This window comes from Felis catus, chromosome B3 (assembly GCF_018350175.1).
Source record: "Felis catus isolate Fca126 chromosome B3, F.catus_Fca126_mat1.0, whole genome shotgun sequence".
Taxonomy (NCBI): Eukaryota; Metazoa; Chordata; class Mammalia; order Carnivora; family Felidae; genus Felis; species Felis catus.
The window spans coordinates 88,654,289-88,798,467 of NC_058373.1; the positions used below are offsets into that span (position 1 = coordinate 88,654,289).

General features: G+C 36.5%; 1 long non-coding RNA gene across 1 annotated transcript; it reads right to left on the reverse strand.

Moving 5' to 3' along the window:
- Nucleotides 1–44,910: 44,910 nt before the first annotated feature.
- LOC109500816 lies at nucleotides 44,911–102,913 on the reverse strand. The gene is made up of 2 exons (XR_002158589.2): nucleotides 102,565–102,913; nucleotides 44,911–45,509 (listed from the first exon to the last, which is right to left on the reverse strand). It is a non-coding gene; the product is annotated as an uncharacterized LOC109500816 (long non-coding RNA).
- Nucleotides 102,914–144,179: the final 41,266 nt, after the last annotated feature.

A 144,179-nucleotide genomic window follows, 5' to 3' on the forward strand; every position in this document is an offset into this window, starting at 1 on the left:
ATGCCCTTCTTCATCTCTTGTTACAGCCTTTAATTTAAAGTCTAGTTTGTCTGATATAAGTATGGCTACTCCAGCTTTCTTTTGGCTTCCAGTGGCATGATAAATAGTTCTCCATCCCCTCACTCTCAATCTAAAGGTGTCCTCAGATCTAAAATGAGTCTCTTGTAGACAGCAAATAGGTGGGTCTTGTTTTTTTATCCATTCTGATACCCTATGTCTTTTGGTTGGCACATTTAATCCATTTACATTCAGTGTTATTATAGAAAGATACAGGTTTAGAGTCATTGTGATGTCTGTGTTTTTTATGCTTGTAGTGATGTCTCTGGGACTTTGTCTCACAGGATCCCCCTTAGGATCTCTTGTAGGGCTGGTTTAGTGGTGACAAATTCCTTCAGTTTTTGTTTGGGAAGACCTTTATCTCTCCTTCTATTCTAAATGACAGACTTGCTGGATAAAGGATTCTCGGCTGCATATTTTTTCTGTTTAGCACACTGAAGATCTCGTGCCAATCCTTTCTGGCCTGCTAAGTTTCGAAAGAGAGATCAGTCACAAGTCTTATAGGTCTCCCTTTATATGTGAGGGCACGCTTATCCCTTGCTGCTTTCAGAATTTTCTCTTTATCCTTGTATTTTGCCAGTTTCACTATGATATGGCGTGCAGAAGATCGATTCAAGTTATGTCTGAAGGGAGTTTTCTGTGCCTCTTGGATTTCAGTGCCTTTTTCCTTCCCCAGTTCAGGGAAGTTCTCAGCTATTATTTCTTCAAGTACTCCTTCAGCACCTTTCCCTCTCTCTTCCTCCTCTGGGATACCAATTATGCGTATATTATTTCTTTTTAGTGTATCACTTAGTTCCCTAATTTTCGCCTCATACTCCTGGATTTTTTTTATCTCTCTTTCTCTCAGCTTCCTCTTTTTCTGTAACTTTATCCTCTAGTTCACCTATTCTCTCCTCTGCCTCTTCAATCTGAGCCATTGTCATTTCCATTTTGTTATGCATTTCGTTTAAAGCGATTTTCAGCTCCTCATGACTGTTCCTTAGTCCCTTGATCTCTGTAGCAAGAGATTCTATGCTGTCCTCTATACTGTTTTCAAGCCCAGTGATTAATTTTATGACTATTATTCTAAATTCACTTTCTGTTATATTATTTAAATCCTTTTTGATCAGCTCATTAGCTGTTGTTATTTCCTGGAGATTCTTCTGAGGGGAATTCTTCCGCTTGGTCATTTTGGATAGTCCCTGGCGTGGTGAGGACCTGCAGGGCACTTCCCCTGTGCTGTGGTGTATAACTGGAGTTGGTGGGCGGGGCCGCAGTCAGACCTGATGTCTGCCCCCAGCCCACCGCTGGGGCCACAGTCAGACTGGTGTGTGCCTTCTCTTCCCCTCTCCTAGGGGCGGGATTCACTGTGGGGTGGTGTGGCCCGTCTGGGCTACTTGCACACTGCCAGGCTTGTGATGCTGGGGATCTGGCGTATTAGCTGGGGTGGGTAGGCAAGGTGCACAGGGGCAGGAGGGGCAGGCTTAGCTGCTTCTCCTTAGGTGATCCACTTCAGGAGGGGCCCTGTGGCAGCGGGAGGGAGTCAGATCCACTGCCGGAGGTTTGGCTCCGCAGAAGCACAGAGTTGGGTGTTTGCGCAGAGCGAGCAAGTTCCCTGGCAGGAACTGGTTCCCTTTGGGATTTTGGCTGGGGGATGGGCGAGGGAGATGGCGCTGGCGAGCGCCTTTGTTCCCCACCAAACTGAGCTCTGTCCTCCGGGGGCTCAGCAACTCTCCCTCCCTTTGTCCTCCAGCCTTCCCGCTTTCTGAGCAGAGCTGTTCACTTATGACCTCCCAGAGGCTAAGTTGCGCTTGCTGTTGGAACACACTCCATCAGGCCCCTCCGCTTTTGCCAGCCAGACTTGGGGGCTCTGCTTGGCCGGCAGGCTGCCCCTCCGCCTCAGCTCCCTCCCGTCAGTCCGTGGAGTGCGCACCGCCTTGTCGCCCTTCCTACCCTCTTCTGTGGGCCTCTCCTCTGTGCTTGGCTCTGGAGACTCCGTTCTGCTAATCCTCTGGCGGTTTTCTGGGTTATTTAGGCAGGTGTAGGTGGAATCTAAGTGATCAGCAGGACGCGCGGTGAGCCCAGCGTCCTCCTACGCCGCCATCTTCCCTGGATCTCCCCTGTAATTTTTTTAAAGCGAAGTCTTAGCCACTTCCCAGTTTATAAGATAAGTCTGAAGTTCAAAATAGTTAGGATAGATGTAACTGTGAGTTTCCTGAAGATATAAATCTGCAGAGTTCAAGCTTATTTTCCCATACTTCCTCTTTTCTTCAGGGCCTGCTTTTTCATTTCTGCCCTGGACTGGTGATGTGTGACTAGACTGTGACTGTGTGTGTGGCTGGGAATATCTACGTGAATGTGCCCATGAATCAGTGGGAGGCAAGCTTGCTATTCATTCCCTGTTGGTCACTGCTGTACTTGTGTGAGACTGATTATTGATTCTCTGAGTGACCAGAGTCTATGTTCTGACTCTTAGCTGCAGTATAGTTATTGATCCTCTGGGGGCTCTTCTCTGCTTAGTTGTACACAACAAATTGTCCATAGTAAATTGTCTGGCTACCAAAGATTAGAAAGATGAGACTTCTTGCTTCTAGGGTCCTTCTGCACTGTTGAGCACCCATACTACTTCCTCTTGATTGAAGAGATTCTCCTAAATCTTAGCCACGTCTGCTCTCAGCTTTACTTGTTTTTACCTCTCCTGGCAGCTTTTGTGACTCAGCAAGTGACTTAGCCAATCAAGAAAAATGCCACTGCTTACTATAGAGCAGTAGGGAACTATACAAGTGCCTCTATTCCACCCCTAAGGGAATGAGTTGAATAACCCTTTTCCTTCCATAGCATGATGAATATTATAAACAGTTGATGATGCTCTACATTCTGCTACTCTAAAAGACCATGGCTCTTATGCTGTCTTGCCCCTTGTATAACAGGATGATGATGTGTAAAATGATCTTTAGAATTTTCTGGAATGTCTTTTTTTTTTTTTTTTTTTAATTTGAGGCAGTGGCGGGGGAAGGCGGATAGAGAACACACATGTGCAAGGGAGTGGGACAGAGGGAGAGAGAATCTTAAGCAGGCTCCATGCTTAGTGCAGAGCCCCATGCAGGGCTTGATCTCATAACCCTGGGATCATGACCTGAGCCAAAATCAAGAGTTGGATACTCAGCCAACTGAGCCACCCAGGCACCCCAAGGAATGCTTTAATAAGCCCCAAGGAAAGATGGTTAACACACAGTGGGCTTCTGATGTTTTGTTCTCAGATGAAACCATTCCTACAGCAATTGTAGGCATTCTGTTTAATTGTTGATATGAGAGGGCTGCATGAATAGTGCTATGTCCTAGCTGAACATTAAACCCACCTGGAAACATTTACAAATTACTCGGGATCCCCTCAAACTAATAAGTGAGAATCTGGGGGACTATTTTCCCAGCACAGTATGTAACCAGTGGGATAGAAGGGAAGCCACGGAGGATGAATGAATATCCTATAAAATATAATACTAGAAAGCATGAACTGAAGAAGATAGCATAGTTGAGTGAACGATCTTCATTCTTAGCTTCCAGGTAGCTCAGCAAAGAGAGAAATAGGTTGTACAACTCAGTCTTCAGGGTCTAACTAAAGGATAGTAATTCAGAGTTAAAACTTCTTCCGTATAGAAGGAATTGATAACATGAGTTTTCATCCAAGGAACATTCAAAATAATAATGGTTCATATCTTAGATAATACTTTCATAATATAAAAATGCTTAGATATATTGCTATGTTATTAATTTTCAATAAGAATTGAAAACTATTATATCATGGTGGAAAGGTCGATGATGACATGATGTCATTAGTCTACTCGGATTTTCCAGGGAACACATTGGTTTATACATGCTAATGGTGCTGTATGCTCAGTGTTTGGACAACCATGTAAATGACCATCTTGGGAAATGCTCATATAGCTCAGATTGGCTTGAACAGTCCTAAGATCTTTTTTTTTTTCTCTTTCCTGAATGGGTTACTTTGAAAAAGCATGATATGGGGGCGCCTGGGTGGCGCAGTCGGTTAAGCGTCCGACTTCAGCCAGGTCATGATCTCGCGGTCCCTGAGTTCGAGCCCCGCGTCGGGCTCTGGGCTGATGGCTCAGAGCCTGGAGCCTGTTTCCAATTCTGTGTCTCTCCCTCTCTCGGCCCCTCCCCCGTTCATGCTCTGTCTCTCTCTGTCCCAAAAATAAATAAAAAACGTTGAAAAAAAATTAAAAAAAAAAAAAGAAAAAGCATGATATGTAGATAAGTTGATGAGTTTTGTAATTGGAAAAATGAAGTTAATATCTGTTTCATAATTTTCTAGTTGTATAATCTTGGAAGAGTTGCTTGATTTATTTGAGACTTAGTTCCCCATTTTCAAATAGTAGTAACACTTTATTTTTTTCAAAAATTTTAAAAGTTTTTATTTATTTTTGAGATAGAGACAGAGCATGAGCAGGGGAGGGGCAGAGAGAGAGAGAGAGAGAGAGAGGGAGACACAGAATCCGAAGCAGGCTCCAGGCTCTGAGCTGTCAGCACAGAGTCCCACGCGGGACTCAAACTTATGGACTGTGAGATCATGACCTGAGCTGAAGTCAGCCAGTAACACTCTCTGTAAAGGCCTATTGTGATGATTACGTAAGAGGTACATACATAGAATAAGATCATAGAATAATGCTGAGGGCATAGTAAGTACTTTATAAATGTTGATGAGGATTATTGTTACCATTTAAACAGATCTATTGGGGGAAATTATCACTTCCTTTTGGGACTTGAGTATGTAAATGGAACTGAATATTGTATTTTCAGATTCTGACACTTGGCCTTACCCATGAAGTAAATACCAGAATATAGGATGATAACCTTAAAAATTAAATGCTTTGTAATAACTAGTTTTTAAAAATTTAAGTTTATTTATTTATTTTGAGGGGGGGCAACCAGGGGAGGAGCAGAGAAAGAGGGAGAGAAAATCCCAAGCAGGCTATCCTGTAATGCCCCCGATTTCGAATCCGAGAGACCACCAAGGAGCTGATATTGATGCAAACGCACGAGGGTTTATTTGCATGCTCGAGCTTGGGCCCAAGTATTCCCGACACAGCGGAGCAGGGACTTGGACCCCTAGGTTAAGAGGCGCAGCAGTTTTATAGGGGCCAGTGGCCAATGAGATGGTAACACACACAGAAAGTTGCATAGTCATGTCAGTCCACATGCAGGTGGCCAACTGAATTACAATTTACCCTATAGTAACTGTTTGAACTATCCTATCACTCTGGTCAGAATTGGCACGCAAGTTTGGCGGGCAAAAGGCAGGGTTTAAGAATTGGCGGTTAGTGGTTCGGCACTCCTATATGAGCCGGTTTCCAGTAAGGGTGGGCTCAGAGGCTTGACTAGGGTGGGGAGTGTCTTAAGCAATAAGTAGGTCATGTGGGGGTTATACATGAGATGGTGGGTGTAGCACAAAATGGAGTTAGTCTTGGTCTGCTTGCCCAGGGGTAGGGGATTTTTGTTAAATTCCTTGGGTCCCACAATCCCACAAACTGTGAGATCATGACCTGAGCTTAAATCAAGAGCCGGATGCTTAACAGACTGAGCCATCCAGGTGCCCCCAAAATTAAATGCTTTGTGAACCTTATTTATTTTTCTGTTGTTGTTTGCCTTTATTTTTAGATACATAAAGAGCTTCACTTTCAAAAAGAGTGAACCCTCAGCCTGTTTTTCTGTAAACACATGAAGTAAAGGCAGAATAAGAATATGTCAAAGATACTTGTTTAATTTACAATAGGGCTGTCATTGGACTACTAAGAATTTGATGTATTATACCATAGTGTCTTTCATTTTATGGGATTTCTTTGTAGAAAAGAAACATTACTATCTCTTCATGGGCTTTTACTACCTTTTCAATCTACCAGCCCTGCCACAAACATCAGATTACTGTAACAAAAAAATATTGTTCCCTTATAGCACAATTCATGCTTCTGCAGATTGTGCAGACTGCATCCTTTATGGATTATACTCCTGAGATAGCACATATGTGGTTAAATTTTCTACAGCTCTGGCACTCATACTGATTCTCTTGCTTTGGCTGGGTTTTGTGTTCAAGGGATTTAGAAGCATGTTCCCCCCCCCCCCCCCTTCACAAATAAGAACATGCATAGCAAATGTGGGTATTTGTTTTTATAAAAATATCTGGATAAACTCATGCCTATAGCTGTCCATCAGCAGTGTAGGAATCAGCCTTAATCTCTCTAAGAGCTCACATTTTTATTTGCATAAATTCCTATTAGTAAAAATAGGATAATCAGTACTTCTCTTTGGAGGAAAGAATTATACACCTAATGAAACTTTGTATTAAATATAAAAAAACATTAATGTACAGATGAAAAGTATCTTAAAATCTATACATTGAAATAACTTGTGGCCCAGTACCCGTATTATTAGACCATCTATATTTTGTAATTCACACCAACATGTGATACCTGACTGTGGGTATAAATCTCATTTCCTAGGAAAAAATAAACTTCCAAAGGAAATATCAATTTCACATCTTGCTTTCCAAAACTTTACTGTATATAAAGTCATTTATAATTGTCACTGGTGAAGTCATCATCATTTGTTTTCCTGGTGTCTGTGGACTGGCTAAACCCCTTTTGCTTTTCAACTTTATATTCACCTTTTCCTGTTTCTTCTGGAGAGTGAGCAAAAGGAACTTGTAAAAGACATAAAATGAGTCATCCTTCAACAAAAGATTTCTCCTGAGATGGTACTTGTGAGTGTAAATTGCCTTCTTTCTTGTCCGCCTAGAATAAGGACTAAGGGCTGTTTATTCTCTCTACTGCTTTCACTATTGTGCCTATAATCTCCCCCCTCCCCATCTCTGTTAGTTTAGTAGATGGCAATTATGTATTGTTTTTCTAGGTGCCAATTGTAACTGCCATTTTGCTATCTCAGTTGTGGGAGGCAATTGTGTATCCTCTGTCTTTTGAAAAGGGTATATATAATTTGTAATTCTATCTATTACAATGGCAAGTGGGTGGTGTCTACAGCAGGCTCTCATTTTTCAAAATAAAATGATATATGTGTTGGATGTCCAACTGTTAAGTGAACTAGAAACTTAAAAAAGTCAGAAAATCAAATGATACATTATTTCAAAGTTTCTTTTTTGTTGTTTACCATAAAGAGAATCACATGGAATTTATAGTGAGACTGTATAGAAAGTCAGATATACATTTAAAGTACCATGAAAAAAATTTGCAAAGGTATTTATCTTTAGATAAGCAAATCTGGTATATATTGATTAAAAATTATATTTAAAGTTGAAGATTGCTCTTCCTTTTTATACTTATAACTTGACAGCATGACATAATGAATTTTTTTGTTCTTTTTTGTTTTGCTTTTTTAAGAAGATGAGTTGACATAGTTTAGTACAGGTGTCTGTAATTTTGAGAGCAAAGAACTACCCCAAGGGTGCATCATAATGTCTTATACTTGTTTTATACTTGGTTGTTGGCGACTAGAAATAAGCACTCTGGGACAGGGAATTATAAACACTCCAGCTGGTGTTCTAGCAAGTCAACCTCTCTGAACTTCAATTTTCTAATTCTTAGAATGAGGAAAAATACTTTTCTCATAGGGTTATTGGGATGATTAAAGGATACTTAGAACACAAAACACTTAGCCCAGTTCCTAGGATAAGTTAAAACGTGATATAAATCCTCTATCTGTGGTTGTGAGATAGTAGTGATGAAATGTGAGAGAAGGATGGCAGAGGTCTTGATTTTACTCAAGATCAGAGATGCAAGGAAATATGACCAAGGTCACCCAGTTGGTGGCAGAGCATTGCTAACTCTCACTTAGATCAGTACTTTATGGTATTTTACTATCTTACTCTGCAGGATTTTCCACCAATAACTCAGAATCCCATATGCTGTCATCATAGTGCTGCTATTTCATGATAACTTTGTAAATGGCTATAATCCTGGCTGCAGCATTTTTGGTTATAAGCAGTGAAAAGAACAAGTGAGAATTTCAAAGAGCAACGGTCTCTACTGCTCAGTTTTCTTTCAGTGAATCCTTGGAATTTGATCTGTGTTGGGCTCAAAGCCCAATCAATAGCAACTAGGGACTGGGGAATGGGTTCAGATTCCTTAACCTGACTACTAATGTACATTACCTCTGATCTGAGCTAGTGAAGAATATTGTTCTACTTTTTATATATCACTTAGACATTTTATATAATCTCAAGAGAGAAATATTTGTTTTCATTTGTAAAAGGAAATCAGTTTTTGACTCTAGAAATCCTTGATTTGTTACAACTTATTACTGAAACATTTAAGTATAGTAATATCAGTACTTTAAAGGCAAGTTTATACCTCTGTCTGGTGGTGTTGGTTTGGATTGATTCACGACAGGTACTAAAATAATTTACTTACAGAGGTCTCATCAATCCGTAGTGCTCATTAATTCCCTATATTAAATGAATACTGAGTAGTTTGATATATAACCATTCTATCCAAATTATGTCCTACAAAAGTTCATGATAAAAAAAAAATTGTATTTAGGCTGTATTATTTGGTTAGAATACTTTCTGCTAATGGGATAATGGAAAAGTCCTAATCCCCAAAAGTTTAAACAGAAGAAACTTACTTTGCCTTGTAGAGTAGGGATGCTCCAAGGTCAGTTAATTAGGAGATGTAGTGAAGTCATCAAGGACTCAGTTTCTTTCTATCTTGTCTCTCTGCTATTTTCATTATGGTGGCTTCTTTCCCACATGGTTACAAGATGGTTGCTATAGTCCCAGGTATCACATGGAGATAAAATATCCAGCAGCAGAAATGGGGCCATGCTTTCCTTGTGTCTTTTTCTGACCATAGAAACTTCTTCCAGAAGCCTTTCTGTAGATTTGTTCTTCTGTCTCATTGGACAAAATCACATGTGTCAATGCCAATGGAGAATGGAACTACTATGATTGGCTAGATTATTCAGGCTCCACTTGTGGCCTAGGGCAAGGACCATTATTTGTTAGAAAGGAAAGGGGCAATGACTGTTGGATAGGTAACCGAGAATGTCTGATATATTAGAGCGAGCTTGACAGTAAGTGATGGTAAAACTAGGCAAGAAAAGGGGCGCCTGGGTGGCGCAGTCGGTTAAGCGTCCGACTTCAGCCAGGTCACGATCTCGCGGTCCATGAGTTCGAGCCCCGCATCAGGCTCTGGGCTGATGGCTCAGAGCCTGGAGCCTGTTTCCGATTCTGTGTCTCCCTCTCTCTCTGCCCCTCCCCCGTTCATGCTCTGTCTCTCTCTGTCCCAAAAATAAATAAATGTTGAAAAAAAAAATTAAAAAAAAAAAACTAGGCAAGAAAAGAAAATAATGGAGAAGTGTGAAAACCATAAATAAAGTTAACGCTTATCTTCTAATTTATCTGGAGGAAAAGGAAAAGAAATATAACTTAATTGTGCCATCTAAATGGTTTCTTGTTCTGGTAAATTGTCCTCCTGCTGTTGATGAAGACAATTATTCCATTCACACATTAGAGTCCTGCTAGCTTAATAGATCCCTAATGAAATTAGCAGAGAGTTTGTGCTTCATTATGCGACTTTATAGGCAAAAAAAAAAAAAAAAAAAAAAAAAAAAAGTTATTAGAGACACCTACAATTATTTTCACGCTATGCACTTACATGTTTTTATTTTGCTTTATTTTTTGTTATTAAAGACCATTTGTCTATGGTCTTTATAAGAATCCTTCATTTAAAGAGTTGCAAAATAAATTGTATCTTGTGGGATTTTTTAAGCACTTTCTAGCATTAATTTGACATCAGTGTCTGAAATGTGTGGGTGTGGGTGGGTGTGTGCGTGTGTGGTCATCACAGTAGTAGTGAGAATTTGAAGGCAGACTATTAGTGTTTTCAAAGCATAGTAGTTTGAAGTGTGCTTATTATCAAAAGTAAAATAAATGTCTGTTCTATGAAGCCTAAGACATTGAAGATGAAGCTAAGGCACAGGAAAGGGAGATATAAACACATAAGTGAATCCTGGAAGTAGAAAAGTACAGAGAGATGGGTGGTTAGAGGGTAAACTACTTGGTAAGAGTTAGGGGATATGGCTAATGCAGTGTGACCAGGATATGGGAAGATAGGTTGGAACAGAGACCAGTAGAAAGTCAAGAAAGTTGACAGCATTTAATCTTGATAAAATGTGGTCTCAGATATGCCCTGTGTTTTTAGAATAGAAAAAAGAAAAAGGATCTAGATACGTTTTTGGTACATGTTCAGTTTTCTTCTCTAGACTTTCTTTGTCCTCATTATCTACTCATGTTATAAGACTTTGCTTTCCCTGATCCCATTGTATCCTGTGGTTTCTTCATTGTAAGCTTACCATGCTCTATTATAAATATTTGCTGGCTTGTTTGTATACTTGCATGGACTTTGGGAATAGTGCTTCTGCCTCCTTATTCTGTTTCCAGTATGCTGCAAAGTATGACATAGGTATGTAGTCTGCAGTCAATAATGAATGAATTCCTACACTGATGCACAGGTTCTAATTGAAGAAAATAAACTCAAAATATGATATCCTCTTCATGTTTTGTCTTCAGTTTTTTCTTATAAAAGGATTTTTGACCTAGAAGTTACTTTTCATCTTCTGAGGTAGATTGACATCTCCAGTTATTAGCTTCCTTTTAATCTTGTCCTGCAAAATCTGCAAAGATTTTGCAAACTCTTACTTTTGAAAGGTTGATGTATTTAATTATCTTAAAGTTGGGCCACTTTAGCAATTTTCTATAGACAATAGAATAGGGAAGAGAGCCATTGTGTCAATTTGGATCCTAGGTCTTAAAAAATAAACTCTTCTGCTCTTTCTTTGAGCCCTGTACCTACTTGTGATCAAGACTGGGCTGGTCTGATGGAGGATGAAGCATCATGTGCAGCCCTCTTACCACTCCTTTTCAACATCATACTGGAAATTCTAGCTAATGCAATAAGACAAGAAAAGGAAATAAAAGGTATAGAGATTGAGAAGGAAGGTATGAAACTCTGTTCACAGATGGCATGATATCTATGTAAAAAAATATGAAATAATAACAAAAAACTCTTGAAAATAATAGGTAATTATACAGGTTTGTAAGATATAAAGTTAATATACAAAAGTCAACCACTTTACTATATTCAAAAATGAATAAGTGGAATTTGAAATTAAAAATGCAATACTATTTATATTAGTGAATCCCAAAATAAAATAAGTATAAATTTAACAAAATGTGTACAAGATATATATTGAGAAAACTTCAGCACTCTGATGAATGCAGTAAAAGAACTAAATAAATGGAGAATTATTCCATATTTATAGACAGAAGACTCAATATTGTCAAGATGTCAGTTTTTTTCTAAGTTGACCAAAGATTCAATGCAATCTCAATTGAAATTCCAGCAATTTATTTTGTAGATTTCGATAAATTGATCCTTAAATTTATATAGATAGACAAAAAGTCCCAGGATAGTTGACACAATATTGAAGAAGAACGAAGTCAGAGGAATGACAGTACCCAACACCAACACTTTCTATTAAACTACAGTAATCAAGACTGTATGGTATTGGCGAAAGAATAGAAAAATAGATCAATGAAACAAAATATCCCAGAAATGGAACTGTATAAATATAATCAATTGGTCTTTGATGAGGAGCAAAGGCAATGCAATGGAGCAGCAGAGATAGTGTTTTCAACAAATGGTGGTAGAATAACTGGACATTTACATGCAAAAAAAAAAAAAAAAAAGACCACAGACACAGACCTTGCACTTGTCACAAAATCTTACTCAAAATTTATCACAGACCTAAATGAAAAACAAAGTGATAAAATTCCTAGAAAATAACATTGGAGAAAATCTAGGCAGGAGGAAATCTAGATGGCATCAGGCATGGCAATGATATAATGCTAAAGGTGTTCTTTAATAGAAATCATTGATAAGCTAGACTTCATTAAAATTTTAAAAAATCTGCAAAGGACAATGTCAAGAAAATGAGAAGACAAGTTATAGACTGCAAGAAAATATTTGTAGAAGATGTATGTGATAAAGGATTTTTACCCAAAATATACAAAGAACTCTTAAAACTCAACAATTAAAAAAAATATCCCTATCAAAGAATGGGACAAACAACAGACACTTCACCAAAGAAGGTATAGAGATGGTAAATAAGCATAAGAAAAGATGCTCCACATCTTATGTAATCAGGAAAATTAAAAGAACAATGAAATGCCACTATATACCTATTAAAATGGCCAAAATTCAGAATAGTGACAACACCAAATGCTGGCAAGGATGTAGAATAAAAGGAACTCTTGTTCATTCATTGGTCATGGGAATGCAAAATGGTACAGCCACTTTGTAAGAAAGTTTGGCAGTTGGTTGCAAAACCAAACATGCTCTTATCATACAATCCAGCAGTCATGCTTTACCCTAAGGAGTTGAAAACGTATATCTACATAAAAACTTGCACATGGGTATTGGTAATAGTTTCATTCATTCCAAACATGGAAGCAAAGAAGATGTCCTTCAGTAGGTGAATAAATAAATAAGCCATGATACATTCAAACAATGAGTATTGTTAGTGGTAAAAAGAAATGAGCTATAAAGCCATAAAAATGCATAGAAGAACCTTAAATATGTATTACTAAGTGAAAGAAGCCAATCTGAAAAGACTACATGCTGTATGATTCCAACTATATGATATTATGAAAAGGCAAAGCTATGGAGATGATGAAAAGATCAGTGGTTTTCAAAGGGATGGGGGAGATGAAAAGGTAGATCACAGTGGATTTGGGGGCAATTAAAATACTCTGAATCAATCCATGTCATTATAAATTTGTCCAAACTTCTAGACTGTACAACACCAAAAGTGAAAAACAATATAAATTATGACATTTGGGTGATTATGCATTAATGTAGTTTCACTGATTATAACAAATGTGTCATGATGGTGGTAGAAGTTGATAATGGGGGAGGCTATGCATGTATAGAGACAAGAGGATATATGGGAAATCTGTCCCTTCCCTCAATTTTGCTGTGAACCTAAACCATGTCCAAAAAAATAGTCTTAATAATAATAATAATAATAATAATAATAATAATAATAATAAATCACATGAAGGAGGATCCAGTTGTTTTGTCTGAGGCAATTCTGGGTCAGTCTTTGTTGATCAAACCCAAAACACACAATGGTGTGATACATTTATTATGTTTGAGAAACGTAAGCTCTTATCTTGTCCCTGTAGATTATTACACCTAGAATTTCTTCTCTTTGACAAAATATGCTTGTATGACCAATTTTGGTGGTGTGTATACTTCTAATTATCTTTGTAATCCTGTCTCCTCCCTGTGGTGATTGATAGGATTTGATTGTCAGCCATCTAGTTTAGTTTATATATACATTTTTACTCAGAAAAATGTTGTTGTCTTCATGGTTTTAATTAGGTGCAATATGCGGGTAACTAATTATAGGTACATTTATAACCACCATTCTTTAACTATATATATAAAGTCTACTCAACTTCCAATCTTGTGTATTCCCTTAGTAGATCAAACTCAACATGGGCAACGGTTCCTAACCTATTTCTTTTTCAAGCAACCCTATTATTGAAGCTAATCACCCTATAGTTATTTTTGGCCCTATCCTCTCTTTCCACAGAGCCCTACCATTAATAATTTCAAGCTGTGTCCTTCCTTTTTAACAAAATTAAATATAAAGCTTTTATGTATTTTCATTGCCACCTTTCTATTATAAGGTAAGTTTTTTGTTTTCTTGTCCATAATTTTGTTTCTGAAACCTCTAATATATTCTATATACTATTGCAGTGATCCTACTGTATTATCAGGGAGCCAAAGGAAAAATAAAGGAGTTAACATTCACTGAGTCCCCCACTCTGGAGGAGATGCTGGGCTGCATGTTTTATTCACTCTTTTATTCAGAAATATATTTTTTAAATGTTTATTTTTGAGAGAGAGCGCGAGCGGGGGAGGGGCAAACATCGAGGGGGATAGAGGATCCAAAGCAGGCTCCATGCTGACAGCAGAGAACCCCATGTGGGGCTTGAACTCACAAACCATGAGATCATGACCTGAGCTGAAGCGGGACACTTAACTGACTGAGTCACCCAGGCAGCCCAGAAATGTATTTTTTAATAATAACTACCAGGAAAATTGTGGTTTTAGGTACTAATAATAAAAAGATGTATTGTGTGAAACATATATAATTTCTGACTTCACAGAGCTGTTAATTTGCTAGGTGAGAGACAGACAATGCCCAAGTAAACAAGCCAACAAAAAAGGTTTTTTAAAAAGAAGGCCAGTTATAAGATCTGGGTAGGAGTACATGCCAAACTCTTCTTATACCCAGAGAAATGATAGTAAAAATATTCTTAAAAAGTTAACTAATACATAACCACTTTTCAGAATGAGAAAGTAAATTCTCCTTGGACTGAATATTGTGAAAACCACCCATGTGGAGTAAAGCAGGTAGGAGTTTCCACAGTAATCTATGGATGGCACCTCGGATGTCTGCTTCATGAGGAACTGATACAGCCAAACTCTGTGGTGAGCCACCAAAGCGTAGGAAAATTCTATTGTGAAGAATGAGCTCACAGCCCCAGATCATCAAACAAGTAATGAAGATCAATGTTAAAAAATGCATTACACAGTAAGAGTAGAGGAACTTGGACCTAAGAAAACAGAAGAAATTTCTGTACCTGTTTTTGAAATTTAATAGAAAAATGGACAAGGATTAGAAACAGAAAGGAAATTCCACATATAGCTAAAAAATAAGGAAGAGATGCTCAAACATATGGTACTTGGAAAAATGAAAATTAAAAACAATGGAATATCATTTTATACCTATCAGCAGGAAAAAAAATAAAAGAATTGGATAAATACCAAGTATCATTTGGGACATGAGACTATAGGAACCCTTGTGGGAATGTGGATTGGAGCAGGCATCTGGAGGGCAATTCTGCAGCACTTGGTCACATTAAATAATGACATTTCCTGTGTTCTATAAACTCCTGGACTCTTCCCACCCAGGGCACCTGGGTGGCTCAGTCAATTAAGTGACTGGCTCTTGTACTGTCAGCACAGAGCCTGCTTGAGATTCTTTCCTCTCTCTGCCTCTTCTCCACATGCATGTGCGCTTGTGCTCTCTCTCTCTCTCTCCCAAATAAACATTAAAATGTGCACATATATTTGTTTCAGGCTTGTTAGTGGTAGTGGGGATCACAAGGCAACAAATAGATCAAATACAATAGAATAGTGTGTAGCACTTAGGACCAATGGCTAGATGGACAGAAAACAACATCATTAGAGTTCTAAAACATGTAGCTATAAAAAAGGCAAGAAATCGCATGAAGTCTGCAAACCAATAGCAGTTATGTAAATTACACATCCATACCCACGAAATAGCACTGCATATTTAAAAGGACACAGATAGTTATAGAGATACATATCTAAAGCATTAGAATGGCAGGGGCGCCTGCGTGGCTCAATCAGTTGAGCGTCCAACTTCGGCTCAGGTCATGATCTCACAGCTCATGGGTTCAAGCCCGACACTGCGCTCTGTGCTGACATCTTGGAGCCTGGAACCTGTTTTGGATTCTGTGTCTCCCTCTGTCTGCCCCTAACCCACTCTAATTCTGTCTTTCTCTGCCTCTCAAAAATAAACATTAAAAAAATAATTTAAAGCATTAGAATGTCAACAGAGAAGGGCATGGAGATGGAATTGGGGAAGAAAGGGAGTTTAAAAAGAGAAAACAGACTAAAAATAAAAAATAAATGGTCCGATTACTTTAAGCAATAAAAGAAGCAATCATTTCTAAGAAGAACAAAAGATTAGGAAATTGAACCAATTAGAAGTTCTGAATGTGAATATGCACTTGAAACACAAAGTACTGTGAAGGGGACAAGTCATATGCTCTCATAGAAAATAGTGGTGGGGGGGCGCCTGGGTGGCGCAGTCGGTTAAGCATCCGACTTCAGCCAGGTCACGATCTCGTGGTCCATGAGTTCGAGCCCCGCGTCGGGCTCTGGGCTGATGGCTCAGAGCCTGGAGCCTGTTTCCGATTCTGTGTCTCCCTCTCTCTCTGCCCCTCCCCCGTTCATGCTCTGTCTCTCTCTGTCCCAAAAATAAATAAACGTTGAAAAAAAAATTAAAAAAAAAAAAAAGAAAATAGTGGTGGCAATGTAGGAAATGGGCTCTACCTGGTCAGAAAAGGGCTCTCTGAACTGGCAAAGTTTAAGCCAAAACCAGTAGGGAAGAGAAGCAACCAGCCAAGTTAATACTCTTGAGAAGAGCCTCCTGGACACACAGGTTAGTCTGTTCTAGACATTGAAAGGAAAGTGTGGCTGGAGTGAGGTGAGCAGGAAAAGAGTGGTCTAAGAGAAGATATAATCACAGGTTAAGGCATGTAAAGCCTTTAGATTTCATTCCAGTTATAATGAGAAGCCCTGCACAGTATTAAGCAGATGTTAAGATTTGGTTTACATTTTTAATTTTTAAGAGTTTACTCTGATGAGTAGAATAGAGTAGAAGGAAATGACAGAGGGAATAGGAAACTGGTTGGGAAGCATTCCATGAGAAAGATGATGTCTCATAGGGGTGGCCATGGAGATGGAGACCAACAGAGACAAGATATAATTTGGAGATAGAATGAACAGGGATTACTGATGGTCTCATTGGGGAGATGAAAGAGAGGGGAGAATTAAGGCTTTCAGGTTCTTAGCTTACCATTCACTAGAGAGGAAGAGTAGGTGAACACGTATTTTGAGTTAAAATCAAGAATTTGATATTGGATAGACTACCTTTGGCTTCTGGTGAGATATCCAAGTAAAGGTGTCAAACAAGGTATTGGATAAAAGAGACAAGAACGAAAAGAATGTATTTAAACTAGAGATGTAAATAGGAGAGACAGTTTTCATGTAGACCATAGTTAAGCTATGGGAAAGAGGAGCCAGACCAAATGTTTACAGGGGAAAAAATAACAGTTATGCAGCATTCTCATCATTTGGATGTTTAGTATAGGCAGAGGAGCTCGCTAGTAAGGAAGACTGAACATGGGTAGCCAAAGTGGCAGGAGGAAAACCAGGGTATTTCACAAGGGAAGGAGCTGTTCTCTCTGTCAAATTCTCCTGAGAAATAAAAGGAGTACATAAAAATGGGTCTGTTAATTTGGCAACATTGAAGACTTTGGTGATCTTAAATAGGAGTAATTACATGTTGTTTGAGGGACAGAGTGGAATGGATTGAGGAGTGAATGTAAGACAGAATGGAGACCTCTGTAGACAACACTTTGGAAGTCTGAGTAACTGGGGAATAGGTACAGGTAGGGAATGTCGGCTTGAAAATAGTGGTCTGTTTAAGAACATTTACAAATTGATTCGAAACTCAATACTTTGTTTATTCTAGCCATATCTGTTCACTCATTCTCACAGGCCAGGCTGAATGGAAGCATTTAGTTTCCTCAAGTAAGATGATTACCAGGGCAGGGTAATAATTTAGCATCCCATAAAACTAATATTCTTGAAGTTATCTCTTCAACACTGTTGGGGGCGGGGTCTACAACAAAGATTTTGTTTGCTTGTTTCATTTTTATTCCAGCTAGGTATTTTCTTCTTCTGTGGGAGTAGGATCAAACTATATGTTGAGACTTGAAGAAGTTGAGACCTGAGTTCTTGGCATCATATTTATGATTTATCCTGTTGACAAATTAGGGACTCCTGTACATAGACATTGGGACAGTTTCCTAGCTGACCTATCACTTTAATATAGCTTTCTTATCCTAGTTCCTTTGCTTTTTGTTTTATGGAGATAATAGGACCATCTGCAAGTTCTCATCTTCTTTGCTCCCTCATGCCCTTTTGACTTATATAATTTCTTCCACATCTAGGTTTTCCGCTCTGACCCAGCTATGTTAATGCCCCCCTTTCTTTGGCCTTCTGCCCTTCTTTTTGTCTACAATATCTATTTAACCATTATGTTTGTACTTTACTTGCAAATGTTTTAATATTATTTTTATGTACCTAAATGAGTATTCATTTTCAATACCCAGTGATGTTTTTGATTGGCTCCTGAGGAATTTTTAGGATTGGCATTTATTTTGGCTTTCTCTGTGACACCTATCTATACCCATGTATTTCCTCAGAAAGTATACACAGTAGGTGACATCAGATATTAGACTGGAAAGGAAATTTTGTATAATGACTTCTTTCCCCTTGTCTTATTTACATTAAAGAAATTTAAAGACGATTTACTTATTTTCCTCTCACATCCAAAATGTGTCATGCTGACTTCTTAGTAAAAACAAGGAACAAAAATTTGATAAAGTTTTGAAAATCTGGAGTCATGCAGACCTGCTTTAGAACCCTACTTCTGTCTTTAACAAGCTTTGCAGTTTAAGGTCATGTTCATTAATCTTTCTGATCCCTGTTTCTGTCCAGTGGAAATAATAACCTATTCTTGTGTGATACATTAAGTTAACTTTGAAAAGCTCATAATAAGGGTGATCACCATGACTTATTAATTACCATGAAAATAGTAATAAAACAGTCAGAAATTTTGGTTGCCCAAATTGAAATTAGGCCCCCTGGTCTCTCCAGCTTTATGCCTTTGATATAATCTGGGTGATTCAGATCAAAGGGCTTATTTGACCTATTTTTCAGTTGGGTAGGAATTTTCTCACAAACACAGTGCTTTTTACCACTTGAAGAAATTCAATATGTTTCTGTTGAACTGAATTTCAAGTGATCATTTGGTCTGCAAATGTCTATGTGTGACCTGATGTTAGCATTTCTCCCCTCTGCAATTGTCCCTTCAAACATGGCTTCTCACTAAGGTATCTAGGGAAAAAAACTTGTATGTATCACGTCTAGTTCTAAGTCAGTTCTATGCTATACTTTGATCTATGCTAAAAACCTGGGTTAGTACTGGAAACTTCTCACAATTTCTTTACTACCATTTTTCTTCTTATGATGCTGTTACCACATTGACTCTTAATAGAATGAATGTGGCAAAGCCTCTATTCTATTTTATCTTTACTAATTCTAATTTACCATTTTAAAGTCTAGATATCTATAACAAGCTTAATTGAGGAATTGATAGAGCTACTAGAAGTTACTATGTGGGAGATACAGAAATACATTTTAAATCTAATTTTGAAATATCATAGTACTCCTAAATAATGGCAAGATAACGAAAAGGTTAAATCTATTTTAGATCTCACAAGTGTACTACAGAACCTTATTGTTCAGGACCATTTCAAAGTATTTCATTCATGAACACTTCTGCATGTAAGTCTCCATCCCCCTTTAGAAAACCCCACTCTTGTCCTTGTTCCTGTTAAGTGATATAAAAGTTTCCCAGAAGTCTGTGAGACTGGGTTTTAGCCTTCCAAATCTACTTCTTTGGAGGACTCTCTCCAGTGAGATATACTCATTCTTCTCCATGGTTTTTCAGTGTCCAATGGGTTATGCACACATGCATAAATACAAGTGGTAAAACCGAAATCCATGTTACAAATGGAAACATTTTCCTCACTTTGATTGTAATCCCATGGAACCACCCTTCAACAAATGGGAGAAAATGAGTTTATGTCATTATGTTGAGCAGTGTTAGGCAATTTTTTGTTTGTTTTTCCTATTGTGTTTAGGTTGTGTCTCAGTCTTTCCAGTACAAAAATCAGGAACTAGAAAATTGTATCATTACTTGGTGGGCAATGCTTCTTAACTGTGCAAAACCTCTACACTAACTCTGAGCTTTTACGGATCTTTTTCTTCCCTCCCTCCCACCCTCCCTCCCTCCCTCCCTCTTTCTTCATGTCAGATTGATTCTTGGGTTACAGTAAATGAAAGAATGACTGCATAATCATTATCTCTCATCCAAGGAACCTCTAGGAAGTTGGAAGGATGTTTTAAAGGAAGTAATCAACTAAAATTTTACCAACTGTAGCTGTAGAACATATCAAGAAAAAAAAATCAGGACTCACAAAACAAATTATTGTGATAAGATGTCATTTATTGTAGAAAATCTCAAAAAATAGGTTTCTAGACACATAAAGAAGAAATAAAAATAAATCACATGCTGAAGATATAAAACCACTGTGAACATTTTGGTGAACATTTAGGTCTACCAAACTATTATTTTTTTTATTATCTGTATGAAATATTGATCAAGTTATATTAATCATTTTATAATTCAATTCTAAATATAATCACAATGATTCTCACATATTAAATATTTCTGAGGACTTGATTTTTTGAGTAGGACATTCCATTCATAAGTATGTGCTGTGATTTAAATTATTTAATCATTTATTCCACAATTAGAAAGTTTTCGAGGGCTAGTTTTCTTTACCAAAGTGCATTTTATATTTACTTTTACCACAGTAGTTGACTTGGTATCTTTGAGTCATTTTCTTGCAAAATAGACAATTGAGAATTTGAGAAAGTTGAATTTATGACTAAATTCACAGATCTTAGACCAGTGAATAAATTAAATTTAATAAAAAAACAAGTTTAACTTATGGTAACTTATTTCTACTACTAATTTTCTCCTTCAAGACTCTGAAAAATAGGAATTACCATAAGTGTAAATCATCTTCATGTTTGTGTGTGGGGACCTCTGAAGCACCTTTAAAAATAAATATACCATGGGGTACCTGGGTGGCTCAGTTGGTTAAGCATTCGACTTTGGCTTAGGTCATGATCTCGTGGCTTGTGAGTTCAAGCCCTAGGTCCGGCTTGTGCTGACAGCTCAGAGCCTGGAGCCTGCTTTGGATTCTGTGTCTCCTTCTCTCGCTGCCCCTCCCCGGCTCACGCTTTCTCTAAAAAATAAATAAACATTAAAAAAATTAAATATACAAGAAAAAAACAAGGAAATGTTAGTATTTTTCAATGGGTCAGGAATAATAGAGCATGAATTGAGCATAATAATTTTTCTTTGTTGAGAAGATTCAATTTCTTTGTTGGTCATTATGTTGGTCTTTCCAGCAGATGGCGTTATTACACTAAAGAATCAAATAATATAGGAAGTCATTTTATCAATAAATGAAAAGGAACAGGGAAAGGAATTATTACTTATTGAAGTCTATTAGGTCTTGGTGCTTTTATGTGTGTAATTACACCTACTGCACAGTGACCCTTATAGACAAGTATTATTATAAACTGAAGCTGAAAGAATTAAAGGCATTTAGTGTTCACAAAGTAAGTAAGTGACAGGTCCAGGATTATAATCTAGATCTGGCTGATTGAAAATACCTGGATTCCTACTATAATGAAAATATTCTTTCTATAGAAATAACTTAAAATAAATGAGGTTGATACCTTCCAAAATTCAGTGGGGTGGGGGGGGGAAGTTTAGAGTTGTGTTATTGTTTTAATGAATTAGTCTCAAATTTTAAAAATTGTGGAGAGGTATTTCAGTCCTGGTGGAGCGAAGACCTCTGAAAATCTATTCTTTTATAAAAGCAACAAGAACACTGCCCCTACCCCCCAAAAGTGAAAATCAGTGCTGTTCCCTGGCACCATGGTAGTTTTGAAAACCAGCAACCTTATAGCCAAAATAGTTGTGAAATCCAGCAATTTAGAGATAATTAGAGGAAGTATGGGTTTGAATATCTCCCAAATGCTCTATTTCAAGAGTGTTGTCAATATTTGACCTGTCTAGCAGATCCCTGGAAAAGCTCTTCACAGAATTTGTTTGTATTCAGTCTGACTCGGAGCTCACTCAATGGGAGAAGCTTTTACCTCTGGAGTCTGTCAAAAATCCATTAGCATAAATTATTTAGCATCATAGCTACCTGAGAAAATACCAGTTGACCAAAACAAGAATCTGAATGTAAAGAGCCTAAATGAAAATTCAGGGAGATAGAATGTTCACTGGGAGCTTTTAGAAACTTGAATTTGTTACAGGAAATCTTAAAGTCCATGTGCGTGTGAGAGCTATAAGCATACCTGGACAGACCTGAGATAGCACTGATTTCTCACCTCTGGATGAATGTAAAGTTCTACACAGGCTGGAAGCAAAAGCTATGGTAGAGTTGTAAATTGCCAAGCATTGAAGTTTTGCCCTGATATACACAGAGAGACCGACAGCAAAGAGCAAGAGATTTACTGGCTCAATGTATTTAAGGAAATATGTCTAGTCATTAGCTTGCCATTCAGCTAATCAAACAGACTTCAGTGGCTGTGGTTATACACACACACACACATACACACACACAAATACAAATAAAGATTATAAAGAATTAGTTCAGGAAAATTCCAAGAAAACAGCAGCTACTACTACAACAAAAACAACAAACAGCAATGAAATAAATACTTGGAAAGGGGGAATCTCATTTTTAAAGTTACCACATTATAATGTCATAACATCAGTTTTTGTCAAAAACATTAAAAGGCAAGGAGAGAACGGGGCAATAGCATCCATACAAAGGGGGGAAATCAATCAATGAAAACTGTTTATGAGGGAGTCCAAATGATGAACTTAACAGAAGTGGAATTTTACTATGAATAACTTTAGAGAACTAATGGAAACCAACTCTTAAAAAATTAAAGTATGGCGATGATGTCTTGCAAATAATAGTGATTCAATAGAAATTATAAAAATACCTAAACAGAAATTACAGTATTAAAAATTAATACTAACTTAGCATTATTTTACTATTTTAGTATTTAATATTAAGTATTTAAAAGTACAATAATTGAGATGAACATTCATGAGAAGTACCTAACAGCACATTTAAATTGGCAGAAGAAAGCATCAGTGAATGTGAAGATAGGATAGTCTAGGCAACCAAAAATTAGAGTGAATCAAAAGTCAGAGCCTCAGAGACCCATGGGACACCACTAAGAATACTAACATGTAGGGGGAGGAGTCAACATGGTGGAGAAGTAGGGATACCAGAATTTCCCTTGTCTCTCAAACAGAGCAGTATTGGTGTCAGAACACTTAGAATTCCAGCAATCCAAGCTATAGTCTGACAGACACCTCTCCAGGGGCATTTGGAGACAGCTGGATGGTTCAGAGGTTCATCTTTGTAAGTGGGAGAGATAAAATAGGTGCAGTAGATGTGGGGAGCCACTTCAGTGGAGAAACAAAAGGAAGAGAAAGGGAAGTGGTAGAAGTGTGGGATTGTATTTGGATAAGAGAAAAACCCCTCTGGACCACAGTCTGGAAAAGGAAGAAATTGAAGAGAGCCAGTTTCTAGTTTGCAAATAGCCTTAGGAGCGAGGATCGGAGATTTCAGGGTTGGTGGGGACTTTCCTGGACCTGAGCTGCTGTGGTGCGTTTGCCAGGGGAGGGGGTTGGGGAAGAGGAGAGCCAACCTCTGGCTTGAAAACAGACTCTCGGGGTGGGGGTGGGGAGCGCACTGCGAGAAAGCCATTCCTAACACTGAGTTCCATGAGAAGAGGGTTTACTGACTTTCCAAGAACAAAAGACCTTGCAGGCGCCAGCCAGAGGCCTGTTGTCGCTGGAGCTATTTTAAGACCTTGGATTTTGAATCCCAGTTGAGGGCTGGGGAGGTGGGGAGACTGTGGAGCAGGGAAACCGGGCCTGCCTGCCCATTATATATATTTCCCCTCTGTTCTCATTGCTTAATTAGGGATTTTTACTATATTCCTTTTACACCTTTTCTGTATTTCCTTTTTTATTTTCCTCTCCTCTTTCTGGATTAAGCCCTATAAATTCTTTGATTCTCTGCCTGGTCTTTATACCCACCCCTATCACTTCTCTTTTAGTTTGGAACAGGGTTTCTTTCTACCACCCTATCCATCTTCTCCCAAATCAAAGCACACATGGTGGGTGGTCCAATCCACCACTATGAGTAGTGAGATAAGCAGCCAAGACACAACAACAGAGTGCATGTAACATACTCAAGAAACATTTCCTGAAGTACCAGGCCCTGGAATGTGTATGACCCCTTTGTAATATAGTAGTACTCATGGGTGCAGGACACATAACAAGCTATTAAAACATGGAAAGGACAGAAAACTTGCCAAAATGATGAAACAGAAGAATTTTCCTCAAAAGAAATTCCAGGAAGAAATGACAGCCAGAAAATTGCTCAAAACAGATATAAACGATATATCTGATCAAGAATTTAGAATAATAGTCGTAAGACTAATAACTGAGATTAAAAAAACAAAAACCAAAAAACATGGAAGACAGCAGAGAATCTCTTGCTCCAGAGATCAAGGAACTAAGAAATACTCACCATGAATTAAGAAATGTTGTAAATGAGATGCAAAGTAAATTAGATGCAATGACAGCAAGGATGGGAGAAGCAGAGGAGAGAATAGGTGAAATAGAAGATAAAATTATGGAAAATGAGGAAGCTGAGAAAAAGAGAAAGGAAATTACTAGGCCATGAAGGGAGAATGAGAGAGCTAAGTGAGTCGATGGAATGAAATAATATTCATATCATAGGAGTTCTGGAAGAGGAGAGAGGGGCAGAAGGCTTATTTGTACAAATTATAGCTGAAAATTTTCCTAATCTAGGGAAGGAAGCAGTATCCAAGTGCAGGAGACACAGAGAACTCCTTCAGAATTAACAAAAACAGGTGAACACCACAATATCTCATAGTGAAACTGGCAAAATACAAAGGTAGAGAATTCTGAAAGCCAGGGACAAATGGGTCTTAACCTAAAAGGGTAGACACATAAAACTAATAGCAAACTTGTCCACTGAAATTTGCCCTTCCAGAGCAGTGCGGTGCAGGCAGGCCAGTCTTCCCTGCTCCACAGGCCAGAAGGGAGTGGTAGGAAATATTCAATGTACTGAATAGGAAAACTATGCAACCAAGAATCCTTTATCCAGGAAGGTTGTCATTCAGAATAGGAGAGATAAAGGCTTTCCCAGACAAACAAAAACTAAAGGAGTTCATGACCACTAAACCAGCCCTGCAGGAGATCCTAAGGGGGACTCTGTGAGTGGAAAGCAGCAAAAACTACAATGGACCAGAGATAGCACCACAAGCATGAAACTTACAGATAACACAATGACACTAAATCCTTATCTTTCAATAATCACTCTGAATGTAAATGGACTAAATGCCCCAATCAAAAGACATAAAGTATCAGAATAGATAAAAAAAAAAATCCATCTATATGCTGCCTACAAGAGACTCATTTTAGACCTGAGGACACCTTCAGATTGAAAGTTTAGGTCTAGAGAACCATCTGTCATGTTATGGGATGTCAAAAGAAAGCCAGGGTAGCAATACTTATATCAGACAAACTAGATTTTAAAACAAACACTGTAACAAGAGATGAAGAAGGGCATTATATCATAAGGGATCTCTCCATCAAGAAGAGCTAGCAATTGTAAATGTTTATGTCCCCAATGTGAAAGTAACCAAATGTATAAATCAATCACAACCATAAATGTATAGATAACAATACCATGATTGTAGGGGACTTTAATACTCCACTTACAACAACGGACATATCATCTAGGCTGAAAATTAGTAATGAAACAATGGCGCTGAATGACACATTGTACTGGATGGACTTAACAGATATATTCAGAAATTTTCATCCAAAAGCATCAAAATACACATTCTTCTTGAGTGCACACCAAACATTCTCCAAAATAGATCACATGCTGGATCACAAAACAGCCCTCACCAAACATAAAAGGATCATACCATGCTTATTTTCAGATCACAATGTTTTGAAACTTGAAAGCAACCATAAGAAAAAATTTGGAAAGCCTGCAAGTACTTGAAGGTTAAAGAACATCCCACGAAAGAATAAATGGGTCAACCAGGAAATTAAAGAACTTAAAAAATATATGCAAGCAAATGAAAATGAAAACACGACAGTCCAAACCCTTTGGGATGCAGCAAAGGCAGTCCTAAGAGGAAAATACATTGCAATCCAGGCCTATCTCAAGAAGCAAGAACAATCCTAAATACAGAATCTAACCTCACACCTAAAGGAACTAGAAACAGAGCAGCAAAGAAAACCCAAAGCCAGCATAAGAAGAGAGAGAATAAAAATTAGAGCATAACAGACAACATAGAATAAAAGCAAAACAACAGCTCAATGAATTTAAGAGCTGGTTTTTTGAAAGAGTAAACAAAATTGATAAACACTTAGACTTATCAAAAGGGGAGAGGACCCAAATAGATAAAATCATGAATGAAAGAGGAGAGATCACAACACCACAGAAATACAATTATTAGAAAATACTATGAAAAATTATATGCCAACAAGCTGGACAACCTGGAAGAAATGCGCAAATTCTTAGATACCCACACACTACCAAAACTCAAACGGGAAGAAATAGAAGACTTGAACAGACCCATAACTAGTGAAGAAATTAAATTGGTAATTGAAAATCCCCCAACAAGTGGGAGTCCTGGGCCAAATGGCTTTCCAGAGGAATTCTACCAGACATTTAAAGCAGAGTTAGTACCTATTCTTCTCAAGCTGTTCCAAAAAAATGGCAACGGAAGGAAAGCTTCTGTTCTCATTTTATGAAGCCAGCATTACCTTGATTCCCAAACCAGACAAAGACCCCACTAAAAAGGAGAAATATAGGCCAATATCTCTGATGTACATGGATGTAAAAATTCTCAACAAGATACTAGCAAATCGAATTCAACAGCATATAAAAAGAATTATTCACCATGATCAAGTGTGATTCATTCCTGGGCTGCAGGGCTGGTTCAATCTTTGCAAATCAATCAACGTGATATGTCATGTTAATAGAAGAAAGGATAAGAGCCATATGATCCTGTCAATTGATGCAGAAAAAGCATTTGACAAAATATAGCATCCTTTCTTAATAAAAACCCTTAAGAAAGTTGGGATAGGAGGTACATACCTTGACATCATAAAAACCATATATGAAAGGCCCACAGCTAATATCATCCTCAATGGGGAAAAACTGAGAGCTTTTCCCCTGATCAGGAACAGGACCAGGATGTCCAGTCTCACCACATAGTGAATTTAACATAGTACTGGAAGTCCTAGCCTCATCAGTCAAGCAACAAAATGAAATAAAAGGCATCTAAATTGGCAAGGAAGAAGTCAGCCTTTCACTTTTCATAGATGACATGATACTCTACATGGAAAACCTGAAAGACTCCACCAAAAAATCATTAGAACTGATATATGAATTCAGCAAAGTCACAGGACATAAAATCAATGCACAGAAATTCGTTGCATTTCTATACACCAATAATGAAGCAACAGAAATATCAAGGAATTGATCCCATTTACAATTGCACCATGACCCATAAAATACTTTGGAATAAATGTAACCAAGAGGTAAAAGATCTATACACTGAAAACTATAGAAAGCTTATGAAGGAAATTGAAGAAGACACAAGGAAATGGAAAAACATTCCGTGCTCATGGATTGGAAGAACAAATATTGTTAAAATGTTGATACTTACCTAGAGCAATCTACACATTCAGTGTAATCCCAGTAAAAAAAGCAGCAGCATTCTTCTCAGAGTTAGAACAAACAATCCTAAAGTTTGTATGGAACTACAAAAGGCCATGAATAGCCAAAGTAATGTTGATAAAAGAAAACCAAAGCTGGAGGCATCACAATACCAGACTTTAGCCTGTACCACAAAGCTGTGATCATCAAAACAGCATGGTATTGGCACAATAACAGACACATAGACTGATGGAATGGAATAGAGACCCCAGAATTGGACCCCCAAATGTATGGCCAACTAATCTTTGACAAAGCAGGAAAGAATATCCAATGGAAAAAAGTCTCTTTAGCAAATGATGCTGGGAGAACCAGACAGCAACATGTAGAAGAATGAAACTGGACCATTTTCTTACACCATACACAAAAATAAATTCAAAATGGATGAAAGACCTAAATGTGAGACAGGAAACCATTAGCATCCTGGAAGAGAAAACAGGAAACAACCTCTATGACCTTGGCCACAGTAACTTCATACTTGATACATCTCCAAAGGCAAGGGAAATAAAAGCAAAAATGAACTATTGGGACCTCATTAAGATAAAAAGCTTCTGCACTGCAAAGGAAACAGCAAAGCTAAAAGGCAACCGATGGAATGGGAGAAAATATTTGCAAATGACATATCACATAAAGGGTTAGTACCAAAATCTATAAAGAATTTATCAAACTCAACACCCAAAAAATAATCCAGTGAAGAAATGGGCAGAAGACATGAATAGACGTTTTTCTAAAGACATCCAAATGGCTAACAGACACATGAAAAGATGCTCAATATCACTCATCAGGTAAATACAAATTAAAACTACATTGAGATACCACCTCACACAGGTCAGAGTGGCTAAAAATTAACAATTCAGGAAACAACAGATGTTGGTGAGGATGTAGAAAAAGGGGAACTCTCTTGCATTGTTGTTGGGAATGCAAACTCGTGCAGCCACTCTGGAAAACAGTGTGGCAGTTTCTCAAAAAATTAACGATAGAACTACCCTACAACCCAGGAATAGCGCTACTAGGAATTTTTCCCAAGGATACAGGTGTGCTTATTCATAGGGGCACTTATACCCCAATGTTTATGGCAGCTCTTTCAACAATAGCCAAATCATGGAAAGAGCCTAAGTATCCATCAATTGATGAATGGATAAAGAAGATGTGGTTTATATATACAATAGAACACTACTCGGCAACGAAAAAGAAAATCTTGCCATTTGCAGCAATGTGGATGGAACTGGAGGGTATTATGCTAAGTGAAATAAGTCAGAGAAAGATATGTTGTCACTCAGGTTGAAATTGAGGAACTTAACAGAACACCATGGGGGAAGGGAAAGAAAACAAAAAGTTACAGAGACTGAGGCAAACCATAAGAGACTTTTAAATACAGAGAACAAACTGAGAGTGGAAGGGTATTGGGGGGCAGACAAAATGGGTGATGGGCATTGAGGAAGGCACTTGTTGGGATGAGCCCTGGTTTTAAGTGATTAATCACTCCCGAAGCCAAGAGCACACTGTGTACACTGTATGTTAGCTAACTTGACAATATAATGGGAGTCCCAGACTAAGAGAAGGAAAGGGATAGGAAGAATATTTGAAGAAATAATGCCTGAAAGCTTCCCAAATTTGATGAAAAATAGGAATCTACACATTGAAGGAACTCAAGAAAATCCAAGTAAACCCAAAGATATTCACATGTAGACACATTGTAGTCAAACTGTAGGAAGCTAAAAACAAAGAGAAGCGTCTTGAAAGCAGGAAGAGAAAAATGATTTATCAAGATATCTTCCATAAAATTAACAACTAACAACAAGGAAAAGGATATTTGAACATCAATTAAACCAGTTAGACATAAATGATATCTATACGTAAAGAACAAACTAAACCCATAGGTGATAGAAGAAAGGAAGTAATACAGGTTGGAAAAGAAATAAATGGATATTGAAGGCAAAAGAGAGAATCCCGAAGACAAATATTTGGTTCTTCAAAAGATCAACAAAAATTACAATTATTACCTAGAATAAACAAGAAAGAGCTAGGCTTGTTACTAGAGTCAGGAGTGAAAGTGGGTGTCATTACTGACATTACACATCTGAAGATATTCATAAGAGACATTGTGAACAACTATGCCACAAATTACATAACCCAGGTGAAAAGAAAAAAAGTCCTTAGGAAGATACAAACTACCCAAACTGACTCAAGATGCAATCTGTGTTCACAGATCAGAAAGCTTGTTAAGATGGCAATACTCCTTAAATTGATCTACAGAGTAAATGCAATCTCTATCAAAATCCCACCTGCCTTTTTAAAAAATGGTCCTGACAGTCATATGGAAATGCAAGGAAGCTGCCTTTTTGGAAAAATGGTCCTGAAAATCATATGGAAATGCAAGGAATCTAGATCACAAAAACATCTTGAAAAAGAACAAAGTTGGAGGATTCACATTTCCCAATTTCAAAACTTTCTACAAAGCTAAAATAATGAAAACAGTGTGTTTACTGGCACAAGGATAGATAAATGGAATAGAATGTACATTCCAGAAATAGCTTCTTACCTTTGTCAATTGATTTATAAAGAGTGTCAAGACAATTTAATGTGAACATAATAGTGTTTTTAACAAATGGTTCTGGGGCAACTAGATTTTTATATAAAAAATGGACTTGGATCCCATGTCACACCATATAAAATATTAACTCAACATAGATCAAAGTCATGCATTTACAGCCTATATAGCTCTTGGAAGCAACGTAGGAGAAATTTTTCATGATCTTGGGTTAGGCAATAGTTTGTTATATTATAAAAAGCACAAGAGACAATATTATATGTCAACTATACTCCAATTAAAAAAATTAAATGCATGAGATCAAAAAAAAAAAACTGACTCTACCAAAATTAAGAAAAACTTTTGTGCTTCAGAGGATTCCATCAAGAAAAAGTGAACGGGCAATGTAAAGAGTGAGAGAAAACATTTGCAAATCATTATCTGACTTAAAAGATTATGTCTAGAAGGTAAAACTCATAAAACTCAAAAATAGACAACCCTATTAAAAATGGGCAAATGTTTTGAATATATTTTTCCCCAAAGAAGATATAGAGGTGACCTGTAAGTACATGAAAATATGCTCCTCATTAATTATTAGAGTACTACAAATTAGAAGCACCATCAGAGATACTATAGCTTGATAGCTAAACAGTTCCACTCCTAGACATATAACCAAGTGAAATAAAAACGTGTCAATACAAAGCCCTTGTCAACTGATGTTCAGAGCAGCATTATTCCTACTATCCCAAATGTAAACCACTCAAGTGTCCATCAACTAATGATTGGATAATTAAAATAGGGTATGTCAATACAGTGGAATATTATTCGGCAATAAACAGGAATGAAGTGCTGATACATGCTACAGCATGGATGAACTTTGAAAATATTATGCTATGTGAAAAAAACTAACAAGAAAGACAATGAAAGACAATATATTGTAAATTCCACCAATTTGTCCAGAAGAGGCAGATCTATAGATCCAGAAAGAAGACTAAGTGATGCCTTGACTTGACATATGGAAAGAGAGCATTGGACTGACTGCTTATAGGTATGGGATTTCTTTTTGGGTTAATGGTTCACAATTCTGTGACTACACTAAAACACACGGAAACATACACTTTATTCTTTATTTAATATATAATTTACTGTCAAGTTAGCTAACATGCAGTGTATACAGTGTGCTCTTTGTTTTGGGGGTAGATTCCCATGATTCATCACTTATATACAGCACCCAGTGCTCATCCCAACAAGTGCCCTCCTCAGTGCCCATCACTCATTTCCTCCCTCCACACCCTCATCAACCCTCCGTTTGTTTTCTGTATTTAAAAGACTTTTATGGTTTGCCTCCCTCCCTCTCTGTTTTTTCCCCTTCCCTTCCCCCATGGTCTTCTGTTAAGTTTCTCAAGTTCCACATATGAGTGAAAACTGTTATTCATTTTTGAGAGAGAAGAGAGAAAGCGGGGGAGGGGCAGAGAGGGAGAAAGGGAATCCCAAGCAGGCTCCATGCTGTCTGCAGAGAGCCCCATGTGGGGTCAATTTCAGGAGCTGTGAGATCACGATCCCAGCCAATATCAAGACTCTTGCTCAACCAACTGAGCCACCCATGCACCCCTGAAACATACACTTTAAAAGAAAGTGGACTTTATAATTGTGGGTATTATCTCAGTAAAACTTATAAAAATATATACCACAAATGCAGGGTTTCTTCTCAAACAGGCATAAAGTGTCCCTATCCTTTGGGACGTGTAGAAAGAATATCTAGCATATATTAAATACTTTCTTTAGGTAAATGACTTTACACATGCTATATCTCTTAAAATGACCATCTTTGTGATATTATTATCCTTGTCATTTTATGGATAAGGAAATGTATGTTAGAGGTTAACTACTTTCTATAGGGATACATAGTAAGTGCTAGAGCCCAAGTCTGTCTTTTTTTGCAAAGCCTATATACTTTTTATCCTCCATTCTTTGGTTCATTGAAAAGATGTTTCATTGTTTTCATCATGTTGTATGTTGTTATGTACATATGCATGTTTTTGCTCTAGGAAGTGTGATATAGAAGCACTAACTGCTCCATGGGGCACCTGGGTGGCTCAGTCGGTTGGTTGAGTGTCTGACTTTGGCTCAGGTCATGATCTCACAGTTCGTGAGTTCGGTTTGTGAGTTCGAGCCCCGTGTCGGGCTCTGTGCTGACAGCTCCAAGCCTGGAGCCTGCTTCAGATTCTGTGTCTCCCTGCCCAATCCCCACTCATGCTCTGTCTCTCTCTGTCTTAAAAATAAGTAAATAAATAAAAAAGAAGTACTACTCCCTTTTTGATTATTGGCAAAAACAAGTTGAGAAAAAAAATGTGCATTTTCTCTTCTCCCACCACTTTATTAATTGCTAATTTCAAAGCTGGCCAGTCTGTTTGGTGTACTAAATAGAATTGGTGCTGTGTTGACAGATGCTTCTTGTCTGTTTGTAAACTGAAATTGGACTCCCAAATAAAGAAGATGAATGTTTCAGGGGAGGAGATTTTCCTTGGCATAAAAATAGAAATTTGCTCTCAAGTTGGTTAATAAGGTAGGCCTTGGGGCACCTGGGTGGCGCAGTCGGTTAAGCGTCCGACTTCAGCCAGGTCACGATCTCGCGGTCCGGGAGTTCGAGTCCCGCGTCAGGCTCTGGGCTATTGGCTCAGAGCCTGGAGCCTGTTTCTGATTCTGTGTCTCCCTCTCTCTCTGCCCCTCCCCCGTTCATGCTCTGTCTCTCTCTGTCCCAAAAATAAATAAACGTTGAAAAAAAAAAAAGTCTAAAAAAAAAAAATAAGGTAGGCCTTAACTTCCACAAAGCAGTTTAAAAAAGCATGAAATAATCTTAATTTTCAAATATGTATATGCATTGGTTTTGGAGTTGGTATTGTCATATTAAAGTTGAGCTGGTTTTGGGGGGTACCTGGGTGGCTCAGTCAGTTAAGTGTCAGACTTCACTCATATCATGATCTCATGGTTTGTGAATTTGAGCCCCGCCATTGCGCTCTGGACTGATAGCACTCACTTGTTCTCTCCCTCTCTCAAAAATTAAAAAAATAAAAATTAAAAAAAAAAGTTCAGCTAGTTTTGAGAAAATTATATACGTATCTATGTGGGGTTTGTTAACATTTTTCAATTATAAAAAAACATTACATTTAGTATTCTTGTAAGAGGCAGACTACCTTAATACATTGATAATGATTCTCCGTCCAGAATGTTTGAGGAACAGGGTACTTACTCTCCCTGGGTCTCATTTTCTAAAACGAAGCACTGTATTAGCTAGTCCTGAGGGTCCTTTCCACCTCTTTGATTATCTAACACTGACTAGCATACAGGCACACCAGCAAACCTGTAGAGAATTCCTCAGAATCATTAATGATTATTCATGGCAAGGGAAGCAGGGGTAACATTGACTCTGAAAGCCGATCCTTCTCACTGTAGAAGTGCGCTCTTGTGTTACAGTGTTTTTGTATATGAGAAATGCCACCTGCCAGTACTTGAAGGTCTCTGAGCACAAGGTATCGACTCAGTGCCCTTCATGTTAAAACATCTCCTGCAAGCCTCGCACAGTGTACCTGTGGTGAGGGCAGTAGTATGGATGCTCATATTGATGTTTTTTTAGAGCGTTTGCTACACATTTCCAGCTTGATCTTTGTATCTTACCAAAAGATTCATGACAAATCAAAGATATCTTTTTTTTTTTTTTTTACTATAGATTATGGCTGTTTTGCTTTTAAGCACAATTTTTTGAGATACACTAAACTGAAAGTCCTTTCAGTACCTTTCATATATCTTTAGTGCATTCTATGGTAAAAAAAAAAAGTATTTGAAAGAAGAACAAATGTATGCTAATATTGTCTCATAAAGAAAAATTATAATTGTTTTACAGAATCACAAGGTTTTTTATTGAACCTCTTTTTGTCATTGTAGGACAGATTCATTTTTAGGGATATAAACTAAAAATTATTCATGAGTTCTATACCAGTATAACCAATAGTCTAAATTTAGTACAATAGGTTAAAAATTTAGGACAATATTTTAGGGGCGCCTGGGTGGCGCAGTCGGTTAAGCGTCCCACTTCAGCCAGGTCACGATCTCACGGTCCGTGAGTTCGAGCCCCGCGTCAGGCTCTGGGCTGATGGCTCGGAGCCTGGAGCCTGTTTCCGATTCTGTGTCTCCCTCTCTCTCTGCCCCTCCCCCGTTCACGCTCTGTCTCTCTCTGTCCCAAAAATAAATAAACGTTGAAAAAAAAAATTTTAAATTTAACTTTATTTTTAATTAGCAATATGAGATAAAGATAGATTATTTACATTATTTACAACTCAAATTTACTTAAAACATTGTTCCTTTTGTTTCAGTTCCAAGATAGTTTACCCTAGGACCGGGAGGAGTCAAAGTTGCCAAAATGGACAACCATATACTGCAAAGGGTTGAACAGGATTTCTAGAGACTAGTCTTTTCTGTTGCTGGAAGTAGTAAGAGCTAGCTATGTTCTAAATTATTGTTAGTTATAACTTCAACAGCTTCAAGAACCAGAAACCAATAGCACCGAACTAAAGAGACACCATTTTGAACCTTGGAACTGTTTAGAATTCACAAACCATGCTCTCCCATAATCACATCTTATAGTTAAAAATTTTTTTCCCTAAGATAATAAGAAAAATATACACTTAATGCAAAAATTTTGGAAAATACAAAATAGAGAAGAAGATTAAAAATGTTCTTGCTAACATTTTGGTATGTTTCATTCTAGCTATGATAGTCTTTTAATAAACTTTTGTACTTTATGAATCTGGCCTGTATTTGTGAGGAATTTTGCCAAAACACTAATGTGAGGTAATTCTGGGAGAGTTGTATCAAATGGTTCTATATACTTACAGAAGCCTGTGTCAACACAAAATGAACAAACCTTTTAGAGTTTCTCAAAAAAAAAAAAAAGTTTTATTTGAGCCCAACTGAGGACAGCTGTCTGGGATACATCATCTTCACAAAGAAGAGAGTGCTCCAGAAAAGAATGTCTAATACAAGGTTACATTTTTTTGTTGTTGTTGTTACATCAAGAGTTACAAATCCTCATGATGAAGGACATTTCAGAAAATTACAAACTTTATCTGATGCGTTCAGTATGTGCCAAGTTGCAGGCTTCAGAAGTGTGGAAACAGAATTTAGGGAGATTTTTTATTCTTATCTTTAGTTTGAAATGTTTCTTTTAGGTTATTTGCTAACAAAACAGATGTACAATGTGTGCTCAGGGCTGAAATAGAGCCTGTGCTTTGAAGTTTGGTAAAGTCATTTTGACCTTGGTAAAAGTATAGCTTCCCTGGGAGCCCAGGGGCAGGGCCCACAAATATTAAAAGTTGAAAATTTCTTTTATCATGTGTTTACAATCCAAAAATGTATGATAACACCTGGTTCATCTGTTTTCTGGGCCTTTTATAGTACAAGCTTCTGGGTTGTTTACTTGGGAAAATTAGGTGCAGTTAATGGACTATGCTTTACGAGGTAGGCAGATACCTTGGCTTTATTCTATGGAGAAAAAGATACTGTAAAAACCAGCACAGGATAAATACAGGCAAGGATGTCTGGAAGGAAACAAATGTTTAAGCAAACCTTGAGATGTTGTCCTGTGAGTAATTTAGAAAGACTGTTTGAACTGTGTATCAGACACGTCTTTTTCACATTCTCAGATTTTTATGATCTCATGTGTGTGTCACCCTTGGCCACTTGCTCCACCTCAGTCACTGCTATGGTGACATACTTCATGCAGGCTGAGTGATACCACTGCCTGAAGCCAGCAACCGTATACTCAGACTCAGACATTCCCAAAGAATTAAATATGCAATTTGGTAAGTATTATTTGGAGCATAAAAGAACACTAAAGGAGGCAAGGAAGGTTTTACCAGGACTTGAAAGTTTAATTTCAGAGTTTATCAGATGAACAAATTGGAGAGGAGGGATTGCCATGGAGAAGAGGACAGACCTGGAGCTCAATTAGAAAGTTCTTTGATATTTTACATTCATTATGCTTGTAGCATATCCAAGTGGAAGTCTGTAAGGGGCAGTTAGGCTATAGAGAGAAATAGGGGGAAAGATTAGAGCTAGGACCTTTGACTTCCACTTAATTGGAGACTGGGTCTGTATAGGCATGGAAAAGAGAATATAAAATGAAAAGGGGTATATAACCAAGGATGGAAATTCTAGGTAACACTAACATTTATGGTGCAGGAAAAGGAGAGTGAAGTAAACTAACTGAAAAGAAGTAAGGAGATGAAAAGATCATGAAATGACAGAGAAATTATTTAAGAAGTGCTAGTATCCAAGGAATTTGAGGGTCTGTGTTCTCATGATAAACTGTAAAATTCTGAGACCAACAGGAATTGCATATTAAGATAAATTATTCCCAGTTCTTGTAAGAATACTTCAGGATATCTGTTGCTGGTTATGGAGGAGCCTTCTAATAATATCGGTTTCTTAGGTTTGAATACTTAGTGGCATAAACCAAGTTATTTCCATGAAGCTTTTATACTGTCTCTGTTGGTGACTGGAAGCTTCTTTGTGTTACATTCCTATCACATTTACATTCACTTGACATTCAACAAATGTTTATAGAGTGCCCACCCTGTATGAGAGATAGGATACAGTGGTGAATTAAAGAGGCAAAGACACTTGTCCTTGAGAAGCTAACATTCAAGAGACAGAACGAAAATTTAGCACAATACATATTTTTATACAGGGTGATAAGTGCTATGAAAAAACTAAAATGGAATAAGTAAGATCAGAGGTATGTATAGTGGGCAGAGAGGTTTGCAGCTGGGCAGTTTGCTATATTAAATAGTGTGGGGATCTCACTGAGAACGTGAGGTTGATCAAATACAAAGAGGAGAAGGAGTTAGCCAAGTGGATACATGAGGATGGAGTATTCCAGGATGAAGAAAAGATACAGCAAATGCTCAAGATAGGTGCGTGTCCAGCTTATGTTGGGATCTGGGAGAAGATTGTGGATATAAACGGAATAATCAGGGAAGAGAAGGTAGATTACATAGGGCCTTGTCTGACTCTTATTAGCAGTAAGAAAAGAATCATTTGCAGGTTTTAATCAAAGGAGTGACCTGATCTGACTTGCCTTTCAAAGGATTATTTGGCTGCTCTGTTGAGAATAAATTTGTTTGCTTTTTTGGAGACTTCCATGGTTACTTCTTCTCTGTGATGCATGAAAAGAAATAGGAGACCTAGGAAAAGATTACATACAGATAAAAGATGATAATAATTTCAGGGTGGTATCAGTGAAATAGTGAGAAACGGATGGACTCTGGACGTATTAGGTATATAAATTCTACAGTGTTTCCTTTGTAATAATGCAATCTTGTATAGTAGTCAGCTGTTCCAAACATTTGGCAAAGGACCTTATGAAAAAATATTTTGTGAGGTGTTTTAATCTAGTGCTAATATGTTACAGTCAAATTCACCTTCTTCCTAAAATTTATCCTAACTGGCATTGCAATTATTGCTGTTTAAGTCACTAGACTCGGTAAATATGTGTCTGTTGGGTTTCCTGGTATGTAAAAAAGGTGACTTATAAAGTGATAGGAATTATACCTGTAGTTTTTCAATGGCTTTAAATCTCACAGATTCTGTATTTCAAATCTCTGAATATCTAAATAATTATCTTGATATGACTCTCTAGGTTATGCTGGTCCAGTTGGTATACTTTGCATGTTGCAAACTATAGTCATTTTAAGTTAATGCCTTTAAATTATGAGACATGTAGTCTTGTATTATTACTGGCCAAGGCCTTTGTGAGAGGCTGTTATGAATGCAAAATTTGGTTCAATTAAGAGGCACATTTGGATGACTTCATAAAGATCGATTAAAATACATGCTGGTCCAAGAAAATTACAATTTCCATGGTTTGAACAAATAATGCAGTTCTGCAATGATGTTGATTTTATTTGCCAAATTTGAGTTTTCTTCAACAGATAGTATTTGAATGCTCTTCTGTTTAAAGTTAGACGTGGCACCGTATTGAATTGTCCAATTATCTTTTAATGGCATCTTTACTACAAAACAGGTATGATAAGCAAACCTTCAAAGCAAGTGTTTTTACTTTTATTTTACTAAAATAAAAATAGTAAAAACTACTTTTGGCTAACAATCTAAATTGTTACAACATATAAGCAAATGAGCACAATGTATATGTGCATGTACATGTGCACACTGATGAGTGTTTGTGTACACATACACATATACAAGCCCATGATGTTTAACTGTATCACCAGCTAATGGAATTAAGCTCAACATAGCTATTAAATTTGTATCCATTGTGTCATGTGTTTTCATTAAGTACGATTAAATGATGAGATGCATTGGTTTTCTCTAGTTAGTAACCTAAGGCCTAAATCTCACATTTAACCTGAATATTATGAATATCGGTTTTTGATTAAGGGCATGACAAATGTATCATTTGTTTTAAGGTTAAAAAGAGTAGAAATTTAAAGATGTTACATGAATCAGCAGGTCACATTTCTTGTGGTTTGTAATATTACAAGCGACTGAATTATTTAATTGCCTACATTATACTTTCTGAGACAGATTTTACAATAGCATGGCTATCAAGGAATAATATTAAAATTGTGAGTTAACTTTTTGTTAATACCTCCATTTTGTTTGGGTAACAAAACAGAGCTGGAGTGAAAAACAGCTATTTTAAAAACACAACGGAAGGTCACTGCTCTGCCCCTGTGGGAGTGGCGTAATTTCTCTCCTAAAGTACCTGGACATTGTTTAACAAGACACCTTGAGAGACCTCTTTATGTTGGAAAGCAAGAGCCCTCCAGGGTATGGTTTGAAGGAGACTGATGGCTGGACTGCTCAGCATAAGAAATAAACGGTTACTTGAAGGTGGGAGTGACCCAGGAGAGAAAAAGAGAGGGTCAGAAACACAATAGCAGGTAGGGGACAGTAGAGAAATGTCAAGACTGAGAAATTCCTAGGAGAGGGATGATTAAAGGACTGTCCTTGTTTTTCGTGTTGAATATCGGGAGGGGAGCGTAATCCTCCACATCTTGCTCTATCACACACACCTTTAGTAGTGTCTGCTCTATACACAAATTTCTTGACTGAATGGTGTTTGATAAAACAAAGGAAAAGGTTGTATATCTGTGATGGTTGCTGAACAGAGAAAGGAGAAGAAATATGTTGGGTCAAACATAAGTGAGAATTTAGCAAGAGAAGAAATCAGAATTAGAGATAACAAAAGACAAGCTTCCAGATTTGGGGAAAATTCTCTCTAAGGAGATTTCTTCTCCCTGGACATGAGATAGGAATTAGAGGAAATCATAAAGCAGAGGATGACCTCAGCTGATATCTGGATTATATTTGTCTTGGTTGTTGCTTTGAATCTTCACACAAGTCACTTCTATATTCAAAAAACTTAACCAACAATTTTGAATGTAGAAGGATTTGTTCTAACCCCATTAGTGGAGGCAGCTTGGCATTCCTGGGCCCCTTGCAGTTTGGGAATCTCTGAGATATTTCAAACATTCAAAAATTCTAACAAAAATTGAATAGCTTCTCATGATGAGGTGACATGAGCTAACGAATCTGTCAAATATCTCCTCTGTAATAGAATTATATCCACTCAGTTGATAATTGTGTAATGGTATCTCATGCCTATCAGAAGCTCTGATTAGCAGTTAGATGTCTTTGAAGGAAAAGGAGGAGAAAACAATTATTAAAAATTTCAATTCTATTTCTGCTCCTTCCTCCTGGGTTGAGGTGAGCTTTTTCATTTTGAAGTCATCTGTGTTCCTTGAGCAGACAATAAGATTACAGAACTGCAGCAAAGACAGAGGTCTGTTAACTCCTAAACCCAATCCCTTCTTAGAAATCTATTTCACTGTGAAATGGGTGGAAATGGCCCAGCTGTCTTGTTAACTATAGGCAGCTTCTCAAGGAGGTTAATAAAACTCTCAATAGAAGCATCTACAAACTTGTGGTGGCTGCAGACACAGAGCCCTTGGAGATTTCTCACATCTCCTGTTGTGGTTTGAAGAATGTGGTTCAAAGGACCTGAGATGATCATTGTCTAGTCACCAGCAAAAAAAAAAGAAAAAAAAAAAAAGATATGTGCAGCCAAAAATATTCAGGCCATCCTGCAGTCCCGTTGTCTAAAACGCAGATCTCAGCCAAATCTCCTACCGATTTCCACCCTTCGAACACTGCCAGAGAATTATGCAATATGCATTGTCTTTGAATCAGTCATTGATGTTTTGTTTTGTTTCAAGGTTCGTTCTTTAAAACTGTAGTCCAGAATCTGACTAATTGATTTTTTTAAATTTATATTTATAAATGATTTTCGTGGATAAAGAACACTTTTTTTTTTAAAGTTTATTTATTTGAGAGAGACAGAATGCAAGTGAGGGGAGAGGCAGAGAGAGAGGGAGAATCCCAAGGAGGCTCCTTGAGGTCAGCACAGAGCCCAATGTGGGGTTCGAACTCACAAAACCATGAGATCATGACTTGAGCCAAAATCACAAGTCAGATGTGTAACTGACTGAGCCACCTAGGCATCCGTTGATTTTTCTTTTTTTTTTTTTTTAATTTTTTTTTTCAACGTTTATTTATTTTTGAGACAGAGAGAGACAGAGCATGAACGGGGGAGGGGCAGAGAGAGAGGGAGACACAGAATCGGAAACAGGCTCCAGGCTCTGAGCCATCAGCTCAGAGCCTGACGCGGGGCTCGAACTCCCGGACCGCGAAATCGTGACCTGGCTGAAGTCGGACGCTTAACCAACTGCGCCACCCAGGCGCCCCTGATTTTTCTTAAATACAATTTTCACACAGCTATTTTAAACATTAGGTAAGAACTAGAAAGCATCCTTGGCCTAGGAAAGGTATCTGGTCACAGTTTTCATTAACTAGCTTTTATTGAACACCTATTATGTGTGAAATTCAAGAAGGTGCATAGTGATACTTTAGGGACTATTTTCACCCTCTAAAATTTGACGGCCTTGAGAATAAGCATCATCAACTTAAAAATATTTTAATGTTTGTTTATTTATTTTGAGAGAGAGAGAGCACTAGCAGGGATGGGCAGAGAGAGAGGGAGAGATAATCCCAAACAGGTTCCATCCTGTCAGCACAGAGCCCCATGTGGGGCTTGAGCCCACAAACTGTGAGATCATGACCAAGCATCATCAACTTTTTATTCTTTGCCTGACACAGTGTTCCATACATGTGAGATGGATGAGGAGGTTTCCTTTTTCCTTTCTAGAGACTTAGGGAATGAGACTTTGAAGGAAGAGGAGGGGGGACAAGGTATTAAAATGGAGGATTTGGGGGAAAGACTGGCCCCTGGCTACAGCCAACAACAGATCTTGAATCTGAGGAAGTATCTTTGTGACATTTCGTTACCTCATTTGGGACATTTGTATCAACTTGTAGAGCTCTTAGAAATGAATCCTGCCAAAATATAGATCCTTCACTGAATCAGAAATAGAGTGTCAAGTGACTCATTTATTCTTGTGAGTACCCTGGTTAAGAATTATATTCTAATTTGGAGGTGTTTTTCAATTTCTGTGATCTCTTTCAAAACATGTTGATAGAGTTCATGGAGAAAATTCATTAAAAAGATACTTGAAATCAGCAAATCTGACTTCATCACTAATTAGCAGTTGTCTGTGCTGACATCCCATTGATGGTGTTTTGAGGACCATAACATGTTAAAGTTTTGTTATAAATTTTAAGGTGCTGTAAAGGTTCAGATCTTGCATATTATAGAATAGTAGTTAAGATCCTGGTACTTGAAGTCAGATCCTGGATTTGAGTCTTATTTCTACCTTGTGTTAATTGTATAGCTTTGAGCATGTCATTTAGCCTCCCTGAGGCTCAGTTATTTTATTCCCTTGACACCTACTGAGTGTCAGGTATTATTTATAACCATGGTATTGTTTTTTCTGTTGGAACTTGTTTTAAGGAAAATTTATTCTATAAAATAATATAAAGAATCTTGTGCTGTCAGTCATTTTTTGGGGCAAGCATATAGGGCTAGTTTTCTTGGGACTGCATTATAAGGTGATTAATAGCATGATTTTGAAAAAAAACCAAAACATCTCAGAACAAAGAGTAGAGAGTCTTCTATATTGGGTAAAAAACAACAACAACAAAAAATAAAAATAAAAAAAACAAACAACACACAAAAAAACAAGAAAACAAAAACAAAAACATTACACTAAATTTGTCTAAGTAAGACGTACACAAAATTCTACTGTGGTACATAAACTATTCAAACAACATGCGTTAACATCTTTTCGTACATAGGGACTTTAGGAAAGAAAGAGTTTAGAGTAACAGCTAAGTTATTGTATATTTCCTTACAGATAAAATACTGGCAACAAGGAAATGAACGCAAGCAAGAAAAATCCCTCCTGTGCTGGCTGAGGTGTCCAGAACAGCCCTGTTTTCTGTACTGCCAATTGTGGTAAGTAATGGCTGTGGTACAGGCAGTGGTCTGTGTGCAGAATACTATTTCACCTGTCTGGTTTTATGGAATTGCTGGAGAGCAAGAAAGCAGCTGTATTTAGGAAAAGGTCTTGGATGTGAGCAAGATTGGCGTTAGAAAGGTTTTGTTTGACTAAGAGGACATATTATTGACAATATGTGAAGACAATTATTTGGGTTGCCCTGAGAATCTACATAAACGCGTACTATGAAATAAAATTGAAGAATCTTGAAGAGTTATGTGAGACAATGGTCTTAGATTTCATGGCTCTTTAGTATGGGAAGTGTTAAGGAAAGAATGGAGTTATATTATTAGGCAGAAGCTGTGTCAAGTAAAGCAGCATGTGTTTTGAGGGACAGTGCCAATTCCTGGTAGATTTGACAATATTCTGATTTTTATAAAAAATCAAAATCTTCCAAACTTCACAAAAGACGAATTTTATTGTATTTTTAAAATTTTTTTTAATGTTTATTTCTGAGACAGAGACAGAGCATGAGTGGGGAAGGGGAAAGAGAGAGGGAGGCACAGAATCCGAAGCAGGCTCCAGGCTCCAGGCTCTGAGCTGTCAGCACAGAGCCCGACACGGGGCTTGAACTCACAAACTGCGAGATCATGACCTGAGCCAAAGTTGGTTGCCCAATAGACTGAGCCACCCAGGTGCCCTCTTTTTTTATTTTTTTTATTTTATTTTATTATTATTTTTTTTAACGTTTATTTATTCTTGAGACAGAGAGAGACAGAGCATGAACGGGGGAGGGGCAGAGAGAGAGAGGGAGACACAGAATCGGAAACAGGCTCCAGGCTCTGAGCCATCAGCCCAGAGCCTGACGCGGGGCTCGAACTCACAGACCGCGAGATCGTGACCCGGGCTGAAGTCGGAGGCTCAACCGACTGAGCCACCCAGGCGCCCCTCTTTTTTTTAAAATTGAACTTGACATGTTTAACTGATATGAAGGTGGTAACTAAAGAGAACTCTCAATTCAATATTAGGAAACATCATTGCCCTTTTAAAATGCAAATAACCATTTTGTTTCCTTAGTCTCCCTCATTCCTTCTTTGATCTGTTTCTTAAAGGTGGATGATTCCCATTTTTTCTTCGTAGTCTCTCCATCTTCCTTCTTTTTTTTTCCTAGTAATTACATTGTCATTTAAACATTATGTTAAATATTCAAGGCGCCATTAGTTATAAACAATTAAGAAGACATGATCTTTGCCCCAGGGTTCATGTGTTAGGACAGAAAGGTAAGACAGTTTGTAATAATATAATGTGATAAAGGCTACGTGATTTGGAAACACAAAAGAGGTGACATTTGAAGTTCCATAAAATCTAAATGAGTCTTGAAGAAGGGAGCATTTCAGGAATGGGGAATGTGCAAAGACTTAGCATGGGGTGTGAAAATGCATAGTGTCTTGGGAGACCCCTAAGTCATTTTGTGTGTTTGGAATATAGAATATATGTTGGAATGTGCAACAGCTGAAGCTAGGTAAATGGTTAACTAATCATTTTCCATGTTATCCTGCAGGTAGTGCAGAGTAATAAGAGGTTTTTAAGCTCTATCTAAGTTTTAAGTGGGCTATCACATTTCTTTTCATGGCTTAACCAGCATCCCTAAATTAGTTATTCCTAAATCTTTACCTGCAGTTCTGACTTTGTTCCTTAGTGTCATAATCATATTCAAAACTGTTGCCTTATTATTATCCTGCTGTTACTCAAACGAGTCCACTCAAAAGAACTTACTTTGCTCCTTTAAATTCTTCCTTGATTTCTGCTCTGTTTCATGTTGCCATTTTTCTCAAGTCAGTCAGGCTGAACATCTTAGGGCCATTTTCACCTTTCCTCTTTATTTCCATTTCCTCATAGTCTTTTGTTAACCAAACCCTATGGTTTTGCTCCCAAGCACCTCACACCCATTTCCCCATTTCTGTTCCTACTGACACTTCTACAGGGCTCAGACTCTCCTTCCTTCTCATCCTGACTTTAACAATGACTTTAAATGACTTTAACATTATCTTTAAATGATTTGGTTATTTTCTTTTTCATTTCTAATCCATTTTGAATATAATGGCACCAGAATTTTCTCCCAGAAATGTGGATCTCATAATTCCTATGGTCAAAAACATTTAATGGTTCTTCACTTACGGAATAAAGTACAGATTCCTTAGGATCACATTCAGGGCCCATGATCATCATCTGTGTTTTTTCTTTCTAAAAATATCTTCTTCCCGTATCCTTCTCCTTTTTCTAATCTTGCTCATAAGTATTTCTTGTCATAAATCATCATTCTTGGTGCCACCATAATATCAAAAACAAAACAAAACAAAACAAAACTCTTCTTACATATCTTACCTTATATTAAACTTTATTCCTTTAATTGAGTATATGTTTTTAGAAGAAAGAGTATATTTAGTTGTCTATTGCTGTGTAACTAATTGCCCCCACATTTAGCCCCTTAAAATAACACACATTTATTATCTCACGGTGTCATCAGGTGAGGAATCGGGTACAGTTTAACTGGGTCCTCCTGCTCAAGTCTCTCAACAAGGTTGAAATCAAGGTGTCAGTTGGAGCTAGAATCATCTCAAGGTTCAGTTGTGGGGGGGTGGGGGGTCTGCTTTTGCACACTCACCTGTTGCAGAATTCACTTTCTTCCAGGTTGTTGGACCAAGGGCCTCAATTTCTACCTTGTTGGCCAAAGACCGGCCTCCATTGTTTGCCATATGGGCTTCTCCATAGGGTAGCTTTTAACATGACAGCTTGTTTTATCAAAGAAAGAGGGAGAAAAGGAGGGAGGGACAGACAAAAAAGGAAGTCATAGTCTTTCATAATCTTATCTTGGAAGTGACATCCCATCCTTTTTGCCATATTCTGTTCATTAGAAGCAAACAGAAGTGAAATGAGGTGAAACCTTCTCGCTTCATTTGGTCAAGATGGTCACAACCCGCTAGAGAGAGAGAGAGAGAAGAGAGAGGATAGTGTGAGGGAGATTACCCCATGATACCATTTTCTTGAATTTCACTTGAGGTCAACAGTAAAAGTACACACTGGAAATCAGTTCCAGGTAATTTCTAATTTTTTTCAATATTTTAGGTTTCTTAATTTTTATGTAATTGTTTCTTTAAGCATTTTAAAATTTAAGGAATTGCTAAGTTTGAAGTGATTTTTCTCTATAAGGTATACATTTGAGGTATTAATAGTTTTGAAATTTAATACTGTTTGCTTAAAAGTTTTAGAAATACTATGGGTTTTTTTTACATTAGTTTAAAATAGTTAACTTTTTATGTCATCTTTAATAAGCAAAAGAATATTTTGATAGGTATTATAGGCCCAACTCTTGGGGACTATTATTATATTATAGCTACTTCATTTTATAATTCAGAAATATTATACTTTGACTCCAATGAATTATTTTTATATGCCTTTTCAATGTTATAAACAGATTAAGAGAGTATAATGTGAAGAAGAGAATAAATTCCTTTAGAAATATTCCTAGTTTCGCTTAAGGTTTTATTCATTACTTGGTTCAAAATAACTTTGGCTTGATCTTTTTCTATGTGTGTATGATCTATTTTTGAGATGTTTGAGACCAAAAGAATAAAGCTTAAGTTCCCAGGAGCAGCCAAATAATTGCATTTTGAATTTGTAAAATCCTTTCTTTTTAAGCTGACAATAGTGATGAAACATTTGCATTTGAACCTAGCAGCATGTAGATTTGAAAGTTTGTAATGAATAAAATTGTGAATTAAATGAGGGAGAGAAATGTTACTCTTTTTAAAAAACCTTTAATGGAACCATTAAATATGGATTATAAACCAATTTATTTTTCAAGCAACACATTACATTATCAACTTTTTCAGATCTTTATAAATTTATTCATATATTTTCTTCCCTAAACTTCTCTCTTCAGGAGCAATTTTAAATGAATGTTTTCAGTTCTGTTTAGGAATGTATTATCAAGTCCTAAAACCAAGCCTGGTTATATATATTTGCATTTTGTACCTCTTCCTCAATTTGAGCTTAATGATAAAGCCCATTTAGAATTTAAGAATTTGGAAGATAGCACAAAAATAAATTTTAAGTTGATTACAGGTAATGCATATTTTACCACATTGCCAACTGTTTCTCCCTAATGAGAGATTTAAGGACAATGTCAAATATGTACTAAATTTGATACTTTTTTAAAAATTTTTTTTTCAACGTTTATTTATTTTTGGGACAGAGAGAGACAGAGCATGAACGGGGGAGGGGCAGAGAGAGAGGGAGACAAAGAATCGGAAACAGGCTCCAGGCTCTGAGCCATCAGCCCAGAGCCCGATGCGGGGCTCGAACTCCCAGACCGTGAGATCCTGACCTGGCTGAAGTCGGACGCTTAACCGACTGCGCCACCCAGGCGCCCCTAAATTTGATACTTCTTAGTGGAAAGTGAAATTTTTTTTTCTAAATATTAATGATTACATAGTTACCAAATTATCAGACTGGCTTTGAGATACATTTGATCACACTACATTTTGAAGAAACATAAGAAAAAAAAAAAAGAATATCCATAAAAATCTGTGTTGATTTTCCTCAACTGACCTGACACTTCAGGTGTTCAAGTTGATAAGATTAGCTAAGAGTATAGAACATATATGAAATATAAAGTTTCAAAAACAAATATAGTATTTTTTTGACAATGGATAGTTTGTCTTCATCCATTTTAAGAAGACATAAATTAATTGTTTTGAAATGTCACTCAACCAGATACATTCAAATTTATTTCAAGATTAGGAAAGCATATCAAAGCAGCATGAAGCTTGACCAAATAATTCCACCATTCCCCAATTTTAAAATATCAAAATGATTTTCATAGCCTAGTGAGTTATAAAAATCGGAAGAATAACTATAAACTGAATAGGTATGAATTAGAAATAAGAAAAGCACCATGGCGAGACTATGAAACTATTTATTGTATTTCCCTGTGGGAGTTACATTGCTGGGAATATGATTATAAGTATGATTCTAACCTTTATTCTCCACTGAGAATTTTGTTATGGCTTGTGTTCATACATGTATACATAATCAAAATGTGTAAATTGCTAAAGAGGGTACGATTGACATCACACAGTTCAGAGACATGGAGATAATTCATCCAAAAGAATCTGGTGGTAACTTGGTTTTATGAACTATGTATCAAAAGAATGTGGTAATTCAGTACCAGTGGCTAGCTATGTGATCTTGGACACATTACTTAGAATCCCTAAACCTGTTTGACATCTGCTAAAGACATACAATCATAGCTTATCTCTCATGGAGGCTGTGGGGAGTTAGTAAAAATAATATATTGCATTATGACTAGCCTAATCCATGACAAAAGTAAGCATTCACTAAATGTGGTTTATTATGACTCCTTTCATCCACAGGTTTTATTCAGCACTTACATATGCCATGCAGTACTCTAAGGTCTGGGGATACAACAGTCAGCAAAACAGATGAATGGGGAAGTACAGTGTATATAAATAACCAAGATCAATAAGTAAAATAAATGCTAGATTAGATACTGATAAGTACTTGGAGAAGAATAGGGCAGAGAAGAGAACTAGAAAGTACATTGAGATAGAGGTTGTAATTTTGAATAGTTTGGCTAGAGAAGGCATCACTGAAATTATGGCATTTTAGTAAAAACCTGAGGGAGGTGAGGGAATAAGCCATGGGATGTTTGGGAGAAGAGCATTCCAGGGGGAGGAATTGGGCATGTACAAAGGCCCTGAGGTGGGAACAATAAGGAATCTATGTGGAGTGAGCAAGGGTAGAAAAGTAAGAGATGAGATAAAGAGATAATGGGGGCCAGATGTTGTGAGCCCAGAAGAAGGCTGCTAGGACTTTGAATTTTTCTTTGAGAAACTTGGGAAGCCATTGGAGGGTTTTGAGTAGAGAGATGTGACCTGTGATTAACAGCATCACTCTGGCTGCTGTCTTGAGACCAGGCTGAAGGGAGATGGTTGGAAGGCTATTGTCAGTCTAGGTGAGGGATTGTGCGTTAGAGATGGTGATAAACAATGGATGTTGTGAGCAGTGGTAGGATAATTGATATTTATTGAATGTTAAAACAATAGGTTTTATTAGAAGATGAAGTTTAGAGTGTATGAAAGAAGGGTCAAAGATGACCCAAGGTTTGTGGCTGAACAACTAAAGAGTGGCATTACTACTGAGAAGGAAAAGATAGAGTGTGTATGAGCAGGGAAAGATCTGAAGTTCGATTTGATGAATGTTATGTTTGTGAATTTTATTAGACATTTAAATGAAGTTGTGGAAATGTAGTTGGATTAATTCCACTGGAATTCAAGAGAAAAGATCTGGGCTGGTGGTAAAAATTGTAAGAGTCTTATGCATGCAGATGGTTTCTAAAGCCATGAGACAGAGTGAGATGCCCAAGGGAGTGAAGTGGATAAAGTAGAAAGATGAGGAACAAGCAAAGAAAATTGAGGGTGAGGATATTGAGGTAGGAAACAAGACAAAACAAAAGACAGGATGATATGCTAGAAGCTGAGAGAGGAGGAGTGAGTGAAATGCTAATGGGTCTTGTAAGCTGAGGACCAAAGAGTAACCATTATATTCTACAACATGGAGGTCATTGGTGACCTTATCATTAGTCTGATTGATTCTGCCTCATCCAGCTGTTGTAACCTTTTTCTGAACCATTTTTTTTGATCTGTTTTTTCTGCTTCTGGACTCCTGTTCATCACCTACTCTCACATAGGTTTTGATTATATTGTAAAAGACTTTTTCTGTGTTTTCATTGTGTCATGGAATTCTGTCTTCACATCCTGGTGCCTTTCTGTACATGGGGTTTATATGGCTCTTGTGAGTAGAGACCCTGTTCCACTCTGCCTTTGAGATTCCCTATGATTGTTCTACATACAGTATTAGCATTAGCATTAGTATTAGTAATATAGTATTAGTATTAGCATTGTTTTATTGCCACCTGCTGCTTGTAACTCAGCAGTTTTGTTTGTTTGTTTGTTTATCTTTAAGCAAAAAACTTTGTCTTCTGGTGCTAATGCTATTCATCTAATTACACACCCTGTTACCGCCTCAGTACCATTATCTCCTGGCATTCCAAACTGCTACCCACAGTTATTGGATATTTCACTGTTGTGAGTCTCAGGCAATTTGAATAATTATAAATGGTCCATTAGAAGAGCTCATAGTTTGTCAAGTGTTTATTACACCATACATATATCCCTCATATTGTCTCTAAAAGACAACACTCGGGACACCTGGGTGGCTCAGTCGGTTAAGCATCCAAATTTGGGTCAGGTCATGATCTCACAGTTTGTGGGTTTGAGCCCCACATCGGGCTCTCTGCTGTCAGCACAGAGCCCACTTCGGATCCTCTGCCCCCCCCCCTCCCTCTGCCCCTCCCCCACTTGCACTCTCTCAGAATAAACTTAAAAAATAAAAATCAATAAAAGACAACACTCATTTACATTTATACAGTCTTCTGTGACTTACATACACATCTCATTAACTTTAAAAATACACATTTCATTGAGAGCAGATGTAGAGACAAGATACTTGATACATTATAAAAGAAAATTCAATTTAGTTCTATAAAAATATACTAAGTACCAAATACGTGCTAAAGTTTAAACTAGGTGGTAAAGCTTCAGAATGAGTAAGACAGGGTTTTTGCCCTCAGGGAGCCTGTGGGGTGTGTGTGTATGTGTGTGTATGTGTTGTGTTGTGGGCTACACAGCACTGAGATAGGCTAGAGACAAATACATGGTCAGAATCTGATGCTTGTCTGCTACGTGCATGAAGAATTCAGGTGATCTAATTAATTTTAACCTGTCTTTGTTGGCTACTTCAATACCTCACACCTTAGCTATCTTTAGTCTGGTTCCCCTCTGTTCCTGGCACTAGTTGAGAATTAGGTGAGTGGCATAGATGTGGGGGTGCTCTCGCTGACACAGGGTTTGATAAACACAGGGACTGGGAGGAAGGAGAAAAGGAAGGCTTGGAGTGGGAAAGTACTGACTACTGAGTCAGAGAGGGGAAAAAGTGTCTTGAAGTTTTCTTCCTCCTACACCTATGAAGAGTTTTGAGTCAGAAAGAGAAGTGCCTGAGGAAGAGGTCAGTAGAAAGCAGCAGATAAAGAAGACTTAATGGAAGCAGCTGGTAGGGAATATAGGTATGTACAGGAACATGGCTGGTCAGGGGGCAGACTGAGCCTTTTACTGTAACTCCTTTTATTTTTTATTTTTTATTTTTTAAATTTTTTTCAATATATGAAGTTTATTGACAAATTGGTTTCCATACAACACCCAGTGCTCATCCCAAAAGGTGCCCTCCTCAATACCCAGCACCCACCCTCCCCTCCCTCCCACCCCCCATCAACCCTCAGTTTGTTCTCAGTTTTTAACAGTCTCTTATGCTTTGGCTCTCTCCCACTCTAACCTCTTTTTTTTTTTTCCTTCCCCTCCCCCATGGGTTTCTGTTAAGTTTCTCAGGATCCACTTAAGAGTGAAACCATATGGTATCTGTCTTTCTCTGTATGGCTTATTTCACTTAGCATCACACTCTCCAGTTCCATCCATGTTGCTACAAAGGGCCATATTTCATTCTTTCTCATTGCCACATAGTACTCCATTGTGTATATAAACCACAATTTCTTTATCCATTCATCAACTGTAACTCCTTTTAGAGACTGCTTTGTATATGCTAAGGACTTGACATATAGTTGCTAATTTTTTTTTAATTTTTTTAAATCTTTATTTATTTTTGAGAGAGAGACAGAGTGTGAGCAGGGGAGGAGCAGAGAGAGAGGGAGGCACAGAATTTGAAGCAGGCTCCAGGCTCCAAGCTGTCAGCACAGAGCCCAAAGCGGGGCTTGAACCCACAAACTGTGAGATCATGACCTGAGGCGAAGTCAGACACTCAACCGACTGAGCCACCCAGGTGCCCTATAGTTGCTAATTTAATTATTGTTAGGATGCTGAGTGTATCTCCACTTTACAGGTGGAGATTTAGAGATTATGTAACTTCCTCAAGATCACGTAGTCCTGAAGTGATAAGCCATGACTCTGACACAGCATCAGTATGCTACAGCGTCATGCCATAGAGTTAGCTCTTTATCATACTAGTAATGAGGGAAGGGTACATGAGTCAAGGGTCCTTGAACAGGGCACAGCATGAATGAACAAGTAAACTTGATGGGTATCATCTGTGTGTGGAGAGGAAGATGGCTTAGGGGCCATTTGGTGAAAGGAGCTTAGCTCTGAGGACAGTCCTGCCCATCATTCTTCCCTGAAATGATCAGTCCTATTCTCTTATTCCCACATGAAACAATAATTTCATCTGAATTTGGAAGATTTGTTGTTCAGTTTTCTTCCTCCACCAGTAGATGATGTTACTGTGCATTAGTTGTCCATATGCATGTATGAAGTCTTCTGTTGTGTTTCTTGTCCCTGGAAATGAAGCACTTTTCCATGACTTGTATGTGAAACACTGATTCAAGGGTGTAGATGCAGAAAGCCTCTCTTGGTTTGTTCTCTGATGCCACACTGGGGATAGACTGTTTACTCAACTGTTACTGAAATGGTATTCTGCTTCCAATTCCAGTATTGTTCCATGTGAACATAGCTTTAGGATTTGATTCCTTGTGGAGTGGGGTGAATGATACCACTCAAACCGCCCAATCTCTACTCTGCACCCCTCAGGTAACTCTTAAAGGCAGAATATGTTTTGCATAAAGGTGGAAGAATAATGGTTGGAACCTGTGTAGCGTGGAAATAGGAGAATGTTCAAATCGCTTCTCTCCTAGACCTGTGGTACTTTGGGTACTAGAATTGTGCAGTCACCATCTATGAGGCTACGAGAGAGATGGTGACACTGGGTGAGTGAACATTGTGATACAGAAGTAGAAGCAACAGGCAACTCATCTCAAAATCCAGAGGTTATCTGCCCCTCTTTTGTTACCTTTGTTAGGAAGTTAGTTTTTATAATAGGAGTCTGAGATATATTTTCTAATTGTCAGCATATACTGTATGACATTAATAGTGTTATTCTGAGGGGTGCCTGGGTGCTTAGTCAGTTGGGTGTCCAACTCTTGGTTTTGGCTCAGGTCATGATCTCACAGCTTCGTGGGTTCGAGCCTTGCATCAGGGTCTGTGCTGACAGTAGGAGCCTGCTTGGGATTCTAACTCTCTGCCCCTCCCCTACTCACGCTGTGTCTGTCTCTGTCAAAATAAATAAATATACTTAAAAAAATAGTGTTAATCTGAAAGTCAAGGTCAAATCACATTAGTTTTAACCTACTCTATGCAGAGAGTATTCAGGAAAACTGAATACTGTTGTAATGGATGTTTGTTCATTTTTCTAACCTTGATTATCTTTACAACAGTAACGCAGCATTGATTTGACTTTCTGTTTTGAACTGATATTGTTAAATCTCTTAAAATGTCTTTTGTTATAGGCAGTAAAATATTTAATAAACATTTTTTAAAAAGACAAAATCGGAAACAAAATATGAAATAAAATCAGTATAAGATCTAGGTCTTATACCAGGGTCAGGGACAAAGTTCAGTTCAGTAGAATTCAAGTTATTTTTATAATATTGTCCTTTACTTTGTGAAATGTGTATGTGTTCCTAAGAAACTGCATATGCAGTGCCAAACAAATGTTTTAAAATTGGAGGACAATGTTCATGGAAGAAAAATCAAATTAGCAACAAGTTTTAATATTTTTAAAGCAAATAACTTGAAAAGGAAGGTTATGACCTTGTGTAAAAGTATAAACAGTATATTAGAAACATCTTAATATGTGAACATATTTAGCTACCACATAGCTGATATTTTTTAAATAAATTTTTAAAATTGAGTAAAAATACTCAATTTTGATTTAATGTATGTTTCTTTTTAATAAAGGGGATTCTTAAAAGTATGGTGTTAAAGCAATGAAAAATATACATATGTCTACGATAATGCTGCAGTGTGTTTCTGGGTACTTCAATGAAAGTTAACAAAAAGTTAACAAGGGCTTGCAGCACAGCAACTAACCAATGGCCATTAAGAGACCACGTTTGGCTACTTTGCAACTGGTGTGGCCTGAATGAATTTCAGAAGTGCACTTTTATAATGATGCCATTTTTAGAAATGCAATTATTGCATAACTTGACATCCAAAAGTAAGTGAATGTAATAATTTTTTTTTATATGTAAGCACATGCTGTTTCATCATATTCATGAAAATAAGAGAAAGAACACTGGACTAAAAAAATGTGGCAGCCCTTATTTGTAAGCGTTTAGACTACAGAGAAAATATAATAGGATGTAAGGTCGCTGACACGATTCCCAACTCCTGGCGTTCATATCCTGTGATGCCCCTCTCCTTTAATGTGATGGGACCTGTGAATTACTTCTTATCAATAGCATACACAGATGTGATGGAATATATGTGATTATATTACATAAGATGTAACTCTGGTCTTGCTGGAGTCACTCACTCCCTTGTTGACTATGAGGAAGAAAGTTGCCACATTGTGGGTTGCCTATGCTGAAACATCCATGTAGGAGGGAACTGAGGGTGGTCTCTGGCCAACAGACAGCATGACTGGAGCCCTCAATCCTACAACTGCAAGAAACAGAACTCTGCAAAAAAAATGGGATTATTCCCTGGTTGAGTCATTTATTAGACACCACAGCACCTGCCAATGCCCTGATCCCAGTTGATGAGACTCTACCCAGAGGACCTAGATGATATGCCAGTCCCTCGCCCACAGAAATGGAATAAATGTATGTTGTTTTAACCTAATATGTTTGTTAAACCTAATATATGTTTATATCTACATCATGTCTATATCTCTATGTATATCTGCAGCTCACAGGTATCTGTATTAGTGAAGGTTTTCCAGAGAAGCAGGACCAAAAGGATGTGTGCATGTATGTATACCCAGAATATATGTGTGCATCCACATATCTAGAGAGATTGATTGATTGATGTACCTCAAGGAATTGGCTCTCATGTTTATGGAGGCTTACTGAATCTAAAATCTCCTGGTGTAGGCCAACAAGCTGGAGGCTAAGGGAAGAATTATAGTTTGAATTCCAAGACAGTTTCCTGGAAGAATTCTTTCTTGCTCAGGGAGGGTCAGTCTTTGTTCTCTAAGGCCCTCATCTGATTAAAAGGGGCTCACTCACATTATGGAGGGCAATCTGCTTTACTCAAAACCCATTAGTTTAAATGTTAACCTTATCTAAAAGAACACCCTCACAGAAACATCCAGAATAACGTTTGACCAAACCTCTGAGCACCGTGGCCCTGCCAAGTTGACACATAGCATCAACCATCACAGCATGCAAGATAGAATCTCTAGAAAGGGATATAATCTTAAACCTTCTCTGCATATGTGCTATCTACATAAAACAGCTAAGTGAATGAATGGAAAATAAGAGCCCACAAATTAAGATAGTTCCAAAGAACACTATACACTCCGTCAAACATGAGTAAAAGTGATATTTCTATCAAATATAAATTGAAACAAGTGTTTTTGTATAAGTCTTCACTTGTGGATAAAGTAATAAAAGGATATTTAAGGACAGTGGTATAAAATAGCAATGTCCGTTGGAAAGAAAAAAAAAAGTAAATAATAGAAATGTCTTTAAGTGGAATAAAAATAATAAAAATCCTAAATGTGATCAATTTACAGATTAAGCTGTTTATAGAATAATAAGAGGATATTAAAAATAAAACTGGAGGGTGCTTGGGGGACTCGGTTCAGCATACAACTCTTGATTTTGGCTCAGGTCATTCTCTCACAGGTTTCTCTCTCCCTCTTTTTCTGCCCCTCCGCCTGCTTGCATGCATGTGTTCTCTCTCAAAATAAATAAACTTAAAAAAAAGACCAGGATTGTACCTTATCAGTACTTGGACCCAAACCACTTCTTATGTGCAGTCTGGGATGAGAATTATGCCATCCTCTGACTACCTCGCCTTTTTAAGAAACAATTTACTCAAGTTCAACTGAAGTGTGTGGATCTTGCATTGGAAATTGGTGCTGACTTTAGGAATTGTGTTGATACCACTATTCAGTGGTAGCTCTTTGAATACTACCCTGTGGAGGATAGTTTGTCTGATGCTTTGAGGCCTGGGTCTGTGGAGCAGCTGGGGCTTTATAGCTACTTATTCTGTGTCTAATGGCTCCTTTTGAAGAGTAAGGAAAGATGTGAGATGCCTGTTTACTTTCCTGCTTAGTACCAACTCTTCCCCAGGATTCTATTGCTTCTGGTCACCTTAGTTAATGCCTTCTTGTAATTGACTTGACTTTTCAATACCTGTATAGAATGCCTCATTCTTTGTCCTTCCTCAGCTTTATAGTGGCTTGTCCTCACAAATCTGTTTTCTCTTTGAGATCACTTGCTGTTTACTTTCATATGTCTTGTGGTAGTGCTGGGGGTGGTATGGTTTTACCTCATTCTGGAAGCCAATGCCAGGGACCTATCTTTTTGACCACCAAAATATAAGGAAAGTTTTATAATAAGTTCTTTATTCTATGGAATCTATTTTTTTAGCCTCTTGAGTGATAATCCAATGGTTGGAATTTGAAGACCAGTAAACTTGAAATAATACATACTCCAATAACTATCCTAAATAAAAAACTTAGAGCTGGTTTTCCTGAAAGCATTATTACTCTATATTTTCCTCTTGAAACCTTTAGCAATTATACATTGCCTATTCCTGAGATATGGTGTGAAATTTATACCATGTTCCCTGCTCCTGTTATTTTCTGGAATGTTCTTTTCCCATTCTTTCACCTCTTTTAATGTGTGCACGTGCACACACACTTATATACACATCCACTTCCTCTTTCCTTCCCTCCTTCCCTTTGTCTCCTGAGAGTGCCACCTAATCTTTAAGGTCCCATTTCATTTTCCAGTTTCTCTATGAAGCCTTTCCAGATTCCCTTAAGTAAATGTTACTCTTTTTTTTCAACCTTCATTGGTTGATTTGTTCCTCTTTTATGGTGCTTCTCTTAGTCTTATATTAGTGGTTTGTTGTCTTTATTAGATCATAAGCTATTTGGAGGCAGGGATTGGACAGTTATGATCCTTATATTAGGATTTGGATCAGTGCCTTGCACATAATAGGTAGTAAATGGTTACTGAATTAAAATGAATGAACTCCTTTAAGCTGTGGTGGAGGCCTTGACAAATATGACCTGATGTTCTATCGAGAAGGATATCCGGGGGCACCTGGGTGACTCAGTAGGTTGAGCATTTGACTCTTGATTTTGGCTCAGGTCATGATCTCACGGTTTGTGCATTTGAGCCCCGAATTCTGTTCCACGCTGACAGTGCGGAATCTGCTTGGGATTCTCTCTCTCTCTCTCTCTCTCTCTCTCTCTCTCTCTCTCTCTCTCTCTCTCTCTGTGTCCCTCCCCTGCTTGCACTCTCTCTTTCTCTCAAAATAAATAAATAAACTTAAAAAAAATTAAGAAACGGATATCCAGTACACTTGGTCGTGTAGTTTTCACTCGTATGTGGCAAAATGAGGAAATAAGGTGGTGAGTTTTCCATAAAGCTAAATTTATTTAACATATAGGAATGTCTTTTGTGTTGCCATCCTTCCTGCCTATTGAGAATTAAAATTTATCCTTTCTTTTGTGTTGGTGGGAGGTGCTAGTTAGAAGAACAGAGGAAACCATGTGTTAGTCTTTCTCATTTTATTTTATTTGTTATTGATCAGTGATATATGAAGTTTTAAGAACTTGTGATCTAGGGTGTTTGTATATTCCAAGGTCAGCAAACAAAAGGGTTGAGGGATTCTGGTGAAACTAGATATGGTGGAAAAACAATGAACTAAAATAAAGGACAAGTAGTGGCAGCAGTAGCATCTTCTCCACTAGTTGTGTGACATTCGTGTCAGCCCTGTGTAGTTATAAGATTACCTTTCAAGGTGGTTGTGAGACCCAAGTAGATAATCAAGTTGTGTAATATTTTTGTTTTTAGTGTAGTCTACAAGGAAAGGATTGTGTTAGTTATTGATAGCGCTTCTTTGTATCTTTAGTGTCAACTCTACTTCCTTTAGAGCCCTCTATAACCCAGAGAAAGGGCATGTCTTTCCTAGAATCAGTATTACAAATTGTTCCTCATCCTTCTGGTGACATTGATTTGATTACATATCATAAACCATCCAGCAGGATTTTTATTGTCGGATTAAAATGAAATAATAGTGTCAGCATCAGAATGCCAGTGGTAGATATTTGTATAAGTGATTCCAGCTGAGAGGTTATATGGACATTGTTTCAGCTTTTGCTGTGCTCTGGTAGGGTGAAAGGTGAACTTTAAGTCTGAAGCACCCTTATGAGGATATTCTATATGAAGGATTATTTCTGTAATGAAAAATTGCCTTTCGCTTTGCATGAATCACATTGAATCAACTGAAAGTGATTGTATTAATGCCTTAAGTGATTGCACATCTACTCTGTGAAGATATGTTGCCAAAATATGCATTGCAGGGATACTTATAAAATTCCAGAGTACAGTAGGGTTAGAGCTAGAAGGGTGAAAGTGGCCACTTATTCCTCTCTTCTCTGTCATTGTCATTGTTATTAAAATCAAACAAACAAACTGCGCAGGCCGCACACATTTTAGAGTTGATGAAATTTACCTCTTGTCTCCTCTATCTTCCCTTAATGCCCGAATGCAGTTTTCTGTAAGCATTAATTGTTACCTTTTTTTTCCTTACCTCCCAGAACCAGGGGTGCTCTATGGTTTTGTAAGGACTGCTAATTAGGCCCCACCCCATGGTGGTTCCTTCGAGGAAGTGAATGCCACAGGCTCCTGAATGCACCTTTTATCCTTTACTTCTGGTCTAGAAGAACCATACTTACTTATTTTTTAACGTTTATTTATTATTGAGAGAGAGCCTGAGCATGGGAGAGGCAGAGAGAGAGAGAGGGAGACGCAGAATCTGAAGCAGGCTCCAGGCTCTGAGCTGTCAGCACAGAGCCCCACGTGGGGCTGGAACTCACAAACCGGGAGACCATGACCTGAGCCAAGTCAGACGCTCAACGCACTGAGCTATCCAGGCGCCCCATAAAACCGTACTCTGTAGGGCAGTTGATCTCAGCTAGATGTTAGGAAAAAGAGCAATAAAATAAATTCACACTAAGATGCCATTGCTAATAGCTAACAATGGGTTAGGCATCTCAAATTCTATTTGTAAGACCCAAAACTGGACTGGCCACTATTGAAGTCATCTGAAGTCATCTACCAGAGACTAACTTAATCCTACTTGAGATGTAGCCTTTGTTCCTGAGTTAAGATTTGAATGGATCACTGAGTAATAAACAGAGGATGTCCTGCATCTAAAGCAAATTTTGTTTGTAGAGAAGGCCCTTAAACTGGAAGATTAATGGGAATCCAATCTAATCTCCTAGTAAAGACCAGATGAGAATCCTTGCTGGGATTAAAAACAGTAGTCTGATATGGGGTCCTGGTCTATGTCCATTTAAAACAGGTAATAGAAGATCAAAAGGAACAGAAAGGGGATAAAGGATAGGGAATTGATGATTTTATATGTATCAAGTCCTTAATTATTATTTATCAAACATATATTAAACACAGAGTAGGATACTAGGGTTTCAAAAGTGAAAGACTTGGTTCCTAAGCAAAGGAAGCTCACTCTCTAGGGAGCAGGTCTACAGCCAGATATTTACCTTATAAATGTTGATACATGCTGTGATAAAAGTAAGTATAAGGTATTCTGAGTGTTCAAAGTAGTACCTAGTTTAGACTGGAAAGCTTTTATTTGGTATGTTAACATTAACTGAGTTTTAGAGGCTGAATAAAGGTTAACTAGAGGGAAAAAAAAGATCTCTTCCATTAGCTTGTTCCTTATCTTAATTGGAAAGTCATTAACCCTGAATTAGTCCATTTATTTGTTTTTTTTAAAAAGTATTTTCTAAGCTCACATGCATATTGCAGGATAAATTAAAGTTTGAAAAAGCAACTGGAGCAAAAAATAAAAAGCTTTCATATTCCTTTTGAATGCCCAACTGTGTGTGCATTTTGGTAATTATAGGCTCAATTACTCATGTGTGCATTTCTACCAGTCCGGCAAATGATGGTTAAAGGAGACGAGCATAGTAAACTCAGAAACTATCTTAAGTGGCTCAACATTCATTAACTACAAAAACTCTAAATTAAAACAAGTGAGGTAAATTATGACTATGAATTCAAGAGGTAGGTATGGATGTGCAATACAATACCTAGTAGGAGTTCTCATACCTTTTTGGGTCCATAGTAATGCGCAAAAACGTTATAGAAACTTCATGATGAAATTTATGTCTATCTAGAGAATCACTTTTACTGAAAGATTTAGGAAAATATAGTTAATGGTAAAACAGATACAAAGTAATCCATGTTGAGTTGAGATAATATTTTTATGATATATAAATCTATATACACACATACACATGTATTTCCTTTACTTCTGTGGTTTATTTATGAAGAACAATTTGGGGGAAAAAAACCCAAAAGACTAAAAGAGGGGAATGGCAAAACTATCAGGTATTAGCCTTAATCTTTATTGAATCTCTGTTTCCTTCATTGTTCATAAATATATGCAAAGTACTGTTAGATTCAGGGTACAAATACTGCATCATAACTCATTTCTCACTCCTTGTAATTGCTGCACTTTAAAGGTCTTTTAGAAAAGAACATTTTGACTTCTCTCAACTCTCTTGGCTGACATTTGCTTTCACTCCCTCTTTTTTTTTTTTTTTTTGTCATTTTCAGTCATCACAAAGGCTGATGGAAAAAGTATGAAAAAAAATAAAGCAAGACTGTTCACCTGGTGTCACTCACACAACTAACTCTTGGCCTAAATTTTTCATTTTTGGGTAGATTATAACATGCCTAACTTTGACATGATCCTGAATATATCTGGGGATTTTTAAGGAACAAAATAACAAAGCAGGGATAGCCACTCCACAATCTTTGATCCAGGGGCAACATGTTCCATTAGCTTAAAGCTATTAACAAAAGCTTTAAGCAGGCATGGGACTCAAAGCAGAGTATTGTGATGTAGTCTTGCTTCTTTCTACATTTGTGCTGTTGAGTGTATTCCATTTGACTCTGATGACCAGTGTCAAGTACCTTTTTATATTATAATGTATGCAGAATTAGTGATGCCAGAGTTGGGCAGCTCTTCTTGGTTTGTACCATTTTCCAACAATATCTCTCCTATCTTGTTCTAGGTCTTAAAAAAGGAATAAAAGTAAAGAACAGGGAATATAAATATTTACTTAATTGCAAAGAAGTTTCTTTGCTTTCCTTCTCCTTCATACCAAATATCTATACTCCCAATTCAAGTGCAGAAGATTAAATCTGGCTGTGTATTCTGCCAAAGCAATGCCCTTATAACGTTTAACATTACATTCGCAATGGATGAATCCCTAAATTCTATGCCTGAAACTCATATTACACTACATGTTAACTAAGTGGAATTTAAATAAAAACTTGAAAAAAATTTGGCAGTGATTAAGAAGATAATTCCATTCAATGTAACATCATAAGTTGTCAAATTTATTCCTAAGTATTGTACTAAGAGTACAAGACTTGTATGATGAAAACTGTAAGACATTGTTGAAAGAAATAAAATCTAAATAACAAGATATCCCATGATATTGGATTGGAAGACAATATTGTTAAGATGGTAATTCTTCCCAAATTAATCTACAGATTCAACATAATCCCTTTCAAAATCTTACCGGACATTTTTGCAGAAATTGACAAGCTGGATTTAAAATTTATATAGAAATGCAAGAGACTCCGAATAGCCAAATAATCTTGGAAAAGGACAACAGTGTTAGATGATTCAACTTCCTAATTTCAAAACTTATTACAACAATAGAAGAAAATGTAGAGTAAATTTTCATGACTTTGAACTAGTCTATGGTTTCTTAGGTGTGATACCAAAAACACAGGCGAGGAAAGGAAAACAGAAAAATTGGACTACATATATATATATATATATATATATATATATATATATATATATATGTATATGTATATGTATATATATATATATGTATATGTATATATATATTGCATATTGCCATCAATAAGGTGAAAATACAGCATAAGAATGGGAAAATGTGGAAATCATATCTGTTAAGGTCTAGTATCTAGAATATATAAAGAACTCTTAGAACTCAACAATGAAAAGATAACCCAATTTATAAATGTGCAAAGGAGAGGCGCCTGGGTGGCTCAGTTGGTTAAGTGTCCGACTTTTGATTTTGGCTCAGGTGGGGATCTCAGTTCAAGCCCCATATCAGGTTTGGGATTTTCTCTCTCTCTCTCTGCCCCTCCCATACATGCTCTCTCCCTCTCATATTCTCTCAAAAATAGATAAATAAAATTGGCAAAGGATTTTCATAGATATACTTCAAAGAAAATATATAGTTCACAAACCTATGAAAGGATGCTCATGGGGCTCCTGGGTGGCTCAGTTGGTTAAGCATATGATTTCAGCTCAGGTCATGATTTCGTAGTTCGTGAGTTTGAGCCCTGCATTGGGCTCTGTGCTGACAGGTCAGAGCCTGAAGCCTGTTTCAGATTCTGTGTCTCCCTCCTCTGCTTGCACTTTGTCTCTCTCTCAAAAATAAACATTAAAAAACTTTTTTTTCAAAAGAAAGAAATTTCTAGTCATTAGGGAAAAGCAAATTAAAACTACAATGCAATACCATTTCAAACAACTATGATTACTAAGATGAAAAAGATAATAAAAGTGTTGAAAAGATGTGGAGAAATCGGAATCATCAACATAGCTATTGGGATTACGAAATGGCTAATACCACTTTGGGAAAACAGTTTGGAAGTTCCTAAAAATATTAAACCTAGATTTATTATATAATCCTGCAATTCCACTCCTAGATACATACCTGAGAGAAATGAAAATGTATATCCATTTAAAATCTTAAAGAGAAGTGTTTATAGCAGCTTTATTCATAATAATCAAGAAATTAAAACAACTTAAATGTCCAACTGATGAATGCATAAATAAAATTTGATATATGTGTATAATGGAATATTATTAGGTAATAAAAAGGAATCACATATTGATATATGTGATGAATTTACGAACTAGAAACTTAGGCTAAGTGAAAGAAGAAAGTTGCAAAAGGCCACATATTGTACAACTCCATTGATATGAAATGACCAGATTAGGTAATGCATAGAAACAAAAGATTAGTGGTTACCAGGGACTGGGGGGGGGGGGGCGGGAGGTGGGGAGAGAGTTGTAAGAATCTGCAAATGGTTAGAAGGGTTATTTTGAGGGTGATGAAAATATTCTAAAAACCATTGAATTATACACATTAAAAGTGTGAATTTTATGGAATATGAATTGTATCTCAGTAAATCTGTTATAAAACATGTAACAAAAAAGATTATATAAAAATGAGATTAGGATAAAATTCTTTTTTTCTAAGAGTTTACAAATGTATTTGTATTCCTTTTTTCATTTTGATACTGATCCTTCTAAGCGGCCTGTGAGTTTGAATAGCACATATTATGGGAAAAGAAACATTCACAAAATAGTTTACTTGTCCTATTGCAAAATTTACTTGGTTTTATACGTAAAGCTGTGTTTTGCAAATCTCTTGCCTCCTTTAAAAACACATAATTTGATATATCATGAGTCTCCTTTATTCTGTTTAATCAGATTTAAAAATACATTCTAACTTTAAAATACTATAAGGCAGCTTAGTGGTCACTTAATTATTTAACTGAAAGGCCAGAATTATTGACAGTGAAGGCCAGAAGAGTTAGATTCCAACACTTAAGCACATAATCAATTAACACATCTGCGTCTAGATGCTGGGTATTGTTGTAAGTCTAGTGAAAATATCTAAATTTGAATCTGTGAGTTGTCACTTATTAATTGCTCCATTTGTAACACTGACCTAAACACTTTGAAAGTGCTTTTGTTCAAATTAAACAAAGTATAGATAATTGATATTATTGTTAGAGAACTTCTAAATCTTTTAAAAGGGGAAATGTCACATTAAATTGCCAACATGACATATACTTATGCTAATACACCACAGATATTCATTTTTCCTCATTTGTTTAAATCCTAGTATTATCACTTATTTTATTTAAATTCAAGTAGGTTAACATACAGTGTAGTATTAGTTTCAGGAGAAGAATTCAGTGATTCATTACTGACATAAAATACCCAGTGATCATCCCAACATATGCCCTCCTTAATGCCAATCACCCATTTAGCCCATCCCTCACTCAACTCCCTTCTAGCAACCCTCAGTTTGCTCTCTGTATTTAAAAGTCTCTTATGTTTCCCCTCCCTCTCTGTTTTTTATCTTATTTTTCCTTCCCCTCCCCTATGTTCATCTGTTGTGCTTATTCCATATCTGAGTGAAATCATATGATATTTGTCTTTCTCTGTTTGTTTTATTTTGCTTAACATAAGACACTCTAGTTCCATCCACATGGTTGGAAATGGCAAGATTTCATTCTTTTTGTTTGCTGAGTAGTATTCTATTGTGTGTGTGTGTGTGTGTGTGTGTGTGTGTGTGTGTGCATGCACACACACACACACACGTACATACCACCTCTTCTTTATCCATTTATCAGTCAATGAATATTTGGGCTCTTTCCATAATTTGGCTATTGTTGATAGTGCTGCTCTAAACATTGGTGTGCATGTGCCCCTTCAAATTAGCATTTTTGTGTCCTTTGAATAAATCCCTAGTAGTACAATTGCTGGGTTGTAGGATAGCTCTATTTTTAATATTTTGAGGAAACTCCATAATGTTCTCCAGAGTGGCTGCACTAGTTTGCATTCCCACCAACAATGCAAAAGGTTTTCTCTTTTCTCTGCATCCTTGCCAATATCTGTTGTTTCCTGAGTTGTTAATTTTGGGCATTCTGACAGGTGTGAGGTGGTATCTCACCATGATTTTGATTTGTATTTTCCTAATAATGAGTGATGTTGAGCATCTTTTTATGTGTCTGTTAGCCATTTGGATGTCTTCTTTGGAAAAGTGTCTGTTCATGTGTTTTGCCCATTCACTGGATTTGGTTTTTGGGTGTTGTGTTTGAGAAGTTCTTTATAGATTTTGGATACTCTTTATCCTATATGCCATTTGCAAATATTTTCTCCCATTCCGTCAGTTGCCTTCTAGTACTACCAGTTTTTAGCCAAATGATTTTTTTTATTTTAGGAAATGATGACATGTCATTTCAAATCCTAGTATATTAGCTCTTCATTCGCATTTTCTTTTTTTTTGGTTTACAGTAATGAAGTCATGTTATAGATGAGCCAAGGCATAATGAGGTCATAAACATGTATTTGCTGCTTAGAGAACAGCTTATTTTGAATTTAAATATCATTGAACCTCATAGATCCAACATATACAAATTAAATTTTTAGATCCTGACTGTGGAAAGGATAGCACTTTGGCCTAAAGCCTCCTCAACAGAATAACACTTATTTCATCAGTTTGTGCATTTCAAGCTTTATTACTTTAAGAAGAAAAAGCACTAACATTTCTATGACAGTGCCTCCGCTATGAAAGGAAGAAGCAAGTTGGTTTTCTTTGAAAATAAAGTCAGCACAAACATCATTTGAAATCTTGACATGGACTTTACCAATGGAGCCACTTTATGATAAAGATGCATCTATGACCAAAAAGAAACATCCTATTCATAATTTATACCCTTAAAATGGAATGTACTCTGGGGGCGCCTGGGTGGCGCAGTCGGTTAAGCGTCCGACTTCAGCCAGGTCACGATCTCGCGGTCCGTGAGTTCGAGCCCCGCGTCAGGCTGTGGGCTGATGGCTCAGAGCCTGGAGCCTGTTTCTGATTCTGTGTCTCCCTCTCTCTCTGCCCCTCCCCCATTCATGCTCTGTCTCTCTCTGTCCCAAAAATAAATAAACGTTGAAAAAAAAAATGGAATGTACTCTGGAAGCATGTGAAAGAAGACAAAATACATAAATAAAGGAAGTGTATCAGGTAGCAGAATGTTGCTGTGGTGGTGAAGGAGGTATAAAGGTGGATCACTTCAGTCTGTAGATTTTCCTTCAAGGGTTAGAAGTGTTAGTGGAGCCATGGCATTTTTAAGTGGTGTGCCTGTGTGTGTAATCTCAGATGTCCAGTGGAAAAGAAATGTGTGTGTACATATGTATGTCTTTGAAAATTAGACAAGTTAAGTATTAAAAATGTTAATATGAAACATTCATATTTAAAAAATGAAAGCACAATAAAATATTACACTGAAATTATATTTAGAATACACTTAAAGTTATATTTAGAAATACTCCCACATTTATGCATATCTTAGTATTTCAGAAACCCTTATGCTTTTCATAAATGGATGCTAATAGTGGATGCTTACTGAGCACACTAAAGAGGTTAGACATCAAACACTTTCAATGTAGGATATTGCAGTCAACTCTTTTGACTAACTTAAAAGTTTACAGCTGCCATTGACTTTTGGAATTGACTGCATTGGCCAATTTTCTTTATATTTAGTGTTGTTGTAAATAAATATAAATAAGTTCAAATATGCAGATTTGCTTTCTTAATCTATTGCTTATATTTTTCTGTTGTTTCAGTTCTTTATTTGTTGCTGTTATTTTATTTTGCTTTTTTGTTTCATCCCTGTTTGTGTTATCATTCTAGTATTGTTTACAATGGCAGTCCCTTTTGAAATATTTCGCTAACAAGGTTCCCTAAGGCATATTTATTCTAGCTTCCTCTTTTTTCAAACATCATCTTGCTTGTGTTAAATGAAATCAATATAGCTAGCCACTTCTTTCAATATTCTTCATTGTCATGGAACTCATGTTTCATTCTAGAGTTTTCAACTTACACCTCTGTTTTGCTTTCCTCTCAAATGCACAGAGATGATATGATTCCATCAAAGTTCGTATGTTGAATGCATGTATGCTGAGAATGGTTTCCTTGGAAACACAAATTTGAAAGCCTTTATATCTGCCTGCTTACCAACTAGTGGATTGACAGCTGTTTCTCTATAGAAATTGTCAGTTTATTTCAGAACACTATGCACATTAATAGTAAAATGCACAAAAAAATCAGAATTGCTTCACTAGATACAGTAATGAGGAAGAGAAAACTTGATGTACTTCACAGATAGAATAAAACATTTGTTTTAAAACCTTAAAAATTTTATACTGGAGTATGAACTTTTTCTTGGTCTCTTCATAAGGAATTTGCATTCATTTAGATGGATTTGATGGCATAAAATGATTTCCCATTTATTTTTGTCTCTTACCATCATTGATTAACTATAAAATAATGGGATTTTTACTGATGCTGTTTAAAATTGGGTTCTTATTGGAATAAAGTACAATCACAATTCATGCTTACACAACGATAGATTGGACTTGAGTTCTTATGAGTTTGTTTATAGATTAAAAACAATGTGAAGTTATTTTAACCTTTCTTTACTCATTTCGTGGAAAAGATACACATGTAAAAGTGACTTTAGAAAACTAGATAGACTTCCTGGTGTTTGCATAGGATTCTTAATTTTGTAGCTTTGATTCTAGCTTTTTCCCTTTGTCCATCTTTGTTATAAGCTATTGGCTAGACCTTATTCTTTAATAAATTAAAGAATACAATGTCAGTTTAGAAAAAACTTAATGTCAAGTGAGATAGTGTCTGTATAATACAAAATAATAAATAAATAATTTTAATAAACTTAAAAATGCCAAACCAGTTAATAAAGAATCTTCATAAAAAAACTCTTAACAATCTATATATATATTCATGTTTCATCTGTCTAAAGTGGGAGATAGACCAAAAAGCTGGCCCAAATTTAAAGACTGGTAGAAATGACAATGAGGGCTTGGCTGTGAAAATTTTAAAAGAGTGGTATTTAGTGGATTTTGGTCCATTTGCACTCTTTCATTTCGGTAACTCATTTTACTGATCTCCATTAAGAACAGTTTCTTTAGCTTAAATTATGGAGACCTTTAAAGGTCATTTCTCCTGAGAATAATTTATCTCTCCCATTTATTTTCATATAAATTCATAAAAGATACACTTTGTTTATAGAGATTCTCTCTCCTAAGTTTGGAGAGTATTTTCCTTAATATTCTTTCCTACCAGTTCAGCACACTGGCATATACTGTTCTCTGCCAAACCCGGACAGAGAACTAAGTACCATGTGTGTTGGGTTCAAAGTTCTCAATTGCCTTTTTAACCAGCTATGCAAATGTCCTTCCATCTGGGGATCCTAGATGATTTATTAAGCCCTGAGACTGCCTTACTTTCTCTTTAACACTTCTAATATCTCTGCTGCTGGGTAGTTGTACCATTACTTAGGATCTCACCAGTGCTAAGCAACTTATAGGCAGAAGGGGAAGAGAATTGGTGCCTACAGTCTGAGCTTAATAAGATATTCATAATGCTGCATTCTATGACTCTAAATACAGAGGTTTTCTCAGCTACTACAAACATATCCAGGCAGGACCTGGTTCACACCTGATGTTTCTGTGACTCTATGCTGCTTCTTCTCCCATCATTGTTTGTGATGGTCATCCATAGTTTGCATTGCCAGGGCCCTCACAAAGTACCAGTAGGACCGTAATCATTACAAGACCTCAGAGCCTCCCTATAAACTTGACACTTGACTTTTCATAGAGAGTGAAGTAGCGCAGTCTTTCTCTGCTCTAGAACTGGTAACCTGAATTCATTCTCTCTTTGTATCCTTCAGTCAGGTGTTTTTTTGTGCTGGGAAAGGGCCTGAGACTCCCTTCTGAAGATCCCTACTTGTGATTCAGTAGAAGAGCCAACAAGTTTGGAATAGGGCCTAGCATCTGCCACAGAAGGATGAGGTGGGGCTTACCAAGTCATGCTGTTCCCTCCCATCCCCTGGATTGGGTATCCTTAACCATGGCATTGTTAATCACATTATCTAGTCCACATTAGTTTTTTTTTTAATTGTGATTTAATTGACATATAACATTAATTTCAGGTTTATAATATAACAATTTGATGTATGTATACATTGCAAAATGATTACCACAATCAGTCTAGTTAACACTGTACCTAGTTACAAATCTTTTGCATCATGATGAGAAATTCTAAGATCTACTCTCTTAACAACTTTCAAATATACAATACAGTATTATTAGCTATTGTTACCATGCTGTACATAACATCCTCAGGACTTATTTTGTAACTGAACGTTTGTACCTTTTGATCACCTTTGCCCATTTGACTCCCCTACCCCTCACATATGGCAACCACCAATGTGATCTTTGTATCTGAGTTGTGTGTGTGTGTGTTTCACATATGTGTGATTTCACGTATAAGGAAGATCATATGGTATTTGTCTTTCTCTAACTTATTTCGCTTCGCTTAATGCCCTCAAAGTCCATGTGTGTGTTGTCACAAATGGCAGGATTTCATTGTGTTTTTTTTTTAATAATGCAGTAGTAATCCACTGTGTGTGTGTATCATATTTTCTTTATTCATTCATCCATTGATTGACTCTTAGATCTTTGCCATGTCTTGGCTATTGTACATAATGCTGCAGTGAACATGAGGGTGCAGATATCTTTTTGAGTTAGTGTTTTTGTTTATTTTGGTAAATATCAGGAAGTGGAATTACTGGATCACATGGTAGTTCTTTTGCAATTATGTGAGGTACCTCCATACTGTTTTCCAAATTGACTGCAACAATTTACATTCCCACCAACAGTGTTTTCCTGTTACTTATTCTGTATATCCTCACCAACATTTGTTATTGTTTTGGCTTTTTTGATAATAGGAATTCTTACAGGTGTGAGGTGTTCTCTCACTGTGGTTTTGATTTGCATTTCCCTGATGATTAGTGATACTGAGTACCTTTTCAAGTACCTGTTGGCCACCTGTATGTCTTTGAAGAAAGATCTATTCAGATCCTCTGTCCATTTTTAAACAGATGCTTGCTTTTGGTTATTGAGTTGTATGAGTTATTTATATACTTTGGATATTAGACCCTTATCAGATATATGATTTGTGAATATTTTCTCCCATTTAGTAGGTTGTCTTTTTATTCTGTTGATGGTTTCCTTTGCTGTGCAGAAGCTTTTTAGTTTGATGTAATCTCACTTGTTTATTTTTGCTTTTATTTCTTTTGCTTTGGTGTCAAATCCAAAAAATTCATCACCAAGACTGGTGTTAAGGAGCGAGGCAGAGGGAGAGCACAAAGATAGCACCCTCCCTCCAAGGTCTATGGAAAAGATTACAGTTGGCTCTTAGGTGTGTGTTTAATTAGAAGCCTGCCTCTCAGGCAGCAGCTGTGAAGATAAACTAATAGGTTTCTTTCACAGAAAAACTGGGCATTTCAGTCTGCTACTTCTCTGCTCTAGGAGGTGGCTACTTAGGAATTCTTTCTCCATTTGTTATAGTCCTATGGGACCTATGAATGTAAACCCAACTGGCCACCAGAGCCAGACAGTCAAGGGGCATCCCCTGGGTGGCAGCTGCAAAAATCAGGGCACCAGAAGTGTGCACAAGCTTCTTCCCTGGAGATATCAGTGACCTGGAGTGAGACAGAGGGAGATAGCAAAGGTGGTACCTGTGGCTCTCTGTCTCAGAAGGCCCCTAGATGTGTGTTAAGTTAGATGTTTGTTCCTTAGGCCTGAGGCTTAGGGTAAGCAAATAGGTCTCTATCACTGAAAGACTGTGTGTTTCAGTCAGCTGCCTCTGTACTGGACGCTGGGAGGTAGCCAGGTGAGCCTGTGGCCCTTTAAGAACTATTTCTCAGATTACTATAGCCTTGTGGGTCTCTTGAGTGCAAACCCCCTTGGCTTTCAAAGCTAGATGTTTTGGGGACTCATTTCTTAGGCACAGATCTCAAAAATTGGGGTTTCAGACATGGGGTTTAAACCTCTCACTTATCTGGGAGCAGCTTGGAATTTTGAGTTCCATCTAAATAATGAGTTGCCACACAGAGTGTGAGGTTTACAGTGAGTTGGTGTCTCTGCCTCTGCTACCCATTTTGTTGTAGGTTTTTTTCTCATTTATCTGATGTATAGGGATTGCTCAGTTAGTTTTGGTTTCTTTCAGAGGAAATTTTCCCTTATGTAACTGTAATCTCATTGTGTTCATGAGAGGTCAGTTCCAGATCCTCCTACGCTGCCATCTGGAAACGGAACCCACATTAATTTGAGTTACCTTTTAGGCCCAAGTGGAGTGAGACATTACTTGGAACTGTGGTCCAAGAGAGAACCTAGGAGGGAGATTACCACTGCTTCTAAGAACTTCCACCCAAAACCCTCCAAGAAGGGAAGCCAGAAAGGGGAGAGGACAGTAAACCTAAACTTCTGGGCTCTCAGATCCATGGGCATTTGTATGAATCCCACCATAGTTGAAGAATTTTAGGGGAAAGATCCAGCTTGTATCCATAATCATCCCTGCATGTAGGCCCTGACCCAAGCCTTTATAACAGGCTTACCTTACCTAGGCTTGGGTGTTCCACACTTGAACTCTTCTGAAAATTCTTCAAGATGATCACAATTTAGTAGCATTAAAATGATGGGTGATGGCTTAAGGGAGGGATTTGTCAGAGCTCTCAAATCTCCTGTCTTAATTGGCTACTTTTTAAATAACCTGTCTTCTCAAAAGCCTTTCCTTACATTCCACAGATCAAGTGACCTTGCTCCTCCTAGTGGGAGTCAGATCTCTGGAAGCCTGGTGGTCTCATCCCTATATTAGCCCTTTCTTGTTCTGTATTTATCATTCCTATTGACTAACAAGACTAGGGCCAGATCAACTCATCAGTTTCGTGTTTGAGAAATGGCTGCACCAATATTTAGGATTCGGTTTATGTCACTTTTAGTTTGGTTTACTCTTATACCTATACTCAGTGAAAAAGATAGGCAAAAATATACTTCAAGAGTATTAAGTCTTAGTATTTCACTTTTTTTTTTTTTTTGAGAGAGAGGGTGCAAGTGAGTGAGGGGCAAAGAGAGGGAGAGAGAGAGAATCCCATGAGAGGCAGAGGGAGAGGGAGAGAGAAGTGAGGCTCGTCCTCACCTGATGTGGGGCTTGAGCTCACCTGAAGCAGGGCTTGAACTCATGAACTGTGAGATCATGACCTAAGCCAAAGTCAGATGCTTAACCAATTGACCCACCTAGGCTCGCTCCCTTTGTTTTTCTTGAAGTTTGCACATCACAGTTTGGTGGTTTCTGAAACTTATGCAGAGAAAAGCATCTTCCAAGCCAGTTGAATTTGATGTCTTTTATACTATTTTAAGTTAGTGTGGAGTATGTACCACTTGTTTCTACCTATTGTCATTTAAGAGAATTCAGGTATATTGTTCCAAGCTATATTTCTTACAACATTATCAGGCCTACACAAGATGTAGTGCCGTGAGCCTGGCCATGGCTTATCACACATGACCACCTTGGACCAGTCTTTGGAAAGTAGGGTCAAAGGGATTGCTTTGGAATAAATTAGGATTAACTGTGGAGCTGGGTTGTCCAGTTTTACTTGGAGCATCATACCTGGCAATGCTGGAGATGAATGGATTCTTGATAAAATCAGGAAAGGAAGAATTCTGGAAGGCAACCAAATGAGCAGCGAGCAGCTCTGCTTGAAGATGAAGAGTGCTGGTGCTTGTTTTTAGGCTCAAGATTCTTACCCACACCCATTCTGGATGTCATGTTCAAGTGCTCCTCCAAATTTCAGCCATATTTCTGGTGCTTTCTTCTTCAGAAAAGGTAGGAAAACAGCATTTGCTCCTCTTAGTTGTAGTATTCTAAAGGTTCCTAATGCCTTTAGGGTCACAGAGAAGGGAAGCCTCTCTTCTAATTTTATAAGTGTACTTTTATTCAGAAGGTTGGGCCAGGATGGGTTCTGTGATCAACATTTAAGTTTTGCTGACTTGGTTATATTTATAAAATATACAGTGTATTAGTAATGCCATAGTACTTATATTTGCTACACCATATGCATATGTTCTCTATGTATCATTATTTCAACCATATATAGATGTTTTCTTTAAATGAAGTGTTTAAATTATTTTACATGAATTTATGCTTTAAAGAATAAAATTAAAGTATATACATACACATGTAACTACACATGCATGCAAAGCATACCAAGACTTAACAAGAATTAAGAAGACACAGCAATCTTGGGGTACCTGGGTGGCTCAGTTCGTTGAGCACTGACTTCAGCTCAGGTCATGATCTCACTGTTCATGAGTTCGAGCCCTGCATCAGGCTCTGGGCTGATGGCTCGGAGCCTGGAGCCTGTTTTGGATTCTGTGTCTCCCTCTCTCTCTGCCCCTCCCCCGTTCATGCTCTGTCTCTCTCTGTCCCAAAAATAAATAAAAATGCTGAAAAAAAAAAATTTAAAAAAAATTTTAAAAAAGACGTCTTAAAGGCATTTACTATACCTTGAAATGCAATATATTTATTTTGGTATAGTTTTGGATTAATGGGACTCTACATTTATGAAAAACCTGTTATGTGTTCGAATTTATTTTTTGTTTTCTTAGCAAATAAAATGGTGGCAATTGGAAAGTAGGAATGATTAGAAAGAAATGAGCAGGGCCTAGTAAAAGAGGGGGTAGAAAATGCAGGCTTTCTTATACCTGAAATGATGGAAAGTGTACGTGAAAAGTATGTTCAACTGGTTTTTGCCCTTTTGTTATTTGCTGTCTATCTCCTTCTCAGCTATATGTATTTCTGATTTTTTATACTATTTATTTCCAGGTGAAAAACTTTGATTCCTGGGGTAAAAAGATTCCTATTCTTGTAGGTAGTATTAAAATGGATTATCATAATCTTTTTCTTTTATTGTTGGTGTCTTTGTAGAAGCAAATGTAAATAAAAGGATTTGACATTTGTAGAAACCAAATACCTGAAATGACTAACAAATTCTGTTTGCAAACTTGAACTAAAGCTGAGACCAATCGTTTCTTTCCTTCTTTCTTTCTTCCTTCCTTCCTTCCTTCCTTCCTTCCTTCCTTCCTTCCTTCCTTCCTTCGGCTCAACTATTCTTTTCTTGCATTCTTCTCTTATGAACTGGATTATTATAAAAAGATTGTTCATCTCTGAATTGATACTCTTCCTGTGATTTTGTAGTAAAATCAGATTTTGTCTTACAGTCACGACTTTGTGAGCCATTTCAAAGATGCAAACATGAAGCCATGAAGACTGAGCATAGAGATAGAATAGATTTACTATTGTAATCAGCTAAAACTCACTCAGGTTTCTTTGACATTTAACAACATATAATACTTACCTGCAAAGTAATTCGACATAAATAGTATATGGTTTAAGAATATGACTAGATTAAACCTTTGTTTTAAACAATTCAATCAATTTAAAATTCTATTTTTTTTTTATTTCTAGGTCATTTATATCTAAAAATAATACTATGTTAAAATTTGTGTCTGATTCAATGTACTGCTGATAGATTTTCTCTTATCTCTGACTCTATTTTATGTGTCTCTCTGGTCTCGTGTTTTTCCACTCTTATGTCCTGGTTGGTTTTTCTCCCCTTGTAACACTGTATTCCTCCCTTAGCAGCATTCCTAAGTCTCTTCTGTCCTGTGAGGTTCCTGGGTATAGCTGCTCTCAAGTCTATACTCAATATATCAAATATACATTGAAGGTGTTCTGTGATTTGGGCTTAGGACACAGGAAAAAGCTAATCAGCTTACCATGGGGTAAATTGGCTGTGTATGGCTAGCCCAAGGATGCCGACACAACTGATACAATTTGTGGCAGAGGAAACAGACTGGGCAGGGTGGTACAACTTGAGCTAGATTTAGGGAAAGGACAGCCAAGCAGCAATTATTCAGAAAACCATCCAGAAAGGAAGCTGAAAAATCACTAAAATGAAACAGAGCTGTTTAAGCCAAGTTTCCACACATAACTCCTTACATAACTGGAAAAATGTAATTTGGCCACACTCCTGCCAAAGTACAGAGTGCCCTTAAATGGAAAGGAAGAGAATAAAAAAGTATTCTCACAGTGTTGAGACATAGGCTAAACATTTTCTGCAACCTACTTGCAGTCTGCCAAAGTCAAAAGCTATAGCCTGCTTTAATTCTGAGCTTGAAGAACACCTGGTCTACTGTAGTTTACTTGGAATGAGTGATTTTCATAAAATTTAACTTAAATCTAATTTCTCTAATATGCTTCCCAGCAAGCAGTCTGGTTTATGCCTCTTCAAAATAAAACTGAAAAGAACTATAGAAAAACAGGAAATGTTTCATTGAGTTTTTTGTGTTTTTGTGTTTTTTTGGTTTTTTTTTTCCTCCATAACCTGGATTCTCCTTAACCAGTGGAGAAGACCTGGGGAGCAAATTTGTTTTTATATACTATTTAAACAGACATTTGAGGAATGTAACTTTAAATGTAGTAATGTATTAGCTTTCCGAGGTGATATTTATGGAACTGGGAGAGAGAAAAAGCCAAGTCTTAGTGACGGAGCTCTGCAGGAACTCTATCGATGTTCAACTGATGAGAAAATAAAGGAGAAAGAGGAATCAAAAATTGCATAAATTGTATTTTTAATTATGATAGCTCATAAAGCAAGCATATTGTAGATTCACCAACTTATAAACAACATTAATCTATTAGGGTAGATGTTGGGATTATTGAACTAACACAAGCTATATCAGACTTATGAGAGAAGATGAAACATGTATGGGGAAGTGAACCAAAAGTTCAGAATTGAGGTTGGTTGTGTAAATAAAGATCTGGGGAAAATACATGTAAAGGCCACAGTTTTTAGTTATGGTTTCAATGGATTTCAGTGGTTTCAGAATGACACATTTTCCATATTTGTCAGTCAAGAACTATTTAATGATTACTTACTGGGTGCCAAATACTGTTTAAAGAGATTACATTGCCCTGGATTTTCTGGAATTGATAAGTGATAAAGTAAAATAGGACATACAAGGGAAGGGAAGAGCTTTAGTTAACATGGTTAAGATATCTTTGAGAAGGCTGACTTGAGTAATATGGAGTCAGTTGTGAAAAGATTCTGGAGAATAGCATCCATAACAGAAGAAATAGCAAGATCAGGGGCCCTGGATATGGGAATGATATTTGCCTATTAAAGGGATAGAAATACAGAGACTGTGGCTGGAATGTAGTGAATACAAAGAGAGAATAGATCAGAGAGGTAGGCAAGGGCCAGATTATATAGGATCTTAGAAGCCATAATAAACTTGTTTTCTGGTTGCTATGAGATGCCATTGGTGAGTTTTTAGAAAGAGAGGAAATAGTGATAGAAGGCCCTCCCCTCCCTGAAAACACTGAAGAGGATGAATCACTGGGGATTAATAGTGGGAGACCAGGAGATTTGTTAGGAAGTTAACATGGTATTCCAGGTGAGAGATGAGATAGTTTGCATTAGGTTGTAGCAACAAAAAATGAGAAATTACCCAATTGGGGATGCACCTTTCAAGTAGATACAGGAAGAGTTAGTGATGCATTAGTTGATGGGTGTGGGACAAAAATAAAATGTACTCCAAAGGTCAGCCCAAGTTTTTACATTTGAGAAAACATATGAATGTTGTGCCATTTATTGAGATAGGAAAGGTTTGAGGCTTAGTACATTTTCTAGGCTAGAATTTATGTTTTACTTGGGCTTTATTAGGTTACAATGATGATGACCCTTAAGTAATTAATGAATCTGGTGCAGAAGTGAATTGACCAGTCTGGAGATATAACTTGGAAGATCATCGGCATAAATGTTATTTAAAGCCATTTAATGAAAAGTTGCCTATGAAGACAGTGCCAGAAAAGGGTCAAAACGAGTCCTCAGGGTCCGTCCAACATGTCTCCCTCACAAGGGGGAAGGAGAGGGCAACAAAGTCAACTGAAAAGGTGTGTGCAGGGAAGCGGGAGAAAAATTGGAGAACTATGATTACCCAGCAGTACTTGAAGATTTTTAATAAAGAGAAAAATATCAAGCATGTCAAAGATCATTAAGAAGTAGAAGATGAAGTTGGGGTTCTAACCACTGGCGAATTACCTCTTTTTCTAACATGATAATCTCCCCATCGTGGACTGCTCAATTTCCATCTGTTGGTCGAGCCCTGACTCAGTAAGAGGGAAGCAATCCCTTCTCTAGATCGATCAGTAATTCATGTTATTGTGGGTCTTATTTAACCTTCTAACCTATTGCCTGTTTGTTGCGCTTGCTCCTCAGTGACTAGGGTGACTATATGTCCCCATTTGCTCAGCTAAGTCTCAGATAATGCTTTTTAGTGCTTCATTTTATGATCAAAACTGTGTGATAAATTGTATGGTCACCCTGTCATCAATCCTGAATGAGTCTGAAGCACCAGGGGCAAGGACTCAGTTATAGGGAAAATATATTCTGCTTATGGGAAGTGCAGAAGAGTTTTGCTGCTTTTGACTTCAAAGCAGCTGAGTTCTGTGAATGCTGTAGAGATTTGGTGAAATTCCAGAGGTGACTGGAAAGTGAGAAGTCTGCCCAGGCCCAGTGAGATAGGGTTTTCCAAACTGCACTTCAGTGAATGGAATTGAGGGTTAAGGAAGGGATAATCTTATGTTCATATTTCTAATGCACAGGCTCAAGACTCAATTTGGCTCTCAATTTGGATTGGTTTCAGTGCCTCCCAATAGTTTTCATGTCATTGCACATATTGAACATGATAGTGTATTTGCTATCCTTTGGAGTAAATGTACCAGACTATGATATGCCTGGAGAACACAAGCACTCAGTACATGAGAAACCCATTCACAACACGGGAATGAGTCATAGCATGCTACAGGGGAAAATGTATGAAAAGACATCTTTCAGGTGAGAGGGTCCTGAACAATTTTACAAGAGGCAGGGAAAACAGCCACTATTGACCTAAGACTGAAAATGCCTGCTCATGAGAGGGTGGACACAGTGTTTCTAAGTGGAGCCCCACTGGATTCCATACTGGAAGGGATTGTACTTCTTAAGAAAGAAATACATTCCGAGTTAGAATTAGTGTCATCTATCACCATTATACATTTCCTATAGATTGAGAAAAGACAGTAATGTTTCCAATGCTAGTCTCTACAAAAATAAGTTGTGTTGGTAGATTCCAACCCTTAAGAAGATAAGATAAACCAGCATAATCAAAATCTTTATGGGCTAGATCTTCCATGTGAGTTTGTATTCATAGCTCTGCGTTATTAAAACAAACAAAACTGTTGTAAACTGACTCCAAACGGACTTTCTACCGACTTCTGAGTTTCTAAGCATTGGCCTCTATGAACTATTACCTGTTATAATGGTTCTATGGGCTGGGAATTGGCTTCTTTTCTAAATTTGAAGGCTATGGGCCAGAGTTGCAAAAATCTTGTGTCTTACTAATGCTTTGAACTCTTCAAAGTAAGACTCAAGAGAAACTTATTATTGAATAATGCAACAATGTAATTCCTAAAAGACTATACTGATTCCAGTGAAAGAGCCAAAGCTTCAGCTGCCAAGAGAATCCTACCTGGAACAGCTGAGACGGGTAGAATTAGGAGGTTGGGAGGGGGTAATTATTAAACGTTAATTAATTCACAGAAGCAAGATATTTTGAATTTGGACATCATATGGGACTTTAAATTTGGGCTTTAACTTGTAAAATTTAATTTTTAGACTGTTTCTCCCAGAAAATTTTATAATGGAAGAAATTTTATATTCAAATTTTTAGCATCTTTTTTACTGGTGATAGTTTGTTGTTGGAATCTCTTGATATTATCATTTTATGTCATTGCAGAACACTCTAGTAGGCCTTATTGAACAGTGTGGTTGGATGTAATTCAGGATGGGAAATATCATAGACAGTGAAATTTTAGGCCTTGAGTGCAAAGTAGATACGTTACAGAGGATTTCTGATTCACCTTTGCTCCAACATACTTCCTTCAGTGAAGTAATAGCCTTCTGCAATGCGCATCTGCTTGAATGAGACTTCATACTGCCCATGTACCCTTGCCAGCTGACTGTTTTGTTGCTATTTAAAAATACACTCTGATTTGGGATTCAACATGAAATTATAGCTAATGGCCCTTTAACTCAAATACATGCAACTCCTGACATTAGACTCTCCTTAATGTGGTTATATCAAAGTACTTAGCGTGGTTATTAACCCATGGACTTAATTGCATTATGTAGCTTTTTATTTTAGTCAGACCTGGACTAAACTATTCCTTCTCTTCCTTGATATATCCCATTGCTATCCAAGACCTAGCCCTGACACTGATCACATGGTTGTTCTGCCATGATCTAAGCCTTTCAGTGTAACCCAAGCCATAGCTTAATGTTGTGTGTTTATATCCAATCTGGACTTCTTGAATAAGGCAGTTTGACCTGGCTTATAAAAATGTTGATTTATAGGAATACATGGAATAAAAAGCTGAAAACAAAAAATAAATCCATTGTCTCAACAAAGCAGTATTTTTTCTCCCCAGTAGTAAAATAGTAAGAAATTTTTAAAAATTAGGAAATTCCATATATTTGAGTTCATTTATCGTTTAATAGATGTAATAATAGAACACCAGAGCTGCCAAAGATTTCTCCCTTCCTATTTCTTCCATTTCTCTTTCTACAGAGCTGGGATGCAGATTCAAATCCATCCGGCTTGAGAACCGGGCCTAAACCTCTGTGATTCATTACCTTTCTCTATGCTTTATTCCACATGACCTGCCTCTTCCTTCTGTACCTTTTATGAATTTATTCCTAAGGGTGGGAGACTGGTTTCCTTGAACCAAATGAGAATAGTGAATACTGTACAAACATCAAATGCCAAGTGTCATGGAGCATAACTTGGAGGTAAACTATAGAGCCAGGAAAACTCTGGTTACTTCAAATATTATGTTTTGTTTTTTTACCTTGGATCCCATGCAGGCTGAATGCAGACTTCAGTTAGCAAGATCTGGGTTTCCTTGCCAGATCTTTCACTTATTGTGACCTGTGGAAGGGTACTTAAACTCTTAGACCTTCAGTCTCTTCATATATAAAGTGAGGAGCTTGGTCTGTTTTCCATAGGGTTTTTGTGAGAATTAAATGAAATGATGCTTAGCACAATGCCGGGCACTAGTAAGAGCTCAATAAATGGGAAACATAAGAGTGACACTGCTCTGTGTTCTGAAAAATATGTTGGTTTAAAGTCCATTTTTGAGGAGTATGCTTCCTTTTCTTCATCCTGGGATGTTTTTGTAAGAAAAGTTCCATTAGATGGAGAATTTAGCTCCTCAGGGAGCAGTGAATGCTGGTGCCAGTGCTTACTAAAACTAATCACCTGCTGGGCTTTGTTAGGGAATTATCATTATAAAAATGAGAGGCAAAGAAATCTTCCCTGTGGACCAGACTCAAACTAAATTTTTGTGACTTACTTGAGGCAGCAGGTGTTCATTTCATGCACTGAAATTTTCCTTCCTTCTTCCCTCCTCCCTTCCTCTCTTCCTCCTTTCCTCCCATCCCTCCCTTTCTTCCTTCCTCCCTCCCTCCCTCCATCCCTCCCTTCGTGAGATAAGCCATACATACAGAAATACCACAATTTAATAATCCATTTCACTTTCTTTTGACTATGACCTTCAGGGTTCCTTTATAAAAGGAATAGGACAACTGTGAGTGTTTACGAAATAAAAGCTCTATTATAGAAATAGACTTTACACAAATATGGGAGTAACTTGCAAAGTGAAACTCTAGAGTGGAGAGTTCAGGGATAAGGAAGAGAGAGTGTGTGTCACTTAACAGATCTCTCCTTAAACACTGTCACAAATAGCAAGTCAAAACTTGCAGAGGAAACAAGAAAGCCAAACACATCTAACCACCAAAATGGGACACGAAGGAGGAGCTTGTGGAGAGGTCTGTGAGTTAGGAAAGACCAGCATTTGATGGTAGACCAGGTGCCAATTTGATTAGCAAGGCCAGCAAGTGGATAGACAGGCTGAACATGAAATGCAGAAGAGAGAGAGAGAGCTGGGAGCCATTGACACCTCTACATTTCTTTGTCTATTTACTACCTGACCATAATGATCTAAGAATAATGGCAGCTGCTTTGCTTCTTCCTTCCAAATTTCACAGAAGCCCTTCCTTTAGCCACTCTTACATGGAACAATTCAGGAAAAGGGATTCTGAAAAATGTAGCTCCTGGTTTAACTAAATTGACAGAACACAAACTACCACTTTAATCTGTGGGTTATTTTCAATTATGGTAAGCAGAAGAATGGTCCTTCGAAAATATTCAACCACATGAGAATTCCCTTACATGGCAAAATGGATTTAGGACTTTGCCAGCTATGAGTAAGGTTAAGGACTGTGAGATGGGAAGATTATTCTGGATTATCTAGATGCGCCCAACCCAATCTCATTCCTTTAAATGGAAGAAACTTTCTGGGATAATCAAAGACAGAGTTTGACTATGTAAGAATGATCAAAGATATGCCATGTTGCTAGTTTTGAAGATGATGGAAGGAGACCATGAGCCAAAGAAAATGAGTGGCTTCTAGAAACCAGAAAAAGCAAAAAAACATATTCTCACTAGAGCCTTCAGAAAGGAATGCAGTCCTATTGACACCTTGAGTTTAGCCCAGTGATGCCTTTAAACTATAGAATTACAAGAATAAATTTGTGTAGTTTTAAGCCACTGAGTTTGTGGCAGTTTGTTACAGCAGCAATTGAAAATCAATATGCCAGTTTCTTCTGTGGACAATATTGCTATTCTCATGCTTGCACATGCTTGTACCTTGAGTTCATTTATACAAGGTTATATACAGTATAGTTTTGAATCATATTTCTAGAAATGGAATTGCTGGGTCCTAAGATACATTATTTTCAAATTGTATTCCAAAGTGACATTAACTCTTTATAAAAACAACAGCAATTACCAAAACTTGTTGGGATTTTGATTGGGTTTTCATTACATTATCGACAGTTTAGGGGACATTTACCATTTTTGTATTATTAAGTCTTCTAACTCCTTCACATAATCTTTCTCTCTCTTCTCTTATACAAGTACTCAGTAATTTTCAGTAAAATAATAAAATGTTATAATTTTTCGTACAGAAGTCATACACAAATTTTCCTCTTGGCATTTTATATTTGTGTTCTTTTAACTGATCTATTAAAAATTGTAAATCTGTTTGTTGCCGGAATATAAATAGCATTGATTGATACATATTGATTTGGAATCTACTGATCTGTCAAAACTTGTACATATTTAATTTGTTTTCAAAACAATTAAAAGTTTTCTTCACAAACCATCATATCATCTGTGAATAATGATAGGGTGATAGGGGATATTTTTTTTCTCTTTTAATCTGAATAAAATTTGTTCTTTCTGGGGCACCTGGGTGGTTCAGTCGATTAAGCGTCTGACTCTTGATTTTGGCTTAGGTCATCAGGAGGGCAATCAAGGTCGTGTGTCAGCTTGCACTGGATGTGGAGCCTGCTTAAGATTCTCTGTCTCCCTCTCCCTATGCTCTCCCCCCATATGCTTCTCTCTCTCTCTCTCTCTCTTGAAAAATGTAATTAATGAATGTTGAATTATATCTGTCACTTCTTTTCAGCACCATTTACATGATGGCATAACTTCTTTTAACCTGCTAATGTGACAGATAATATTAGTTGATTTTCTTATACTAAATTAACCTTGCATTTTCTGTGATAAATCAAATTGGTTCTGCTATACTATTCCTTTTTTATTTTGTTGTATTTATTTTGAGAAAGTTTTTATTAGGACTTTTATATACATATTTGAATTAGAGTAACCTGAAAATTTCTTTTTTAGTATTGTTCTTTACAGGTTTGTAATAAGAATTGTATTAGCTTCACATAGGGTAAAGAGCAGTGTTTCTTCATCTCTGGAGAAGCTCTTACAAGATAAAAATGACTTTTCCTTAAATGTCAGAAAGTAAGTTTCGGGGGAGATTGGCCATGGAAAAATAGGAATATCCCATTCTTTCTTCAATCTAAAAATGTCTCTTTTATCTAAAAAATAATTCCTTACATAAGTTATTTATGATATTCTCTCATCTCTTTAATATCAACAGCATCTATAATTAGCTCCTCTTCCTTTATTCCTTACAGTGGTTATTATCTGTGCTTTCTCTTTTTGTTGATCATTTACTAGAGAATTTTCATTTATTTTAGAACTTTAGACAAACTAATTTTGGCTTTAAACTTTTATTATATGTTTATTTCTGTTTCATAAATGTATGTTCTGATCTTCATTATTTACTTCTATTTGGGGGGATTTCGTGTACTGTTTCTAAATTTTTTACATAGATACTAAGATCACTGATTTTCAGTCTTCTTATTTTCTAGTGCTTACAAGTATATTTATAAATTTCCTAACCAGGTAGAGTTTTAGCTATATGTAAAATGTTTTGGTACTGCAGAATTTTGTTATTATTTAAAACATTTTTTTCAGTTATGATTTCTTCTTTGAGCCCTGAGTTATTTAATGGTTTCTTAATCTTAAAAATATGTGGGTTTCTAGTTCCTGTTTGTTATTGATTTTAGTTGCATTGAAGCTAGAGAGCATGCCATTTTGATTTCAGCCCTTTGAAATTTCTTGAGATTTGTTTTGTGGTAGGAGTATATGGCCAAAATTTGGATATTTACAAAATTTATATAACGTATACACAAAGTTGCGTGTGTGTGTGTGTATCCCAACTGAAGTATACGCATTAAATCTCTCCCTCCCTCTCTCTCTCTCTCTCTCTCTCTCTCTCTCTCTCTCTCTCTCTCTCTCTCTATATATATATATATATATATATATATATTTCTAACTGGGAAATATGAATTCAAAGGTTGATTCCTAGAGTTTTACTGCAGTATTTGTGGTTAATAGTACCTTGTAAGGTCCCCTCTAATAAACTTTAAGAGCGGTCTTACAGTGATATAATTTCCAGGAAACCAGATTTCCAGGCTGTGGGTCATTTAGGGGTCATGAGGTTTATACTTTTGGTGAATCTCTTGAATCTATTGATGGTAGTCTTGAGTATACACATGTAATGCCCCTCATTTCGAATCCGAGAGACCACCAAGGAGCCGATACCGATGCAAACTCAGGAGAGTTCATTTGCAAGCTCGAGCTTGGGTCCAAGTATACCCGACACAGCGGAGCAGGGACTTGGACCCCTAGGTTAAGAGGCGTAGCAGTTTTATAGGGGCCAGTGGCCAATGAGATTGTAACACACACAGAAAGTTGCATAGTCATGTCAGTCCACAAGCAGGTGGCCAATTCAATTACAATTTACCCTATAGTAACTGTTTGAACTAGCCTATCACTCTGGTCAGAATTGGCGCGCAAGTTTGGCAGGCAAAAGGCGGGGTTTGCATTCTTGGGCGGTTAGGGGTTCCGCATTCCTATTTGAACCAGTTTCCAGTAAGGGTGTGCTCAGCCACTTGACTAGGGTGGGGGAGTGTCTTAAGCAATAAGTGGGTCATGTGGGGGTTATACATGACATGGTGGGTGTAGCACAAAATGGAGTTAGTCTTGCTCTGCTTGTCCAGGGGTAGGGGATTTTTGTTAAATTCCTTGGGTCCCACACACATGAAATCTTTACGATATCGGTCTGTATTAGTCTATAAAAAGGGAGAGTCAAGGAAAGGGTGAGATCCATAGATACATGGGACATCTGGTAACAGGATCACTGTAGTAAATACCTTTAGAAAAAAGACATCTAAGAGGGTTTTATATGACTAGCATATTTACTTCAACTACCATCTGCATTTAAGAAATTATATTGCTTCCAGAGTGTGCAAAAATTATGAACCACCTCAAAAGCATATCTGTACAATCTGTACACACATTTGTATTCTTATTTCCATTGACTAAAAGGTCCAAGTAAGGACTACAGTTTCACTAACTTGTGTAGATTTGGCTTCTGGCAGAGGGTTAGATGTGAGCAGGACTGAACACATTAGATTTATAGTCAATTTAGTAGCCTCCTTGTGGTCAATCTAGAAGAAAAATGGTGAGTGTTTTCAGTCAAGAGTAAGGTATGAGTAACCTGAAAAATCATGAGATAAAATACATATTTTAAAATGAATTCAACATAGGCTCTAGTTAACTATGCTGCTGCTGCTACTGCACATGAACTAGAAAGGCAAGCGTTAGCCCTGGGGTCAATGAGAGGCTATGATGAATAATAGGTTTATAATCTCCATTGTGTGGGACATTCAAAACTTGACCTGATCTTCCAGGTACAAACAGGGGGAGGAGGGAAGATTTATAGTAATTTGGGAGTTTAAAGGTAGGTCTTTTAAAGGTAGTCCTTTAGATGCTCTAGGGTCTATTCAAGGAAAGGGTTTAGATGAGTCAGGGATTATCACATCAGAAGACTGTGGAATCCAGTATCTATAGTATCCCATGGGACCAAGAACTGTTTTTAGCAATTATCCAGGTAAAATCATGAATAGCTTCCAGTCTTTGAAGGGAAAGAGACTACCCATTTTGTCTGAAGTTATAGCCTAGTTAATACATGTAGGTCTGACAAAATTGGAATTCATAGGTACTTTGTGTTTCTTTTATGGTAGCGTTATTCTCAAGTGAAGGGAATTAAATTCTGTAAGACTCTCAGCATAACAGAAGATCATCAACATATTGTATTTAAGTGGATTCCTGGGAATTGGATGTCTGTAAGTTTATGATTAAGTATTTGTAAGGAGTAAGAAGGTACTTCTGTAAACTCTAGGGCCTAACTATTCAAGCATATTGTTGATTTTCTCAAGCGAATGCAAACAGATACCATAAGTCTTGGGTGTAAGTATATATATCAAGAATTCTGGGTGTAGATCTAATGCCATAATGTAAATAGCTATGTCGGTGTGCAAGGATAAGACGATATTGGGGCTGGGGATCCCTGAGAAGCAAAGAAGCACAACCTTTCAATGGCTTTCAAAACTTCAACAAAGCAGTAGCTGTACCTATATACCTTTTTGGTGGGTGCTTCAACAAAGCAGTAGTTGTACCTTTGGTGGGTAGCCAAGGGCTAATACAGAGACTAATGAGTTGTTTTAGGTGATACACAGATATAATGCACAACAGCTCTTGAGTATTCTCTCTCTCTTTTTCTTAAGTTTTTTTATTTTGAGAGAGTGCAGGGGCATGTGTCCAGTCAGGAGAGGGGCAAAGAGAGAGAAGGATAGAGAATCCCAAGCAGGCTCTGTGATGTCAGCACAGAGCCAGAGGTGAGGCTCAAACACGTAAACTGTGAGATCATGACCTGAGCTGAAAGCAACAGTCAGACACTTAACTGACTGAGCCACCTAGGTGCTCCAAGTATTCTCTCTTTTAGGTGGGTATTGGGTTAATTTCACTAAGGGCTCAGCCAGGTCGGTTGAGGTCATTAAGGGTTCAGTCTCATTTATGTGTCTGACATCTCAACTGTTTTTACCACAGAAGCTCCTGGAGACAAATTCAGAGAGTGAGAAATCAATACAGGAGGTTTCATCGAATTATAGACTGAATTTTTGTTCAGAAAGTGGCTGTCTGATCCAAATTGAATAAATAATCCCATTTTTAAAGTAGATTTTGTCCTAGCAGATTCACTGGAGTGAAATCCCTAAGCAGAAAAGCCTGATGACTATAGTGCAATGTCCCAGACAGACAGGAAGTAGATGAGTTGAGAAGCTTGAGGCGTATTTGAGATTCTTAGCCCTGAAATCTTGTTATTCCAAGGAAGGAATAAAACAACAGTCATAAAGTCAACTAGATATAGAATATATTAGTTATGCAAATTTCATGGAAAGATTTCCTTTTCATGGTAAGGGCAATTTTGGGCAGAACAGAAATGATTTATTCTTACAGGGTGTTATTCTGTTAGACAAATCCCCCCGCCCCCTTATTGATTGATTGATTGATATTCTTCTCAGTTAAGGCAGAGTTAAATGTTCTTCCATTGTTCTTTTTCTTATGATATGAATGTGTTTTCTTCTACACATTCAAGAGAGGTGACCTTGTTGCTTAATCTGAAGAGGTATTAATTTGGTCTGCAATTTTTCTTTTTATGTAGTCCAAGTGTCTTCAGAGCTTTTTTTTTTGTTTTTGTTATTCTAGGGTTTTTTTTTTTTTTTTTTTTGCTAGCTTTTGTAATTCAGACAGGAAGCAAATGAACATCTGAATCTTCTGTTTCCTTATTAAATCTGCCACTTCAGCTTTAAAACCATCAACCAAGATGCATAGGTAGTTATAATGTTTTCTCTGATTGAGATTAGTATAGTTTCTAAAGATGGATAAATTTATTTTTCCTGTTTATAGGACCTGATTTTTGACCAATTTTTATAGAAAAGACTTCAGAGATAGCAGCTAAGAAATCTTATACTCTTTTATGTCCTTTTTATCATCTATTTATGTTCAAATTTCGATCAATGCTTTCATATAATTCTTTAATCAGTCTGTCCTCTTTTTTTTAATAAAACCAGATTTTTTTTTCTGGGTCTTACAAGGAGATATATTAATTGGTAAAGATCAGGGAATATCAAATTAACATGATTCAAAGAAAAATTTCAATTCTTCATTAAAATTTTGTTTTTCAGTGTGAGTTAGAAAAGTTGATTCTATAGGTCTGAACATCATCAATGTTTGAAGGTACAATTCCACTGGAGTTGGGGTGATGTTCTTCTCCACTTACCCTTGAAGATATTGTGAGGAGTTATGGTCAGTAAGAGGGTTATGTATATGAAGGGTCAGTAGAGGGAAGAGAAGAGGGTCCAGTGAAGGGACAGCAAGAGGAACAGATCAAGGAGAGAGGAGATAATCAATAAACAGGAGGCAGGCCCTGAGTTGAGTCAGGAGAAGAAGAGAGTTTAAGTTTGGATTTTAGATCCTGATGTTCATATTAGTCTTCTTTAAGCAGTTTTAAAGAAAGAAAATTTAAATTTCTGATTTTTTACCTTACAAATATTTTTTAAATGAATGTAGAGTTGACACATAATATCATGTTACTTTCGGGAATTCAACATAGTGATTCTACAATTACATACCTTTTGAAGTGCTCACCACAATAAGTGTAGTTACAATCTGTCACCAGACAACATTATTGACTATAGCCCCTATGCTGTACTTTTCTTCCCAGTGACTTATTTATTGTATAGCTGGAGATTTGTACCTCTTAATCCCCTTCACCAATTCTTCTCATCCCCCCACTTCCCTCCCCCTGGGAAACCACCAGTTTGTTCTTTATATTTATGAATCTGATTCTGTTGTTTAAGTTTCATTTTCAGATTCCACATAGAAGTGAAATCATATGGTATTTGTCTTCTTCTATCTGATTTATTTCAATTAGCATAATATTCTTTGGGTCCATACATATTGTCACACATGAAATTTTTCTCTTAAAAGCCTCTTCATATAAATTTGTTGTACGCTGACAATAGCATATTTGGAGCCTTTGAGTGTCCACTACACAGTGGATTATCCTATATATGCGTCTCAGGTGCTCCAGGGTGGCCACTGAAAACTCTGAATTGTTCTTGGGAAAATCCTGCCAGAATTTCAAGCATTTGGTGCCATTTGGCCCATGACATTTGTACATGTAGGAAAACTTAACAATGATGGCAGGTTCATTGAATGACTACAAGTTGCCTATTTTGAAATAATGATAATAAATGGTAGACAAACATTTGGGTCCTGAGAATTTCAGGACTACTCCACCACCTCATTCAGAACTCTGAGTAGTGAAACAAATAAAAGGTTTTCACACAGGGAAATTAAGAGGAATAAAGCTTAGACAGTGTGTATGCAAGAGTGAAGCCCTAGTCAGGAGCACAATAGACTCATTGTTCAGTCATTAGGACTTAGGAGAAATGAGTAGGGGCAAACATATATGTTCAGTATGCAGTGTGTAACTGGAGGTTCATATCTTTTTCTACTGCCTCAGAACTTTTCAACCATGGCTGCTCATGAGAATAATCAGAAAAGCTTTAAAAATATGATTATCCTGTCTCTGTCTCTCAAAAAAAAAAAAAAAAGTTAAAAAAGGGGGGCCGCACCTGGGTGGCTCAGTTGGTTAAGTGTCCGACTTTGGCTCAGGTCATGATCTCATGGTGTATGAGTTCAAGCACTGCGTCAGGCTCTGTGCTGACAGCTCAGAATCTGGAGCCTGCTTCGGATTCTGTGTCTCCCTCTCTCTCGGCCCCTCCCCCACTTGTGTTCTGTCTCTCAAAAATAAATAAAAAAAAAATGAGTATCAAGCACTGCCCTAACCCCAGAGTGATTTACAATCAATGTTTTCTATTTTTTTAATTTTTATTTATTTTTAATACAATTTATTGTCAAATTGGCTTACATACAATACCCAGTGCACATCCCAACAAGTGCCCTCCTCAATGCCCATCACCCACTTTCCCCTCTTCCCCACCCCACCCATCCACCCTCAGTTTGTTCTCTGTATTTAAGTCTCTTGTGGTTTTCCTCCCTCCCTCTCGTTTGTAACTATTTTTTCCCCTCCCCTTCCCCCATGGACTTCTGTTAAGTTTCTCAAGATCCACATATGAGTGAAAACATGTGATATCTGTCCTTTTTTGACTGACTTATTTCGCTCAGCATAATACCTTCCAGTTCCATCCATGTTGCTGCAAATGACATGATTTCATTCTTTCTCATTGCTAAGTACTATTCCATTGTATATATAAACCATATCTTCTTTATCCATTCATCAGTTGATGGACATTTAGGCTTTTTTCCATAATTTGGCTGTTGTTGAAAGCACTGCTATAGATATTGGGGTACACGTGCCCCCATGCATCAGCACTCCTGTATCCCTTGGGTAAATTCCTAGTATTGCTATTTCTGAGTCATAAGGTAGTTCTATTTTTAATTTTTTGAGGAACCTCCACTCTGTTTTCCAGAGCGGCTGCACCAGTTTGCATTCCCACTAACGGTGCAAGAGGGCTCCCATTTCTCTACATCCTCGGCAGCATCTATACTTCCCTGGTTTGTTTGGTTTAGCCACTCTGACTGGTGTGAGGTGGTATCTCAGTGTGACTTTGCTTTGTATTTCCCTGATGATGAGAGATGTTGAGCATCTTTTCATGTGACTGTTTGCCATCTGGATGTCTTCTTTGGAAAAATGTCTATTCATGTCTTTTGCCCATTTCTTCACTGGGTTATTTGGTTTTTGGGTGTGGAGTTTGGTAAGTTCTTTATAAATTTTGGATACTAGCCCTTTATCTGATATGTCATTTGCAAATATCTTTTCCCATTCCATCAGTTGCCTTTTAGTTTTGTTGATTGTTTTCTTTGCAGTGCAGAAGCATTTTATCTTGATAAGGTCCCATTAGTTTATTTTTGCTTTTAACTCCCTTGCCTTTGGAGATATGTTGAGTAAGAAATTCCTGTGGCTGAGGTCAAAGAGGTTGTTGCCTGCTTTCTCCTCTGGGGCTTTGATGGTTTCCTTTCTCACATCCATTTAGGCCTTTCACCCATTTTGAGTTTATTTTTGTGAATGGTAAGCAAGTGGTCTAATTTCATACTTCTGCATGTTGTTGTCCAGTTCTCCCAGCACCATTTGCTAAAAGAGACTTTTTTTCCTTTGGATACTCTTTTTTGCTTTGTCAAAGATTAGTTGGCCATACATTTGGCGGTCTAATTCTGGGGTCTCTATTCTATTCCATTGGTCTGTGTGTCTGTTTTCTGCCAATACCTTACTGTCATGATGATTATAGCTTTGTAGTAGAGGCTAAAGTCTGGGATTGTGATGCCTCCCACTTTGGTTTCCTTCTTCAGTGTTACTTTGGCTATTTGAGGTCTTTTGTGGTTCCATACAAATTTTAGGATTGCTTGTTCTAGCTTTGAGAAGAATGCTGGTGCAATTTTGATTGGGATTGCATTGAATGTGTAGATTTCTTTGGGTAGTATTGACATTTTAACAATATTTATTCTTCCAATCCATGAGCATGGAATGTTTTTCCATTTCTTTGTATCTTCTTCAATTTCCTTCATAAGTTTTCTATAGTTTTCAGCATACAGATACTTTTACAACTTTGGTTAGGTTTATTCCTAGGTATTTTATGGTTCTGGGTGAAATTGTGAATGGGATCAGTTTCTTTATTTCTCTTTCTGTTGCTTCGTTATTGGTGTATAAAAATGCAACCGATTTCTGTACATTGATTTTGTACCCTGCAACTTTGCTGAATTCATGTATCAGTTACATGTCTTTTGGTGGAGTCTTTCAGGTCTTCCATGTAGAGTATCATGTCGTGTGCAAAAAGTGAAAGTTTGACTTCTTCTTTGCCAGTTTTGATCCTTTTATTTAACTTTTTTGTCTGATTGCTGAGACTAGGACTTCCAATAATATTATAAACAACAGTGGTGAGAGTGGAGATCCCTACTGTGTTCTGATCTCAGGGGGGAAGTTCTCAGTTTTTCCCCATTGAGGATGATATTAGCTATGGACTTTTCATATATGGTTTTTATGATGTTTTAGTATGTTCCTTCTATCCTGACTTTCTTGAGGGTTTTTATTAAGAAAGATGTTGTATTTTGTCAAATGCTTTTTCTGCATCTATTTACAGGATCATATGAATCTTATCCTTTCTTCTATTAATGTGGTATATCACATTGACAATCAATGTTTTTTAACTCCCTCACTTAGCTCCCTAAGTGACTCTAGTATGTCTCAAAAACCTGTGCAATTCACCAAGCTTCTGCAATATCTCAAACAATTCTCCTTTAAATAGGAAAATCTGGTTTGGGCTTTATATATTAAAAGTCTTCTTTGTTCTTCCCCACTGGTTTAATAAGTCAGTTCTTTGATAAGTGTATTATCTTTGTGTGGTTCACCCAAGGAATCTGTGAAAACAGTGTGAAGATTTCCAAATGAGGAAAGCTAAGAATGAAAGTTTGGCAATGATGTCTCTTTGAATATTTGAGCCATTCAGTGCCAGAGTAACTTAGCAAGATCATGGAAGTATACTTTGTTATTTATATAAATTCAAGAGCAGAATATGGTCTAATCTGTTCAGCTATTTGAATTTAAGCCCTGCAACAGAATGTCTCTAGATATTTATTTTGGTGCTGATTTTGACTACACAGGATGGATGGTCTTATTAGTTTTTGTTTAATAAGCTCTTCTGACAAATGAATTATTTTTAAAATTGTAAATTTTTAAGAAACACTTTTAAACATCTCTGGTGGCAAAGGAAACAAAAGGGAAAATGAACTATTGTGACTTCATCAAGACTAACAACTTCTGCACAGTGAAGGAAATAATCAACAAAACTAAAAGGCAACTGATGAAGATGGGAGAAGATATTTGCAGATGATATATCTGATAAAGGGTTAGTATCTAAAATATGTAAAAAACTTATCAAACTGGACATCCCAAAACAAATAACCCAGTGATAAAATGGGCAGAAGACATAATAAACATTTCTCCAAAGAAGACATACAAATGCCTAGCAGACATATGAAAAGATGCTCAACATCATTCTTCATCAGGAAACTACAAATCAAAACTACAATGATATACCACCTCACACCTGTCAGAGTGGCTAAAATTAACAAAGGAAACAACAGATGTTGGTGAGGATGTGGAGAAAGGGGAACCCTCTTACCGTTGGTGGTGGGAATGCAAACTGGTGCAGCCATTGTGGAAAACAGTACGGAGGTTCCTCCAAAAGTTAAAAATAGAACTACCCCATAATTCATCAGTTGCACTACTAGGTACTTACCCAAAGGATATAAAAATATGAATTTGAAGGGCACATGCACCCAATGTCTATAGCAACATTATCAACAATAGCCATATATGGAAAGAACCTAAATGTGCTTCAACTGATGAATGGATAAAGAAGATGTGGTTATATATACAATGGAATATTAGTCATAAAAAAGAGTGAAATGTTGCCATTTGCAGCAACATGGATGGAGCTAGAGTACATTAGGCTAAATGAAATAAGTCAGAGAAAGACAAATACCATATGATTTCACTCATGTGGAATTTAAGAAACAAAAGAGATGAACATGAGGGAAAGGAAAAAAAGATGGAAGAAAATTATAAGAAACAAATACAGAGATGAAATTTTATATATTAACTAAATTAAATTTTTATAACTATCATAGATGTGAGAATGCCAGAATATGAGAAATAAACATAAAAGAGATTTTGTTCTTATTCCCTCTGTAGTGATCAGGAGATGTGTTCTCTCTACTTTGTTTTCTTTTTAAAATTTAGGTATTGAGTCTCCCAGTGTATAAGGCATTGATGACACATAGGCCCACTATTCTAAAGGCACTGAAGTAGTATAAACCAAGTTATGTATGTCCTAGTATGCATTTAGTATTTTTTTCCTTTCATATTCATTTTGCTGTGTTACAGGTACCTGTGATGAAGTATTTCATAGTGTATTTGTTCTAACAAAGGACTGTTGTTCAAGGACCACCAATCCCTAGTCTATACGGATATAAAATCTTTAGTAACAATTAAAGAATATTGTTCAAAAAGAATGCTGCTCATTATATAAATATTCTATGTAATTAAATTTAATAATTCCTACATATAGTTTACATGACAAAAGTAAAGCTGTTTTAATGGATAACAGCCATTCTTTTGAAAATTAAAACACTGAGAAGCTTAATGAACCTCCCTCCCTCCCCCTTCTCTCTCTCTCTCTCTCTCTCTCTCTCTCTCTCTCTCTCTCTCTCTCGACTTTTGACTGAGTTCTGCCCAGTAGGATATGGTCCGAGGTTATGTTCCCTGCCATGATAGTTTACTTGACTAGACCCTAGCATCCTATGATTTAATCAAACACTAATCTAAGTTTGCTAATGTGGGTGGGGTTAACATCTAATCAGTTGACTTTAAGTAAAAGAGATTGCCCTGATTGATGTGAATATATCTAATCCAATCAGTTGAAGGCCTTAGGAACTAATTTCAGTTCCTCAGAGAAAAAGAAATTCTGCCTCAAGATGGAGTCAATGCTTCCCTGAGTTCTAGCAGCCTGATCTATGGATTTTAGACTTGTCAGGCCTGCAATTGTGCAAGCCAATTCCTTAAAAATAAATCTCTTATTTTATTAAAATTATTTATTAAAAAACTTTTGTAATGATTAGAGAGACACAGCACACTGGGGGAGGGGCAGAAAGAGGGAGGCACAAAATCCAAAGCAGGCTCCAGGCTCTGAGCCGTCAGCCCAGAGCCTGATGTGGTGGGGGGCGTGACCTGAGCCAAAGTCGCAGGCTTAATCAACTGGGCCACCCAGGAGCTCCTAAAATTATTTAAATCAATTCCTGATTTGCAGAACAGAATTATCCCTCATTGCAGAGATTTGGACTAGTTTTTAACATATCATAACAGGGAATTATTTTGTACATAAATTTACATTTTTAAGGAATACAGAAAAGGCTTAGAGATTTTTATTTTTTAACAGGAAGATTGAATATTTATTAAACTTTATAGCTGGGCATATTGACCAAAGAAATAACATGAAAAGATTAAACACATTATTTCCCCCTTAAATAAATTCAATGAAGGAGAGTATAAATAAGTGTGTAGTTTAGTTAATAGTAATGTATCAATGTTAATTCCTTAGTTGTGACCAGCTGTACTAAAATAATGTAAGATATTAATAGGGGACCTGGATGAGGGATAAGTGGGAACTCTATACTAAGCAAGTTTTTGGTAATCTAAAAATTACTCTAAAATTAAAACTTTACATTTTTAAAGTCAAAGCAAAGATGGCTATAAAAAAAAAAAAAAGGAATGCAATTTAATTAAATTTCAAGAATAAATCCAACTAGCAAATAGACCATAATTCTTGGCAGAGAGGATCATAAAATCTCTATTAAAAAAATAGACAAGTATAGTATCAGGAATTTGGTAGTCGTGCAATCAGAACAAAAGTATAAGATGATATTTAGTGTTTTTGATACAAGTTTTTCTCTGTCTTCCCTCAATAGATATTTAGACACAGCCATAATGTTCAACTTTGCCTTCTTTAGCCAAGATTCTTGGGTAATAGATCTCCCTTCTCTGTTTCCATGGCAGACCATCTGCCTTTTGTTCACAAAGTAAGTTTCTTTCCAAACAGAGTGGTTAAAATAAATTGAGCTTCCTTTTAAAACATTATAGTTCTTTCAGTTCTACTTCCCTAAGATTATTCTCAAACCAGTGTTTTCAAGTTTGGGTTGTTTCCATCTCTTTTTCTTTTTTGAACAATGTTTTGAAGAGCACTTTTGTATATATAGCTTTATGTACTTTCCAACTAATTTTAACTATAATTTCTTAGACTCAGGCCAAGAAATATATAAGGATTTTGGTGCATTTTGTTAAATTGTCCTTTGTATTTGATTCACTTCACATTTCCAAAAGCAGTGGGTAGGAATGCTCATTTCCTGACATACCTGGCAATTTGGTTTCACCATTAATTATGTTTTTGAAAATGGGCAAATTAACAATGGTATCTCTTGGTTTGCCATTTTCCCCCCCTCCCTGTGAATTTCCCACTTCTGTTCTTTGCTCAGGCATTCTGATTTTCAGACATCAGTTTCTGTAATTTGATTAATTTGTGTACAAACTCTTCTTTTAGTGCTGAGAAAATCTGCCCTCTGAGCCTAAAGGCCTACACAGTGGTGAATTCACCTAGCAAGCCATCTTGAGGCCCTGACCGCCTCAAGTAACACATTTCTTTCTTAAACCATGGTCCTTGACATTTAAAATTAAAGAGGAATCACTGATTGTTGCCTTTCTATTGTGCTGTACACTTAATGACTTCTTCAAACCTTAGCACCCCCTCCTTTCTTCTTCACCAAACTCAGAAATAGCTTATTTTCACCATTAGCCATCTGCCAACTTACATTTTTGTCCCCTAGAGCTCGTGCCCATCACCACTTTGGGCATATTGGGCATTGGGTAAATGTGGCCATTTCATTTTAATCTTCACTCTGCATGTGCCAAAGTGTCCATTCTTCTCCAACCCCCATTCAAGAAACACGGTATATTTTGGTTTTCTCTCTAAATATATACATTTTTAAGTTTTTGAAAACATAAATAATGTTAATTCAAGCTGTTTCTTCAGAGCATATGTGTTGTAGTAGGGTTTTGTTTTAGTCCTTTAGCAGAAAGACTGAACTAACATGCTAGATTTTGCTCATTCTTCTTTTACTCTCAATAATAATAAAATTTATGCCTAAAAAGCTTTTCTCAAAGCTCTTTCTTTTAGGTCTTTTGTGATATATATATATATACACACACACACACACACACACATATATATATATATATATATATATATATATATATATATATATATAATCTGTTTCTCTAACCCCTTTCCCATATGGATTTTGAAGTCTTATGAAATTCCTTTTGATATTTATCTCGCCTTCCCTCACCACTTTATGTACGTGACTAGTAAGGAATAATAATTCACAGAATCCCAGAAGTTTCTCAGTCACTGTCTTGAAGCAGAATGCTATTTAAATATATTTCGGAAGAGCTGTTTGTAAAATGAAAATGAATGTCATACCAGGCTTTATGGATGTTCTATTGAGAAAATAGATTTAGCCTTAGAAACTGTAGTGTTACCATTTTCAGGTATTGACTGAGCTGTGGCAAATCTCCATCCAAAAGAGATTGTGTAAATGTAACACAACAGGTCAAACTTTGCGACCGTTCAAAGCCCGAGTTTTGTGCTGAACCAGAACTAGCAAGGCATAGTTACCATCTATACTATGTCCTCCTCTCTTTTACAACATGGTTAAATTAATCTCTGACTAAGCATTAACCTTAAGAAATTTTCAAGGGAGAGTATTACTCTAGCATGGTGGGCAAGTTTTATATAATTTTCATTTATCCTCATCTGTCCTTTCCTGATGTACTTCATTTTCCCATGCTTAATCTTAGCACAAACTATGGCAATTAAGACTTGCTTAGTTATTGTGATTGGCAGTTTTTTGGCTTAGGGACTTTAAGCACTTTAAATGTAGTGAAAGAGTTAAAAATAAATATAAATATAAATATAAATATAAATATAAATATAAATAAAATATATATATATATATATATATATATATATATATATATATATATATATAGGCATTACACTAATTGAATATCACTCCTATCAGGTCAAATGGAGTGTTTAAAAAAAAAAAAACAAAAACTTTAATTATTCAAGCTTAACATTTAGGTGCACTGAGTCACAAGTCCTGGGTTTATCTGGTATATTTCAATAAAATCGAGGGAGTCCTAAAAAAAAAAAAAAGTTCTACTTCTTGGAACCCTTGGAATGAGGCAGTCTATGATTTCATGCTTTTCTCCTGTACTTGACAGTTATTTTTCCTGGGTCTTTACTTCGAAGCCTTCTGTGTCTTTCAAAGTTTTTGGCATACAGTAGAAATTGCATGTCTTTTCCAAAGGAAGTTTTTCCCTTTAGCTTTGTTAAAAAATTATATTAGGTCACCTTTTATAGAATTCTATCACTTACTGTATTTAACTATTTTAAGCCTAGGAAAGCCTATCACTAAGACATCATGGAGGGTATATCAAGGGGGAATGCAAGCTATTATCCTAGACCAATGTTGTGACTATTCTCTTTATTATTGTCTTTGTATCTGTCTTATATCCTTTCAGCCATTTTAGATGAGTGAAAAATTAGAGGACAGAAAAGGTTGGAAAATAGGATCAGATCTTCCAGTAGGAGTAAAAGATCCAATTAATTAAAAATAATTTAAAACTTTTCAGAAATTACTTATGTTTTGAAATAAGTCTAGGGACACCTGTGTGACTTAGTAGATTAAGAGTCGGACTTCAGCTCAGGTCATGAGCTCATGGTTGGTGGCTTCAAGCTCCATGTGGGGCTTTGCCCTGACAGCGCAGAACCTGTTTGAGATTCTCTCTGTCTCTTTGTCTCTCTTTCCCTCTCCTGCTCATGTTCGCTGGCGCTCTCTCTCAAAATAAATAAATAAACATTAAATGAGCCCAGATGGCATCTTCTCCTGGAATTCTTTCCTTTCACCATTTGATAACATAAAAGACCTTTATAAAACTCAGCTTATATTTGTCACAACTCAATTTGATTTTAATTATTTGTTTCTGTTCATTGAGTGTGGTCTGTATCACATATGACTGTATCCCCAGCTTCTAGCACAGCACTCTTATATGGTAAGCACCAAACAAGGTTTTATAATTAAAAGTAATGGTTTTTAAGGGCTTTTCTCTCTGCCATGACATAATTGAATATAGAGTACTACCTATATGGAATCCTTATTTAATCCTCTTATACAGCTTAAATGGGAGGTTTTATTATTGCCCCATTTTTATGATGATAACCTGAAGCATAGACAGTAGAGTTAAGTGTCTTACTAAAAGTCATATAATGATTAAGTGGTAGCATTAAGATTCAAAACAAATAAGTACTCCCATCCCTAATAACCACCATTGTATACTGTTCTTCAGTGAACAAATGGTGCTTCCTAATTTTGACTAGAATCCTAAGATGCCTCAAAAGTCTAATTTTGATCCTTAGCATATTTAGAAAGTAAATATCTGATAAATGCTATCAAATAAAGCTGCAGCAATATTGAGAGGTCTCCTCTTTTACCTTTGTTGGACAAGCTGATGTGGAATTAAAGATCTGAGAGCTGGGCATCCAGAAAGAAGAGAAATTTATATATATAAATATTACATATATATATATTTATATAATATATATGTTATATATATGTTTATTTTTTTTATTTTGAGAGAGAGAGAGGAGAGAGAGCATGAACAGGGGAGGAGCAGAGACAGAGGGACAGAGAGAGAATCCCAAGCAGGCTCCATGCTGTTAGCGTGGAGGCTGATTTGGGGCTCAAACTCATGAACTGTTATATCATGACCTGAGCTGAAACCAAGAGTCCAACATTTAACTGACAGAGCCACCCAGGCTCCCAGGAACAGAAATTTTAAAAGAAACATGGTTATCAGGTAAATCTGGTAATTAGCCCTGAATACTCAAACTTTTCTGGTCAGCTAGTTTCTCCTACATGATTTTAGCATGCATGCATGGTTTGCATACTTTTAAACTTCACATCACATCAAGGGCCTTTACTATTCTGTGTTTTAGTGTAGTTATCATTGTATTCCTCTTGACCTTTTCTTAAGCTTTCAGTTTAAGTGCAAACTATATCTGGTGAGAACTTTAAGTGGAAATCATTTGGAGTTATAGTACCTGCAATGCCTCTGAAATACATTAAAAAGAACAATAGCCGTGATAAAGTATTCACAGCTTCTAAAAAATGTATTCATTTATGTCTGCTGAGCATTGCTGAACAAGTTTATTTAAAGTTAAATTACCTTTATATTTCCTTGCTTCTGTTCATTTCAAAGCAGTAGGATACTATAGCCAGACTTCCCTTGAGCAACCAAAAAGTGAGAAGCTATATAAAACCCAGATATTTAACTGATTGCTTCAAACAATTGCTTTGAAAATTCAATGGTGTTTTTGATGAAAGGCCAGCAAGTAAAATGTTCTATCAAGCCCATTCTTAGGGAATAAATTTTCAATCATTCATCTAATTTAAGGATATGAATATATTCAGAAAATCCTCAGATGAATTTATGATGCAACCTGAAAGCACAAACAGCATATTACAAAAATTACAACAAATAGGGTTAAAAGGGACGTTAGTACCACAATGCCAAAGGAGTTCTGTGTGGGTTCCTAATTAACCCTTTCACTGCATTGTGTCCTTTGCGTTTGCTCATGAGGTGGCGGCTGACTTCATGCTATGCAGAATGGTGATAACTAAGCTCTATTGTACAGTTCTCTAGGCGGCTACTTCTTTAAATTGGACTGCCAGCCGGCAGCTGGGAAGTCAGCTCTGCAATATTTTAAAACTGACAGACTGGAGAAATGGGTGATTAGAGCTCAGCACGTAAAGTATTTCATTTTGAGGGGCAGTTTTTCAGAATTTTCTCCTTTTTAATAGTGAATATAAGGAAAGTCACTCTTCCATTATTTGAAAAACAACGGAATCATCTATTAACTTTTTTGCTAATAATTTAACTCTAATTTTAAATATTCTACTCCAGTGTGTTTAAATTCACTTGTGGTGAGGATGGCAGTAACAATCCAATTGGAAAACTGGGTGAACCACTTTAAAAACACACAAACCTAATTATTTGATTAAATAGTATACATTTCTTTGGAATTCTGTTTTGTATTAAAAGAATAGGATAAGTTTTTTGTTTTTGTTTTTGTTTGTTTTTTGGAGTATGTTTTGAAAATTGTCGAGACTTTCCTGTTCTACTGAAATCTTATCAGCTAATGTAAATAAACCTAGAGACAAATTTTGACTTTGTTTTTTATCCTATGTACTTGAGAAGGTTTAATATCTAGGTCAAGGTATTGTGTGACTCTGAAAGTAACTTTTCCCTATTTTATGTGCAAAAATGAAATGACATTTTCTTAAATTTTCAGCAGAGGCAATGGGATATGCATCTTTATTAGAATGCTGCAGTCCTAATGAAATTTGAGGCAGATTAATGAAAACTATCAAATATGACATAATCTTTAATCTGGGAGAGAAAATATTGTATAAAAACTGATTCATGTAAACATTGAATATACATAAAATTGATAAAGAAAAGGATAGTTTCATACCTGCCCCCAAAGGTTTGGACTTTATTCTAAACTGTAAACACCTCTAGCTCACCTCTAGATATGAACATTATTTACATTCAAGAATGGCTAATAAGTTTTTGAGCATCCATCTTGAGTAATTAAGGCTGTTTTGACACTAGTTCTAAAATTATATTCAATATTAATGCCATGTTGTAAGTCTCATATAACATATATATATGTCTATAATATATATATAACATATATATGCATATAACATATAGACTTATATATGTATATAGACATATATATATAAATTATTTGTCATATAAAAGTAAAACTTTAAACTTTATTATTTGATATTTTTAGGTTAGTATTTTTGATTATTTTACCCTTATTAGGCTTCCACTTAAGCCACTGTTTGCTGGGGTTATGAATTTTTCCTCTATCAGTTCTATTGTAAGTAAAGAATGGCTGGTCAGAGGGAATTTGTATTGCACCAGATTGAGTTTGGTTAGAGGATGATCTAGGAGAGTTGATCTGAGTTGACTAGATAGACCAATTGAAAGGACGTGATCTCAGGATGGGGCCCTCTGTGTCCATCCTCCTTTCCTCATCTGGCCACTGTGGCCACGCAACCCTGACTGCCCACTTAACAGTATGGATCATTAGACAAATGTGTACTAGGATGTTTGCAGTCATTCTCCATCTATGGAGCAGATGTATGTAAGTCCTATACATCTTATTCCTAAATTAATGGAAAAAGCATGATAACTTATTGTAATGCTCTTCTACAGAATGGTCATCAGTCATAAGAGTAAGCCCTGAAGGAGGCACCTGGGTGGCTCAGTTGGTTAAGCATCTGACTTCGGCTTCGGTCACGATCTCACGGTTGATGGGTTTGAGCCCCGTGTCAGACTCTGTGCTGACAGCTCAGAGCCTGGAGCCTGCTTCAAATTCTGTGTCTCCTTCTCTCTCTGTCCCTCTGCTGCTCGTGCTCTGTCTCTCTCAAGAATGAATAAACATTAAAAAAAAAATAGTAGGCCTTGAAGTGGACGTGGCTGTCTCTTATGCAAACAAAACCTCAGTGATATTTGTTCACTTTTTAACAGAAAAGTTTGAGAATGAGTGGAAATTATGAGGAAGATGTGCATGAGCATTTTTAATAGAGTGGTGTTAAGAGTTAATAAGGTGTGAAACAATTAGCTGAATGGCTTTGGGCTTGTTACATAATTTTTTAAAGATTATTTTACCATCTGTCAAGTAAGGATAATCATAGTATCTGACAGGATTGTTGTGAGGATGAAGTAAGGCAATATTATAAATTCCTTAGCACAATGCCTAGTATAGTAAGGGCTCAATAAATTATTTAAAAATTTATATAATGTAATAATTGAAATCAAACAAACCAAGAAAAAATTGAATCTCAGGCTTTATACACAAAATGTAATTTCTTAAGCCATCACCATATGGCTATGTAATTATTTCCACATAATCTCACAGAATTAAATAACAAATATTTTTAAATCTTTAAATGTTGTTTTCCCCATAAGATTGTCATTTGAGAGAAGACCGACAGAGTTTCCCAAACCAAAAAGAAATAAGTAAATAAATAATAAATAAAATCATCCTTTTAACTATATTTTTCTTCAGATATATAGTTTTAACTACAAATGCAGAATATTGCAGAAGGTATTCTACCTTTTACCACGGTTTTTCCAAACATAGTGTCTATTTCTTCTGAGGAATTGGTATATTAGCAATGAAGTATATTGTATTTAACTAGTAATCAAACATATATTACATAAATGTATGTACACATACATGTATATGTAATATATATATATATATATATATATATATATATATATATATATGTATGTATGTATAATGGCCATGTGAGGTTTTCTTATAAGGCTTTGATGTTAGAAGGAATTTACAAAAGTAATTACAAAATTCATTGCTTTTCTTGGTATGATGTTTTTATGCCAAAGTTATAAAACATTTTGGCTGTCTGTAACAAGTCAGCAATGTATGATTTAATTTTCTATTTTCATTTCTTTGTATTTTTAGACAAAGCATTTCCTATTTAAATCAGATAAGTATTTTCTAGTGTTCTAGAACTTTACTTAATTCACTGGGCATATGGTGGCTTAATTCACCTATTCATCTCCCGCCCCATTTCCAGACCCGTCCTAATAGCAGTCACTGTTTTCCTCTTCTTCTAAACTGAGCATCTGAGTCTGCGTCTCCGCTTAAAAAAGCAAAAACAACCCTGTAATAAAATATCCAAGCTGCTACGGGAAATGATTAAAATGCTGTAAACAGACTAAGGACACATATTTTTGTATAATCTCTGAAATTGAAACAGCTATTGCTAGTTAAAAGGATAATTTCCTTCTGCTTGCCTTGGAAGATTAGTACTATATTTCAAATAGTAAAAGAGAAAGATTCTTACCTTGCTACTTTTGATTAGGAAAGGCAATTGTGGGCAGATGAAAGATCAGAGAAACCTCTATAAGATTCTTTCTTCAGAGGTAATGGAACTTGGGACCTTTGAACCAATTAAAGATGTTTTTCATTTTAAGATTCTACTTCTCGGGTGTTGAATATCAGTTCAAAGCTGGATTGAAAATCAGAGATGTGCACAAATCTCATACTGGCTCACGCAGTTCCAAAATATTCCAGCAACTCACTGAGGCATTGAAAGCCATGTTTTCATCTCAGTCTGAGATTCTTAAGCTGCCAAGAAACTACAGGGGGTGGGATTTTATCCCAAGATATCATTCATAACACAGATGCCAGAGTCAGCCACTGACATCCCTGGCTGGTTCTGTGGAACTCCAGTCAACAGCTGGCTGCTTGCGCTGCCAAAACAATCCACAATATTTTGGGCTTCCCAGCTTTTCAGAGAGATGGGAAGCATATAGACATTCCATTTCCACTGTTGTAACGAAAGCCAGAAGATGCCATTTAAAAATGATTTGCAGCTTGGAAGAAGGAAGATAAACTATCAGTGGTATAATCATGGTCACCAATAGCCTGTGAGCAAATAAGGAAAAGGAGTCCCCCTCTTAGAAGATATAGGCTCTTAAGAGCAAGGCCGAGTCATCAGATGTCATTTTTGTGTGAAAGAAAATATGCCTCCTTCTGTAGGCAGAGAGGAGAGCTTTGTGCACTCCACTCACCATATGACCACTGTAGGTGGTGAACCTGAATCTCATAGGCCTCTAGGGCCTAGATGAATTTCTTTTTTAGGAGGTATTGATGCAGCAATTATAATACCTTTGGGCATTCTTAACTTATTTACCCAGATTTGCTCTCATCATCATTGCTCAGATATCCACCTTTAAATATCAGAAGGGAAAAGCCCATCAATATATGTGGTTTTCCCCCTAGGTAACACAGATCCTAAATATCAGGTGCATGTAAGAACTAGGATTCCAACATGATCTGATCTGTTATCATACAGTGAGCTTTACTTTAAAAATGTTCTGGGTTTATAAGAAATAATTAAAGGCATGCCAAAATTAGATCCCTACGATCACAATAGTTTGTAAGATCAGTGAAGGTGCTTGTGTTAGTCCTAGCTATACCATCATTTGCTGTGATATTGGCACAAAACATGTGTTTGATGAATCATTATTGGCAGAAAGAAGGAAGTAAGGAAAGGAAGGAGGGAGAAAAGGAGGATGGAAGATAAAGGGTGAAAGTTTTTTAAAAAGCTTTTAAAAGTGTAATATCATTTAGAAAGTAAAGCTGACTGGATTTTTTGAAATTTCTAACAGAATTATTTTACCTGCAGAAGATTAAAAGACAATTTTAATGTAAAAGATAAAGATTAAAATTCTTGATCCACTTGTTCCTTTTTAAAAATTTTTTTATTTAATTTTTATTTTTTAAGTTTATTTATTTTGAGAGAGACAGAGACAGCATGAGCAGGAGAAGGGTAGGGAGAGAGAGAGAATCCCAAGCAGGCCCCACACCACCAGTAGAGAGTCTGATGCGGAGCTGGAACCCACAAAACCGTGAGATCATGACCTGAGCCGAAACCAAAAGTTGGACACTTAATTGACTGTGCCATCCAGATGCCCCCACTTGTTCCTGTTAAAATAATTATTTTCCTGAGTGGAAAACAAATGCACTAAAAACAAAGTAAAATATCATCGGGGTATACTGAGTAAAGCTGATAATATGGAGTGATAACAAAAAACCCACAGGCCAGATGGCTTATAACAAGAAAGATAAAATAGTTATTACAGAGATTAGATGAAAATCAACATAACATTATAGCCAAAAGCCACAGAATTGATGGCAGCAATAATACATTTAGAGAGGCGGAAAATAGGTTTTTAAATGTTGAAACTTTATGATTCAAACATAATCTATAATTTAGTTTCCAAATAATCTAGTTCATTCAAATTTTTACTTTAAATAAATTATTTCTATTGATTACCTATTAACATATAAAGAACGCTGTTTAAAAAAATATGTGATCTGAACCACAAATATATCCAGAGAATTGACTGGAACTTAGAGGCGTTTAGAGTGAGAATATAAATTGGCCCCTTAGACACGAAGCGAGAAAGAATCTAGGCTGCTGCTAGTGTTGTGGGATGTCCTGGGATATGATTTAATGCGTGAAGAAAATGTACTTTGAAGAGACAATGAAAAACTAGTCTCAAGAGGGATTTTATCTATAATTGCATTTTATGTGCTAGAATTATGAGACAAAGGCAAGGGCACTGACAGAGTGTTGAGTGAGCTGAGGGCAAAATCTGCCTATGACCAGAGTGGCCTTAGGAAACCAGAGTTTGCCAAAACCACACAGTATGGGATGCTGCAGATGTACTAGTGTTTATTAATGATGCAATTGTGAGTGTTCAACATCTTTCCAATAAGAAAATTAAACTGGAACAATGTGAAGTGTCATGAGGAAATAACGATTATGACAGTGATAACAATTGTTATATTTGAATTAGGAAATTTCTTTACATTGATAAGTTGGGCAGATAAAAAAGTAATGGTGTGGAAGAGTGTGTATGTAGAAAATTGTTGTGCAGTAAGGCTAGTTGGTGACATATTTCAGCCACGCTGTTTAAAGCCAATAAAAAATTGTTTTCCATGCACAGGGGGGTGGAGAATACCTTTTAATGCCAAATCCTGAAGAATAACCAAATTCTTGACTTTCAAGATGCTTGGACCCAAAGTTTCCCATATGCTACTATATTAATTTCTTTCCTTTGTGACTGAGATCTTAATACATTAATAAATTGAGTAGACATTCAACAACACTGTAAAAATAAAATACAGAGTCCTTACAGACAAAATTGACTCATACTAGAAATCTAGCTTTTATACAGAAGTCCCTTCAAATAGTAATTAGTGGGGATATTCTTCAGTGGAACGTGATTTGCTTTACTTCCTGCTAGAGTTGTTTATATACATGAGCTTATTAGCCTATATCGTGTAAGCGTGTGTATGTCTATGTGGAAAGGGATGAAATGTTATTTTTTAAAATTGATTAAAGAAAAATCCTGAATCCATTTATGATTTCTCTTAAATTTAATGTCAGGAACACATTAAAATGTAAATACTTCATTTTTAAACTGATGTTTCCCCCTCTGTATCAGTGATGGCCTCTGGCCACCTCAACACAGAACACATTTGAGATCATAGCAATACTGAAATACCACATACTTTAGATTTATCCCATTGAGTAATGTCTATGCCATTTGTATTTTTTTAAATGTTTATTTATTTTTGAGAGAGAGCACTAGCAAGGGAGGGGCAGAGAAACAGGGGAACACAGGATCCGAAGTGGGCTCTGTGCTGACAGCAGCAACCTGATGCAGGGTTCAAACTCACGAACTGAAAGATCATGACCTGAGCCAAAGTCAGACGCTCAATTGACTGAGCCACCCAGGCACCCCAATATTTGTATTTTTGAGTGAACACTGCGTACTGGCACAGTATTAGATTCTGTGAGGACATCAAAGAAAAATTTTCTCAAATAAAAATGTAATGTAGCTCCTGAATTGGTCAACTTTTTTGGGAGAGTAGCATGTTTGTTTGTTTATTTGTTTTTTCTAAAGATCTCAGAAAAGATTTTAGCTCAGGGGTGCCTGGGTAGCTTAGTTGGTTAAGCATTCAACTTTGACTCAGGTCATGATCTCTTGTTTCGTGGGTTCAAACCCTGCATCAGGCTTTTGCTGACAGCATAGAGTCTGGAGCCTGCTTTGGATTCTGTGTCCCTCTTTCTCTGCCCCTCCCCCGTGTGTCCTCGCTCTCTCTCAAAAATAAATAAAACGTTAAAAAAATTAAAAAATATTTTAGCTCAGACCATCCTACCAGATGGAAGGATTGAATGGAGGCTTTACATGGATTTAGTAGAATGAGGGAGGAAGTTGGGGGAAATACCAAATTCTCAGCACTTCATTGAGAGCAGGAAAGTGATGCCAGTTAAGATATTGAAATCCTGCAAAACTGGCTTATGACAAAGGCAAGAACACATTTATTTGTGATTTCTGTTCAACAGGTCCATGAAAGATTTCTGTTGCATTTGTACTGATACTAATGGCTGCCGTAGACCATTGGTTTGAGAATTCAAATCATATTCTCCCTTCTTATTCTTTTATAATTTGTTCAAATGTCTAAGGCAGAAAAAGGTTGGAATAGGGGTTTATACTTTTTAAGTAATCTGTGAGCCAAGTTAAATGTGTATTTTTAGAGTAACCACTAAGACGTATCAAGATAATGATTCTGGGTCTCATATAGTGGGAAAGAATAGATAAACTCCCTGTATATTAACACAAAATGGGGTATAAAATGCACTCGTAGACAGGAACTATCTTGTGGATGTACATATTAACAAGACATTATGAGTACATTAAAACATTGGAAGGAGTTTAAGTAGAAGCACGTAATAGGCATTTATTCCCTAAATTATCCTCAGGGTTCAACAAGGAGGGTAAAGGAAGATGAGTCTGGAAGTATGAATGGGAGATTATAAAATTATGAGGAAATTTACTAAATTTTAGTAAAATTAGTATTACTAGGAAGGGTCAGAAGCAAGGAAGAGACATAGCAATCAAGTAGGTATAGACACCCAAGGGAGGAAAACTTACAGTCTGTAAGAGAATGTGTAAGTATAGTGTAAATATAGATTATTTGCACTTAGGACATTTTCTGATTTTCAGAATTCAGCTTTGGCACCTGAGTATAACCTGAGATTTTTTTCTTTATTTCTTCCATCACTTACATTTTCATTAAAAAAAATTTTTTAATGTTTATTTTTTATTTTTGAGAGAGAGAGAGAGAGAGAGAGAGAGAGAGAGAGAGAGAGAGAGAGAGAGAAAGAGAACATGAGCAGGGGAGGGACAGAGAGAGAGGGAGACACAATCTGAAGCAGTCTCCAGGCCCTGAGCTGTCACTACAGAGCCCGATGTGGGGTTCAAACTCACAAACCACAAGATCATGACCTGAGCCAAAGTCCAACACGTAACCAATCAAGCCACCTAGGCGCCCCTACGTTGTCATTTTTAAAAGCTGTAGTGATTGAAGTACAATTTGATAAAACGTTCTTTTCTAAAGTTGTGCAGCCAAAAGCTGAACCCCAAAATTTCTGTATCTCCAATAATTTTGCTCTAAATACTTGGGAAAATGAACTCTTGATTTGGATTAAGAATGGGGATGTTTCTGGGAATAAAGAGCCACTTGTTACTGTCTCCTGACCAAAATCAAATGAAGTAGTCTGAGACATGCTAGTGTCCATAAGAAGGCCTGTAAAAAAAAAAAAAAAATAGTATAGTAGGAAATTTTCACTATGTATTCCAATAGAAAACTCTAAAATAAGATTGTTGTTATGATAATGGATCTGCTATACGGGGTTGTTTGTTAATTCAGTATCTGCCTTAAATGACCATGTTGTTGAAGCTTTAGACCTGGAGTTAATGGTGAGCTCTGCAACAATGTTTTATTCCTGAAAATGAAATAAGACCACTATTTCTTTTGATATAAGATGTTTTTTAACTCAAACGTATTTTTTTAGGTAACTATATATTTTTTAATTTAAATCAAAGTTAACATGTAGTGTAATAATGATTTCAGGAATAGAATTTAGTGATTCATCACTTACATATAACACCCAGTGCTCATCCCAACAAGTCCCCTCCTTAATGCCCATTTCCCATTTAGCCCATACCCTCACTCACCTCCCCTCCAGCAACCCTCAATTTGTTCTCTGTATTTGAGAGTCTCTTATTTTTTGTCTCCCTCTCTGTTTTTATCTTATTTTTGTTTCCCTTCCCCTATCTTCACCTGCTTTGTTTCTTAAATTCCACATATGAGTGAAATCATGATATTTGTCTTTCTATGACTGACTTATTTCGCTTTACATAATACCCCCTAGTTCCATCCACCTTATTGCAAATGGCAAGATTTAATTATTTTTGGTCACGAAGTAATATTCCATTGTAAAAAAATACCACCTCTTCTTTATTCATTTGTCAGTTGATGAACATTTGGGCTCTTTCCATACTTTGGCTATTGTTGATAGTGCTGCTAAAATATTGGGGTGCATGCGCCCCTTCGAATCAGCGCTCCTGTATCCTTTGGATAAATGCCTAGTAGTGCAGTTGCTGGGTTGAGGGGTAGTTCTATTTTTAATTTTTTGAGGAAACTCCATACTGTTTTCCAGAGTGACTGCACCAGCTTGCATTGCCACCAACAATGCAAAAGAGATCCTCTTTCTCCGCATCCTCGCCAACATCTGTTGTTGCCTGAGTTGTTCATTTTAGCCATTCTGACAGGTGTGAGGTGGCATCTCATTGTGGTTTTGATTTGTATTTCCCTGATGATGAGTGATATTGTAGCTTATACATATTAATTACATTTTGTAATATTTTATTTTTTCCTGCCCCAAAATTTTATTCAGAAAAACGTATTATTATAAAGTTAAGATACTCATTTAGGGGCGCCTGGGTGGCTCAGTCAGTTGAGCGTCCGACTTCGGCTCAGGTCATGATCTCATGGTTCGTGAGTTCGAGCCCCGCATCAGGCTCTGTGCTCAGCTCAGAGCCTGGAGCCTGCTTCAGATTCTGTGTACACGCCCCTCTCTCCGCCCCACCCCCTGCTTGTCCTCTATCTCTGTCTTTCAAAATGAATAAACATTTAAAAAAAAATTTTTTTTAATTCATTTATTGGGGGATTTAGGTGAGGACAACTTACAGTTGTAGTATTTAAAATAAAAGTGATTCCAAGCCTACTTTCACACTTCATTAGATTGGAGAAAAAGAGACAACCATAAATTATACATATTTCACAGACACATTTAAAAGAATATAATACCAGAGGTTTTTTATGATATCAGAAATTAGGTTCCAAGGGAGGGCTGTTGGAATGGATTTTTGAAAGTCTTAAGCCCTAGAACACACGCATACTGTTACAGTTCATGGTGAAGTGAGCTAATAAATGCTTTGGGGGTCATGAGTGTACAAAATTGTTGCCCTTCCCCAAGTTAGAGTGTAAGAGGGTGAAAGGGTCTTCTTTTGGGTTAACTCTGAACTAGATATCAACCTTCATAACTTTTTGATGAATAGAATCACCAGGCTGCATTTATCTTCTCTATTAGCTACATTTCTTTTCATCAGTACCACTTCTTCACCCTGGCCCTGCTCCCAACCCATGCAATGACTTTACGCAAATCCTTAATTGGGCATCACACTGAATTGTTTCATTGCATAATATCCCATTATCTTCTGGAGAATTTTCATGAGCATAAAGTTAATAAATAGAAGTTGTAATTCCTATTTCTAAAACAACACTATTAACAGGTGGATTTATTATGAAATAACAAAAAAGCTTAAGCTTCAGATCCCTTTGCTTCCCCCTGATAGAGGCCCTAGTAATATATTAATGTAGTTGAATAATTTTATAAATTAAAAGAAATAAGTTTAACTGCAGTTAGTTAAGACCCATGATCTTTTATCACACTTTCTGTTCATTATACTTTTCCTTTTCTCACGTGGTATTTTGTAATGATATGTTTGGTTTGCAGTAAAGGGGAAGAGGAGTTTAGTGGGATATATTTGTTTTATAGTCATTTTGTTTATAATTACTGCTTGCTATCCTGGTGTAAGAACTCCCACACTCACTGCTCTGCTTTACCTGATTTTTGTGAGCCTAAGGTGCAGGGCCAGAAGTCTCATTGCAGTATGATAATGGCCCACGGCAATGGAAATATATGGTTAGTAGAAGAGAAACTGTTTTAGCTGTATGACAGCAGAAGTAATTTATGGAACTATTTCCAATTATTAGCACATTTTCTAATGGGTGTTGTGATTCGAAGAATATTCAATATTTGTTTCAATATAACATAAAATGGTGTGAAATTGTATAGTTTATATATGAAAGAAATGAGATTTTCAAATTTGACAACAATCACAGTTAAATATTAATAAGCTATGAACTGAAACATTTCTAAATTATTAGTATTAAAAATTAAATATAATAGAAATTCTCTTTTATTTTTTGAATTCAAATATAATTAACATGCAGTGTTATATTAGTTTCAGGTATACAATATAATGATTCAACAGTTCTATACATTACTGAGTGCTCATCATGATAAGTACTCTTAATCCCCTTCACTTATTTCACCCATCCCCCCACCCACTTCCCCTCTGGTGACCAACAGTTCTCTATGTTGAAAGTCTGGGTTTGTCTCTTTTTTTTTTTTCTTTGTTCATTTGTTTCTTAGATTTCACATATGGGTGAAATTATATGGTATTTGTCTTTCTCTGACTGATTATGTCACTTAGCCTAATACCCTCTAGATTCATCTATGTTGTTGAAAATGGCAAGATTTCATTCATTTTTAGAGTCAAGTAATATTCCATTGTATGTATATACTACATCTTCTTTATCCATTTATCTATCGATGCACACTTGGATTGCTTCCATGTCTTGGATATTGTAAATAGTGCTTCAGTAAACACAGGGGTGCATGTATCTATTTGAAATAAATTTGTATGCCAACCATGCTGGAGAAAAGAGTGTTATGTCTCAAAGACTAAATTTTCTTTTGATTCTATATAATATAGAAAAATGAGGTATTATAATAATTACAATAAAGGATAGCAAGAGTGGAAAAGTTTGCTTGGAAGTTGATAGTAAATGATTTCTAATAGCAAAGTGTCTTGTGTGTGCTCAGAGAGAAAAGTCTTCATTTTCATATGTGACTTAGTGATTCTCTTCTAGGAAACACTAGATCAAAAATGTCTATTTACCCATATGCATCTTCAGAAGAAGCAAGCATTGATCTTAGTAGGATTATGGAAGAATATTTGAAAATGAAAATGAGAATCAAAGAAAAATGATGTAGTCAGAATAAAATAGCAAGAAACAACACTTAAGAAGAGTAAGAAAAAGTTGAATAAATAAAAGTTGGGAAATAAATGAAAGTATGCATTTCTTACTTTTGGGACAAGCCAATTTTAAGTGGGACAGAAAAGAAGGTAGAAAAGAAAGAAAAGAGTAGCATTTTGAACAACTTTGGAGATTAAATGCAAAAGTCAGGAAGAATCAGTAAGCCAGTACTCAAAACTACAAAAGGGTTTTCAAGCACTGCAGTGTCTTCATCACTGAGATGTGTCAGAAATAACTTACTAAAGAACATGATCACTAGACCTGTGTGTACACATGTCTTTTGTCATTTTGTATCTTTTCACTTGGGGAATAATCCTAGAAAAACAATGCTGGAGAACAGTAAATGCATGTATAATTGCAGATATTGAAAAGCTTCCCTACTTAAAGGTTGCACAATTTTAGATTGTCACTGGTGATCTTTGAGAATGCCTCTTACTCCTCAGCCATACTGCATGCTGTCAAATTTTTGGGTGTTTGAATATCTAACAATTTATATTTCATGGCAATTTTATACATTTCTCTTATAGTGAGCAAGGTTGATCATCTTTTAATATGATTAAGAGCTATTGACATTTTGTTTTATTGAAAGCTATATATTTTATATCTCTTGATCATTTTTATACCAGGTTATTGATTCTTACCGATTTTTTTCTAGTTCTTTATGTAATTAGAAGTGTTAATTTTTCTTCTATAATTTAAGGTGCAATATTTCCCATTAATTTGTTATATATATATATATATATACTTTGCTCACGGGATTTTTTGACAAGTAAACATTTTTTTTTTTAATTTTTATGTAGTTAAATTTAACTTTTATTTCCCTTATTGCTTCTAGATATTAAAGAAATAGAATTAAGAGAATTTTGCCATTCAAGTTTGTAGAGAAATTCATTTACATATTCTTTTAGTATTTGTATATTTATTTATTTTAAGGTTAAATATATGAATCATTTGGAATGTATCCTGGGGTATGAGATGAGAAATAGATCCAGCGTTTTCTTTTTGGTTATTTACAAGCCATTTATTTAAAAAAAATCTTTTCCTTGATAATTAAAGAAACCACCCTTATCACATGTGAAATTTTCATATGCAATTGGGTTTATTTCTGGCATTTTCTATTCTGTTCTATGGTTCCTTTCTTATATTCGAGTACCAGTACACAGTGTTTTAATTATCAAGAATTTTGTTTAATGTTTGATAAAGCTACCCTGCCATCATTTTTTAGTTTTTTGAAGGGTTTCAGGCTATCCTATCTTATTTTTCTTTCTTTTTAAAAATTTTTCTTTCAAAAAAACTATGAATCACATTAATTTTTACATTAACAGGAAATACTAGTATCTTTCTTAACTTCCAAAGATTGTCATACTAAAGTTCCATAGATGGATGACTTACTTATTATGTCATAGTTCTGGAAGTGGAAATCCAAAAATCAAGGTGTAGGTAGGTCTATACTTGCTTTGAAGTCTCTATGGGAAGATCCTTCCTTGTCTCTAACTAGTTTTTGGTGTTTGCCAGAAACTTTGCAATCCTTTCTGTGTGTCCCCATCTCTCCAGACTCCAGTCATTGGATTAGAAACCCTCCCTAAACACTGCATCTCCAGAGACTCTATTTCCAAATCAGGTCACATTCATTCACAGGTTCCAAGTGTTAGGACTTTTTAGGGGACACACTTCAGCCCATAATAGTATCTTGATGATGTTGTCTTACTACCTCGGAAAATGAGGTACCAATTTATTCACTTATTTCACTATTATAAAGGAGTCCCCTGTGATATCTTCTAATGTTTTTTATATGTATGAAGCTTTTTGAGTTTTGCATATTGATTTATAGCTTGCCATGTTAATTGATCCAACTATTTGTAGTAAAATGAAAGTATACAACTGTAGGGTTGAAGTATCTTATTGTTGCAAAATATTATTATTTTGCTTTCTGCATTGCAATTGTAAAGTCTCTCATCCTTTCTTTTCTCTAATTGCACTTGTGGATACCTGTAACACAATGTTTAAGATTAGCGGAGATATTGGGCAGCCTTTCTTTTTTCCTGACTTCAGACTTTTTCATTAAGATGCTAGAAGTCACGATAAGGTGTGTGGGTGTGTGCACATGTGTGCATGTATAATATTTGTACGGTAAGCATTGCTATACGTTTCATTGTCAGAGTTTGAGAATTATGTTACATTCATCACAAAAAGGAAATTTAAATACTTTTCTATGATCTAGAATAATTAGCATCTGACATAAAAGCATTTCTTAACAATAAGCTACTATAAAGCCACTTGGGCCTGATGCATTTACCTGGGGGAGCTTCTTGACTACTTTCTGTGTTTTCTGTTGTCTTCAGTTCAAACTTTTTGTCTCTACCAGAGTCAATTTTGGAAGGTATTTTTGTTAAAAAAAAAAAAGCAATTTCTTCTGTTATCAACTTGATTTGAATGGAATTGTGTAAAATGAAAAATATATTCCATCTTAACAATATTAAGTCTTCCAATCTGTCTGAACATAGAGTGGTTTTCAACATATTTAGGTCCTATTTAATTGCATATTTATTTAATTACATTTAATTACTTATTGGTAATACATCTTATACATCTTTAAATTTAATTTTAAGTATTGTTTTGCTGCTCATGTGAATGGAATTGTTTTCTTAACTGCATTTCTTATTCATTGTTAGAGCACAGAAATAGATTATTGTATATGAATCTCATATCCTGCAACTTTGCTAAATTCATTAATTAGTTCTGGGAATATTTTTAATTTATTTGTTCTTCAAGATACAAATATCTTCTTTCCTTCTTTCCTTCGTTCGTTCCTTCCTTCCTCCTTCTTCCTCTTCTTCTTCTTTTCTTCTTATTTACTTTAGAGAGAGATCGTGAATGGAGAGAGGGGCAGAGGGAGAGAGAATCTTACATACTCTCCATGCCAATGCAGAGCTTGACATGGGCCTGGATTCCAGGAGCCTGGGATCATGACTGAGCTGAAATCAAGAGTTGGCGCTCAACTGACTAAGCCACCCCAGTGCCCTCATTCTTCAAGATTTTCTATGAACAACATCATGTCATCTGTGAATACAGATAGTTTTTCTTCCTACGCTTGAATCTGAATACCTTTTATTTCTCTTTTGCCTAACTGCTGTGTCTGGAACCGCCAGGTGAGAGTGGATACGTTGCCTTCTTCCTAATTGTAAAAAGAAATAACTCACCTTTTCACCATTAAATATAATGTTAGCTATCAATTTTTCATAGATAATAATTAGGGTGAGGAATTTCTTTTACTCTCACATGTTTTTAAGCGTTTTTACAATAAAAGTGTGTTAGATTTTGTCAAATGCTTTTTCTGCTATATTGTCCTTTATTCTATTAATTTGGTGATTACACTGATAGTCACATATTAAACCAATCTTACATTCCAGGAAAAAAAATTGGTCATGGTAAATAATCTTTTTAATATGTTGCTGGATTGAGTTTGCTATTATTTTGTTGAGCCTTTTTGCATTTATATTCGTAAGGAATATTGGTCTGTAGTTTCCCTATGACCACTTTGTCTAGTTCTGATATCATTGTAACACTAACTACAAAATAAGTTAGGAAATGTTAACCTTTTCTAATTTTTGGAAGACTTAGGTAGGACCGGTATTAATTGTTTTCTAAATTTTTGATAGAATCCACTTGTGAAGCCACCTGGATGTTGGATTTTATTGTGGGAAGTTTCTCTTTTACTGTTCTTTTGCTGCTGTGATCACATATTTAGTGGCTACAAAATCACAACTTTGTTATCTTACAGTCTATTAGAAATAGACTTACAGTCTACAGAATATCTTACAGTATATTAGAAATCCAGCACAGGTTTTGCAGAGCTGCAATCAAGGTGTTGGCAGTGCTGCTCCCCCTCTACCACACTGGAGGTTCTGGGAATTCAGAATTAATTTCCTTGTCTTTTCCCGTTTCTAGAGGGCACCTGCGTTCCTTGGCTCATGGCCCTCTTCATCCATCTTCAAAACAAGCAAAATTGTACCTCTCTGATCATTTTTCCATTTTTCATATCTTGGTCTAACTCCAGTCAGAAATGGTTCTTCGCATATAAGGACCTACATAACTAGATTAGAACTACTGATTGGTGAGATAATCTTCCCATCTCAAGTTCCTTAACTTAATCATACATGCAGAGTCTCTTTTTTCCATGTAAGACAACATATTTACAGGCTGCAGGGTTTAAGACATGCGAGTTTTGGAGGGACAAGGATTCTGCCTGCCACATTTACAATTACTTAAATTCTTTAAATGTTATAGGTCTATTCATTTTTCTATGTATTTCTGAATCTGGGTAATTTTTGTGTTTCTAGAAATTTGTACATTTGATATAGATTATCGAATTTGTTGGCATACATTTTTTCATGTTATTTTATTATAGTTTTTAAATCTTTGAGATTGGTGATGATGCCCTCTCTTTCGTTTCTAATTTAATAAATTGAGTCTTCTCCCTGCCTCCATCCTTCCCTCTCTCTCTCTCTTTCTCTCTCGTTCTTTCCCTTTGAAAAAATTTCTTGGTCAATCTGAAACCTTACTAATTTTGATGATCTTTTAAAGAAAAAACCAAACTTTTGTCTTCATTGAATCTCTTCATTATTTTTCTACCTCTATTTCCTGTGTTTGCACTCTGATCTTTATTATTTATTTTGTTTGATAAAGGTTTAGCTTACTTTTCTTTTTTAGTTCTTAAGATAGAAGTTTAGGTTAACAATTTGAGATATTTTCTCTCTTTTAAGGCAGAGATTTATAGCTATAATTTCCCTTCAGGATATACTTCAGCTGATGTAAAAAAAAAAACAACCCCCAAAACATGTTTTGTTACTGTTGTTGTTTTGTGGTGAAAAATTTTGTATTTAGATTTAGCTAGCTGGACACAGTTTAGATGATCCTGATTTTGTTGGCAAGATCTGATGCATCATGGTGAGGAGCCAGTGAAACATGTGCCTTCTCAACATTGGGCCTGATTAGGGTGTTGACTTTGTCCTTGACAATGTTATAGAGCTTCTTTGTAATTTTTTTTTTAAATATGAAATTTATTGTCAAATTGGTTTCCATACAACACCCAGTGCTCATCACAACAGGTGCCCTCCTCAATGCCCATCACCCACTTTCCCCTTCCTCCCACCACCCATCAACCCTCAGTTTATTCTCAGTTTTTAAGAGTCTCTTATGGTTTGCCTCCTTCCCAAAAAAATGTTCTGTAACATTTTTTTCCCCTTCCCCTCCCCCATGGTCTTCTGTTAAGTTTCTCAGGATCCACATAAGAGTGAAAACATACAGTATCTGTCTTTCTCTGTATGACTTATTTCACTTAGCATCACACTCTCCAGTTCCATCCACGTTGCTACAAAAGGCCATATTTCATTCTTTCTTATGGCCAAGTAGTATTCCATTGTAGATATAAACTACAACTTCTTTATCCATTTGTCAGTTGAGAACACTTAGGTTCTTTCCATAATTTGGCTATTGTTGAAAGTGCTGCTATAAACATTGGGGTACAAGTGCCCCTATGCATCAGCACTCCTGTATCCCTTGGATAAATTCCTAGCAGTGCTATTACTGGGTCATAGGGTAGGTCTATTTTTAATTTTTTGAGGAACCTCCACCCTGTTTTCCAGAGCAGCTGCACCACTTTGCATTCCCATCAACAGTGCAAGAGGGTTCCTGTTTCTCCACATCCTCGCCAGCATCTATAGTCTCCTGATTTGTTCATTTTGTCCACTCTGACTGGCGTGAGGTGATATCTCAGTATGGTTTTGATTTCTATTTCCCTGATGAGGAGCGACATTGAGCATCTTTTCATGTGCCTGTTGGTCATCCGGATGTCTTCTTCAGAGAAGTGTCTATTCATGTTTTCTGCCCATTTCTTCACTGGGTTATTTGTTTTTCAGGTATGGAGTTTGGTGAGCTCTTTATAGATTTTGGATACTAGCCGTTTGTCCAATATGTCACTTGCAAATATCTTTTCCCATTCCGTTGGTTGCCTTTTAGTTTTGTTGATTGCTTCCTTTGCAGTGCAGAAGCTTTTTATCTTCATGAGGTCCCAATAGTTCATTTTTGCTTTTAATTCCCTTGCCTTTGGGGATGTGTCAAGTAAGAAATTGCTGCGGCTGAGGTCAGAGAGGTTTATTCCTGCTATCTCTTCTAGGGTTTTGATGTTTTCCTGTCTCACATTCAGGTCCTTTATCCATTTTGAGTTTATTTTTGTGAATGTGTAAGAAAGTGGTCTAGTTTCATCCTTCTGCATATTGCTGTCCAGTTCTCCCAACACCATTTGTTAAAGAGACTCTTTTTTCCATTGGATATTCTTTCCCGCTTTGTCAAAGATTAGTTGGCCATACTTTTGTGGGTCTAATTCTGGAAACCCATAATTTTGTGGGTCTATTCAATTCCATTGGTCTGTGTGTCTGTTTTTGTGCCAGTGCCATGCTGTCTTGAAGATTACAGCTTTGTAGTAGAGGCTAAAGTCTGGGATTATGATGCCTCCTGCTTTGGTCTTCTTCAATATTACTTTGGCTATTCAGGGGCTTTTGTGGTTCCATACAAATTGTAGGATTGCTTGTTCTAGCTTCAAGAAGAATACTGGTGCAACTTTTATTGGGATTGCATTGAATGTGTAGATAGCTTTGGGTAGTATTGACAATTTTAACAACATTTATTCTTCCAACCCATGAGCATGGAATGTTTTCCCTTTTCTTTGTATCTTCTTCAATTTCCTTCATAAGCTTTCTATAGTTTTCAGCATACAGATGTTTTACATCTTTGGTTAGGTTTATTCCTAGGTATTTTATGCTTCTTGGTGCAGTTGTGAATGGGATCAGTTTCTTTGTCTTTCTTTAGCTTCATTATTAGTGTATATGAAAGCAACTAATTTCTGTACATTAATTTTGTATCCTGTGACTTGCTGAATTCATGTATCAGTTCTAGCAGACTTTTGGTGGAGTCTATTGGGTTTTCCATGCATAATATCATGTCATATGCAAAAAGTGAAAGTTTACTTCATCTTTGCCAATTTTGATGCATTTGATTTCCTTTTGTTGTCTGATTGCTGATGCTAGAACTTTCAACACTATGTTAAACAACAACAGTGAGAGAGGACATCCCTGTCATGTTCCTGATCTCAGGGGAAAAGCTCTCAGTTTTTCCCCATTGAGGATGATATTAGCTGTGGGCTTTTCATAAATGGCTTTTATGATGTTTAAGTATGTTCCTTCTATCCCGACTTTCTCGAGGGTTTTTATTAAAAAAGGATGCTGAATTTTGTCAAATGCTTTTTCTGCATTGATTGACAGGATGATATGGTTCTTATCTTTTCTTTTATTAATGTGATGTATCATGTTGATTGATTTGCGAATGTTGAACCAGCCCTGCATCCCAGGAATGAATCCCACTTGATCATGGTGAATAATTCTTTTTATAAGCTGTTGAATTCGATTTGCTTGTATCTTGTTGAGAATATTTGCATCCATATTCATCAGGGATATTGGCCTGTAGTTCTCTTTTTTGCTGGGTCTCTGTTTGGTTTGGGAATCAAAGTAATGCTGGCTTCATAGAATGAGTCTGGAAGTTTTCCTTCCCTTTCTATTTTTTGGAACAGCTTGAGAATGATAGGTATTATCTCTGCTTTAAATGTCTGGTAGAATTCCCCAAGGAAGCCATCTGGTCCTGGACTCTAATTTGTTGGAAGATTTTTGATAACTGATTCAATTTCTTTGCTGGTTATGGGTCTGTTCAAGTTTTCTATTTCTTCCTGTTTGAGTTTTGGAAATGTGTGGGTGCTTAGGAATTGGTCCATTTCTTCCAGGTTGTCCAGTTTGTTCGCATATAATTTGTCATATATTCCCTGATAATTGCTTGTATTTCTGAGGGATTGGTTGTAATAATTCCATTTTCATTCATGATTTTATCTATTTGGGTCATCTCCCTTTTCTTTTTGAGAAGCCTGGCTAGAGGATTTATCAATTTTGTTTATTTTTTCAAAAATAACAACTCTTGGTTTCATTGATCTGCTCTACAATTTTTTTAGATTCCATATTGTTTATTTCTGCTCTGATCTTCATTATTTCTCTTCTTCTACTGGGTTTGGGGTATCTTTGCTGTTCTGCTTCTATTTCCTTTAGGTGTGCTGTTAGATTTTGTATTTGGGATTTTTCTTGTTTCTTGAGATAAGCCTGGATTGCAATGTATTTTCCTCTCAGGACTGCCTTCTCTGTGTCCCAAAGCATTTGGATTGTTGTATTTTCATCTTCATTTGTTTCCATATATTTTTAAATTTCTTCTCTAATTGCCTGGTTGTCCCATTCAGTGTTCAGTAGGGTCTTCTTTAACCTCCATGCTTTTGGAGGTTTTCCAGACTTTTTCTTGTGGTTGATTTCAAGTTTCATAGCATTGTGTTCTGGAAGTGTGCATGGTATGATCTCAATTCTTTTATACTTATGAAGGGCTGTTTTGTGGCCCAGTATGTGATCTATCTTGGTGAATGTCCCATTTGCACTGGAGAAGAAAGTATATTCTGTTGCATTGGGATGCAGAGTTCTAAATATATCTGTCAAGTCCATCTGATCCAATGTAGCATTCAGGGCCCTTGTTTCTTTATTGATCCTGTGTCTAGATGATCTATCCATTGTTGTAAGTGGAGTATTGAAGTCCCCTGCAATTACCACATTCTTATCAATAAGGTTGCTTATGTTTGTGATTAATTGTTTTATATTTTGGGGGGCTCCCAAATTCGGCACGTATCCATTTATAATTGTTAGCTCTTCCTGATGGATAGACCCTGTAATTATTATATAATGCCCTTCTTCATCTCTTGTTACAGCCTTTAATTTAAAGTCTAGTTCGTCTGATATGAGTATGGCTACTCCAGCTTTCTTTTGACTTCTAGTAGCATGATAGATAGTTCTCCATCCCCTCACTTTCAATCTGAAGGTGTCCTGTGGTCTAAAATCAGTCACTTATAGACAGCAAATAGGTGGGTCTTGTTTTTTTTATCCATTCTGATACCTTATGTCTTTTGGTTGGATTATTTAGTCCATTTACATTTAGTGTTATTATTAAAAGTTATGGGTTTAGAGTCATTGTGATGTCTGTGGGTTTCATGCTTGTAGTGATGTCTCTGCTACTTTGTGGTCCTTGCAACATTTCACTCACAGAGTCCCTCATAGGATCTCTTGTAGGGCTGCTTTAGTGGTGATGAATTCCTTCAGTTTTTGTTTGTTTGGGAAAATCTTTACCTCTCCTTCTATTCTGAATGACAGACTTGCTGGATAAAGGGTTCTTGGCTGCATATTTTTTCTGTTCATCTCATTGAAGATTTCTTGCCATTCCTTTCTGCCCTGCCAGAGCCAGTAGATAGGTCTGCTACTACCCTTATGTGTCTACCTTTGTAAGTTAGATCCTGTTTATCCCTAGCTGCTTTCAGAATTCTCTCTTCATCCTTGTATTTTGCCAGTTTCACTATGATATGTCGTGCAGAAGACCGATTCAAGTTACGTCTGAAGGGAGTTCTCTGTGCCTCTTGGATTTCAGTGCCTGTTTCCTTCCCATATCAGGGAAGTTCTCAGCTATGATTTGTTCAAGTACACCTTCAGCCCCTTTCTCTCTCTTCTTCTTCTTCTGGAATTCCTATGGTACGGATATTGTTCTGTTTGATTGTTTCACTTATTTCTCTAATTCTCCCCTCGTAGTCCTGGATTTTTTTATCTCTCTTTTTCTCAGCTTCCTCTTTTTCCATAATTTTAACTTCTAATTCACCTATTCTCTCCTCTGCCTCTGCAATCCATGCTATGGCCACCTCCATTTTATTTTGCACCTCATTTATAGCATTTTTTAATTCCTCATGACTATTTTTTAGTCTCTTGATCCCTGTAGCAATAGATTCTCTGCTGTCCTCTGTGCTTTTTTCAAGGCAAGCGATGAATTTTATGACTATTATTCTAAATTCTTGTTCCATTATATTGCTTAAATCGGTTTTGATCAATTTGTTAGCTGTTGCTACTTCCTGGAGTTTTTTTTGAAGAGAATTCTCCTGTTTCATCATTTGGGGTAGTCCCTGTGGTGGCTCCAAACTGCAGGGCAATTCCCCTGTGCTGTCCGGAGAAACTTGTGGTGGTGGTGGGCGGGGCTGCAGTCAGACCTGATGTCTGTTCCCAGCCCACCGCTGGGGCCACAGTGAGAGTGGTGGGTACCTTATCTGCCCCCTCCCAGGGGCAGGACTCACTGTGGAGTGGTGTGGCCCCTGTCTGGGCTGCTTGCACACTGCCAGGTTTGTGGTCTGCTTTGATGGGATCTGGCCAAGGGCGTATTAGCCTGGGTGGATCTGCAAGATGCACATGGGCAGGAGGGGCAGGATTACCTAGCTTTGCTATCAGTGGTCCCCCACAGGAGGAGCCCTGCAGCACCAGGAGGGAGGCAGTCTGGAGGGATGGATCCCCAGAAGCATAGCATTGGGCACTTGTGTGGTGCAAGCAAGCTCAGTTTTGGGAACTGGTTCCCTTTGGAATTTTGGCTGGGGAATGGGAGAGGGAAATGGTGCTTGCTAATGCCTTTCGCCTCCTCCTGCCCCCCAAGCTCTGTCTTTCCGGGGCTCAAGAACTCTCCCTCCTGGCGTCCTCTCACCCTCCTCTCGCCCTCCCTGCTCTCTGAGAGCAGAGCTGTTGACTTTTAACATTCCAGATGTTAAGTCCTGCTGGCTGTCAGAACTTACGCAGTCCGGCCCCTCTGCTTTTGCAAGCCAGACTTCAGCGCCTCTGCCTTGCCTGGTGGACTGCCCCTCCACTTCCCGGCTGCCTCCCACCAGTCCATGTAATACACACCACTCTCCACCCCTCTTACCCTCTTCCGTGAGTCTCTTATCTACGCTTGGCTGTGGAGTGTCTGTTCTGCTAGTCTTCCGGCAGTTTTGTGGGTTATTTAGGCTGATGTGGGTGGAATCTAAGTGATCAGCAGGACGAGGTGAGCCCAGCATCCTCCTACACTGCCATCTTCTGTCAATGTCATAGAGCTTCTTCACAGTCTCATTGGTGCTTGTTGGCCATGACATCCACAATGAACACACGTGTATTGTCTTTTGTTTTCTTCACGACTAACTTGGGAGTCGGGGATCTTGATGATAGCAGAATGGTCAAGCTTGTTTCTCCTGGGGGTGCTCTTTTGAGGATATTTGGGCTGCCTTCAGGGATGCAGTGTCTTGGACTATGGGCAGGTAGATGATGCATGGATCTTTTTTGGCATATGACTGTGGGCTCCTTTTAGCACTGCTTTGTTGGCCTTCAAAGCCTTTGCTCTGGCTTTGGGTGGGGCAGGGACTTCCTTATTTGCCTTTGGGACCGTCTTCATGAAAGGGATTTCAGATGCCATAAGTTTTAATGTATTTTTGTTTTTATTCATAGCAAAATATTCTCTAATTTTCCTTGTGATATCTTCTTTGACCTATTGGTTATCTCTAAGTGTGTTAACTTCCAATATTTGTGAATTCCGCAATTTCCTTCTGTTATTAATTTATAATTATACTGTTGGCAGGAAAGGTATTTTATATGATTTCAATCTTTTGAAATTTCTTGAGTCTTATTTTATGGACTAGCATAGGGTCTATCCTAGAGAACGTTCCACGTATAACTGAAAAGAATGTGTATTCTGATGCTCTTGAGTAGATGTCTTATTTCTAGTTGGTTTATGGTGTTGAAATTTTCTGTTTTCTTATTGTCAAATATTAATCTTATGGAGGATCCATTTGTTGGGACAAGTCACATACCACAAAGAACACTGGTTTTGCTGATATTCAGCCATTTGTCTTGAATGAGTGGTCCTGGAATTATTGTAATCTTTTGTTAATTTCTAGAGTATGAAAGTGATGCTTTTCATAATTTTTCCAGTGTTCTTCCTTCTTAATGGAGGAGTGTGTTTGTGTGTAAATACTTCTTTTGGACATTGTCTATTTCTTTCCTACTACAACCAATATTGAGTCTTGGCCTGTCCCTTGTTGCTTGGCCTGTCCCTTTTCCCTTACTATCTTTATGACTTAAACAAATTCTCAAGCCCTGTTTCAGAATCTCTATTTGTAAAAGGGGTGAAATAATACCCACTCATAGAACTCTTGTGAAGACAATACATCAAGCAATTAATAAAGTACCTGAAAGCAGTACATGAAAAAGAAATGATAGCTTTTAGATGTCACTAGTTAAAGGAACCCCTCTATTTTTCAACAGAGGGATGATACAGAAGTTTCTTTGTGTCCAGATTTCCAGACCACCCAGACTGTTTAGTGATGCTTATTTTAGTGTACAGTGAGAGGCACTTGTGGTGCTTGGTCTGTTTCTCACACTTGTGAATTCTTGTGCTGAGTCACTGGTTATGTTCAGGTGGATATTTACCTGCCCCATTCACTGTGGAAGCTGCTGGACACACAGTGTGAGAACTTACAGGTTTTACCAAACAGAAAAAAATTTATTGATTGTTCTTCAGGATTGACAGGTTTTTTTAATGCATTCTACTTTCTATGGTTTATTTGTCAGAACATATTGGCAGTTGGATATGATCTGTTAATATGCATTCCTAAGTTACCTTATATGTCTGGTAGATTAGCCTTGGTCTTTTATAATTAATGTTTGCCAATAGTCTTGTTGCACATGCAAAAGTTGATCATTTGTCATTTTTAGTGACAGTTCCTCACCTTCCTATTTTCCTTCTCTCCCTTAATTATAAAGTTTATAATAGGGAATTCCCTGTCTTTCATTGTAGAAGTCAGAGCAACTCCATCAACTCTCTTATAGAAAGAATATGTGCACTTGATATGGACTTGCTTTTCAGAACATTTATGTCTGGGATTCAATTTGTAGCAGCTGAGGCAAAATCAAAGTGCTAGTTAAAATCTGTCCATTTGTGGACTCAGCAGTTTGCAAAGTAGTGGTGGAAGCATTGTTCTGGGTAATTACTGGTTTTGGCCTTCTAGAATGGCTTCGGTTTCTACTCATTTTCCAAAATGCTTCTTTTTAGTTAATGTAGCTATAATTGGCCCCATTGCATAGAGCTGAGAATCCTATTAGATGACAAGATTTGCATAATCTGGCCCAATCTTCTTGGTAGCTTCATCATTTTGCCTACCATTTTATCTTAAATACTTTGTGCCTCAGCCATACTGACCTTCATGCTATTGTTTTAAGTGGTAAGTTCACAGTTTTGAATTACATCTGTATTAGTTTTATACTATTGACATAACAAATTACCACAAACTTAATGTTTTAACCAATGATTTTTTTTTTTTTACAGTTCTATAGTCAGAGGCTTGATCCAGACATCACTGCACTAAAACAAAGATCTAAAACAAAGCTGTCCAGAGGGTTCTTCTACTTTCTTGAGGCTCTGAGGAATGATTATTTCCTTGCTCATTTGAGTTGCTGGGAGGATTCAGTCTCTAGTGGTTGTAGGACTGAGGTCTCTGTTTTCCTGCTGGCTATAAACTAAAGGTCATTCTCATCTTCTACAAGGTCACAGAATTCTTTGGCTACTGGTGCCCCCTATCTACCTTCAGAATCGGTAATGGCAGGTCAAGTCCTTGTCATCTTTCTGAGTTGTCTTCCATCATTGTCTCTTTCTTTGACCATAGCCAGAAAAGGTTCTTCACTTTTAGGACTATGTGATTCTATGTATGTATAATACAGGCTAATCTCCTCATATCAAAGGCCATCTTTTTAATCACATCTGTAAAGTCCTTTGGCCATATAAGTTGACATATTCACAAGCATCTTGAGGGACCATTATTCTACCTAGCACAGTCCACTTTTTGGCCTCAAAAGATTCACATTTTTCCCACATACAAAATACATACCAGTCAAACTCAATATCCACCCCCCTCATAGTCTTAATGCACTGTAGCATCAACTCTAAGTCCAAAGTCTTGCCTAAACCTTATAAGCTGAAAAAATCTCAAATATCATTATCAATATCATCCAAATTAGACATATATGAGACTGTGATAATCTGTCTTTGGCATATTCTCTTCCCATCTGTGGACATGTGAAACTAAATAACAAATTATTTTCTCCCATAATATATGGTGGGACAGGCATAGGATAATATTTATAGACATCCTGGTTCAAAAAGAGATAAAATGGAAGGAGAAAGGAGTCACCAGTCCCAAGAAATTTTGAAGTCTGGCACACTCCATTAAATTGTAAGACCTGGGGATAATCCTTGGTAGTTTGTGTCTCCATCTTCTAGGCTCTACCCTCTGAGTCATTCTTCTTTTTTCATTAAAGACAGCAAATGTTGGCAGCTGAGTGTTTTTTTAGCCTATTTCCTGCCCTTAGTATTTGGAAAGGAGGGTGGTGTGGTACACAGCTATGGCCTTCTCTTGTTCGGTACTTCTTCTCCCTTTTGGTCTAAGCTGGTGTTGTCTCTCTGCTTGTGTAAAGTCTCCTGTATATGTTACTGAGATTTATGTCATTAGCAAGAGGATTGTCCATTGATCTTTCCTAGATAATCCTATTCCTATTTTTGGCTTTTGCTGAGATGGCTGAGGAATAGTGCCCTTAAGCTTCTTAGATCCTTTCCTAGGTTTAAATGAGATCCGTGATCCACACTTTTAGTCTGTTCAGAACCTTTCATGTAATTGAATATGCTGATTCTTTGATCTTTCTGAGGCAAAAGGCAAAAGACACACTCCTGGTTTTTTTGTTTTGTTTTGTTTCTTTTTGTCTAAAGCATACTTCCCAACAGTGAATCTCTTAATTTTAGCATTTTTTTTGTAATCTGGATAGTCTGAAAAATTCTCAAATCATGAAGTTCTTGTTCCTATTCACTTAACATTTTTCCTCCTAAATTTTCACATTTTTACTGTAAGCCTCAAGAAGATCATTCAATACTTGGTTGGAAATCACCTCAGCTAAATATCCAAGTTCAAAACTTACAAAATCTGTTTTCCACTTTGGCTTTCTGCCACTATATAACAAAGGATTACCTTTACTCTAGTTTCTAGAAACATGCTTCTCATTTCCTTCTGAACTGTCACTGGAATTACCTTCTGGGTTGATTTTCTAACAGTTTATTCTTGATGATTCATATATCCCCTGAGGAAATTTAGATTTCCCCTACAATGCTCCTTCTTCTTTCATTCTGAGTCTTCAACAACGTGTCATCAATATCCATATTTCTTACAACAGTCTGTTCAAATTATGCTAGACATTTTCTGTCATGCTCCTTATGACAGATGAATGAGAAAAGAAATATTAACAAATTATACATTTAAAAAATGACAAATACTGTAAGCTTCTGAAAATTCAGAAAATTAACATACTATTTTTGTTAATGAACTGCCTAAAAAAACCCTGTAATACGTTTCTTCCCCATCACTTGCTAACCTGTTTTGTAGTTATCTCATCATATTCCAATAATTGTATATCAATTATATTGGAGAAAAGAAAAAGATAATTTGGTTATTTCTTTAACATCAATGATTGATATTTTTTCTTCTTTCCATATGTTTGAAATGTTTCTTTAGGAAAGGTCTTATAATTAGAAATGCCATGTAAAATTTTAGAACTATTGTAAGTTGGTAAAAGCTTTTTCAATTATTTTCTTATCTGAATTGTAAGATTTCAGGGCACATACAGTTTTCCCTTGTATTTTCCAATCTTAAATAATATTTGAACTGTTAATGGTCATTAACCAGTTTGTCATTGATTCATTACATCTCTATATTATGGGGATTGTTTTATTGTTGTTAATGTCACTATTTTATGTCAACTGAGAAGTAAAGTTAAATATACTTCCAATATGTTAATATTATTTCACTTCATGAACTGGGTTATCAAAAAAATTCAAGAGCCTATTCAATATAACAACCATTTATTTAATGATGAATATATTTATATAGGAGCTTTATCATTGGAGTATATATATTTTAGGTCATTCAGTTTCAAGGTTGCATTTTTGTAAATCATTTTAAGGAAAAGTAGTCTTCATGAGAGCAAGATACAACAGATATACTAAGATAAGACCTCATATACTGGAATGCATAAAATATATGACCTCATACATAGACATACTCTTTCTTTTTGTACTTCTACAGATGCAGCAATTCTGATAAATTTTATTTTGTATCCTCATAAATATTTGTTGTGATCATAATTGTATAAACTACATCAGTGAATGTAAGTAGGATAGAAGTGAACTTCTGTTTTGAATCGTTGGCAATAAATGTGGAATCTGTTACCAACAATCTTACACATGTGATTAGTAGAAGAACTTTCCCACAGACTAAAATCTGGTTCAGTACGTTTCAATCCCTTTCTCCTTTCTTACCCATGGTTTTATTTCTGAATGCCATAGAATAGGTGCATTTGCACGCCCCACCCTCTCCCCAGCTCTGTACCCTATGTCACAGTGCTAGATGAATCATCACATCAGTAGTTGTGAGAATGGAGACTAGGAGAATGGCTAGCAATAAATTAACTATACATGGAAGTGATAAATATATACCATCAGTCTCAACCTAATTATATTCTCAATTTAAATGATCTTAAGATGGATCCCAGAAGTATCTGCACCCATTCCAATACCACCAAGTAGGAGGAGAATTACAATGGAGGGGAAGACAAAATAAAGGGAAATAGCAGTCAGCTGATTTTAGTTAAAATATTTTACTTTGGCAAATTGTACAGAAAGATATGAACATGTGAACATATTTTTAGGACCTCTTCTAGGTCTTGGAAGGGGGCATAGGCAAATAAGGGGCCATAAAGCTCCAAGGAAATTCTCTCTTCTGAGAAAACTGATCCATCCTAGGTGTTCTGTTATTCAGTTGATGGCAACTCCATTTTTCAAGTAACTCAGTCTGAAGAATTTGAAGTAATTTTGACTTAGGTCATTCATTCAGTTTATATATTTATTAGTAAATCGCTCAAAATATACTCAAGACTCCAAACATTCCTTCCCATCCCACTCTATCATTGTGATCTGAGCTGCCATCAACATTCATTTATATTATTTTAATAACTTCCTAATTCAACTCTCTTATTTTGCTCTTACTGCCTTTCTGTCTACTCTCAACATGGCACTTCAGGTGCTATATTTAAAATTCACTTACATGTAAATCAGATCATGGCACTTCTCTGCTTAGCACCCTTCTATGGAATTCTTTCTTAAAGTAAGAGCCAAAGTCATTATTGTCACCTTTAAGACCTCCTTGATCTGACCCCCTTAGTTCTTGACCTCATCTCCCGTTACTCTTTCTCTCCCCTGTGCCATTGCAGCCATGCTGGCCTCTTCACTTCCTGACACATGCCTGGAACTCTTACAGCTTGTGGTCTTAGCCCTCACCGTTCCTACTGCTTAGAGGACTGTGTCCAGGTATTTCCAAGGCTTGTTTTCTCGCTTCCTTTAGGTCTTTCCTCAAAAGTTACATTAGTAAGGATTTCTCTTGACATCTTAACTATAATTTCACCCTTGTATTATTTTTTTTAAGTTTATTATTGAGAGAGAGAGAGAGAGAGAGAGAGAGAGAGAGAGAGAGAGGGAGGGAGGGAGGGAGAAGGGAGAGAGGAAGGGAGAGAGGAAGGGAACAGGGTAGGGGCAGAGAGAAAAGGGAGAGAGAATCCCAAGCAGGCTCTGCACTGTCAGTGCAGAGCCCACTGCAGGGCTCAAACTCACAAATAATGAAATCATAACCTGAGCCAAGATCAAGAGTCGAATGGTTAACCCACTGAGCTACCCAGGGGCCCCTCACCCTCATCTTCTGCCACAGATTCTTCAGATTTCTTTTCTATTCTTAATTTTAGTAATTACTATTTTCTACATGTGTATGTGCTTTATTTTTTTGTTTATATATTTTTTCATGTATAATCTGCATTTGCTCCATGAAGCAGATATATTTGTCTATTTGTTTACTGTGCCTCTCCCTGCAATGGCTAGAAGGGTGCCTGACATAAATAGGTGCTCAATAAATATTTATTAATGAATATTCATTGAAAAGGAATGAATTTTTGACCTGGGGAATACAGTCATCTTTTGTTTATCAACATCTTGGATTGCTCCCAAGTCCTTCAAAGTAGAATTAATAGTATTAATGTGTTACAATAGTATTCTGCAATGACCTATGAAACATCATAATCCTGATGGAATTGTACCTAGTTGTTCAGCATTCTTCTTTAGTCTTTACAATATTGAATTCTCTTAGGTCAGGGTCTGTGTTTTGATCATTTTCATATTCTGAGTGTAAAGTCTATTGAGTGTAACTGGTGAGAATTTGAATAATATTCATTAAAATAATCTTAAAACTAAGTGAATATATTGGCTAAATGATAATAATAAATTTTATTCTGAGGCATAAAGGTAAAGGCTGTTCTCTCTTTAAGGGAGAAGTCCAGATTAAAAAAAAAAAAGAGTTGACAAACCAGAATCTTTAATTGGAAAACCCAAGTCAGAGAGTCCTTGGAGTTCTATGCTCAGCAAGAAAGTAGCACTTAAGTAGCTACAGAAGTTACAATCAGAGAAGAGTCCATAATGGATTACTCAATTAAACCAGCTGTTTAGAAATCCTAAAGCATGTAATAAAGGCACTCTTGGGCCTAAAAGGCCTTTTAGTATTTTTCATGTCAATGAAAAGGGGAGAATAACTTGAAATGTTCTGGAGATCCTTTTCATTTGTGGATTGCATTCCAGAGGAGCATCTCTCAAAGTGTCTAAAGAAAATTTTGTTCATAGGATATTGATAAGGTTATGTAATAATAAACAAAAAGGGCCTATTAGGTGAAATAAAGTTAAAGTTATTTCTTTACTGCAAGATTTCCCCCAGCCTTTAATATGTGTTGTGATTCACCAAGAAATGGTTATAGAAGCCCTCAGTTTCTAAAAGTTTTTGTTTACAGAAAATTTTTATTTTTATTTTTTCTTTGGCACCTTCTAAATATATTTTAGAAGTGTCCCCACAAACAGCAAATCTTTATGGGACATATGGTTTTGGGGAAAAGGTGTCCCTGACAGAGACCCTGGCATTAAGTAATGTACTTCATGGGTTGACACCATGTGCTGTGACAATAAGAACCAAGAAGAACCAACTTCTATCACACAAACATTTACCAGTCATTCAGACCTACTGCTGAGTCATGTATTTCATGTTGGTACATTTCTTTCCATTTAGGAAGACATATCAGCTGATAGTTCACAGGATCTTCAAGTGCTACCACAAGGTGAGTCATTCTCTCTATGCTACTTTATACCAGAGTAGTTCCCCTGTGGATTCTAATGGTTTGAAACTACTGCAGTCCCTTTGACAAACACTGTAGGTATTTTCAGCCACTGTGATCAAAATATTTTGCAAATGTGAAACATTTTTCTGCTAACCCTGGTTAGTACTAGCTGCATTCTCATTACATTGTTTGGCAGAGGCTGCTTTTTTCCAATGGAATGTTCTCAGTATCTGGAATATTCTTTGTATCTGAAATATTGCACAAGACGGTACAGCAGCTGTGTGAAAAGCTGGTTGATTTCAAAGTCATCTCCAGCCTTGTGATTGTCCAAGTTCCAAAATAGAATGAGTATGATTATAGCCTACATAAAAGGTTACAGGCTTCAGAAGGGCTGGCTCCAAATCAAATGCCAAATGATGCCACCATGTATTGTACTTTAGATTCGTCTAAAGCTGAACATATAGAAAACACTTGATTTAATTCAACAAATATTTATTGGGTACCCATTATATGCAAAATAGTTTGTTTCATGCTAATCCCTGGAGCAAAATAACAGTCTCAAAGTTTAATCATCAAAGCATTTATTGGACGCCCACCAGGATGCTTCCTTTCAATACCGTTGTAATTCTATGTAGTGAGCATTCAACCAAGCCGTATGAGCAGCAAATAGAGATAATTGAATGAGTGTAATTGGGAGAGGATTAGTAATGATGACCTCCCACTCACTGTAATTCCACATCGGGTCCCATTTTGATTACATAAGGAACATCAGACATGGTTTTGACTGGGGTGGATTCTGACCTGAATATGCCAGGAATTGTATCAATTATACATCAATTTCCAGGTAATTGGCAACTGAGTGATTAAAACCAAACAGAGAGTGAAAGGTTTATCTAAGCCAAGGTTATCATTTTCAAGAGCTAGGAGGGAACATAAGAGATAAATCCAATGTTATGAAGGTGAGTTCTCAAATGAGTCCAGGTGTGAAGAAAGCATGGAACTGTCAGATACCATGATGCAATCGGGAAAAGGTTCAGGATTGAAAATGGAATCAAACCATACTCGATATTTGCTAAATATCAACAATTGAATGAAGAGATGAACCCAAGTTAGGACTAGAAACCAAATCAGAAAGTCTAGGAAAAAAAAAAAAACTAAAGAAAACAACATGAGCAAAAGTTAATGTGATTTGAATGACAGGAGAAGAAGGAACTAGGAAAGGACAACATTAGAGTTTACTTTTTTTTTTTTTTTTTTTTCTTCCATGTTGAGATTAATGCAAAAAAAGTCTGGCTTTAGAGATTCCTCAGAAAGTTTAGATATAAGACTAACAGATATGATTTTTTTTTTCTTTCCTGAAAATGGGTCCCTGCAAGAAGCAATCTTGATGGCTATACCATTTCACCAGCCAGACAGAAAAGAACTAGGGTCTAAGGGGTTTGTCCCATCTGTTCCAGTTCGTCTGGGGGTGTGGTAAAAGACTATCCTAGAGAATTGAAGTCAGAAATTTCACTCAGTATCCTTTCCTCACCTATATTTGGATGCTTGACCACTTTTTCTCTCTTACTGGAGGAGGGCGGTGGCTCTGTGATAAGGTACATAGGTGCTTGTAGAAGAATAATAAGGATCATCTCAGGCTTAATTTCAACTGTGTGCTCTAGTCAAAGTGAAAATTGTACCTAGATCTATTTTTGGCAACAAAGATACAAAGATTGTATTGCCAACATGTATAATATTGTGAGTGTTTTTAGTATATGATGTCTGCATTCAGAGAAAGGTGAGGGGTAAAAATTTAATTCCCCTAGTATTTGATTAAGGTATATTATTACAATTCAAAAAACATTAATCAATAGCCCTGGAAAGCAAAATGAGTATTTCTCTTCATCATAGAGCTTACAGTTTAGTAGCATAACTACATAATTCATAAAAATACCTTAAGTATTATAAAGGAAAGCTAACCTAGTCTGGTGAGTTAAAGAAATCCTTCCTGAGTAATCAATAGTCACACTGAAAGGTAACAAGCCTCGTAGTTTGGTAACAAGCAAGTTGTGATGGAGTGTACTTTTTCTAGGACAGTGGTTACCTGCAAATATACATATAAAATGAATAAGTTGAGCAAAGAAAACTTCGTGACATCAGAAAAAGTCATAATAGCTTCAGTGAATAAAAATCATGTGAAATGAGTGTGATGTTATCACTATCAGTGGGACAAACCGATAGTAACTAACACTCATGGACACTTGTAATATGCCAGATGTTTCTTATACTTTAATGTATTTGATCCTGTTCATATAGAAGAACATATCTTCTATAGATAGAAGGCTGCTATCATCCCCTAGGAAGAGGAATGGATTTTCTTAATGCCGATTGTCTAATTCTGTTGGGACTGCTTTCAAATACAGGTCTGATTTCAAAGCTCATAACATCTTTATCCCACATTTCTTTGCTTGTGCCTCTTAAGTACACAAATAAGGAGGTGAAAAGAGTTTAAAAGTTGTAGAGCAGATGCCCTTTGAGCTTCACATCGCATCCCTTGGCCACCTCTGATTTCAGCCTGAAGCAATAGTCCAATAGTGCCCTTCAAACACTCATGCTTTCCTGCCTCTGAGCTTTCCCTGAAACCATGGGAAGTTTCTCAGCTTGGGTGAGTTTGTGGGGGTTATAACGCCCCCTGAGTAACCCTTATCTAATGGATGAGGTAGTCTAGTGCCTAAGGCTCCAGTCTTCTTCCCTTCCTCAGAGGGCCTCTGGGGGACTGAGACCCAGCTGTCCACACAGGTAACCAGCTCAGTAAGACATACTTCATTTTTCTTGCTTTTCTGCCTCATTTTCTCCGCTCCTTCACTTTAACTTCCTAAGATTATTTCCCAAATAAATCACCTGCATCTCAGTTCTTGTCTCAGGTTTTTCTGTCAGGGGAATTCAAACTAAGACAATGGTTTTAAGCATTGGGTTTTTAATAACAATTTTACACTGCATTCTTGTTGGCATCTGTTAGATCTTCAGCAAAGAGTAATATGTTATGACATTCTACTTGTATTTTACTACCATATGGGAGTCCTCAGGTACTTCATTTAAAAAAAAACAACAACAAGAGCAAAACATGCATAAAATATGGCATAAAATCTGAAGGAAATTCAGCTACCAAAGAAAGTACCATTGGAAACATATATTATTATATAAACTAAACTGCATAGTTAAAAATATTAAAGGGCAAATTCTAATAGTACTAAGTATATTTATGAAGCCACCATTGTAGCCAGAAAAATTATTTATGCCAACTCCATGGATTTTGTATAATTGAATGATATTTATTTGACCATCTCACTGATATTATAAAATAAAGAGTAACTTCTTATAAGCCATTTTTAATGGATACCTTTTGTAAATAAACTTTAAAATGTAATTTGTGTTATTTAATTCAGTGTGTTGTATATATGGTAGCAATGATTTAGAATTTATCTGAAGTGTAATACCTCATGATATTGTTTCCTTATAAAATGCCACATATTTTTCAGAAATAGTCTTCTAAGCTTTCTATTACTCACATATATTTCAGAAGCAATTGCTGTAGCAAAAGGTTAGTCTTTAAAGGGTTTCTATGTTTTTCTGTATCCTAAAGTGTCAAATATGGGGACATAGAAAAAGCAAACATATTGTATTGAATGATCTATCCTTCATTGGAAGGTGATGGATGGGGTCAGATTCATTCAGGCAGTAAATTCACATCCATTTTCTCAGAAAGCTTTTTGACATAGTTTTGGAAGTCCTCTCTTTATGTAAAATATTATCTCCTCCTTCCTGTTGCTCCTGTATTTCCATTTCCTCCTCCTTCATTTAGAAGGCCGTGAAATTTTAGTTATATTGAAGACTTTTTAAAAATCAAACACATCTGATGTGTTTAAAGAAAGCCAGTGCTTTGATAATCTAAAACTTTCCAAAGAAAATGAATTACTTTATGAGTTGTCTTCTCATAAAAATCATTAAAATGAGTTAGAAGCAAAGGTAATTATTTGTTTCACACACTGAGAAACAGGTGTAGATGCTATTTGGAGATCCAAATGAACATGCCAATTAGTACATTAGGTTTATGTGCAAATGTAGTCTCACTTAATTGCTATGTCTCAGAAAATTTGGCTTTTTTATAAAGTGAGATTTGGAAAACAACACTGCTATTCATTCACGAGCTATGATGATAGGAATGCTAATGGGTGAATATAGAATGTCCACACACTGCATCTGGACCTTTTTGGAAATGCCAAATTTGCAATGCCCTGAGTTCTGCCCTGGGTTAACACTTTGCATTATTGCATGTTCCACTGAGGTTGTGATCCTGCCCAGAGCACAGAACTACAGAAAGCATTTCTGATAAAGACATACTGGTGTTGATGATGGGAAATAGAGAAAAATATGATGTGTTATTTTGGAGGAATTTAGGCAGGAAAGGGCAGAAAAGCAATGCCTCTCAGATCTGATCATGTATTTCAACAGAAATAACAAAAATTAAGAAACATTTGTTTTATATATCTGGCTGTGGATTAGTGTTAAGATGCCTGATTTTTCCCTTATATTTTTATTTTTAATCTAATGGAAAGGGGGGGGAGGCTAACTTTGTGAATGCTATTATCTGATGTATAAATTGTGATATTTTTATATCAGGAAGATTATAAATATTCAGCAGAATGAGTTTCCATGAAGCCAGCAATGTATGACAATTTATTATATAGAAATATTTATGCCATGTAGGCTATTATTTATGGTAATAGGTTAGTGATCTAGAAATGGCACCTCTTATGAAAAATGCTGGTGCTCCAAAAAACCAACCACGTGTTTGAGCTTCTCTGTGCTTTGTTTACAACAAGAGGTTAGAAGGGGCTGTTCTGGCAGTGATAGGAAAAGACATGCCATTATTTCCTGAACAAATTTATATCAGTTATACATACTGGGTTTGCTCAGAACTTTTTGCTACAAATAATTTGAAATAACTTTTAAATATTTTTGACAATAAAAAAATAGGAAATTAGTTATAAAAATATATAACAGAAACCAAGAAACAGACTCTTAACTATGGAGAACAAACCAATGGTTGCTAGAGGGGAGCTAGGGGTAGGGGTGAAATAGGCGATGTGGATTGAGGAGAGCACTTGTTGGGATGAGCACTGGGTGTCATATGTAAGTGTTGAATCACTAAATTCTACACCTGAAACTAATAACACATTGTATGTTATAACTAACTGGAATTTAAATAGAAGCAACAACAACAAAACCACCCCAAAGTATAGAACAGAACATGCCAGTAGAAATTAATATAATCTAATCCTACTGTTCAGGGGATTGTAGAAGCTGGTATACGTGGAAGTTGTTACCTGGCCTGTACAGAAAACAGTCAGTATTTTAGAAAGATCCACCATGTAATATGCAGAATGGTTTTTTTCACTCAAAGATATTAAGCATCTCCTTCACTACATCTTGGGAGAAATGAAAGTAAGCTCAACTATATACTTGGTTCTGCCATCCCTCAACAAACTTGAAGGCATAGTCACATGAATAAAACTGAGCATCTAAGAAGAAGACATGAAACTATAGGAGCAGGCTGTGTAATCCACACACATGAGAAATATACTTCTATTATGTAATTAATATTCTTTTCAAGGCAGTTTTTTTTCTCTTCATAACTTCTTGATTGAAATAATGACCATCTTTTCTCTGTATTCTCATTATCCTTTGACTGACATTTCCTAAAAAAAAAAAAAAAAAAAAAAAAAAGAGGGCTTTTAGCTTTTCTTGGTGTTTATGGCTTGACTGTCATACTCCTTTGGTCTAATTAACTGCACACAGAATGAGAAGAGCTTAGAGTGTTGTTATCATCAGTAAGTTAATATAAGTCTCTCCTGTTCAACATCTAAATGAATGTATTTTTGTTTCCTCTAGTATTGTTCCTAATCCTCTTAATGTTACACATAGGTTTTTGCTTGTTGTTTCTCTCAGCTTAGAGTTAAGTTTATGCTTCCTAGAAAGGAAATATTTGTTGGGGAGTTAAAAATGTAGTAAACAGAATTTACAGTGGGTTTGAAGTTTGATATCAGTGATATCCTTCATTAAAGAAAACAGATTTAAATAGCTATGCAGTCTATATTAAAACTTTGTATAAGGTCTGAATGTCTGTAGCATTTATTTGCCATATTCTAGAGTCACAAGTAAGCATTTTTCAGAGACATGACTTTGTTCTGCTGGTGTAATAGTCCATTTTGTTAGCCATAGGTTCCCAGCTGCTTCTTAATGAGATACAAGCATAATTCAGAGAAAAATAGACTAGGAAACCAAGACTATTAGAGCAAACAGTGTAATAAGAGAGAGGAAAGAATATGAGCCACAAAAGGATCTTTTTATCAGGGTATCCTGTGGTATGCTCTGATTGTAGGCAGACACAAACTGAGATTCAACATTACATTCAAAAGTTACCGACTGTTTAATTGTCAACTTTATGATGGCGAGAGGAGAGACTTAAAAATTCTTGGCAGCTCTTAGTAAAAGTCATCTTTACCTTGATATTTTTAGTGTTTTAACTTTTTTCTGAATAGTTAAAAAGGTTTTTGATGGAAGTTGTTTGATTTTTTGATTACTGTCAAGAGTGCTTAAGCCCAATAGATAACTTGGAAATAGTGTAATTTATCAAATGTTACAAATTGATCATTTTATCAGATATTTTCTGGGTTTTTCAGTATGTAATCACCCACAGGTTAGATTTAACACCTGACCAATGCCAAGTATATTTTATTACATATATAAATTGCCAAATAGATAAGCAAACAGAATTCTACTCAGCTGAAAGATGCTAGAGTATGCTATGTCTCATTTTGTGGAAGAAAGTCTTCATGGATGTCATCTAAAGTGAACAACGGCACTTGGAGGAGCTCACTGAGCACAAGCATCCCACGCACAATAAATAGCTTAGCCCTGAGCAGGTACTAGGAGATATTATAAATGGACACTCCCAGGGAGATATCCACCTTTCAAATTATGATGACGTTCAATGGAGTTATATAATAAACAGTTTCAGCTGAAATGAAAAGCTAAATACACAATGGACTGGAATCACATAATCCATTTTATTGGAAAGATATTTTTAAATGCATACAATCATCTAGCTACTCATTGGTTTTCTCAGGAGGCTATGCATTTGCTGTGAAAAACTATGAATGACTAACCCATTAGAGGTAATCTAAATTATTTAAGAAAATTTGTCACCCATTTCATAAAGAATGTATGTGAAAACTATTTTCATTGTATTTGTCATGTATAAGATCTGAGGTCTCTCCTATTTGACAGTATCAACTTAAATTGAAATAAAAATGTTCTGTTTCTCATACCATACCATACATACCATATATACCTATATATCCCCACACATTAATTAGCATTCTTTGTAAGATTTATTGAGTCCTTTAATTTTTATGTATCCCATTTCTTTGGTGAAGAAGACCAACAACTCTGACATAAATTGTCATCCAACTCATCTTTATGCAGATAAGGGGAGTTTTACCTTTAATTTCCAAAACAGATGTTTGTTTTCCCTGTAAGAGCTCTAGAATGGAAACGTTATGATTTTTTTCAATAGCAATTTCATCATTTAATCACCTTTATACAAGGCGTATATTTTTTATCTTTGTATCTAGTATTTAAAAATCTATGTTATAGGTTAACCCATTTTCCTTTGACTCTGAACTTTATCTATCTAGGAAATAGCAGCAGAGGCCCTTGAAACTACTCTTCAAGTACTTGCAGACAGTTTTGCGTCCCTTCAGGTCAAATGCTTCTGTCATGCCGACCATTTTTTGTGTGTGGAGAAGTTCTATGTTGTTTCGGTATATACTAAATAATTTATTCAAGTGGTGCCTCTCATTGTGAAAAACAGTTTTTTTCTATTTTAAAACCCAAATCTTTATTGTATGCTTTCAATAGTTCTAATTTAGTGTGATATTGAGCTACCCTTGAACAAAACACAGAAAATGAGATACTCTTTAGCAGTAACTTCTAGAACTGAGAAAACAGAGGATAGAATGTATTATAAACATTCGTAAACTGTATTTTTGAACTTTCTGGAAAAGAAGTCATCAGTGTTTAAGTAATTGGTAGGGTGTGTGGGGGCCAGACAGTAATGATGATTTGTTTGAGATTTGAAACCTTTATATGAGGGTTTATTATACATGATGGTGTGGGGTATCCAAGGACATGAAGTGTCTATACATGAATGCTATATGCCCATGTCCTTGTAGCTAATTAAAAAATTGGTGGAGAGATTTGGGGGAGAATTATTTGAGGCCTCATATTGTGCACATTTGGTGTTTTAGTTCTAGTCATGTGCTTTCACTGAGGAGAACTGATCAGAGTCTGGTTTTATTTAGTTCATGTTTCTTGTGAAACATGAACTTATTTGGAATAAGCCAAAAATATACTTAAACACACTCAAAATGTCCTATTGTCAATATATGAACACTATTAACTTAGTTTAAAAAATAATCATGTGGAACAAATTTGAAGAAATCCACTGTTGATATACAAAAATTATAGTATGTTCTTCATAAAAAAGACAAAAAAGTTTTAAAAGAGCATCCATTAAAATAAAGATACTCTAGAAGCACGGTTCAAATAAATAGCTTTGCATCTTAAAGTTGTTTAATTTCTAAGCCCCTAGACATAAATTGGATACAAATTGAGAAAGCACAACCACCTAATGTATAACTTGTCAGATTTGGATGGTTTCTATACTGACAAAATAATTTTTTAAAAAGAAACAGAAAATATGATTCTTGCTCAGAATCACAGAGATGGCTGATTATTTATACATGCAATAGAATATATATGATGGTTTGAAACCATTTCTATTTAGGATTATAGTATGGTCTGATGCTTTTGCAGATCATGTGCCTCAGTTTTTCAATGAAGAGTTGCCTCTGGGTAGTGCTGGGACTGCTCTGTTTTAATAATCAGCAGCAGCAGAAAGTCAAGAACCATTCCCATTCGTATTTGGTCAGACCAGTCAAAATTACATAAAATAGGGTTTACTAAAGTAGTCAGTGTCTCTGGTTTACCCTGTTCTATTAAATGACATGACAAGTGTTTTAACAATACTAGCTGGAATAATTGTAATCATTTTGTAATCAGATGTTGAGACTCACATGGCATGATGTTAGAGAAAAATATAAACAAATATTTTTTGAGTAGTACGTTTAACAGCTTTTTAAGTCTGCTTGTTGTGTGCAGGCCCATTATATACACTTGATCAAATTCATTTATTTTATGTGTTCATTGGTACTGCCTCATTCCTAAAGAACTTGAGGTTTGTGTACTTGATTCAAAACCAAAAACCCATACATATATCTAGTACTCTAGCCAGAAATCCTTTTGTTATTCATTCAGAGATAATACTTTGGCCCCATGTGTGTAAGAAGGATTTTGGCTCTCTGTTCTATTACATTGATGAGCTTTTCAATTCCTATAGTCTGCCTCCTTGACTTTCCCAATAAACTATCTTCAAAACAGAAACTACAGATTCAGGAAGCCCTTTGATATCTTCTAACAATTTGAATGAAAAAAAAAATTCTTAATACAGTAAGGCTTTTCTTCAAGAATAGGTTACCCTATTTGAAGCAAGCCTAGAAAAGGTATAATAATACATGGAAGCTGAGCAGGTGTTTGTCTAGAAAGTTAGGTTTGTGAAATCATATATAAGCTCATCCTCATTCTATAACCTCACTTAGAGATGTTCTGATTAATGATGTAGCTCATTAAAACTGCTGTGCATGTTACTTAGACTTTTTGGAAATTAGTCACTTTACTATAATACTGACATTGACTTCCTGAGGTCTAAGTTCTACTTATGACTCTGCCACTTTAGTGAGCTTGAGTAAATCTTTTCATATTTAGTGGCCTGTGTTTCCATATCTTTAATAAATTATTAATTTGAGGCTGTGTATGTGTCTTTGAGATTGGTTTTGCATATAGCAATTACTAAGTAGAAACTGATTTAAGTTTAAGAAATCTTAAATTTTTGAAGTTCTAAACAAAACTGTTTAGCTTTAAACTTGGACAAAATGTTTATTCTACTTCCAAAATACAACATATTCTAGTAAAACTGTCAAAGGTAGCTGAATAATATTTTAGAACTGTGAATTATTTACCGTGTGTAAATATAGTATATGCAATTTCTCTTAGATATTTTAATTTTCTGATAGTCTCTCTAAAGCACTAAATCTTAAAGTCTAATATATGAAACTGTAAATATGGTAAAATTCATTCAATATTCTAATAATTAAGATTGTTTAATTTCAACTTAAAATCACAAGTTTAAATAATAATTTCAATTTTCTGGAGATAATACAAAAATTCAAAGATAAATACCGAATTCTTATTGAAGTTGCTCTAGGCCTTCTGGATGGGGGTGGTCACATATTTGCATTTCAGTTGCAGATTAATTACATAATTTTTTTGTTTACCCATAGACTCAAATTGTTCCTATGATTTGATTGTCTGTTTCTTTGACTCTTACAATATATAAATGCATTTTCTAGCCAATTGTATAGTCATTTGCATTTGTTGAAATCTTTATTTTCTTATTTAGGGAACCACACTGATTTTGCAGATTTTACAATAATGATTACATTTTAGATGTTTTTCATTGCTCCAGATGATTAATTATAACTTTCAAGTCATCCAAATTACATAAAATAAGATCATTTAGCAACACTTTCAGCATTAAAATTTAACTTAAAAATTGATTGTGTTTGTACTAGGCAAAGGAAAATTTCCAGGAATTTGGAGAAAGTTTCATCATGATGTAGTCTTTCAGAGAGCTAAACTTAAAGAAAAAATAAACCTCTTAAAGCGGAATTCAAGTACAAAAAATACATGGTGTTTCCACAGATAAAAAAGGGTACTAATAGAATTTGGGGAAAAGAGCATTTATTTATTGACTAGGTTTCCCTTAGACATCTTTATTTTTTTTTTTTTTTTAATTTTTTTTTTCAACGTTTATTTATTTTTGGGACAGAGAGAGACAGAGCACGAACGGGGGAGGGGCAGAGAGAGAGGGAGACACAGAATCGGAAACAGGCTCCAGGCTCTGAGCCATCAGCCCAGAGCCTGACGCGGGGCTCGAACTCACGGACCGCAAGATCGTGACCTGGCTGAAGTCGGACGCTTAACCGACTGCGCCACCCAGGCGCCCCATCCCTCAGACATCTTAAATAAAGAAGTTTATGGCTGAGTTTTGAAGAAACAATAGATAAGAGGGTGAGAGGTGGTGTTATGGAAAACTTTAAAAGACCTTGAACAGGAGCACCTGGGTGACTCAGTCGGTTGGTCATTTGACTTGAACTCAGATCATGATCTCTCCGTTCATGGGTTCGAGCCCTACATTGGAGTCTGCACTGACAGAGTGGACACAGCCTACTTGGAATTCTCTCTCTCTCCTTCTCTCTCTGCCCCTCTCATTCTTTCTCTTTCTCTTCCAAAAATAAACATTCAAATACAACCTTGGACAGGGGAGCCTGGGTGCCTCAGTCAGTTAAGCATCTGACCATTGATTTCAGCTATGGTCATGATCTTGCAGTTTCTAGGATTGAGCTCCAGGTCAGGCTCCACGCTGACAGCATGGAGCCTGCTTGGGATTCTCTCTCCCTCTCTCTCTGCCCCTCCCAACTTGCATACTCTCTGCCTGTGTCTTTCTGTCAAAAAATACATTAATTAAAAAATAAATAAAAGACCTTGAACAAAGCCCACAAGTTAGAAGATCACTAGATATATTGTGGGAACAAATGTGTAGAGAAGGAATGAGGAAAAATATTAATGAAGCATATAGATACCTCTATTGAAAATAATTTTGAATACTAGGCAGGGAGTGTGGGCTCCATTCTATATGTGGAAGGAACATAGTTCTGACAGTAATGGACTGGGTAGGTTTCTGTGTAACCAGAAACCAAGAACTCAGGAAAAAGAGAGAGGTAGAAATAGAAAATGAAAGAATTCTTCATATAGGGCTTTCATCAAAGTAGTGGAACATGGTGATTTTACAAGGAATAAAGTGGTAACAGAGTAGAGAGATCTGATCATTAAGATTCAGGAAAAGATGAGCAGAACGGATGGAGCTTCAAAAACTTCAAAAAGAAGAGTCTTCAAAATAGCCAGATTTGAAGAAATACAGCCGTGTTTTGCAGAAGCCTAGAGAGAAGAAAAATGAGGGGTAGTGTGAGAGCTATTTCATGCTGTAGAGATGAGATCACACTTAGGTGGGATCAGAAACCAACTTCATGGGTAGAAGAGAGAAGAAAAATAGAAGCTGAAGACACAAATGCAGTGTTCCCTTTCAGTAAATTTTGTGTTGAGGAAAATGAAAAGGATTGGATAGGAATTTTTGGAGGGTTCAGTATTTGGGGGCAGTGGAAGAATGTGAGAATATTTGGAGGTAAGACCCAAGGACCCAGTGAGAAGGGAGTGATTGAATACCAAGAAGGAAGAACTTATGAGCAAATTGGGGAGAAGTTAAGGAAGAATACAGGTCTAGATAGAGGATATGTCAGGGTGGGGGTGGGGAAGTGATCTGAGACAGGACATCCACTTCTTCTAAGACTGTAAGGAAAAGAGTAAAAGGCAGGTCCAGATTCTGAGGAATTTGACGTAAAGAGAAAATGAGAAATTTAGGGAATTTGTATTAGTTGTACTCAATGTTGTGAATGATTAATCAGAAGAAAGGCATAGGTAAGAACACTTTTCCTTTCTATGCTTCTAGGAATAACTGTGTTCTGTTCCAACATATTTGAGAGGCAAAATTATATCCAACAATATATTTTATAATTGTTTATTAATGATTTATATGGTACCTCTGGTGGAAATAATTGGGCAGAAACATTCTAGTGCTTAAAACTGAATTAATTTTGATGCCTGAAATGTTATTGTTGTATTCATTTTAAACAATTTCCTTTGCAGTTTGAGATTTTATTATATGTTAGTAGAAATAGTTGAATTTTTTAAAATGCCTTTGAAGAGATGTGTGATATCTATAACATGTTAATCTCCATAAGTCAGTTCACCAATAGCAAAGTTGGGAAAAGTCACAAATAGACTATTCACAAAAGATGAAATGCAAATGTTCAGTAACAAAGTGAAAATTCAGTTCCACTGGTAAAAAAAATGGAAAGTAAATACATTTTTTACCTATTGGCAGAGATTAAACAAAAGAGAACAGTGGCCCTGCTCAGTTTTGGTGACTATAGAATACAAAATACGTCCCTGGGAGAAAGAACACAGTTTGAACAGTGAGGACACTAACAAAGCTCCAGAACCTTTTGTATGTAAGTTCAGCTAACTTGAGTTTGAAAGTTTTACTTGTCCTTTTTATTTTACCTGAGGTCTGAGAATAAGGACAGTAGAGATTCTG